General features: G+C 33.4%; 15 protein-coding genes, 2 long non-coding RNA genes and 1 other non-coding gene across 28 annotated transcripts; 9 read left to right on the top strand and 9 right to left on the bottom strand.

The window, feature by feature from the left end:
• Window positions 1-6,834: 6,834 nt before the first annotated feature.
• Window positions 6,835-8,843, bottom strand: LOC103839125 (WAT1-related protein At5g45370). Its single transcript, XM_009115616.3, has 6 exons — window positions 8,428-8,843; window positions 8,247-8,309; window positions 8,048-8,164; window positions 7,517-7,958; window positions 7,267-7,418; window positions 6,835-7,159 (listed from the first exon to the last, which is right to left on the bottom strand). Exons 1-6 carry the CDS (start codon window positions 8,640-8,642, stop codon window positions 6,994-6,996), a joined length of 1,155 nt encoding a protein of 384 aa, XP_009113864.2. The 5' UTR covers window positions 8,643-8,843; the 3' UTR covers window positions 6,835-6,993.
• Window positions 8,844-11,141: 2,298 nt separating this feature from the next.
• On the top strand, window positions 11,142-13,297 carry LOC103839127 (F-box protein SKIP31). Its single transcript, XM_009115617.3, has 8 exons — window positions 11,142-11,395; window positions 11,691-11,888; window positions 11,971-12,044; window positions 12,154-12,229; window positions 12,322-12,432; window positions 12,505-12,679; window positions 12,769-12,936; window positions 13,023-13,297. Exons 1-8 carry the CDS (start codon window positions 11,333-11,335, stop codon window positions 13,091-13,093), a joined length of 936 nt encoding a protein of 311 aa, XP_009113865.1. The 5' UTR covers window positions 11,142-11,332; the 3' UTR covers window positions 13,094-13,297.
• Window positions 13,298-13,838: 541 nt separating this feature from the next.
• On the top strand, window positions 13,839-15,546 carry LOC103839128 (glycine-rich protein A3). Its single transcript, XM_009115618.3, has 3 exons — window positions 13,839-14,015; window positions 14,312-14,612; window positions 15,112-15,546. Exons 2-3 carry the CDS (start codon window positions 14,339-14,341, stop codon window positions 15,366-15,368), a joined length of 531 nt encoding a protein of 176 aa, XP_009113866.1. The 5' UTR covers window positions 13,839-14,015; window positions 14,312-14,338; the 3' UTR covers window positions 15,369-15,546.
• A 9,190-nt stretch (window positions 15,547-24,736) lies between these two features.
• Window positions 24,737-24,837, bottom strand: LOC117128814. Its single transcript, XR_004452205.1, has one exon. It is a non-coding gene; the product is annotated as a U6 spliceosomal RNA (small nuclear RNA).
• Window positions 24,838-34,225: 9,388 nt separating this feature from the next.
• On the bottom strand, window positions 34,226-39,652 carry LOC117128493. The gene is made up of 2 exons (XR_004451802.1): window positions 36,021-39,652; window positions 34,226-35,867 (listed from the first exon to the last, which is right to left on the bottom strand). It is a non-coding gene; the product is annotated as an uncharacterized LOC117128493 (long non-coding RNA).
• A 492-nt stretch (window positions 39,653-40,144) lies between these two features.
• Window positions 40,145-42,630, top strand: LOC103839129 (abscisic acid 8'-hydroxylase 3). Its single transcript, XM_009115619.3, has 6 exons — window positions 40,145-40,571; window positions 40,663-40,981; window positions 41,116-41,502; window positions 41,594-41,756; window positions 41,849-42,074; window positions 42,182-42,630. The coding sequence occupies exons 1-6, from the start codon at window positions 40,372-40,374 to the stop codon at window positions 42,285-42,287; spliced, it is 1,401 nt and encodes a 466-aa protein (XP_009113867.1). The 5' UTR covers window positions 40,145-40,371; the 3' UTR covers window positions 42,288-42,630.
• Window positions 42,631-42,888: 258 nt separating this feature from the next.
• On the top strand, window positions 42,889-49,445 carry LOC103839130 (decapping 5-like protein). The gene is made up of 7 exons (XM_009115620.3): window positions 42,889-46,829; window positions 46,935-47,035; window positions 47,196-47,267; window positions 47,356-48,213; window positions 48,547-48,702; window positions 48,795-48,917; window positions 49,028-49,445. Exons 1-7 carry the CDS (start codon window positions 46,661-46,663, stop codon window positions 49,211-49,213), a joined length of 1,665 nt encoding a protein of 554 aa, XP_009113868.1. The 5' UTR covers window positions 42,889-46,660; the 3' UTR covers window positions 49,214-49,445.
• Window positions 49,446-52,276: 2,831 nt separating this feature from the next.
• LOC103839131 lies at window positions 52,277-53,992 on the top strand. Of its 2 annotated transcripts, none has more exons than XM_009115621.3 (4): window positions 52,277-52,481; window positions 52,581-52,873; window positions 52,962-53,141; window positions 53,215-53,992. In XM_009115621.3, exons 2-4 carry the CDS (start codon window positions 52,610-52,612, stop codon window positions 53,827-53,829), a joined length of 1,059 nt encoding a protein of 352 aa, XP_009113869.1. In that variant the 5' UTR covers window positions 52,277-52,481; window positions 52,581-52,609; the 3' UTR covers window positions 53,830-53,992. The 2 variants fall into 2 exon arrangements, with proteins under 2 accessions (XP_009113869.1, XP_009113871.1); XM_009115623.3 differs by lacking the exon at window positions 52,277-52,481 and having other exon boundaries at window positions 52,566-52,694; window positions 52,777-52,873.
• An 848-nt stretch (window positions 53,993-54,840) lies between these two features.
• On the bottom strand, window positions 54,841-64,655 carry LOC103839132 (disease resistance protein RPS4). 6 transcript variants are annotated; one of them, XM_018654167.2, is made up of 10 exons: window positions 59,635-64,653; window positions 58,351-59,542; window positions 57,960-58,274; window positions 56,998-57,885; window positions 56,080-56,904; window positions 55,820-55,985; window positions 55,624-55,741; window positions 55,393-55,543; window positions 55,114-55,316; window positions 54,843-55,026 (listed from the first exon to the last, which is right to left on the bottom strand). In XM_018654167.2, exons 1-5 carry the CDS (start codon window positions 60,096-60,098, stop codon window positions 56,167-56,169), a joined length of 3,597 nt encoding a protein of 1,198 aa, XP_018509683.1. In that variant the 5' UTR covers window positions 60,099-64,653; the 3' UTR covers window positions 54,843-55,026; window positions 55,114-55,316; window positions 55,393-55,543; window positions 55,624-55,741; window positions 55,820-55,985; window positions 56,080-56,166. The 6 variants fall into 6 exon arrangements, with proteins under 6 accessions (XP_018509685.1, XP_033136811.1, XP_018509681.1 ...); XM_033280919.1 differs by having other exon boundaries at window positions 54,843-55,011; XM_018654169.2 differs by having other exon boundaries at window positions 54,841-55,316; window positions 55,820-55,928; window positions 59,635-64,655.
• Window positions 64,656-66,762: 2,107 nt separating this feature from the next.
• Window positions 66,763-75,458, top strand: LOC103839134 (disease resistance protein RRS1B). Of its 2 annotated transcripts, XM_009115626.3 has the most exons (8): window positions 66,775-67,954; window positions 68,096-69,221; window positions 69,296-69,595; window positions 69,679-70,440; window positions 70,617-72,001; window positions 72,297-73,428; window positions 73,518-73,832; window positions 73,986-75,458. In XM_009115626.3, exons 1-8 carry the CDS (start codon window positions 67,596-67,598, stop codon window positions 75,264-75,266), a joined length of 6,660 nt encoding a protein of 2,219 aa, XP_009113874.1. In that variant the 5' UTR covers window positions 66,775-67,595; the 3' UTR covers window positions 75,267-75,458. The 2 variants fall into 2 exon arrangements, with proteins under 2 accessions (XP_033136804.1, XP_009113874.1); XM_033280913.1 differs by lacking the exons at window positions 73,518-73,832; window positions 73,986-75,458 and having other exon boundaries at window positions 66,763-67,954; window positions 72,297-72,481; window positions 72,570-72,904.
• Window positions 75,459-82,597: 7,139 nt separating this feature from the next.
• Window positions 82,598-87,034, top strand: LOC117128497. The gene is made up of 2 exons (XR_004451806.1): window positions 82,598-86,604; window positions 86,641-87,034. It is a non-coding gene; the product is annotated as an uncharacterized LOC117128497 (long non-coding RNA).
• A 2,051-nt stretch (window positions 87,035-89,085) lies between these two features.
• LOC117127695 (uncharacterized protein At4g04775-like) lies at window positions 89,086-89,563 on the bottom strand. Its single transcript, XM_033278318.1, has 2 exons — window positions 89,399-89,563; window positions 89,086-89,322 (listed from the first exon to the last, which is right to left on the bottom strand). The coding sequence occupies exons 1-2, from the start codon at window positions 89,561-89,563 to the stop codon at window positions 89,086-89,088; spliced, it is 402 nt and encodes a 133-aa protein (XP_033134209.1).
• Window positions 89,564-91,968: 2,405 nt separating this feature from the next.
• LOC103839135 (NAC domain-containing protein 69) lies at window positions 91,969-93,214 on the top strand. Its single transcript, XM_009115627.3, has 3 exons — window positions 91,969-92,248; window positions 92,319-92,572; window positions 92,721-93,214. Exons 1-3 carry the CDS (start codon window positions 92,095-92,097, stop codon window positions 93,039-93,041), a joined length of 729 nt encoding a protein of 242 aa, XP_009113875.1. The 5' UTR covers window positions 91,969-92,094; the 3' UTR covers window positions 93,042-93,214.
• Window positions 93,215-93,669: 455 nt separating this feature from the next.
• Window positions 93,670-109,068, bottom strand: LOC103839304 (disease resistance protein RPP2A). 4 transcript variants are annotated; one of them, XR_004451776.1, is made up of 9 exons: window positions 97,874-109,068; window positions 97,554-97,791; window positions 97,397-97,473; window positions 97,242-97,282; window positions 96,643-97,173; window positions 95,329-96,379; window positions 94,849-95,145; window positions 94,023-94,758; window positions 93,670-93,942 (listed from the first exon to the last, which is right to left on the bottom strand). XR_004451776.1 is itself a non-coding variant. In XM_033280927.1 (7 exons), the coding sequence occupies exons 2-7, from the start codon at window positions 97,442-97,444 to the stop codon at window positions 94,183-94,185; spliced, it is 2,544 nt and encodes an 847-aa protein (XP_033136818.1). In that variant the 5' UTR covers window positions 97,445-97,473; window positions 97,554-109,068; the 3' UTR covers window positions 93,670-94,182. The 4 variants fall into 4 exon arrangements, 1 of the variants encoding a protein (XP_033136818.1); XR_004451775.1 differs by having other exon boundaries at window positions 97,554-109,068; XR_004451777.1 differs by lacking the exon at window positions 97,242-97,282 and having other exon boundaries at window positions 97,554-109,068.
• Window positions 109,069-111,492: 2,424 nt separating this feature from the next.
• On the bottom strand, window positions 111,493-112,431 carry LOC117127694. The gene is made up of 2 exons (XM_033278317.1): window positions 111,903-112,431; window positions 111,493-111,683 (listed from the first exon to the last, which is right to left on the bottom strand). The coding sequence occupies exons 1-2, from the start codon at window positions 112,429-112,431 to the stop codon at window positions 111,493-111,495; spliced, it is 720 nt and encodes a 239-aa protein (XP_033134208.1).
• A 6,327-nt stretch (window positions 112,432-118,758) lies between these two features.
• Window positions 118,759-126,851, top strand: LOC103839136 (probable disease resistance protein At4g19530). Its single transcript, XM_009115628.3, has 3 exons — window positions 118,759-119,101; window positions 122,484-122,659; window positions 123,125-126,851. The coding sequence occupies exons 1-3, from the start codon at window positions 118,811-118,813 to the stop codon at window positions 123,582-123,584; spliced, it is 927 nt and encodes a 308-aa protein (XP_009113876.1). The 5' UTR covers window positions 118,759-118,810; the 3' UTR covers window positions 123,585-126,851.
• A 308-nt stretch (window positions 126,852-127,159) lies between these two features.
• On the bottom strand, window positions 127,160-129,203 carry LOC103839137 (ras-related protein RABF2a). The gene is made up of 7 exons (XM_009115629.3): window positions 128,950-129,203; window positions 128,296-128,373; window positions 128,041-128,208; window positions 127,901-127,949; window positions 127,743-127,816; window positions 127,577-127,670; window positions 127,160-127,479 (listed from the first exon to the last, which is right to left on the bottom strand). The coding sequence occupies exons 1-7, from the start codon at window positions 128,986-128,988 to the stop codon at window positions 127,379-127,381; spliced, it is 603 nt and encodes a 200-aa protein (XP_009113877.1). The 5' UTR covers window positions 128,989-129,203; the 3' UTR covers window positions 127,160-127,378.
• Window positions 129,204-130,344: 1,141 nt separating this feature from the next.
• Window positions 130,345-137,345, bottom strand: LOC103839306 (probable aspartyl protease At4g16563). Its single transcript, XM_033280942.1, has one exon. It carries the CDS (start codon window positions 135,681-135,683, stop codon window positions 134,136-134,138), a length of 1,548 nt encoding a protein of 515 aa, XP_033136833.1. The 5' UTR covers window positions 135,684-137,345; the 3' UTR covers window positions 130,345-134,135.
• Between the last annotated feature and the right edge of the window lie 3,985 nt (window positions 137,346-141,330).

Below are 141,330 nucleotides of genomic sequence, written 5' to 3'. Positions count from 1 at the left end.
TAGAAATAGTTATTTCTATTAGTTTATAAAATCAGTTACTATATTTTGACCCGCACTTAAAAGTGCGGGTTTGTTTTTTCACCTACTGATCCAATATTGATTTAAAAGATACCTTTATCGTTTGTTTCGAATCTTAAAACTTTATGTTTTTTCACAAAAAAAAAATCAAAGTGTGGTATTTATTCGAAATAGACTTAAAGATTATATGTGTGATTTAATAGTATATATATATATATTCTATAATAAAGAACAACGTGTTTTCATTATTGAAATGTAGTAACGATATGAGTTGGTGATTTTAAATTGAAAATGAGTTTCTATTGTCAAATATTTGTATCATAGTTCTAACCATCAATATATACTATTTTTATATATATTCAATTTAAAAGGTACTACTTTTTGACCCGTTTTCAAAGCACGAGTATCTTTTTGTTGACAATTTCGTAATATTTGCACATGAGTTTATAAATTTTTATTAGGAAAAAAAAATTTAAGAGTTGTTTATTATGATGTTTGAATTTTAAGAAGCGTTTTCCTATCCGACTCGAGGTCGTGGTCTAACAATAGACCCGATACCCTGTATATAATCTGGTTCAGATTTTTTTTAAAATATATTAATTAAAAATCTGATATAATCTGGTAAAAACCCCAAAAATTCACTATTATTGGAGGTAGTCTTTATAAAAAAGATTTGAATCTAACAAAATTTAAAAGAAACAAACCTATGGTCTCAAATAAATTAATTGTATTTCTTAAAAAATAATATATCATGTGGTCGAATTCGATAAATATGATCCTAATGGGCTATAGTCATATTATTGCAGTACATTGTTATACTATAATTTTGAGTAATTGTACTCTAAATAATAACATATGTGGCTAGAACATTTTTTCTACTAATTTGTATATGACAAAATTATTTTTTAATTTTGTTCCCCATCATCAAAACTTTCTTATATGACATTTTGAATAATTACTAATAACATTTCAATGTTGCAGCTCTAAAGTCCGTTATTCTTTATTATTTGTAGGTGGAAGAAAAGAGCAATACCTGATTTGTCTATACGAATTTGATGGGCTCTTATTCATGAACCAAAATAGATATGTCAACTTTATTTAATAAAATAATGTTTTAACATATTGGAAATCGTAAAGTTTGCAATCACTAATTTAATAACACTTCAAAATATGAATCCTAGATATTAGGCAATATTATTAGGATATTTTTTGAAAATAATGGTGTCCACAAAAATAGGATAATAAACAATAGGATATAAGAGCAAAATAAAAAATGAATAAGTCCAACAACCTTATTTAAATAGATTTTTTAGGACTCCTTTTCTTTTAATAGTATAGATGCATGAACATTGGCTGTCTATTTCGATATTGGTTATTCTTTTCGGGTATCTTTTTTTTTTAATTAGACTCTGCTTGAGTATTATAAATTTATGTGTAGGTTTTGAGTTGGGTCTTTCTGGATCTGCATGAGTTTGATTCTGATGTATAGGAACCTAAAAATATATAAATAACAAATGTATCAGAAACGGATTCAGATATTTGTACCAAAAAATAACCATATTACCCGATTTGGTCAATGTCTTTTGAATACAATAATTATATTATGACTCATCTAAAATATACTCTCTCTGTTTTTTAAATATAAGATGTTTTAGGTAAAACACGTTTATTAAGAAATTTACTTTTTATCTAAAAAATATTATTAAAACTATAAATTAAAACTATCTAACCAGTTACAAAATAGAACTATTAAATTTGATTGGTTACACAGATTTTGATAAAGTTAAAGCTACCTAAAAATATTAAAACATCTTACATATTGAAACATAAAATTTCTTCTAAACATCTTACATTTCAGAACGGAACGAGTATAACACTAATTATGAAAAAAAAATATCAGTAAATAAGAATGTAAGAATCGATACCCGCGCAGGTGCGTGGATCAATCTCTAGTTAACTCTTTAAAATTAATGGAAATGTTTAGGCAAAAACAATTGGATACAATTATATCCCTTCAAATAATCCACTTTCTTCTGTTTTTCAACAATTATATTCTTGCTATTTGCAACATCAGCCACTAATATTGAGTCGTTATTTCTTGATAAGAATAGCCATGATCTTGATTCTGTTTGGCTATAAAGTCTTAGAATCTGAACTTGGTATGATCGTATGAACACAAACTTAATAAAACTCTTGCTTTGTCTTATTAATCTTTCTTAACTTTCTTCTTCTTTTCTTATGAGATCATCTTACAATTTGATCTCTATATATAGGTAATAGAAAACCCTTAACTTGTCCTATTACAACATGATCTAGGAATCTTATCTTATCTTTATCTTTAATCCTAAATCTAATAGGTTTTGTTATTCATCTTTCCTTTTTATGAATAACTTGTTTCCTAAGCTTTCTCTTGAAGCTTATCCAACATTCTCCCTTCTAAGCTTCAAGCCATTTTCTTGAACTTGAATTAAGTCTCTCATCTCCTTGAACTTGATCTTGGCTAAAGCTTTAGTTAGGATATCTGCTTTCTGCTTCGTCCCGGCCACATGCTCCACGTCTATCAGTCCTCGTTCCACGCACTCCCTAATGAAATGAAACCGCTTATGAATGTGATTACTTCTTCGGTGAAACACAGGGTTCTTAGCCAATGCAATGGCCGATTTGTTATCAACCCTTATCACTGTCTTCTTTTCTTCACTTCCGGTTATCTCACTCATAAGTTCTTGCAGCCAAATTGCTTGTTTCGTAGCTTCTGTAGCTGCCATGTATTCTGCCTCACATGATGACAAAGCTACTACTTCCTGTTTCTGAGAGCACCAGCTGATAGGCGTTTCTCCAATACAAAATATGTACCCTGTTGTGCTCTTTCCATCATCCGGGTCTGTGTTATGACTACTATCACTGTATCCACTTAGTTTCTGCTTTCTTTCACGCTTATACTCCAATCCATAGTTTAGAGTTCCCTTTAGATACCTTAAGACCTGCTTCAATGCGTTCCCATGTGATTCTCGAGGTGATTGCATATACCTGCTTAGAATTCCAACTGAGAATGCCATGTCTGGTCTTGTATGCATCAGGTACCTTAAGCATCTTATTCTTCTCCGATATTGAGTGGAGTCGATTTCTGCTTCTTCCAAGGACTTCGACATTTGTAACCCAAACTCCATCGGAATATGAGTTAGATTACAACTGTCCATGCCTGCTTCTTCTAAGACACGTTTTGCATATGCTTCTTGGCTTATGGTTATACCATTCGATCCTTGCTTAACTTCGATGCCGAGATAGTATGTAAGTAATCCGAGATCAGACATCTCAAACTCCTTAGCCATTGCTTCTTTGAACTCTTTAACAGCAGACGTAGAGTTCCCTGTTACGAACAAATCATCAACATACGTCGCAACAATGAGTACTAGTTTACCTTCTTGCTTACGGTAAACAGAGCACTCCTTTGAGCATCTTGAAAGACCGAGGCCTTTTAGGATTTGATCCAGCTTTGTGTTCCAAGCACGAGGCGCTTGTCTCAACCCATATAGAGCTTTGGATAGTTTGAAAACTTTGTGTTCTTCTCCCTTCTTTTCAAACCCTTTCGGTTGAGACACATAGACTTCTTCATTTAGTTCACAATGTAAGAATGTTGTTTTCACATCAAGATGGTGAATTTCCCAACCCTGAGCAGAAGCTAGACTAATAAGTAGTCTTATAGTCTCGATCCTTGCCACTGGTGCGAAGACTTCTTCAAAGTCTATGCCTAGTTCTTGCACATATCCTTTTGCGACAAGTCTTGCTTTAAATTTGATGATAGTACCATCTGCATTCTTCTTTACCTTAAAGATCCATTTTAGACCAATGATCTTTACTCCATGCGGCTTACTGACCAGAGTCCATGTATTGTTTTTGTTGATTGACTCTATCTCCTCCTTACATGCTTTTATCCAACGAGCATATCTCTTTGCTTCTTGATATGTCGAGGGCTCATCATCGATAGATAGTAGTAGCTTAGCACCTTCAATCTCGGCAAGTAATACATAATCTTCCAAGTACTTAGGTGTATTCACTTGTCGAGATGATCTTCTTGGACCCGTCTCAATACTTGGTTCTGTTTCCTCTGTTTCCGCATTATCATCTTGATGTTGTGCTTCATCTTCGGTAACATCTTGCTGAGTTTCAACGGAATAAGAACCATTACCAACATCATGACTTGAACCCCAAGTCATACTAAAGTTTCCGGATTCTGTCTCTTCTTGCTCATGCTCTTTACTCCAGTTCCAGCATGCTTCTTCATTGAATATGACATCTCGACTTACAACTGCCCTTCTTGTACTTGGGTTGTATAGACAATAGGCTTTTGAACCAGGTTCAATGCCCAAGTGAACCAAAGTCACCGACCTGTCATCTAGTTTCTTCGTATGAACAGAATCCACCTTAGTATGTCCAATACAACCAAACACACGTATGTGTCCAATACTTGGTTTTCTTCCTCTTAAACTTTCGTATGGAGTTTGGTCCTTCAATGCACGAGTAGGAACACGGTTTATTAAATATGTTGCGTGCCTTACAGCTTCTCCCCACATGTAGTTAGGTAATTTCATGGCTTTTAACATACTTCGCGTCATCTCCATTAGAGTTCGGTTTCTTCTTTCGACAACTCCGTTCTGTTGAGGAGTATACGGAGCTGTCAAGTGTCTCTTAATACCATTGACATTGCAGAAATCTCGAAATTCGTTTGATGTAAACTCCCCGCCTCTATCCGTATGGAGAGTTACTATCTTCTTGTTAACTTCCTTTTCTACAAGAGCCTTGAATATCTTGAATCTCTCAAACGCTTCACTTTTGTCTTTGAGTAAGATAGACCACATGTATCTCGTACAATCATCAATAATGACGAATATGTACCTGTTTTAAGATAATGTTGCCGGACTTATCGGACCACATAGATCAGCATGCAAAAGTTCCAATGCATTAGATGATCTATATGTCGTGGATGAGGGGAAGGGATATCGGGTTTGCTTGCCGACTAGACAAGAGTCACATATCTTCTTTTCTTCTGTGATCTCAGGTAAACCGTAAACCATCTCCTTTGTTGCCATTGTCTTGATCGTCTTGAAACTTATGTGACCAAGTCTTGCGTGCCATCTCCATGGTTCTTCCCTTAACCGTGTGAGTAAGCATGTTGGTTTCCCAACCTGCAACGAGATTTTGTAGAGTCTGTTAGGTGATCTTAAGACTTTGACCAGCAGACGTCCACTTGGATCCCGTAGAGTGAGATAGTTGTCCCTCATCCTCACGTCGCATCCTTGCTCCGTGGCTTGTCCTAAGCTCAATATATTACTTTTGAGCTCAGGTATGTAGTAGATATCCTTTAATAGCTGTTGTTCTCCCGTCTTTGCTTCAAAGAGAATAGAGCCTCTCCCGTTGATATCAACATACGATCCGTCTCCAAACTTGACTTTCCCTTTTACATTTTCGTTAAGTTCAGTAAAGAAAGATCTCTCTCCTGTCATGTGATTACTAGCTCCATTGTCTAGATACCACATCCCTTTTTCTTTATTGTTTGCTTCAAGCTTCTTCGGTATTACCTTCCCTTCGTTTAAGAATACAACCTCATGCATGTACAGAGCTTTATCTGACGTCTCAGTCTCTGTATTGTTGAGTTCTTGGTCCTCTTTCTTTTCTGGACATACGGAGGCAAAGTGTCCCTTTTTGTGACAATTGAAGCATTCAATCTAAGAGTAATCTCTCTTCTCCTTGCTTTTATCACCGCTGTTGTTACTTCCACGCCCCCTTCCTCTGTTCCCACGACCCCTGTTGGAACCTCGTCCTCTGCCTCTGGTTCCATGATCGGAGTAAAGGAGCTTGCCATTATCTTCAAGTTTCTCTCCTCGCATTCTTTCTTCTCCACGCAAGCGCTCCTCAAATGCTTTGAGGCGACCTACTACATCTTCGTACCTTGTGTTGTTTAGGTCAAGAACTTGTTCTAGTGTTGCTGAGAGTTGAAGAAATTTGCTTGGCAGACACGATAGAAACTTCTTTACTAGTTTTGCTTCTTCTATCGTATGGCCGAGTGATGCAGCTGTTCCTGCAAACTCTGATAATTTTCCTGAGAACGTATCTATTGAATCAGTATCTTTCATTCTCAGATGATCGAACTCAATCATCAGTGTGTGCAGGCGTGCTTCTATTACTCGATCAGCTCCAATATTCATTGCTTTCAATGCTTCCCACATACCTTTAGGAGAGTCTTGCTCACCAACTTGTAGAATTAAATTCTCTGGAATTCCTTGAAACAAGAGAATCGTAGCTAGGTCATTCTTCTTTTGGTCCTTTGATCCTGGATCAATGGTTTCCCATACCTCATGAAACCTAAATAGAACCTTCATTCTTAAAGACCAGACAGCATAGTTCGTTGCTGTGAGCATCGGTGTTTTGACAGAGGGAGGTAGCGCGTTTATCTTCATAGCTGGTTTTGATTCTGAATCACTCATGATTTGATTAACTCAGGCTCTGATACCAAATAAAGTCTTAGAATCTGAACTTGGTATGATCGTATGAACACAAACTTAATAAAACTCTTGCTTTGTCTTATTAATCTTTCTTAACTTTCTTCTTCTTTTCTTATGAGATCATCTTACAATTTGATCTCTATATATAGGTAATAGAAAACCCTTAACTTGTCCTATTACAACATGATCTAGGAATCTTATCTTATCTTTATCTTTAATCCTAAATCTAATAGGTTTTGTTATTCATCTTTCCTTTTTATGAATAACTTGTTTCCTAAGCTTTCTCTTGAAGCTTATCCAACAGGCTAATCTCAAATTAGAACTTATCTATCAATTCTATTGATAATTTCTACTGCTTCAGTTGAATGAAAAATCAAGCAAGCAGCTGTTTAAGAGATCAAATCGAACAAAGCTAAGTGTAGAAAAAACTGTCTGTTATATACTTCTTCTCTGACAGTATAACTGAATTGTCTTTTTACGCAATTTTTTCACCAGTCCCATCTCTGTAAATCAAAGGTTCCGAAACTCTTACATCACTGGAAGAAGCAATCGCATTTCCTGAAACTGTTGTGTGTTGTTCTCTGTAAGATGCCCAAGTAACCATATAAAGCCCTGAAATGATGAGTACTCCACCCACAACGCTGCTCATGAGAAAGAAAGAAAGACAATCCATTTTAAAAGATTATGTATAAGAAGAAGGGAGTAAGAGGTTGTGTGTAAGGATGGATCAAAGATGCAAGCAATAAACCTTCCAAGATAGATTGGGCTGCCGAGGAAAATTGTGGATAAAAAAGTAGATGTTGCAGGCTGAAGAGGGTTGTATAGAGAAACCAAAGCAGCTCCAAGAATTTTATTAGACCAAGTCAAGAGTCCATAGTTCAGAGCTGATGCAAACACTCCCTGAGAATCAATAACCAAAAAAATACCCAGAAGAAAGCTTTAGTCTTTTTATGTAAAACATACCCAAAAAAAAAAACATGTTGCAACAAACTTTTTACCGCAAATATAACGGCAAGAATCTCGGATTGTGTCAAGTGCCACTCTTTAGGCTCTCTAACAAACACAAACGCTGTTGCGATCATTATTGATGCACCAAAGAAGTATGAATACGCTGTAACCGAAAGGTAGGCAGGGTACTTCTTCAAAACTGGCGCTTGGACAGCGATAAAAGCAGCCATACACATGCAGTTTCCAATCAAACATATAACTCCAATGTGCCATAGATCAAGCCCAAGCCCAAGAAAGCTAGAGACTAACCAACCATGAAGCTCAGGTTGACTTCTATCAATGATTAGTCTGTTTACTGTAAGGTCTGAATCTTTATCTCCAAACAAAGCTGGACCACGGAACAGAGCCATCACCATCGCACCGGAAACACAAACTAGAGTACCTATAACTTTCGTTAGGCCCTCTATTTTACACAAGTTCACTTTCTCTGTACTGCATATAAAATAAGGAAAGACAGCAAAATAAGATTGAATACATATATACATTTTATATTGTAAATGTTGAGGAAAATTTAGACTTACCCCATCATGACAGCTAATATAAAGGTGAAGACCGGGATGGATGGTTGAATAGCAGCTGCATAAGTTGGATTTGTGTATGACAAACCCATAAGAAATAGTAACTGGTTCCCAAATATCCTAAGATTAAGATAGAATGGCATTAAAATCTACATAAACAAGATGATGAGAACCTGGTTAATCAAATGATATGGTTACTTACCCTGCTAAACCTAGGAAGAAGAGTGAAAAGAGAACCCTTCTACTCATAGGAGGTCTTATCCCTCTACAAGACCATCAAAAGAACAACTATGGTTATTCCTTTTTGTCTTAAAAACAGAACATTACATGTAACCCAATCATCAAGAAATTGCATTGACCAAATAAAAAGAAAAAAATGAAACCTTTCGCGGAAAAAAGCGAGAGGAGCGAGGATGGAGAGAGCAATAAGATCGCGGAAGACACAGAAGACGAGCTGATTGATTCCAACGTTAAGAGCTACTTTCGTAATCACATGATAAGCGCCATTAATTAGCTGAACCAAGGTCATTGCTGAATGCGCCATTCGAGCTTGCCTCTCCGTCGCTTCGCCGCCGTTTGTGATCACCGGAGCTGCCATCTTTCTTACCTTTCTGTCTCCGACCAGAGAAAGAGAACCAAAATCTAAATTCTAATCCTTTTTGAGATTATTTGTTTGCTCTGTTTTGAAGTCAGAATTATCTTCTTTGTAATTTCGTAGTTGTTGGGTTGTTCTTATTATTAAGAAGAACAATGCTTTTTAAGAAAGAAAAAAAAAGACATTGAAAGACAATTACAAAGAAGAGTTTCTACAAAGAAAGTGTTTAGCCATTTTTAGTTATATATTATATTATTTTTCTGACAGTGCAGATTTTTTTTCTTTCTTATTAACACATCAAATCATCACATTAATTTATGTGAAATTGCATCCCATATACATAACTTTTCCCTTAATTAACTAAATACCCTAAATCCCACAACATCATACCTTAGTTGTTAGACACACAACTTGTCGCATCATGTGTATTCACCTAATTTCTAACTTCTTTGTGGTTATTTAGCTAATTGACTCAATTTATTGTGTTTATATTTCCTTCTTTTTTGAAGTGTGATTCTGATATATTTCCTCAACATTTTTTAAAATGTTTGCAATATGTTTTTATGTTAATGTATTTCATTTTATTTAACTATGCAATAAATTATATAATTGACAAAAAGTTGTATACAATTTAAGTAGCATTTAAAAAAAACAAGATTAACATCAAAGTAAGTTTATGAATAATCTATACTATTAAAGCAGAATTCTTCTTATGATTATACCCCTTGCTTTTCTAATTAATTACAAAAATTTCCATTACCTTTTCTAATTAAATACAAAAATTTCCACTACATTTTTCAATTGTTTTTAATGATTTTCGGAAATTAAAAATCCAACACATTTTGCTTATGTCTAACTAAACAAAACAGTCCAATAATTTAAACAATTATCCATCGTTTTTTAAGCTCATTTCGTGTATGTTTACTAACCCATCTTTTTCGTTTGTGTTCTAACCCTATGCCCTAAAACTCTATTCAAACCCTATTAACACCATCAAAAACCCGTAGTCCAAAAAACACAAACCAAATATATGGATGTTCATTATAATGCTTGTGTCTTATATGAAATTCGTCTTTCAATAGTATAGGGTTAGCATATTTCGGAATCATTGGTTCTCAATGTTATTGACCTTTTAAACAGCCAATAATATTTAACACATTTTAATATTAATATTTATCAAAGTTGGTATATAAATATAAATATAAAACATAATAAATAGAAACTCACAAAAATTCGGATTCAAATAATTTTTTTTTTTAAGAATATTCTCTATAACATCTATTTTCGTAATTGCTACATACAATAAATTCAAAAGATAATATGTAGAAACAAAATTTTCCAATTTAACTAAATTAACTTGCTGACTACGCATAGAATATATTTTGTTTGACATGATAACTGAATTTATATTAGTAACAAATAGAAACTCATAAATTTTCGGATTCAAAACAAAGTAATTCAAAGAATATTCTCTATAACATCCATTTTCGTAACTGAATTTATATTCGCTACCATATATTATGTAAATCATGGTAACTGTATTTAGTGATTAGTTTCATATAATATAGAGAGGATCCCCCAATTTTCTCTCCAAATTACTCCTCAAACTTAAGCACCTTGTTTTAAATCAGATCGATAAAATAGACAGCACCAAATTTATTAATTGATTATAAAAAATATAAAATTTATTAAAATATAGATTAGACAAATATTTATTATTTTAAATGAAATTTTAAAAAGAAACGATTCCGCGCTTTGAAAGCGCGGATCAAAATCTAGTATTCATTTAAATTGATGTAATACTATTTGCTATCCTAATTTTTTTTTTAATGGTGTACCATTAAAATTATTTATTTCATTTTAATGTATTCTTTCAAAATGAGAGACTACTGGAGATGATTTTATTTAAACTAGTTTTATTTTCTGTTTATTTACTTTTTAGTTTTTTTTAATATTTGTATACTGTTTTAGATATTACATGTAGATGTATTCTAATGAACTTTAACTCTCTTTTAAACCAACCCGTTCCTAAAAACAATTTCAATCTTTTATGCTTTTTTGGGTCATAATCTGTTATGATCATATATTTAAATGAATAAGAATAGAGTTGCATGAAAAAATCATGAAATTAAGTTGTTTATCCAAACACAAATGTTCCGCTTCCAGAAAGGAAAAGTACAACAACCATACCCTTCTAATAATACGTGTTAGTTCTAGTATTATTGCATAACATTTATTACTCAAATCCGCATTAAAAATGCACGTTTGTGGGTTGACAAAAATAAATAAATAATAATGCATGTTTGTGGTCGACAGAGAAAAGAATTATAAAGATAGGAAATCTGTAGCTCAGATGTCGTCCTCGGCATTACTATATACATCTGGAAAAGTCATTTTATTAACGAAAACATCGGGTTGTTAAAACAGTACTAATAAACTTAAAAGGCCATTTTAGTACAAATGAAAAATCCGATTGATGATTATAATGACGTTGAGAGTAGGATATCTTTAAGACTATATATGGGCCATTTTTCAAGGTTTCGAAGGCCCATTAATAAACACTGCTCGGCCCAAAATCGTCTCCAATCTCACGCCACCGGCACAAACGCCCAACCCTCTCGTTTCTCTATCCCTTCCTCCCCCATATAAAATCCACCGTCCTCGCCGGAGCTCCGATCTTCACCTCCCAAAAAATGTCTCTCTCTGATGATGAAGACGAGTGCTTCGCTCGGTTCCTCGAATCAGAAGTCTCATCGGTATATGGCTTTCGTCGTTATCTCGATTTTTTCTAAAGTTTCAATCTTTTTGAACTTAAACTTATCGATCTGTAATTAGATTGTAAATTCGATGTTTTTCGTATAATTCATGATCTGGGTTTGTGTGTATATTAATTTATTACATCAAATTTGGGTTTGGTCGATCTTATTTGGTTCATGCTTCTCGGTTTATGTCCATTGTGAGACCTCTTTGTTCATGCTATGTTTTCTTGTGAAAGGTTCAGTTTTTTTTTTATTGATGCATGTGTGTGTGTTTTTTTTCGTGGTTGTGAAGGTAGAGGATGAAGAAAAAACGAAGGAACCTGAACCAAAACGGCAACGTATTGAGAAAGACAAAACAAAGGTGGTTGTAGATCAGAAGGAAAATGGTAACAATAAAGATAGAAACGGTGCAAAGAGGATAGAGAGTGGAGATTTCACCAAAGTTCCTACTGAGCTGTTTCGTCACATCTTCAAGTTCTTATCCTCTGAGGTATCTTTCATTTGCATTCTCAAGCTACATATTAGTAACTGTTCTCTTGATTCAGAATCGAAATTGAATGTGGTTATTACAGGATCTTCTGTCATGCGCTTTAGTGTGTAAATTTCTCAACTTTACCGCTTCTGATGAATCCTTATGGCGTCGCCTGTAAGTCTCTTCTCATGTTACCGTGGTCTTGTGGATAATATAGTTTTCAAAATAAATACTTTGTACTCATAAACAAAGCAATACACCTTATGATTGGTCCTTTCTGCAGGTATTGTATCCGGTGGGGACTAATGCCTTCAACTAGAATGTTACGTGAATGTGCTTGGAAGAAGCTTTATATCGATGTGAGTTGTTACATAGTCTGTAAGCTGCTATTAGATGTCATACATGTATTAGTTCCTTGCAAGTGAAGTCTTTTCTCTTTGTTTAATTTTAGCGTGACGAGAAGGATATGATAGAACTTGTCAGAAGCTGTCCACCGGATTTTAAAGTGTATTACGTTCAAATGCAAGCTGCAAAGCGAAGCCAAGCTCCTCTTCCTTCCGAGGTAACATCTAATACTTGTTTTTTTTTTGCACTACTATCATTTTTTTATGTGTTCTCACGTTTCTTTGTTTAGATGGTGGATGACAGGGTAGTTCTTGACAAAACAGTACTTGACAAAGTATCTCTGTGGAAGAAAAGCAAGGGACTTACCAATAAAGCTGTGATTGGCCACGTTTGTTTGGGAACAAAATGTGGTTACCATCAGATTGACGATGTGTTCATATGCGAAGAGACTGGAAATGTTCATGGTATGATATAATGAAACGCTGTAAAAAAATGTAAATGTGTTGCTTGTGTTTTCCAAACTTACCTTTTTGTTTTATGGTCTTTTAAACAGTGTGCGATGAGAACTGCAAGGAAGTGATATTTTGTCCAGACAGTGGGTGCATGGTGTGTACTATCTCGGGGCTTTGTTCTGACAGTTTGGTCTTAGAAACTGATTCAGACACAGAACAGGAAGAAGCTGAACTAGAAGCTGAAATATTAACAGAAAAGGGCCGTTTTGGTACGTATCTATCTCCCGCTGTGGTATTATCATCCTCTTATCTGTTACATGTAAGTGAATGGTTCTGTCTCTTCTTTTAACCGCAGATCGAGCTTTTGAATTTGGATATAACTGCGAGAGTGAGCAGGAATTAGAACGTACCTTTGGGTTCTGCTGATCAAAGTCTCAGCCTTCACGGTAGCACATGTATGGGTAGTGTAATGGATCAAAAGTAGCTCTCTTTTGTTTTGAGTAGTCTTTATGCTTTGTATTTGTAAGTTATGCAGAGCCTTTCTGTAATTTTACTCGATTGCCCCTTGAAAAGTGTTTTTACATGTGGTAAGTCAGTTCCAACTTTTTACAGTAAATCCTATTGGTACTAGTTAGTAGTTTCCATAGCAAAGAAGTTTCATGAGTTCTATCTATCTATTGAACATATTGGGGGAATCAGTATCATTATGTGTTAGTTAATCTGACGTTTAGTTTGTTATAAAAGAATTCAGAAAGTAGTAATAATAATTTCGTGTAGATTCTTCGATCCTTTACGCATTTTTCTCATTTAAAAAAGAGTACTTATATACATCACCCAACTAACGCATGCATGTTGGTAGTGATCACGGGTCCATTCATTACGCGTTCCCGCAACGCTAAATATTTACGTAACAAAAGTATTCTTATCTTTATCTCCTTTGACCCCCCATATTTTATAATACTTCATAAGCGCCCCACAAGTTATAGTATGGGCAGCTCGAATTGTAAGAACTAAGAAGCAAACTATACAATTAACCAAAATTCACTAAAGATTTCAAATAAGTTCTGAATAAACCGTTACTACCACCATTACATGTCTGCTGTAGTGATGTATCGTTCCTGGAAGACCTGAACTCTCTTATTATTTATGAGGAATATGTGTCCAATTAGGAATCATACTCAAAATACGAGGACCATAAGATCAAAATATATATTATTTTGGAAACCGTGCCGCTTAAGGAAATAAATCTATGGCTTAAGCAAACCCCCATCAATACATATCTCCAAATATCTTCTGTTTTGTTTTCTGTTCCAATCCAGTTTCGACATTGTTTCGCGATTCGTCGCGGGTAAGAGATCTCTCATATTTTTCCCTTTAGTTTGATTATTTTATTACTCCCACTTTTGTTCCTGTGATCAAAACAATGAAGCTTATGTTCCTGTGATCAAAACAATCTATGGCTTCGCTTGTTCTGATCCTTCGGTTGTGCAGTTTTATTGGGAATTAATAATTTCATTGATCTCTGACCTAATCTATGAAGCTTATGTCTCTGCTTGATCCTCTGATGAAAAGGATTCAAGCTAATGTTTTGTTTTGTCCGAATCTTAACCTAAATCGAATTTATTATTGTCTTTTTTTTTGTAGGTTTTGTTTTGTTGATTGAGAGAAAACATGGGAGGTGAGGAAGACAAAGACAAAGGTTTTTTTGGGTACCCACCCGCTGGATACCCGCCAGGTCCTGGGGCTTATCCACCAGCTGGATACCCACCACAACAAGCTTACCCTCCCCCACCACCTGGTGCCTACCCACCTGCACCTGGTTATCCTCCGGGTGCATACCCACCTCCACCTGGTGCCTACCCTCCTGCTCCTGGTTATGGTGGTTATCCTCCTGCGCCTGGTCATGCTGGTTATCCTCCTGCTGGCTATCCTCCTCATCACTCAGGTACCCTATCTCCTCTTGCTAGTTGTGAAAAAAAATTTAGCTATGAATGTGGTAAATGTCACTTTAGAGAGAAACTGAAATGTAGAATTTTGTCTATATATGTGGTAGATATCATGTCACATAAGGAAGTTGAAACAAATAATGTTTATACATGGTAGTTGTGAAAACGATATTATCATCTCGGTTGTTACATTTCATTTTAGCAACAAGTTGGGCTAATAATATATTGTTTTGAAATGACCGTACTTTATATGGTAGCCAACAGGAATCCATAGTCATTTGACTGTTATTGGTATGCAAGAGTTCGTATTCTGATTGCAAAACCGCATCCATGAGATTGAAATCAGTTACATAAGTTCTCCAAAGATCGTACCTTTGAAAGTGTACTCATGTAGCAATCATCTCATTAGAGTTTTGAGCATCATAAAGACAACTTGTTTTTTTTTGCCTCTTTCTGTTTATTTCTTCTATTAATGAAATTTGCCTTAACTTGTTTCAGGACACGCAGCTGGAATCGGGGGTATGATTGCAGGTGCTGCAGCTGCCTACGGAGCTCACCACATAGCTCATAGCTCTCACGGTCCTTACGGACACGCAGCATATGGTCACGGATTTGGACATGGTCATGGCTATGGCTATGGTTATGGTCATGGTCATGGTAAGTTCAAGCACGGGAAGTTCAAGCATCACGGAGGCAAGTTTAAACATGGGAGGCATGGGATGTTTGGAGGAGGTAAGTTCAAGAAGTGGAAGTGATCTAAAAACCTCTTTTAATTTTATCTCTCGCCGGTTCAAGTTTGACAATTGAGGCTTTAATAATGATTATGATATCACATGTACTATGAAGCTATTATATATGGTTTTATGATATTACTGATTCTGTTTTTAATATAATTTCATATATTATGCCCTTGTATATATGGGTTTTGGCATTGCTTAACCTGTTTTAGAAGGCATGGATATGATATGATCAAGATGATCTACATGGTAGTTTCTGAATTCCTTACCCACCTTGTGGGTGTATTCAGTCAAACATAAAATTATTTGATCTTGATAACTAGATGATTTTGGGTGATTTGAGAGAGAAAAAAAAATTGTTATATTTGATTGAATACACCTTTTTTTTTTTTGTGGGACGATTGAATACACCCTTAAAAGGATAAATGTGAGTTTAAAATGGGTTTAATCAAGTAAAGTTTGTTCATAGCAACATCTCTAATTAAAATTAGCAAGAATGCAAAAAGTGTCATGTAGAGAAATCGCCATTAATACAAAGACACGATGATTAATTTGTTATAGGAAAAAGAAACAGAGTATATGTATGCATACGATTTGTGTGGTCTTTTAAGCATTAGTTTAAATGAGAACTAGATTCTGACCGGCCTGGCGGATATATTTTTTGTTTTAAACTTTTTTACAAATTTAATTTTTATATTTATGGTTTTTTGAATCATATGTCAATAATGTAACTGCATAAATTAATTACATGAAGTAACGTGTTATATTCACCAATTAAAAGGTTGAAATTATTAAATAGCATAAAAATAGTTTGGGCTAAATTCAGTTCAAAACAAAAAAAATTGGACTCAATATTGACAAAAGAGGAAAACGTAACCAATTGTAAATGGTCCGAGAATTTTGGATAGGAGGTTACATATTGATTAATAAAGGTGGTTACAATTATAAAATATCTAATTTATTTTTTTAAGTTGGATACAACTAGGGGTGTTCAATCCGGATATCGGTTCGGTTTTGGTTCGGTTTTTTTCGGTTTTCGGTATTTCGGTTAGTAAAATATAACTACCATTCTAAATCCATATTTACTTCGGTTCGGTTCGGTTTATATACCGTCGGTTTTCGGTTTATTCGGTTTTATACCAAAAAACATAATTATTTTGTTTGAGATCATATTATATGAATTTTAGAGTCATATTGTCAACACAGTCATTTATTAAAAATATATTACATGTTCAAATAAATGAACAAAAAAGTAAAAATGCTTATACCATCAAATAAAATAATCAAATCTATAACTAAAATCAAAGCTTGAAATTTTGAAAATAAAAATATGAAACAAAACAGAAACATGAATGAAATTTTTTTCCACTCTTCCATATTTAGTGTTCATTAAAGTCATGCTTTTTCAATTGAAAATTTTCCATTAATTATTGTCTATCAAATTTATAATCTTCATATTAATATAGTGAAGACTAAAATAAATCAAAAAGATTAAAAAAGACTTAGGGGGTGTTATTGGTTCTATGATTTTAATGGATTTGAAAATCCAAGCAAAATCTAGTGTTATTGGTTCTATGATTTTAAAATCTGTATTCAAATTCATTGTTATTGGTTCTATGATTTTAAAATAGATTTCAAAATTAGGTGTTATTCAATAGTAAGGATTTGATTAAGCATTTGATTTGAATTTGGATTTGAATAGATTTATAAGTGTTTTAGAGAGTAAAATACAAAGAAACAAATATTGTGTTATAGCTTGTTATTTTGAATGGATTTGTCTTATAAATTTTTCTCTAACAAAAAATGTTCAATATCTCACGTATACAACAAAAATTTCAAATAAGCCATGGCACTTTCATCATGCAATATTCTATTATAACACCAACTTCTATTGAAATATGACAAGCACATGTGTCTTGCATACAAACATATTAGATGCACTAAGCACATGTAACTAATATTATGATGCACTAAGCACGATGCACTAAGCACAAACATATTTTTTTTTACTTTTTAATTGAATGTAAAGTCTGTGTAAATAATTTTCTTCGAAAGTTTTGTAGAACAGATAATTTTCCTGAAGAAAAAGACTCTAAGGATGTAGAAGATGTCGAAGAAGTTAATAACAATGATGAAGAAATTCTTGTAACTCAGGATCAGCAAAGAGAACATGCCAATCAAGTGAGAGCCACAATAACAACAGATATGTGGAGAGTTTTTATAAACGTATGAAATATGAATGTGTTTTACTTTTTATATACTTGGTTTTATTATAAAGCTGAATTTATTGCAAATTCATTTGATTGATTTTAATAATCCATTTATTTTGATTTTGAATTCCGTATGTTTGATTTTGAAATCTATATGTTTGATTTAAGAATCAACGGATTTCTTAAATCCTAGAAGAATTCTCAAATCCATTAAAATCATAGAACCAATAACCCCTACTTAGAAAATAAGATGTCTGAATTGCGATGTATTGTTATTTAGTTATAGTTCAAGTGTTTTACAAATTAAGATTTTTTATTACTATAAAATTATGGTAATAGTTATTAACACAAATTTAACTTATGTAACAAATAGATTTTCATGTATTATTATAAAATAGATACATATTTACATGTTTTTACTTTTAATCGGTTTTGTTCGGTTTATTCGGTTTAATCGGTTATATACCAAACCATATCCAAATCCTACGGTTTTTATAAAATTATATCCATTCGGTTTATATGGTATATACCAAACCATATTGTCTATTTCGGTTCGGTTCGGTTCAGTACGGTTCGGTTTTACCATATTGAACAGCCCTAGACACAACATTAATCAATTGGTCATGATGTTGTTTTAATAGTATTGATTGGTGCAATTTTTTTTAATAGTTGGTAGAAATTAACGTAAATCATACTGCTAAAATCATGTATAATGAATTTCAAAACTAATATCCTTTTTTTTACTGATTCAAAACTCACACTCCCTTATATTGTAAGTAGTTTTAGCAAAAAATATTTATTTCACAATATAAGTAGTTTTCATATTTTAACGCATATTTTCTCTTTATTGGATATTGTGTAACCAATCAAATAATGCTAGCTTTTTTATAATAGGTTGAATTTAAAATTAAATATTATTTTTTTACAAAAGCAACAATTTCTTAATATTAGTGCTTTTAGCTAAAACTACTTACAATATAGAACATATGGAGTATAGTTTTAATCGCAACTTTTTTTTTGTCAACTAATAGACTAAATGTTATTATATTGTCATACATCTAAACAATCTATTTATTATTTGGGTTATGCTCTCTCATTAAGCCACATCATCATATAGCATAGGGTATTCATTGACACGTGGAATCTCCAGAATCTTCAACTAAAGTTTGACTTTCGTTTCATTTGCTATGTGGGCGTGTTGTTGTGTCTTACGTTGATGTTATAATCTAGTTGATGGTCTGCCTTTGGGCTTTTTAGAGCATCATTATCGGAACTTCTTAATAGAGTCTCTTAATTTATTTAAGAATTAAAAAAAGGTAAAATAACAAAAAAAATTTGAAAGAATTTTAAATTTTATTTCAATAGAAAAAACTCTGTTACAGAATGTTTCACTGCCTCCTTTCTATACAACTCCAAACATTATGAAAAAAATTCTATACATAAGCAAACATCTCCCGTTAACTTCTACTAAACCAAGCCTTCTCCAAAATAGGTTTGTGTTTTGATAGATAACAAGATAAGTTCTAAGATTAGGTCTAAGAAGCATTTATAGTAGCCTAAAATTGAATCGAGTCAACCCAACAAACTTGGGTTGACCCAAACACAAATGAGTAAAAATCTGGTCAAACTCCGAAATGTTGACTTTTTGCATTCGCAATGGCTTTTGGTAACCGCTCCATTAGGCCTCTGGAATGCTTGCAGCGGTTTCATAGCATCGTCATCTGGCCGCTTCATCATCCTAGTATTGGACAGGGACATGTGCATTTTCCCAGCGGCTTTGACACTCCGCTGCGCAAGGCCACTCCAATACTATTAAAAGGGAAGGAGTCCTAAAAAATCTACTTAAAACAAGTCATAGTTGAACCATTTCATTTAACTAGAATTCCTATTATTTCTCATACTACTAACTTAATTATTCTTCATTAAAAGCAAATTAGTCATAAAAAATGGTACTAACCTAATTATCTACTTATACGTTTACTATATACGCATTATTCCATCATAAATATTTTGAGCTAATATTAAATAATGTCCACCCTATATTTATATAGTATATGGTTACTTATGATTTATTTAATAGATAATACCTTCAAAGACTATAAACAAAATATAATATCCATTGTAAAAAATACATTTTTTTTACAGAAATGAACCATTATTTTATACTAACCTTATTAACTAAACCGATTTCATTAACCATGTTATATATATGAACACTTCAACATTATCATTCACAAACTAAACGATGTTTGTCACAACTTAATATTCCAAGTTGGTTGTATTATTTTAATACCAAACCAGTTCCTATAAAAATCCATAGATATGTTTATGATCTACATAAAACCGGTTCAATCTTTCCATCTGCTATATTTTCAGAAAATGACTATTTATCTTCGGTTCTGTTAGATATTTAGTCTAACCAATTATAAATCGGTTAGTGATAACTTCTAAAACTTTGAAAACACTTTGTTATTTATTAACACTATATCGATACTTTAAAACATGTTAGCAGTAGAATTGTGTTTTAGAACAAGATCTACTTATTTTAAAACATAATATTATTTTGAAAATAGTTTTGATACTATGTGTTATATTAAACATAGTTATATATATTTGAAATAAATAATTATATACATAAATTATACTTTTGGTTAACTAAATTATTTATCAACCAAATAAAAATATTCGGGTAATTCAAGTTTTCGTGTTATCCGGTTTATAAATAGTATTTTTAGGATATGTCGTTATTTAAAAATTGAATGTAATTAATATTTTTAAATATATAATTTTTATTTAAAAATTCAAGTACTCATTTGGTTCTCGGTTCTGTTTCAATTTTTCGGTCATAGATTTATGATTTGCTATATTATTTATGCAATTCAATTCAGTTTTGGTTTTTCAGCTTGGTACGGTTTGGTCCCTGGTTTTGGATAAATGTGCTCAAACTTATACACTATTTTATTAGAAATTCGTTTACAATATATTTAATTACAAAAACAAACCCGCGCTTTCCAAGCGCGGATCAAAATCTAGTACTTTTCTTAAAATACAATCTCTATATGTTTCAACAGGATATCAAAATTGAAGTAATATCAATTAAGAATTAAGAGTTTGAATGGTGAACAACCGCACCACACTCTTATTAATAATAACATTTTTTTTACATATATCTATGTATCCATATATTTGTTATATTAAAATCACATCACAATTATTTCGCAGTTATCCCATATTATCATTCGGAAAGTTAGACATTAGATAAATGCAGAAGCGGATCCATTTTATACAATGAGAGTGCACTTACACTCACTCATAATTTAGTGATCCATGTAATTTTATTAAAGCTCAATTTTATTCGCCCACATTAAGATATAATTATGTTCCCATTGTTTTCTTTTCCTTCCTCAAAATCAGAATTAATACTCCCTATATTTATTATATATGTAGTTTTAGTTGAATGCACAAAATTGTTTTAATAATATTATTATTTTTAAATAGCATTTTATATATAAATTAGTTATAGTTAAACCAATAATAAACAATTTTATATTATTTGATTGGTCACACTATATCAAATAAAAAATAAAATTACCTAAAAATATAAATAACTATTTATATTTTGAAACAAATAATTTTTTCTTAGGGGGTGTTAGTGGGGATGAGATTTATAATGAGTCTAAATCTAGTATTATTGGTTTATAGATTCTCATATTCTCATTAAAATCTATTGTTATTGGTTTGATGATTCTATAATTCTATACAAAATCATTTGTTATTCAAAAAGTTTAGATTTTAATGATTCTACAAATCTATTAAAGTAAGTGTTATTGGGAGTTGAATTCTTATCATTTTAACTCACAAATTAAGATTTTGAGAATACTACATGTTTACCTTGAATTCTTAGAATCATTACATTACTTTATTTTCATAGATTTTCACAATATACAAAATTCTCTACATCTCTTTCCAAATTTAACAAATCTCTCAACTTTTAAAATCAACAAACTCTATAAAAATCTATGTCCCACTAACATCCCCTTAAACTATTTAAAATATCAAACAAAGGGAGTAATACTTTCAAAATGAATGTTTTATTATAATTAGTACACTTTTTTAGTCAAACCATTCGGTATAATTTATTTCACCAAACACACATTTTTTTTTGAACTAACCATACTTTCATTAACTTATAAACTTAGACAGAGTTCATGAGAGCATACAAAGTTGATTTAACCATTCAATCATTTTCCTTCTTCTTGTTGCTGGATATATCGTTCGGTCAAGGTCGGCCAATGAGACGGTGGGGGATAAGCTTCATCGTCGAAATTCTCTATTTCATTTTGATGTGGAAACGTAAGACTGGGGGCATTCCTTTCACTTAAGGTAAAAAGTATTTCGGCATTCGAAGGAGGCCGAACCTAAACCTGCGCTCGAGAGATAGCTGTCCATACACTGATAAGGGGCCTCAACATTATGGATTTCACCAAATACACATCTATATATGCATAATACTCTTTCGTTTCATTTTATATATTGTTTGAGTTTTTTCCATATAGATTAGTGAAATCATTAAATTTATTGTTTTAAAATTAATTTATTTATTGTTTTATATGATTATCTTAATTAATGAACTAAAATAATATAGATAAATTAGAAAACTATCAAAAAAATGCATTAAAAACATAAGATGATAATAATATGAAACATAGAGAGTATATATCTGGCTTACAAACATAGATAAATCTATTGCAGTTCATATATTAGTTAGAAATAGAGAAAGCTAGATAATTGTTGAAGTTGAATTAGATATTCTCTGAATAGAAATAGGTGACGACCAAACAATAAAGGGGTGCTCTTAAATGGCAAACTGTAATAGTGCTACTTACGTTCTGATTCTTTTTATCTTATCTGAAGTATGCGTCCCAATGCAATTTGTTTATCAAATAAAACTTCGACAACAACCAGACATTGACTAAAAGTAGCATATAGGCATATAAAACTATTATGCGATATATTTAAATAATATATATTTTCCTCAAATAAATTAAAAGGAATCATCTGATGTGCAACTGGCGTCTTACGAACCACGATTACTGAGAAAGTCTCTGGTTTCGATCAACACCGCTTTGACCAGCCCACTGTTATGTTTTTCTATTATTTATTTATATTCCCACATACTTACGTTTACTTAAACTCTCCGTCCGCTTCATTTTTCCTCTAAAATATAGTAAAAATAAATATAGAATAAGAAATACTTTAATCTAACTTCATAAATCACTTTATAATAAAATTTATTTCATAAATAAAGTAATTTATTTTTTGTTTGTTTATCACTCTATTATAAAGTAAAAAATGAAATAGAATTAGAACAATTTTATTCTATTTTCACTTTTATTCTATTTTAAAAGAAAAAATAGAGTTTTACATTAAAAATACTCTAATGAATGATTTTATTGTCAACAATGAATGATTAATTTATAAGAACAGTTGATTTGATAAAAAAAACAATTGATTATATTTTTTGTTTATTTCTGTTCGTTTTTTTTGTTGTCTTCGTTGTTCATCACAATTCTTGTTGATGGTTGTGTATAATATTACATGTCAAGCTTTTGGTCTAATATACTGTATTTATAATATTTTGCCAACAGTTTATAATCAGTTAGGTGGAACGTCATGATATCACCCTTATTTGACTTTTTATTTATTTACTGTGAAAATATATTTTTTTAACTTTATACTGTGAAAATATCTTTAAACTTTTTCTTCTAATTATTACGTGGTTCTCACAAAAAAAATAATAAATATATTTACCGGGATTTCTTTTTTACATCATAACTTTTTGAACATAAACATCATCATCATAATTTTGCATTGAAGTTTTTATTAATACACATGTTTAGTTAAATTTATACAGTTTTCATAATAATAAGAATATCTTGATCATATTTTTTAACAAATTAGTTTTGAATTAAAGTATTCGTTGATACATGTTATTATTATTATTTTTAGAATGTAATTAATTATTTTTTTAATTTTGCAATATATGAACTTAATTATTTTGTTATAAGCTAAAAGATTGTCTAAAATCCATTTTATATTGAATATGTTAGTTATGATATATTTTTACGAAACTTTATTTTTATTTCTTTCGTTTATAAGGTTTTCAGGAAAAAAAACTAATCCTGAAGTTTAAAAATTGGAAAGAATTTACTTCTCTCTAGTTAAATCTGTTTGTTTACTAGCAAAATATCAGTCTGTCATCAGTTTGCCAAATGCCAAGAAGTTCCAATGAAGTAGTGTTTCATCCACGAGTATACAAGTATAAAGATTCTATCTAATTTAGTATTAAATTAATAATAATCTTATTTCTTTTGTTTGTCTTTACAATTTAAAAATATGTGTTTCTCTTATATACTCATCTTCTTTCATTAAATGTAGTTTAATAGTTTGAAATTTTATGCTTAAATCTTTACATACATATAATATGGCTGAAAACTAGCACGTGTATAGCTTAATTTTAGACAACAAAATATTAAGTGTATAGTTTAGTTACTAAATATTATAATAATATTGTTAATGTAATGCAAAATATAAAATTTAATTCGGTAATTTTAATTTTTCCGTTTTATAAATATGTTATATTAAAAAAATGAAAACATTCAATGACAATATATTATTTATTTATAATATTCAATGAAATCAAAAATAACTATTTTAGAACTAATAATTTTTTATTCGAACAGTATATAAAAAATTAATTAATTTAAAATTTTATTTTACATGGCTTTGTCTCAAAATATTGTTATTTTAAAATCATCCAAAATCAGATAAATATTTAATTTTAAAACTAAAAATAATAATATATATGTTTAAAATAATGTTTATTATATTGTGAATAAATTTTAATTATTTATAAAGTATTTTACGAATAATTCTTCTTAATTAAGAAATAAATATTATAATAAATATTTATATACATTAATTTAAATTTGTACAGTACTTTGGACCACTTTTTATCCACTTTCACCATTCAAACATATGTTTTGAACCGCTAGATCCACACTTGTACCACTCGATACGCTAGATCCACTCTGATTCCACTGGATCCACTAGATCCGCAACGCTTGATCCGCTTCCTCCATTCGGAGCCTAAAAATATCCCCCCCTTTTTGACCAACATAAGTGAATCATTTTTATATTTATGCGAGTCATCGTGACACAGCGGCTATGCTAATTTTATTTGTATCATTATAGTATTATCGGATATATTACAATATCATCTAATATTTTTGAAAGAACAATTTTTTGTATTTTTATTCTCGGGATGATTGGTTCGACTGTAACTGTAGAAAATTTACTGTAAAATTTAGGTGGTAGGAATTTTTATTTAGTTTTAAATGATTTAGCTTTAAAACTAACTGTTACATCGATATATTTCCTACAATTTAAAAAATGGGGCTTTAGAAAATAGGGCTATTGCAGCTTTTTTTTTTGGCTGTAAATTTTAAAAATAATATAAAGCATGATCGGTGAGTTTAAATGCTGTATATAAAAATTAAAGATAAAGTCACTTCCCACAGCTCAAACCAATCACAACCTCTGTTTTGTTGGTTAAATTTTTGAAAAACGGTTTTTTTTTGCTTAAATTTGCAAAATAAGACAAATACCACAAGAAAGGCCACAACTTTCCGTTTGTGGTAATAAAAATTCAAACATTTAATTTTAATAATAATGATTTTTCCATTTCATTTTAGTTGTTGTTATAAAATAAAAATTTTGTCTCAAAATAAGTATCGTTTATTATTTTAATGCAAATTATGAACAATACTATCCTGTTTATTTTTCTATTGGTTAAAATATGATTAGATGCACATATAATAGTGTTTTTAGTTTAGAAATATGCAAAATTAAATATATTTTTTAATTTGTGTGTATAAATGTAAAATAACAAATAAAATAAATCGGAATGAGTATTAATAAATCAATTCAGTTATCTAGGAGTTGACTTTGTTGCCAAGCCCAAGAGCATGGGGGATGGAGTTTCAAATTATAGTTGACCGACATAGCTTTAATGTATTCTCTTTGTGTTCTTTTTTTTTTGTCAGCTCTCTTTGTGTTCAAAAGTGTCTTCATTGTTTTCTTAACGAAAGAATTGACTTGTGAGCGATGAAAAAATGTATGTACAGAGAGGTATGATTGGGATCAATTATTTATGTTTTTTTTAAAACTTAATTATCTATGTTTTTAACTTAATTATCTATGTTTTCTTTTTGAAGCAATATTTGAGTTCGATTATGCAACACGTCCGTACTTCTTGTGCGTGTCGAGGTCGATTACGTTATACTGTATATTGTTTTCATTTCCGCAACCTTTGCTGACTACCTGATCATTCCCATAGCTAAGCTCCGCCATTAAAAAAATATTCAATTTCTAGATATTTTTTAGATAAATTTTCAACAAATAAATTTGTAGAGGACACCACAATATCTATGTCCTAACTCCTAATCGTCTGTTGAAAAAAAAATCTATGTCCTAATCTTCACACTACAAGAAAACAGCGGTATTCTGACGGACGTTCCGACGGAAAATGAATTCCTCGGAATATACCGAGGCATTTCCGAGGCAATTCCGAGGAAACACAAAATTTTGCTTCCTCGGAATTCCGTCGGAATATTCCGACGGAATTCCGAGGAAAATTCATTTCGTCGGAATATTCCGACGGAATACCGAGGAAACTAGTGTTCCTCGGAAAAAACCGATGAATTCCGAGGAAATATTATAGACGTTAGAGAGCCGTTGGAGAGCCGTTGGGGGGATTTTAAAAATTCCGAGGAAATTCCGACGAACTAGCCGTTTGCATCGGAATTCCGTCGGAATTTCCTCGGACCGTCGGCAGGATTTCAACTATAAATACAAGCACCCCTCTTCCTCTTCATTCACACCATATCTTCATCCTCCCTCTCACTTTCTTTACACACGAATTTGATTCATAAAAAACATGTCTTCTTCAAATTATTTTCGTTCTTGGATCGATCGACCTCATTTGGATCCGAACACGAGATTGCTTACGGAAGAATACCAACAAGGTATAACCGAATTCATGGGGTTAGTTCACCGACAACCGGAAGCAAAAACAGGTATGTTAAGATGTCCTTGCTCTAATTGTAAAAATAAAAAAGTTATTAAAGAATGGGATGTTTGGACTCATTTATATTTGAGTGGGTTTACACGAAGTTACAAAATTTGGTATCATCATGGAGAAACTGATTATGAACTTGGTAGTACTAGCGAACCTCAGCCAGCGGTTAGATTAGAAGATCCAATTAGAACGGATGTAGATTACGGTGTAGGTACTGAGCAGATGGTAAATGATCATTTTAGAGGGGAAGATTTACCCAATGCCGAAGCTAGGAGATTTTATGATATGTTGGATGCTGGAAAGCAACCATTGTACGAAGGTTGCAGAGATGGTCATTCAGCTTTATCATCTGCTACAAGATTGATGGGCATTAAGACGGATTATAATTTGGCTGAAGACTGTGTGGATGCGATTGCTGATTATGTAAAAGGTATTCTACCCGAAGATAATGTAGCTCCTGGCTCATACTACGAGGTTCAGAAACTCGTAGCTGGTCTTGGTTTATCGTATCAGGTAATAGATGTATGCAGAGACAACTGCATGATTTATTGGAGGGCGGATGAACAGCGGGTTTCATGCAAATTTTGTGGGAAGCCTCGTTATAAAGATACGAGTGGAAGAGTTCCAGTACCATATAAAAGGATGTGGTATTTGCCTTTGACGGAAAGGTTGCAGAGGCTGTATCTGTCTGAACGCACAGCGCAACCAATGAGATGGCATGCGGAGCACTCAACAGATGGTGAGATCAGACATCCTTCAGATGCAAAAGCGTGGAAGCATTTCCAATCAAAGTATCCCGACTTTGCGTATGAGAGAAGAAATGTCTACCTTGGATTATGTACTGATGGTTTCAGCCCGTTTGGCAAGAGTGGAAGACAGTATTCTCTATGGCCAGTCATTCTTACACCATACAACCTACCCCCAAACTTGTGCTTGCGACGAGAGTTTTTGTTTCTCTCGATTCTCGTTCCCGGACCAGAGCATCCTAAGAGATCACTTGATGTGTTTCTTCAGCCACTAATATATGAGTTGCAACAACTATGGGCTCAAGGTGCTGAAACATACGATGTTTCGTGTAAAGAAAACTTTCAAATGCGGGCAGTACTAATGTGGACAATAAGTGATTTTCCAGCATATGGTATGTTATCTGGATGGACAACGCATGGAAGGCTATCATGTCCATATTGTCAAGATAACACTGATGCTTTCCAACTAAAACACGGAAGGAAAACGTGTTGGTTTGACTGTCACAGGAGATTTCTACCACCAGATCATCCATATCGTAGAAGTAGGAATTTGTTTACGAAGAACAAGAGGGTGTTTGACAGTCCACCTCCGGAAATTCGTGGGAAAGATTTGAAGACACAACTTAGAGATTTTGGTGCAGAAAGGACGCCAGACGTCGGTGGACATGAGCGTTTTCCGGTAGATGGTGTTGGAAACCTACATAACTGGCACAAAAAAAGTATTTTTTGGGATCTGCCATACTGGGAGGATCATCTACTAAGGCATAATTTAGATGTCATGCATATTGAGAAGAACTTTTTTGACAATCTCATGAACACGATCCTTAATGTTCAAGGTAAAACAAAGGATAATTTGAAGTCAAGACTCGATTTAGTCGATATATGTGATCGTTCAGAACTTCATGTTGATGAGAGTGGTAGGGCTCCTTTTCCCATATACCGACTTGATGCAGCGGGAAAGGATGCGTTCTTTGATTGGATTTCAAACGATGTGGAATTTCCAGACGGTTACGCATCTAATTTGCGTAACTGTATCGACAGAAAGGAAGGAAAGTTTACTGGCTTGAAAAGCCATGATTGCCATGTAATGATGCAGCGCCTCCTTCCGTTTGCCTTCAAGGAACTATTACCACGAAATGTTCATGAAGCAATTGCAGGGATAAGTGGTTTCTTCCGCGATTTATGCACAAGATCAGTGACTCTTGAAGGTATTGAAAATTTGAAGACTAACATAGCTGTGATTCAGTGCAACCTTGAGAAGATATTTCCTCCCTCATTTTTTGATGTTATGGAGCATCTTGTTATTCACCTGGTAAGAGAATTGGAACTTGGTGGTCCTGTGCAGTATAGATGGATGTATCTGTATGAGCGGTATATGTTCCATTTGAAGAAGATGGTGAAAAATTTAAGTAGGGTGGAAGGGTCTATAGTCGCACAGATGATCAATGAAGAAACTTCAAACTTTGCCGAGTACTACTTTCCAGCAGAAGTTCAGACCAAAAACAGAAGACCTGCTCGGCATGATGATAGAGGCGAACGGGCAACATATCATTGGAAGGTTCCAGACATTTTCACAGACGTTGGACGACTTAGCGGAAAACCAAAGGACCGTCGACTTACTGATCAGGAGCGCAGTCATTTGCAAACATATTTACTCACCAACTGCGAAGATGTTCTTCAATATGAAAGGATTTTCATGGCAGAAAAGCGGTTCGAATATAGATACGCCACAGAGGACGAACTAGAAGAAATGAAGCAGAGAGAATTTGGTGGATGGATGTTTACTTATGTGAGTGATGGTTTGGCCAGAGGTGAAACATTTGACGATTGGATACGCGAGATGGTCGTTGGACCAAACTTTGTTGTGAAGTCATATCCGAGATTTTGTACTCGAGGATATGCATTCACAACTCAGAAGAGGAGACGTTCGAGTACGACTTACGATGCTGGTGTTTGTTCTGCATCAGGAGATGATGTATACTACGGACACATAAATGAGATTTTGGAAATCAAGTATTTGGGCATGGTTGGATTGCGCTGTACTGTTTTCTATTGTGACTGGCACGACAACACTCCAGATCGAGGTGTGAGAACAGATGCATTTGGTGTTACATCAGTAAATTCAAGACGGAAGCTGCAATATTATGATCCTTTCATTCTTGCTTCTCAGGCCGATCAGGTTTGTTATATCAAGTACCCCCGGGTAAGGAACAGAGATGATCCATGGGTTACTGTTACAAGACTCAACCCGAGAGGCCGAGTTCAGGGAAGTTCTGAGCTGGAAGACCCACTACAACCAAGCACATCCGGCAACTTAAGTGCAGCAGAAGATTTAGGTGGAGTTGGCCTTGTAGTCGATTTAACTGACTTCGGAGAAGAAGCCGCCGTTCACGTAGAGGATGAACCAGTGATTGGAGAGTTTCACCAAGATCCAGATTCAGATTCATCTGGTGATGACGACTCGGAAACAGACTAGCGTCGACCTTTTTTTTTTTTTTTTTAAAGGAAAATTCCGAGGAAATTCCGAGGACAGATAGGTTTTCCTCGGAATTTCCTCGGAATAGATCTTCTCGATTGAAAACCCAATGTTCCTCGGAATTCTCTCGGAAAATTCCGAGGAAATTCCGAGGAACTCTTTATGTTCGTCGGCATTTCCTCGGAAAATTCCGAGGAAATTCCGAGGAGATGGGGATTTGATTATAGATTCTTTTTCCTCGGAATCTCCTCGGTATATTCCGAGGAAATGCTGACGAACATAAGGTTTCCTCGGAATCTCCTCGGTATATTCCGAGGAAATTCCGAGGAACTGGGGGTTTTAAATCGAAAACAACGTTTTACGGATTGAATAACACGTATATAACCTTCATTAAGTGTCATAACCAGATTATGATGTTTGGAACTATGAACTTTGGTGTTTTATCCAATAACAAACACTTTTACGATTGCATGAACGAAAACCACACAACATAAGAGAAACACTTATACACTTTAATAAATGGTAAAGGGAATACTTACAATTATTTTTGAAATTGTGTTATTTCATGGTTTATGATCATCTATACAAAGAATCCTCAATGGTATGCATTATAATTGTATAAGAAATGAAATACGGCGAAAATAATCGATGTTTTAAAACCCCAAACCCTGGTTCCTCAGAAATTCCTCGGAGATTACCGAGGGTATTCCGAGGAATCATTGTTCGTCGGAATATTTTCATTTAACCGGGTAAACCAAGCCGCCAAATATTTCGGGAAAATTGAATCAAAGAATTCCGAGGAAATTCCGACGGAAATATTAAATATTTCCGAGGAAATTCCGACGGATAGTTTCCGTCGGACGCCTCATAATATTAGGGCGAGCCCGATCTTCTTCCCCATTTCTCTCTTTCTCTCCGCGCCGCTGAGCCTCTCCTCTCGCGATTTCCGGCGACTCCACCGTTCTCTCTCGCGTTTTTCCGGCGAATCTCCCCTAATCCTCCCCCATAATCATGTAAGAACCCTATCCCACTCTTTTAGGTTAGATTTGTATGGTTTTTAAGTAGATTTGATGATTTTGGAATGAGATTTATAGATTTTGTTAGGGTGAATGGTAGATTTGTGTAAAATCGAGTTTGATTATGTATTTCACTTGATTTGAATTTTTTTTTTAGTTTTTATTAATTTTGTGGTTATAAAAATCGAATTTGAAATTATATATATATATTGAAAACGTTTTTTGTATATAAAATCTATTTTTTGCATTTTAAATTCATTTATATATTTATTAAACATTTTTAAAATCTATAAAACTTTTTTTAAGATTAAAAATCATTTATATAATATTTAAAAACATTTTTTTTGTATTTTATATGTAAAATATAAATTTCTATATTTATTAAACATTTTTAATATTATGAAAACTATTTTTGTAATTATTTAACATTTTAAACATTTTTAAAACTATTTTTCGTAATTATTATGTTTTTGGGATTTATTTAAACTATTTTTAAAATTTTTAAACTATTTTTTATTTATTAAAACTTTTTTTATTTAAACTGTTTTTTTTAATTAAAATTATTAGAACTAATTTTTAAATATGTTTTTTTTTAATTTACAGGTCTAATGATGATCAGATCCGGCCTCGCCAGCGTCGTAGCCGGGGTGGTATGGGGAGCCAGTCTCGGGGTTCTTCCAGCCATGTTCAGGATTCCGTTTCGCCCCACAGCTCATACCATACATCTCCCTCTCCATTACTCGCTCCTGCTGCTCCCGCTCCCGCTGCTGCACCCGCTCCTGGTCCCGCTGCTGCACCCGGTCCTCTGGGAGTGATGAGGGTTGCGGAGTTGGTTCGACAGCCCGGTCGTGACCATCTTCCCTATCTCACTGAGTATCCACATGGACATGGTCAAACATGGTAATTTAAACTTTTATTTTTTAAACTATTTTTTATTTAAACTATTTTTTTATTAATAATTTATTTTTTTTATTAGGTTCAACCGATCCGGGAATGGGATCAGCGCATGGATCAACCGTATGATGTACTCGGCCCTCGACAGCGGACATCCGACTTTCACTCACTTCCTGTCGAGAAGCAGCATCTGTGGTTTCAGCAGTTTGCGGTAAGTATTCTAATTTTTAAATTATATTTTTTATATTATTAAAACTATTTTTTGTAATTATTAAACTATTTTCTATATTTATTAGACATTTTAAATATTATTAAAACTTATTTTTGTAATTATTAAACTAATTTCTATATTTAAACTATTTCAGTGCTTAAAAACTTCAACTGGAATGCCGATGATACGCTCTCTATCTATCACCATTTTGTCCATAAAGTTATGGACAACTATGGGAAGCAGATGTACGAGTGGAAGAAGAAGTGGGAAGTAAACAAGGTAGTTTTTAATTTATTAACAATTTTTAATTTATTAAACTATTTTTAAAATTATTAAACTTTTTTTTTTAAATTAAAAGGTCCCAAAGTCGATGAACGACACGGTCTGGAAGGAGTTGTGTGCGCATTGGGATAAAGAAGAGACGAAAGAAACTTCTTCCACAACTCCAACAACCGCAGGAGCGACCGTAAAGGAAAGGGCATCTACAAGCATAACTTGGGTGCTCAATCTATTGCCACTCTGGCGGATCGCATGGTAAGCTCAACCGCTTTTTCTTCAATTATTTAAGTTTCAGAATTTTATTTTTTTGCATTTTCAAATTTCTAATGTTTGTCTAATTTATTTTTTTTCAAGGCGGAAGAAAATGAAGGCCACCCAGTTGATGATCTCGCCCTTATGAAAAGGGCGTATACCAACAAGAAGACCGGCCAGATTGATGATGGTCTTGTGAGGGACGTGGTCGACCTGGTCCAAACTCAGGTGTATGACGAAGTGTCTCAGCTTCAAACCGATGATGACGATTCGGCGGCCTCGACCAACTTGTCTCGGGTTCGAATCAACGAAATCGTTGAATCGGTAAGTTTTTTTTTTAAAAAAGTTCAATTTAATTATTTCTTGATTTTTATTTTATCATCAATTTAAATTATCTAAACTTGGTTATTTATATTTCAGTCGGTTCCAAAGAAAAAGGGACGTTTGGTCGGTTTGGGTCGTCGCTCCCGGTCGGCTGCTCCTTCTTCTGCACCACATGCGTATGTTGATCCAGAAGTTCTTACGGCTCAGCTGAAGGACAAGGATGATCGGATATCTGCGTTGGAGACTCAGATGGCAGCTCAACAGGCGGGCTATGAGACCCAGAAGAGGCTGAACGAGCAGATGATGGAGATGATGAAGAGGATGTACCCGAACGAGACGTTCCCGAACATTCAAGACCCGTAGTTTTTTTTTTTTCCAAAAACTCTGAATGTTTTATTTAAATTTGAATATTATCTACTATGTTTTATTTTATGTTTATTCAATTTTAATTTTAAATTTTAAAAATTTTAATTTTTAAAAATAAAATTAATTTTAAAAAAAAATAAATTTTTTAAAAAAATAAATTTTTTCAAAATTCCGAGGGAATGGGGTTCCTCGGAAAATTCCGAGGAACTTTCTCCCCTCGGCAAATTCCGACGAACTTTAAGTTCCTCGGAATTTTCTGAGGGAAAAAGTTCCTCGGAATTTTCCGAAACTCCACTCCCTCGGAAAATTCCGAGAAAAGTTCCGGAAGAGGAAGAAAGTTCCTCGGAAAGTCCGAGGAACATTCGTTCCTTCCTCGGTATTTGTTCCTCGGTATTTTCGATAAACATTCCGAGGAATATTTCGTCGAAACTTCCGAGGATTGGACCATCGGAATTCCCTCGGTATTTTCCGAGGAACCTTCCGACGAACTTCGTGTCCTCGGAGTATCCTCGGAATTTTGTTTCCTCGGAATTCCGTCGGAAAATTCCGACGGAATTCCGAGGAATTATGAATTTCCGAGGAGTTATTTCCGAGGACTTTTTTCGTCGGTATGTCCTCGGAATAGCGTTATTCCGACGACATACCGACGATTTTTTCCCTCAGTATCCCGATGTTTTCTTGTAGTGTCACCAATAAAAATATCTGTATTAAATAGGGTTAGGCAAAAAACCCGAATCCGAAGAACCGAACCAAACCCGATCCAAAAAAGTAGTATCAAACCCGAACCGAAATTGATTAAATATCCGAATAGGTTCAAAATTTTGATATACAGAGAAACGAAACCGAACCCGAATGTATCTGAAATAGATTTATATATCTAAATGTATCAATTATTTTTAGATTTAATGTATATTAAAAACATCCAAAATATATAAGATACTTTTAAGTTGTCTAAAACATCCAAAAAATCTATGAGGAACCCTTCACCATACTCATCAAGGATAGCTTTTCTTGACCACTGGTTTTTCAAAACGTGGGTCAGAGACTACAAGAAATAGTGAAATACGATCCTAAGACATGGAAGTTCTCAGATACGTAAGGTCTTTAATGGCAATTATCCTGAAGAGTTTTCCAACAACAGAAAGTGGCTGAAGGATGTTGATCGGTTGTTTCTTTGCCACTTGATCAATGGTAACCATTGGATCGCTTTAGAAGTCGATCTTGACAAGAAAATAATTCATGTTTATGACAGCATACAGACAGCTGTCCCGAGCATCACGGATCTTCTAGAAGAGTGTCGTCCTTTCACGAAAATGATTCCGTTATTGCTAAATGAAATGGTTTCAAAAAGGAAGAAGAGTTCACAACAGTTCAGGATTTCAAGACCTAAAAGTGTGCCTAAGAATGAAGATCCTGGAGATTGTGGTGTTTACGCTCTGAAGTATATAGAGTATAAGGCAGTTCGCTGTGGTTTTGAAAGACTATCTGACCAGTGCATTCTGCCAATGCATATTAAGTTAGTTGATGAGATCTATGATGAGGTCTTGGGTCTCTAGTATTTTCATGTTTTGGAATCGTTATCTACTTGCTGCCTTGAAGTTGTGTAATTATGTGTACACGAAAATATATAAAAATCTTATATTTTAATTAGAAGGGAAATAGATTTAGTTTTTCTGTTTGTTTTACTCTTCCTTTGGATATTGGGTACCAAAAGAGGAACACTAATTATATGTGGAAATATAAAAGTTACAGTTGCAACTTACAAGTTGTACGTCGGGTACAGACAATCTAACTAATCATTGTCACATCATATTATCCTTTCTACTTTAAATGACTGTAACATAATACCGTGTGGGGGCAAGTACAGAAAAATAAACAAGACAATAACTTTTAACGTCTTTGTTAAAGGAACCAACGTAGAAAACTAGTAACTTCATCAAATGATAAAAATATAGATATTGCATCTAAAATTGATATATATATATATATATATATATATATGTGTGTGTGTGTGTGTGTGGTGTGTGTGTGTGTGTGTGTGTGTTTTTGAGAAAAATATTGTATTCTTGTAAGTTGTATCCCATGTTTCTCTCTTTCATATGATAGTTTATGTTCTTTTTGTTCTAAATTGAGTCCTTTAAAAAATTCAAGTCTTCGATTCTCTGGATTTATAGAGTTTTATTCGTTGGTAATTGTTTTCATTGTTGGTTTTAGATTTAGATTTTTTCGTAAGCTGTTAATATTTTTGACTTTTGTTTCTGCATTGCTTCTAGTCAAAGCGTCTTTTTTATTCATGTAGTATGATTGGTTGGGACATTACAAATGATATAGCTTTAATTTCTGTCTATAATTATAAAAGTTACCAATCATTTTTTATCTTTTAAAGATAAAGTCAAAAATAAAAAAAAAATGGTTGTAGCAATCTTGTTTTCTAAAACATTACTCCTTGTAAGCTGTAGAAAAAAAATATTATTATAAAAATATCTTTTCATTTTTATTATTTTCTCATTTAACTTTTAAAGCTATATTGCCTATAGCTACATAAAAAATTATACATGTAAAATTCTACAGTAAAAAAATTACAATTACACCTCAACCAATCACCTACTACTTTTTTTTTTTAACATCAACATGATATATTATTAATCTGAAGAAATTACATAGTCATGATGTATTATAGGAGTAATAAATCTAGGAACATAATGATAACAATGAAATATATTTCCATATGGAATCGGTGCTTTTGATAACAATCACCTACTATATTAATTTTGCGAAATTTACCGATTAAATTGTCACTTTGATTTTTCTCCTTTACGATGTAATAACACCAGCATGATTGCACGCCATTTTTGAAAATTAAATTCCAATATGTCATATAATAATTCAATATACATTATAATACAAATTAAATGGATGAAGTCGTACCACGACTACGTACAAACGAGCAGCGAAAGACAAAATCTTCGGCCGCGTAACGATGCATCATATTTATTTGACCGCGTATGTATGTTTCTTGTTCCAGAACATTTAATTGGAATCGTTCTATGATGTATATCCCCAACTATATAGTCCCTACTCTACTTTTAGAATTCATGAATACGTAATTATTAAACGTTATGTGGAGATATGGACGTTTTTTTTTTGTAACTTAGATGTGGACGTTTCTTCAATATGAAGATTCACATCTTCTTATCTCTTATCCTTATAAGGAGGCCATAATCTTGGTAACACAATGCAACTAAACTATGTGCTGATTGTAAGTTTGTCGATCTCTGACTCTAACCAATTTTGACTGTCTCGAATTCAACTTATTTTTGTCAAAGTGTTTACCCGCTTGGTGCTGTTTTAAGTGAAAATATTTTTGGATCGGCTATATGATTTTTGCCAACGACTAAAAATATGATCAAATATTATAGTTAACTTCAAGAAATTTCTATAAAGATTAGAATTTCTAACCAACAAAAAGAAACTCGGGACTTACACAGTCTATGCATATCATCGAACTGTATAATAAAAACTGCTATCTACATTAATTTATGTTTAATAATTCGCTAATTATAAGTAATCTACGGTGGGTCATATATTGTAATGACTGATATGGTTTTAAACATTAGCTGCACTTGTTAAAAAATAATACTACTTAACTGTGAAATTCTTATATATATATATGTATCAGTTTTAGAAGATATTTGGCTCGATAGTTATTACTTTTATAATTTTCAAAACTAATAAGGAAATAAACAAATAAATATTCAAGTCTTTGGTCATAGATCCTCGTAAATTAGTTAGTATATTTTTATTTTACAGGCAAAAAGTCAATTTATATATTAAACAGATACAAAACAAAAGTCAATGTATATTAAAATATTTCTCAAAACTAAAATACTTTCTCAAGTTGATCATATTTGTAATTTAAACCTAATTCGTATAATATTATAAAATAAAAGTCAAATTTTATTTATATAATTAAGTTCTAATCACATTAGCTTTGAATAATTTGCATGTCAACCACGTAGGTGTTGATTAATTCGTATAAGCTACTAATAAAGTATTAATATATGGCTGTAATGATTTTATCAAAATATATATATATATATATATATGGCTGTAATGCACGCTGAACGTGGGAGGGAAATTAGTATCTATAAGTTAGCATCAAGTGGGCTTACTTACCATTAGTGGCAGATATAACCATGACTAATTAATTCTGAAAATTTGTATTGTGTCTTTTGTTTTCATCACCACGTGGTTTTTCCATTACCGTCTAGTTATCAGATTCACAAATTTTCATTAGTAGCAAAATAAAATTTATAACAAAAATAAATTGAGCAAATATTTTATACCAAGTTAGTGGGAATCAGATTTTTGTTGATTGTTACAAAAAGCTTACTGATATTAGTTTATGGATTGTAAAAATCTTAACTAATCCACTGTTAACATTTTTTTAAACAATGTAGTCATTCAAAATCTATTGCTATTTAATTTTGTAAAACTAATTTATTGATTATATAACTATTAAAAATATTTTATTGAAATGATATTTTTAACAAATTAACTCATAAAGCACAACTTAGATTTTTAAAGTTGCTGTGGTACAAAATTGGATGAAATTTTAATACATGTAAATTTCTGTTGACTTCACATAAATGCAGCTTTAATAAAAACTAGATTTTGATCCGCGCTTAGAAAGCGCGGGTTTGTTCGTTTTTAATTTATTAATCGAAACTGATTTACAAATTATCATTATTTTTGTTTTGAACTATTACAATTGAGTTTTTAGGTTTTTATCATTTGTTTTTTTTCTTCTTCAAATATAGTATTTGTTCGAAATATAGTAGTTGTTCTATGATAAAGTTTGAGTATTAAAATTTGTTTTCATATCTGACCTAGATTCATGGTTGAACCTATAGACTTGATACATTGTTTATAATCCGGTTCGGATTTAATGAAAAATTCGTTAATTAAAATTCTGATATAACCTGGTAAAAACCCAAAAACTCACTATTAACATGCGATCTGATACCATTGATCCGGTTACAAAATATCTGATAGTACTTTTTTTAAAAAATTGATTAAATTACTCATATATTTTTAAATATTACATAAATTAGTGATTCTTTAGAATTTGATAAAAATTTATTATATTATCCAAATGAAAATGATAATATAAAAAAACTTATTGATATGAAAATATTAGTTTATTTTTGTTATTAATAATGTATTATAAGTTTGTGTTTTTATTTTAGATTTAAAAATTTATTTTAAGATAGTTTTTAAAATATTCTTGAACACTCGTAATTGCCATATCAATATCATGTATAAAATGACATTATACATGGAAAAATGATATTCAAATATGTATATGATATATGGTGTAGGATATAGGATTTTGGTTTGTATTGAAAATCTGTATAATATTCAAATGATCTATTTTGAATATTGATACGTATATTTAAGAAAATAATATTGTCACATTTTGTAATTTATTTATACTTCATAATATATTTATATTATATTAAATATAAAGTTAGTATATCTTTTGAATATATATATAAGCTCATTATTTATAGATCTATTTAGGTGCATCTGTAGGCCCAAAACCAAAAGACTTAAATGCCATTAATGAATTTTATTAATCATTTTGTAAAAATAAAGGTATTTTTGAGAAAACTACAATTTTCATTAAGGGTATAATTTGGGAATGATCCCCTTTTAATGGTATTGATTTCAGTTATTCTTAAATCAAGTAATTCAATATCATCCAAGTCCCACTGACCCTAAAGTGCTTCTTTATCAAGTCAGAATCTTTTAGGATTTTTAGTTGGAAAATGATATCAATTAACGTAAAACAAAACTCCGGTAAGATTAAGGTTGGGTAAGTTGATTACTGTTGGTTTGTTTCAACCAATTATACCATATATCATAAAACTGAGACTACCATAATTACTCTAACTAAAGTTATGAATACATTTAGCATCAATCATATATATATATATATATATATATTTTTTTTAATATCTGAACCGATGATCGGCCTTTGAGTGGCATCTAAGTTACACGGACCCCTATCTGGTTTTTATCAGCTCTGTTCTTCGTCGTTACTAGGGTTTTTGGAGGCACTTTGGTGGTCGGCGAGCTTGCCGGTCTCGGAGCGACCTTTCCTCTTTGGATCTTGAGCAACAAGATGGAATAGTCGAGATGCGGTGGTGCTTCTCTCTCTTCTAGCCTTTTCGGTTTGGTCCATGCAGTGGCGTATTTCATATGATAGCCTCTCCACTCTGGTAATTTTTTGGCAGTATGGTGGTGCTCTCGGTTAGAGGACACCGGTAGGTAGCTGGAATCCGTTAGAGCATTTCTAATGTAAAATTTCATTTTGTTTTTTTTAAATGGAATAAAAGTGAATATAGAGTACAAATATTCCAACTCCACTCCATTTTCTACTTTATAATGGAGTGATGAACAAACAAATAATAGATTACTCCATTTATGAGGTAAATTCTATTATAGAGTGAGATATGAAGTTGAGTTAGATCATTTCTTACTCTATATTCACTTTTACTCTATTTTAGAGAAAAAAATAGAACGGAGACGGAGATGCCCTTAGTCAGTTATCGGGACCGAGGTGTTGGCTTTGATTCGAAAAAATATCTGAAACACAGATACACACAAGAGGCTACTACTCTGTAGGCTACATAGTTAAACTAGTAATAATCCTTGAAGTGTAGCCATCAATTAACATGGCAAAAATTTAATTTAAAAAACCTTCTCCTTTGTCTCTACTTAAGAGCCACAATTTGCCCTTTCCTTGACTTTAATTCCAATTAAAAATAGGATGGGCTAGTACTGGTCAAAACCTCACACGCTCTTTTTTTTTTTTTCGGGGATGCTCATCGAAGACACGTGCTCTCGTCACTCTTCTCTGATATGAGCTGGCTCCACAAAAGGTTCCTTTTAGGAAACTCCCTCTCCTCCCCATTCCCTATAAAACCAATTCATCTCTCCCACTTGATTTTCCATCTCAAACAAACTTCCATTAGAGACAATTCACAAACACATTCTTCAAATTCCCACACGAATTGGGTTTTGTCCAAAAGTTACATATATAATGGATTTCTCCGGCATGTTTCTCATTTTCTCTGCGGCGGCTCTGTTTCTATGTTTACTCCGGTTCGTAGCCGGATTCCGTCGTAGCTCCTCCTCGAAACTCCCTCTTCCTCCGGGAACAATGGGTTATCCTTACGTAGGCGAAACGTTCCAGCTTTACTCACAAGACCCAAATGTATTCTTCGCATCAAAACAGAGAAGGTCTTGTTTGCACACCAAAAAAAAAAAAAACTAAATTTTGCTCTCTAAAACAGAAAAGTTTGAATTTTTATTGATCTTTTTGGTAAAACAGATACGGATCGGTGTTCAAGACTCATGTACTGGGATGCCCATGTGTGATGATCTCGAGCCCTGAAGCTGCCAAGTTCGTCTTGGTTACGAAGTCTCATTTGTTTAAACCAACTTTTCCGGCGAGCAAAGAGAGGATGCTCGGGAAACAAGCTATCTTCTTCCACCAAGGAGATTATCACGCTAAACTCAGGAAGCTCGTCTTAAGAGCTTTCATGCCTGATTCAGTCAGAAACATGGTCCCACACATCGAATCAATCGCTCAGGAATCACTCAGTTCTTGGGATGGAACTCAGCTCAACACTTACCAAGAAATGAAAACAGTAAGCCCCACACCTATCTTTAAAAACAGAGTATCCTCTGTTTTTACTTTTCTCAGCCTAAAACAGAGCATCCCCTGTTTTTGCTTTTCTCAAGTCTAAAAACAGAGTATCCCCTGTTTTTTTTGTATCAACAGTACACTTTCAATGTGGCGTTAATCTCAATACTCGGAGAAGACGCAGTCTTTTACAGAGAGAATCTAAAACGATGCTACTACATTCTTGAGAAAGGTTACAACTCGATGCCGATTAATCTACCGGGAACACTATTCCACAAAGCCATGAAAGCTCGCAAGGAGCTAGCTCAAATCCTCGCAAACATCTTATCGAAGAGAAGAGAGAACCCATCAACGCACAAAGATCTTCTTGGATCATTCATGGAAGACAAAGAAGGATTAAGCGACGAGCAAATCGCTGACAACATAATCGGAGTTATCTTCGCGGCAAGAGACACAACAGCGAGTGTGCTGACGTGGATCCTCAAGTACTTAGCAGATAATCCAACTGTCCTAGAAGCTGTCACTGTAAGCACATAGTTTTCTAAAAGGACACTTAAAGATCTCATAAAGGAGTGGCAGTTTCGTAAATTAATGGGGGTTTTGTTGGGTAAAACAGGAAGAACAAATGGCTATAAAGAAAGCCAAACAAGGAGAGAGTCTCACTTGGGAAGATACAAAGAAGATGACACTAACTTCTAGAGTCGTCCAGGAGACAATGAGAGTTGCTACAATCTTATCTTTCACTTTCAGAGAAGCTGTCGAAGATGTTGAATACGAAGGTATGTACTAATATACGTATACTATATAGTATTTACAACAACATGTTGCGTATCAAATATGCTAAAGTTTTATTTTTACAATTTTTCTACAGGATACTTGATACCAAAGGGATGGAAAGTATTGCCACTATTCAGAAACATTCATCACAATGCTGATTTCTTTTCGGATCCAGGCAAGTTTGATCCATCAAGATTTGAAGTTGCACCGAAACCAAATACATTCATGCCATTTGGGAATGGGATCCACTCTTGTCCGGGCAATGAGTTAGCTAAACTTGAAATCTCTATTCTAATCCATCATCTCACCACCAAGTACAGGTTGGTACTAGTAAAATCTTAATAATCATTTTAAAGTTGACGTGAAACGGCGTCAGATCATCTTTTTGAAAAACTTTTGCTTATGATTTGTATTTTGGTAATTTCAGGTGGTCAATCGTAGGACCTAGCGATGGAATTCAGTATGGACCGTTTGCTCTTCCTCAAAATGGACTGCCTATTGCTTTAGAACGAAAACCAGAGGTGGACATCTAGAAAATTACACGAGCACCTCCTTAGCTTCTAAAATTAGAAGGTGGAAAATTTTTTTTCATTTTAGTGAGCAAAATTATTTCACTGGCTGAAATAAAATTATTAGACATGAAAAGGGAATAGGAAAAAAAATCCCTAATGGGACCCTAAATGTAAATAGTATTCAGTTATTTTAAATATTTTTTTTTAGTTAGGTTTATGAAACTAGAGAATTAAAATTTTGGAGTAATAGGAAAATAGGTTATTGTAAGTTGGCTAGTCCGTTATTGAGTCTTTCCCTTTTTTGTTATTTCTCTCAAATTGTAAATTATTTGGTTATATCAATGTAATGAATAAAATTATGGAATGCTTGAAGCAATTTTCCAACAAAATGTGCATTAGTCAGTAGATATTTCCTTTTATTTTTGTCAGTAAATAATAAATTAATTACTAATTTTATTAACCGCTTTGATCACACTTAGGTTACACTAAAATTATTAACTAAATTGCAGGACTGATGTAAGTAACCACTTTATCAAGTATGAATAACAAAAAAAAACTCACTGCACTAACAACAATTTTTGGGAATTTCAGATAGCTTGATGTTAAATGACACAAAATGCAGTATGTATTATGTAATCACCTTTTTAGTTTTGACATTTGCAGTACAAAAGAAAGAGATCATGTAAGAATATATTGATATATGAGTTCTGCGACTAATAGAATCACAGCCAATAGTTTACCATTCACTAGTTTACCTTTTTTTATGGTTCTACACTTCTACTTCTACCATTCAATTTGTTACTTGTGTAAACACTTTAATTATTAGATAATGCTAGTAAAATAGCTGGTCAAAAGAATTCAATGCATTTTTGTGAAAAGTAGATGCCAAATCGACGACAGTTGGAGACTTGGAGTAACCAATTTTAAAATTATTTTATTAAATAGCGTAAGAATTGCTAAAAGCCGATTTTCTGATCTTTTTCACGGACGACTAACCGATTCCATTCTGTCAATGTGATTATTTAACTGCTGCATATATGATATTAGATGACTATAATAATAATTCTTGAAATTATGCAGCTGTAAATTCTGATTTTCAACTTGTATTTCCTTTGGTAAAATCGAATTCTCGTATTTATTAAATATATTTCAATGTTGAACACGTCATTCTATTGGCGGATTGAAGCACATAGTACTACTACTCGTATAATTATTTTGCCAAAAACAAATTCTACTACTACTTGGATTCAAACACATTTGTTGCATCATCTAATCACAACTCCGAACAAAAAAAAAATCCTTTTTACCACTCCTCTCCTGAAGCTAGTGGTGATGACATGAGCTATAGACTATAGTTGATTCGTTAGGTAAACCATAGACGCTGAGCCGTAGGATACTTAATACTCTCTTGTGTGTATGATTCCTTTCTGCTCTGTACATTACTCTGGCTGTAGTTTTTTTGTTAGTAAAAATGTTAAGAAAACTGTTGTGGATAAAAAAAATTATAGTGACTAACCCCATTCTGAAAAGCTCTATATCCAGGAAACTTCAAAAAATTTATTTGGAGAGGTATAGTACCACGCACCGAAAAAGTATAGAATCTGCGACCTCTAACAGTTATCTGTGAGTATTTCAAAGAACCACTGGACCACCTTGATATTTCACTCTGGCTGTTGTTGTTTCTGAGCTTACGATATGTAACATTTTAATTCAAGAGTTTAGAAGTGTATTATATATGGTTTGGATCACGACCAAAATATCTTTCAACAGATAATTAACCACAATTATACAAATAATAGACTATAGATGATTGACGAATACAATTATATTTAATATTGGGTTTACTGAAATGTAAAATAGTAAGCAATAAAATTAGGGTGTGTATTAAGTTGTGGATTTTAAGATTTTTCTAGTCATTTAATTTATAGTGTTTTGGTAAAACTATTTTGGTTACAAAAATAAAAATTCAAATCTCATAGTTTATACAAGATTTTAGAATGGTTTAAACAAAATTATATTAAATTCTCAATTCACCTAAAACAATCTATAAATTTATTAAAAATCAAATCATTCCAAACTATAGACTGAATACACTCTTTTGAAATAACGTGTTGGTTATTTGGACGCCAACAAACCGCAATATTTTGTTGTTGTTAGTTGTATATAACACAGATATACATAAGTTATATACACATAATCGAAATTGAATCTGGATAATACTATGGCCACAATGTTAATACAATTTGATTACTAGGATGCAAAGCTATTCTAAATAAATACTATTTCTTTTGTGAGTAAAATTATCGTATTTGAATTTATAAATAAGTTGTTTATTTTATATTTGCATCTTGTTAAAGTATCTTTATTCAATATATTCGTTATAAGGTAAGACTAAGAGTGATTGGATAGTCATTTTAGAAAAAAAAAATATAGAGTAATTTTTTGTTACTCTAATTCTTTCTAAACGTCACCAATCACGTGGAAAAAGTAGAAAAAAAGTTTTACTCGCATTCTTGCTGAGTGCTTGTCTTTTTGTGGTCAATGACATTATTTTTCTACTTCGTAACGTGACACATAACTATTTTTTCTATCATTTTACCAATCAGACTCTAAGAGTATCTTTACTTGATAATCTTTGTTGCAGCATGTCAGCATTACTGTACTAGAAAGATAATAGCATTCTGAAGTATTAAACATTTTTTTTCTATTTAACTGATTGTGAAGAATAAACAGTCTGTCTAAGTGCAGAAATGACTGTACATAACTATATATATTGGTTGTTTAGTAGGCTGTAACCCACGATTTTAATTATTAATTTAATAAGTAAATTGATTAACCAAGGACAAATGAAAACATAACATACCCGCCAAAAATATCTAATCAAAGATTAAATAATTAGAATTATATTATATTCATCTGGATAAGAAGCTTCGTGAAATTCATACAACTGTATACTAATATTTCTTTTTCTTTTTGATTTTCCGCATGATAACAATCTAATAACGACCAAACTAGAATTTGTAAACAATGTGGATACAGTTCTGAACTCAGAACGTTTTTGAACCATTTTTATACATTAAAATAATCGTAACCAATATTATTTTAAGATCATAGAGTTAACTTAGTGGAAATCCATAAAAGATCACAATAGTTGCAATTTAAAAGAAGCTTAATAGAACATTTAGTTAGAAAACGAAAAGCACAACCCAACAAGTCTTATAGATAATGGACACGTCTTCTTGAGACATATGTTTTTAACTGTTGTCCGGTACCTTTTACAGCTTTTTCGTTAGTATAAAAAAACCATAAAAACCAATACAATTGGCAAGTGACAAATCCATTCTCCAATCTTTACATCTTAGTCGAATTTAGGATCAACTTAACCCATATTTAATTAATATTATGAAAAGAAAAAAGCCTCATGTTCGCCAAGTGTTGATACATGAGATGGAGAACACTGGACGCAAAATATGCAAGAAATCAAGTCAAAGATGTACCCGAGCTCCGGTGCCAAACTTGTCAAGCAGCCACTGTAACTCTTTAAGTTCTTCTGTGGCTTTTAACTCGCGAAAGTGGATTGGACTTTTGAGTGCGATCAACTGAAGAAAGGGGCCAAAAAATCTCAAAAAAGTGTACTCAAACTTGATCCGATCTTCATGTGAAAATCTCATTGTAAACTATTTTGAAATATAAACTTGTTTTAGTGCTGTTTGAGACCATTTCATTTAAAAAGCGCTTTCTATTTTAAAATATAAGTTTGTTGTTTTTGTTGTTTTTCTGTCAACAAGATATATGTTCCCCTTTGTTTTCTTTTTGTAATTGATCCATTTAGTTTTTTTTTTTTGCTAGAGTGGCTGAGACTTAAATCTTGCACCATGTAAAATCTTCAAATCATTATTAATATGATATTTATATTTCAGCAAAATAAAATAAAATAAAATATGTTTCATATAAAAATTAAACTATTTTTTTGAAAAACTTGCAAATACTTTTGGTATCATCACAATCTTTCACATTATTGTCATAAGCATCGTAGGGAAATAACTTAACATACTTTTCGAAAGTCTTGTCCTAATTAAATTAGTGAACCGAAATACTCCTTGTGAACCGGGCTGATCCAATTGAATACTATGTTTCAAATTAATACTGAATCAAAAACAATTGTGAGCTTAAAGAAGATGGGCTTCAGGAAGGCCCAAATAGACACTAAAGATGGACCAACGGCACAGAGATCTCCCCGCCTTTAAAAATCACGACGGAGACGAACTCGAGCCACGACGGTTCCGAGAGAGAAAGAGACGAGAGAAAATTTTCAAAAATCAAACATTGCAAGAACCCTAATCGATTACAGTCTCTGATTCGTTCTACTTCGTCATCGTTCCTTCTCCACTGAAATGGCGAGTGAGAGTTCCCAATCTGCCTCGCCGTCGCCATCTCCATCTCCGTCGATGGGCGATACGTTTGTAGGAAGCTTCATCAGTCTAGTTTCTAACTCCGAGATCCGTTACGAAGGCATTCTCTACCATCTCAATGTCAATGACTCCACGCTAGGTCTAAAGAACGGTACGGATTCTCGATTTTGAGATTCTCCTGTTTTAGGTCTAAATAGATCTTTATGACTTTCATACTGATTCTGATTCAGTTCTTGTGAGTGCTTCTTGAATGCAGTAAGATCTTGTGGAACAGAGGGGAGGAAGAAAGATGGGACGCAAGTTCCGCCATCTGATACTGTTTACGATTACATTCTTTTCCGCGGAAGTGACATCAAGGTTTGTGTTCAATCTCTTACCTTCTTTTACATTTTAATGTTTTGAAGATTGTATCATTGTTTATATTGCATTCTTATGTTTTTCTAAGTGACATGGTCATTGTTTAAACTTTGAAGGTTAGTTATATTGATCTGTAATGATTCTTGTTTGGTATATTCAGGATCTGCAAGTTAACCCTTCTCCATCTCCACAACCAAGACACCAGATTCAGCGTGAACATGACGTTAATCAGGTAAAGCATGGATAATGTAAACTGTATGTTCAGACTATCAGATTTCATGATTTTTTTCATTGTCTTATTCCCGGTTTCTTGTTTATAGTCCTCTCTTGCTAGGCCAACTATGAGCTCTCCGCCTTCTGGATATGATAGTGGCTATGGTTTGGGGAGAGGAGCACAATGGGTGCAAACACCTGCTTTGAGTAGTAAACCGGTTCCTGCTACACACCATTCACCAGTCCCTTTAGGATTCCAGCCTCCTCCATCTAATGCTGGAACAGAATCACCAGCAAGCCTTATTGGTTCAGCAAATAGTTTTCAGGCTGCTCAAAGTAATGCTGGTCTGTCTATGCCCATGCCTTCTTTTGTTCAAGGAAACAAACTACCTTCCACTGGTGTCCCTCCTGGTATGATGGGCCAGGCAGTTTCATCATCTGCTACGAAGCACAATGATCCTCAGATTATAGATATGTCTGCTTCACCAGTTATGGGGTTAGTAGATGATGCATCACAGGTTGTTACTCGTACACCCGACGTTGCTTCTGATCAAGCATACTCTTCTCCCCTTGGTCAAGCACAACGCCATACTCCACCTGGCCTTGCTTCTTCACCACTTTCTGAAGCACAGCTTTCTGGTCCATATATTCAGAACGGATACCCCATTGCACCCCAGGCTGTTGGTAATGGTGTCTATGACTCTCTGTCTAACCATCATAACCGATCTATACCTTATAATATACCAGCTATGACTTCTCACTCAGCTCCTGTAGTTCCTGGTCCGTTTTCGAATTCGCCTCAGTCATTTTCTGACATGAAGCCATTACTACAATCTAGGCAGATGATCAATAGGGGTCAAGAGATGTTTGTTGCAACTAACCCGGTATCAGTGGGTGTGCCATCTCGAAGTCTTGCTACCACATATCAAGAGCCATTGCTGCCTCTTGCGGCTACAGCTCATCAGGTCTCTCTCTCTCTCTCTCTCTTTTTTGCTTTTAATTCCGTTTCTGATCATATGATGTTTTTTCGTGATCATCGCACCTATGCATGACTTCTCATGGCTACTATGCAGTTTCATGATTACGTTGGTTCTTAAATTCATGATGTCGCTACCAGTGATGATCATTTAGCTTCATATCAAGCGCCATTGCTGTTTGTATCTAATTAGCAATACAGTACAATACATGATCATTTAGCTTCATATCAAGCGCCATTGCTGTTTGTATCTAATTAGCAATACAGTACAATACATGCTATAGTTGCTAAATGTGTCCTTCTGGTTCTAAATGTGCTGCAGTCTCGGATCCCCAGTTCTAGAAATGAGTTCACTGAAGAATTTGATTTTGAGGCAATGAACGAAAAGTTCAATAAGAGTGAACTATGGGGTTTTCTCGGTAAAAACAATCACAGGGAAGAAACCGTAGTTGAGCCTACCGAAGAAGGGAAGGCAAAGGTGTGATTCTCAAGCTCTTGACGTTATCTTAGTTAATATGATCTATATGATGTTTCAAGCAGCAGTTAACATTATTATTTGCTTTGTTGCAGCCTGCTTATAACAAAGATGACTTTTTCGATACAATCTCGTGCAATCCCCTTGACCGTGTAGCAAGAAGCGGACAACAACAACTAGACAGCCAGTTTCCGGAGCATATGAGACAAAATCCTGAGGTTTGTTTCGTCCTTTCTGTATTCACCAACCAAAAGTTGTGAAACTTTTCATCCTTAAATCGCAAATAGTGTTTTATTTGATTTGATGGACCGTTTTGTTCTTATTTCAGGCATATGGTAATCATTTTCAAATGCCACTTCAACCACAACCGGGCCAGGGTGCATATCTCGCTGCGCAGACCAACTACAGAGGCGGATATGATAATAATAATAATTACAGCAACAACTACTACTCGAATTCTGGTTATGGTTACTACTCTGGTGGGAGAGGCCGAGGCAGAAACACTCATTTCTGATTCTGAATTTCTGTTTTCATTAAGAAGGGATTTGCTTGGTCACTCACACTTCCCTTCTCTTAACCGCTGTCTTTGAAACCCAAGATTTGATGGCATATCATATTGGCAAGTTCATTTTCCTTTTTTTCTGTTTGATGAGCTTTAGCCTCTAGGGAGAATGTTATTTGTTCTTCAATGAAACAAAAAGTACTATGAACCTTTTGGTATATGCAAATCTTTATTTATACACTCTTGATAAGACTTTTTTCTTCCTCAAGTATGAAAATCAATATTATTAAAAGGGAAGGAGTCCTAAAAATCTACTTAAAACAAATCATAGTTGGACCATTTCATTTAACTAGAATTCCTATTATTTCTCATACTACTAACTTCATTATTCTTCACTAAAGACAAATTAGTCATAAAAAATGATACTAATCTAATTCTCTACATATACATTTACTATATACACATTATTCCATCATAATTATTTTGTGTTATTATTAAATAATGTCCACCCTATATTTGTAATGGTTACTTGTGATTTATTTAATAGTAAATATCTTTGGAGACTATAAACATAATACAATTACAATATCCATTGTAAAAAAATTGCATCTTTTACAGAGATCAACCATTATTTTATACCAACCTTATTAACTAAACTGATCTCATTAACCATGTTATATATATGAAAACTTCAGCATTATCATTCATAAACTAAAGGATGTTTATCACAACTTAATATTTCAAATTGGTTGTATTATTTAATACCAAACCAGTTCTTATACGAATCCATATATATGATTATGGTCTACATAAAACCGGTTCAATCTTTCCATCTGCTATATTTTCAGAAATTGCTATTTATCTTTGGTTCTGTTAAATATTTAGTCTAACTAATTATAAATCGGTTAGTGATAACTTCTAAAAACTTTGAAAGCACATAGTTATGTATTAACACTATATCGATACTTTAAAATAGGTTAGCAGTAGAATTGTGTTTTAGAACAAAATTTAATTATTTTAAATATAATATTATTTTGAAAATAGTTTTGATACTATGTGTTATATTAAACATAGTTATATATATTTTAAATAAATAATTATATACATAATTTATACTTTTGGTTAACTAAATTATTTATCAACCAAATAAAAATATTCAGGTAATTCAAGTTTTCGGGTTATCCGGTTTATAAATAGAATTTTTATGATATTTGGTTATTTAAAATTGAATGTAATTAACATTTTTAAATATATAATTTTTATTTGAAAATTCAGGTACTCATTTGGTTCTCGGTTTAGTTTCAATTTTTCAGTCATAGATATATGGTTTGCTCTATTATTTATGCAATTCAGTTCAATTTTGGTTTTTCAGTTTAGTACGGATTGGTCTGTGTTTTTAGATAAATGTGCTCAAACTTATACATTATCTTATATAGAAATTTGTTTAAAATATATTAATTACAAAAACAAATCCGCGCTTTTCAAGCGCGGATCAAAATCTAGTATATATTAAATGGAAAAATCGCATTTTAAACATTCAGGATGTCACTTTCTATCACTTTAAACACTGAATTTTTTTACTAGCACTTTAAACCTTCAAAGAGACATTTTTATCATAATAAACCTCTAAAGACGTTTTCTTGTTCATAGACGATCAGTACTGTTCATTTTATAGGTCAAAATGATGACGTGTCAGTTTTTTTTTTAAATACAGAAAAATTCGAATGAAATTGGAAAAAATTGAAAACAAAATAAAAAAAATCTAAAAATTAAAATTAAAATTTCAAACTTCAAAATAAAATAAAATATTAACAATTCTGAAAATTCAAAAATAAGATCTAAAATTAAAATGTCAAATTAAAAAAAAAAGAAAATAAAATTTTATAAATTCTAAAAATTCTAAAATAAGAGCTAAAATATTTTAAAAAATAATTTGAAATTTTTCTTTATTTGTTTTTATTTATATATTTAAAGCATAAGAGTTTTTTGCATCTTTAATGAATAATTTTTGGCCGTTCAGTTGACAAAATCTCTGGTATCTTTGTTGGTTACCTATCTAAACCTGAACTGAAAAAACCAAAACTGGATCCGAACTGTTATATAAAAATATCCAAACGAGACTTATGAGTTTAGTATTTTGGAGTTTGGTTATAATCTGAACCGAACCAAAATCCAAACTAGGATCCGAAGATATCTGAAATTAGTTAAATATGTTAATGTTTTATATATGTTAAGGTGATTTAGATAATTTAGATTATTCAAAATATTTTTGTAGTTTTTTTATTTGTTATTTTGAATACTTTTTTGTTAACTATTTCTTTTAAATAGATTTACGAATAATTTCTATATTTTGAAAAAAAAATGTCAATTTTTTAAAATATATATTTTTGGACGATTTCAAACATTGGTTACAATCCGATCCGAATCGAACCCGGAAAGAACCGAACCAAACCCGACATGATATTAGTAAAATCCGAACGGGACTTATGAATATAACACCAAAAAATCGAAAATTTGAATCAACTGAACCGAAACGGACCGGGTCTGAACACCCATGCCTAGTTAATGACTTACAAATATTCAAAAAGGTGAAGGGTTTTGATACCTTTATATGTTTTACACTACATTTTGTTATCTTTATAGGTTTTTGGGCTTTTGGTCCGAAATATTTCAGTACCGGATCTGCTGCTAATGCCGGATGACCTTAGTAATCTTCCAAGATCTATTAACATTTTTTTAAAAAAATTATAACACTGAATTAGACTTTTGGACCGGGTCTAGAATGAAGTGAAACTTGCGTACAACAATAGTCTTTCCTGGTTCCGTGTGTATCGTATCGGTATGTATATTGGATGTTGATTGATTCCAATCTGGGTGTTGCTTTCGAGACCAGTGGTTTATAAATTTCAAAACCTGGTTTGAAAAATTAATTACGAGATTTGTTTTTCTTCGAACATAATATTTTTAAAAAATATTAAATCAGCTGCTAGTTATGTGTTAGGAATATCTAAATATAGTCGGATTCGAATTTAATTCACATAGCGACGCTGGAAAGCTGTGCTACCAGCCGACCACTAGCACATATTTATCGAACATAATATTTTAATTGTTGAGAATTCTGATCTTTATCCAAATTCGAATAACCTGAGAAATACGTTCAACGTGTCGTCCATGGCTCTCCTGTGTCTGCCACATCTTCTGTCTCTTTCCCTTTCATTTGCTTTCTCTATGGCTCAGTCACTACAACTTCTCATTTACTCTTACTCTTCGCCTAAGTAAGGTAAGCTTTTTAATCTTTCCTTTCTTTTGTTGGAGTTTGATGCCGCTGCTATAAGAACTAGAATCATCTTGGTTCCGTGCTGTTCATGTTGTTCAAAAGGGATTTTTTTCTTGACGGTGAAGTAAAAAATGGATCTCGGAGGTTTGGTTTATGGGCTGATCTCAACTCCAGTATATCTAATGACCAGACCTTTGTTTTTCTGCATATCTGCATGTATGTTCTGTCTTAGATCAGCTCTTGTTACAACCTTTGTGTCTGCTGATATTGTGAGCTCTGCTATTTGGTTCAACTTAAGTATGATCTGGAGAGCTGTGTGGGGCACAGTCTGGGGTTCTGTTCTCCTCTTTACGTTTCCGATTCGATTCCTGTTTTCTATACCAAGAGAAAGACTGGTTCGTTTCGGTTTACAAACATTTCTTGTATTTAGTGTTTAGTAATATTTCTTGTATTTTTGAAAGTTTTTTTTTTTTTAAATTTCAGCTTGAGCAGAGTCTTTATCAGTTGAGGTATGAGCTGGAGAGTCTTGAACTGAATAGAAAAGAAATAGAAGAGAATCTCCGGGCAGCAATAAAAGAATATCGACTCATGGAACAGGAGTTAGATGAACTAGAAGATGAACATGATGGAGCCATTACAAGAATCAAAAAGCTAGAGGCTGAGGTACCAAAAACCAAATAATATCAATCTTTCTCATAACCAACTACATATGTTGACTAAAACGTATTTTTGATAGCTGCAAGAACTTAAGGAGGAAAATATTAAGTTGAAGGAAGCTTGCGGAAATGAATATTTGAGCATGAAAGGCAAAAATAAAGCAGAGGAAGAACCTAGTGAAGTCAGCAGCACACCAAAGCCAAAGAATATCCCTTATGGGTCAAAGGAAGAAGCCGAGTTTACATCTGTCGAATCACCTCTTTATCCATTTGCAAAAGCGACAATTCCGAAAGACGAAGAGCTAACACCAAGAGTTCTCGGGTTAGAGAGAAACGTTGCGGTTTCAAGAAGCGTATTCAGTGCGATGCTCGCGCTGGTCGTGGGGGTAGTAATGTACGGAGCCAAAGAAAAGGATCTGTGTACTCCACTGATAGGAGCGCTCTTCACTGTGGTTGGTATCTCTTTGAGAAGTGTGGTTCAGTTTTTCTCAACGGTTAAGAACAAACCGGCTTTAGATGCAGTTGCTTTGATGAGCCTCAACTGGTTTATCGTTGGTACTCTTACTTACCCAACCCTACCGAGAGTTGCTAGAGTGGTGGTCCCACGAGTTTTGAGCACTGCTGGTTCGGTTTTGGCTTTAGTTCGTGGTGGCTCGGTCCCTTCGCCGCCAGAGATTGTGAACTATTTTAGTTAAGTTGGTTAAAATTTTGTGCATATACTTGCATCCATCTTTGAATGTAATTATTATAGTCTGGCCAAACAAGATCGGGTCAACCGAACCGGAATATGATGTGATAAATAATGTGTGATATATGTAAGTTTCGTGTATAAAAATCATATCAAATCTTTAGGTGACTCCTGTGGATATGTGGGGGACGAAACAAACCGAAATTTGTCAATTTAAAACCAGACCAATAATATTAGCTGATCCATCTGATCCAAATGGTACAGAATGTTCATACTGTATAAACCGAGACACAATAAAGTTCGTAATTTTAACTACAAATATGATTATAAGTTTATAACATATAATATTAAATAAAAGCTTTCTTTCAATTTTAACATAAATTGTAATCTGAATTGATAAAAAACTTGGTTCACGTTCGAACCTATTTCTTATAGAACCTGAAATCTAAAACCCAAACTAACCAAAGTGAAACGAAAAACTAATGTCTAGATTTTCTAGTCGGTGAGAGTCACGTGCAGGTCGCGTGATAACACTATTTTGGAAACTAAAAGAATGTGCAAAGAGAACCTTCCAATATACACGCGGCAATTAATGAATGGTCTGTTATTCTCATTAAATATACATCAAAGGAGGCTAACATATTTCGATACGGTGGATGGAGGAAAAAAAGGTTATCGGCGGTCTCGGATTCGCTTGGTGCAGGTCGGGAACTGATTGGCTGACACCGCCACGTGGGTTTTCACGGTTGGCTTGTGAGCAGGGATCGGATCCTGCCTTCCATCAACTGAATCGGAGCCCGAGGTGAAAATAAAATGTTTCCAACTTTCAGATTTGACTTGTTTAAGTTAGTGTAAGTTTTTGTGTTAAAAAGTTTTGATTCAGTATTTAGTTCTAGAAACTTTATTCTTTGTTTCTCAAAAATTCAATCTTTTGTTATAGTTTTGAAGCAGAGGTACTCGACTGGCTAATTCAACTAGATGTGTGTGATGCTCACGCTGTTTCAATTTAGACCTAAGAAATTGTAAAAGAAACTTGTTTTAATGGTTAGTGTATCATCAACTAGTATAATAGTGTGTAGGGCTTTACATATAAAAAAGATCATAGGCCCTGAGAGAACATCAAGACAGAAACATAGATTGAAGTTTCAAAGTCAACCAACTTCTATTGCTCGGTTTTGATTTCCAACCGCTGTGTATGTGTCACCTCCAACAACATACAAAGAATTGTAAGAACAACAACTTCAGCAATGTAGACATGCACAATAGATTGTATGTACAGATAAATCCTCACCGTGCATGCGTTTTATAAAGTAATCCGAATCTACAAAGCAAGTTGATCCTTGAACTAGAGGAGAAGGTTGGCGATAAAGTGAAGAAGGAAAGGCGATAGCTCTCTGGATGGTTTATTGGTACAACCTTTTTCTGGCGAAACAAGTAATTGCATTCTCTCCGCCAATGAGATAGAAGTCCCTGGTCCCAAGCTGCATTGACCACCTGCCATACATAACCAAACTTAGGCTAAAGAAAAACAAGACAGCTAAAGTCAACAATAAAAACTGCCAACTCAAACCTTCTGGATCAGCTAGAAGACATGTGGCCCAGGACACTGAATATTTCTTCAGAATTTTGAAAACAAGGGACTACCCATCAGCGTTATAGTATCCTACAGTTAGTTCAGCAGCATGACTAGCTGTCTTGTATGACCAGTAAATCGCCGGTATCTGCATTATTTTCTTGTTGTATGAGTCTCAATGTTATGTTCATCACGGGTTTTAAAGAAAAACTTGCAAAAAGATTATACCTTGACAATAATCTTTGTCTCCTCAAAGCAAGAGACAGAACGTTCAGTGCGTTGTAACTGTGAATACCCTTGATTTTGCTTCCTTTAGCAGACTTGATTGCTAATACTTGTCATAACACTGCAATAAGACATTTGTAGATGACATATCAACCATGCTCTGACTTAAGGTATTAAAGTTCAGCGATCTGAAAATTACCTTAAACTCACCAATACATGGATATATCCAACCCATCCTTTCAGGGAGAGATGGAAACTTCAGTTCACCAGAAGCTCCAAGACCAATCTCAATTTGCAACAATCTTCCCCTTCACAAACAAGTCATCAAACTCTGACACAAAGCTTCTCATAAAATCAAAATAGACCTGAAAAAATAAAACATTACAACGAAGAAATAGGAATCTAACCAATACAAAGAGGATGATATGTCCCACATAATGGACCAAAATTCTTAAGTACCTCTATACCAGAGAACGTACTTGACTGACATCTTTACTCATGCTGGACTTTCTTTATCAAGACATGGAGTTCTGTGTAAGAATGTGCTTAACTTGGAACAGATTCATCTGCCGCTTGGATATTCTCAACATGCCTGACCACTGAACTATCTTTCCTCCTTGCATCACTGTTTGATTGGCACGGGATATTATCATCCCTTCTTGATTTTTTCTTCTTCTTTGGCCTTCCATCATCACCTTTCGTTTTTTTCCTTTTCTTTCCTCCTCCTCCATCAACCTCTTCTGAAATTTCTTGAAAACTCGCTCCCACAGGCATATCATACTTTGCTTCATGACAACTGTTTTTGCTTTTATCCTTTGCATACACCAAACCCAAACCGCACTTCAACACCTTTAATTTTCCCTTCTCATTTGTACCACCTGCTACAGTAAACTCAAGGGAGGCTTCAGTAGAACTGCATTTATCAGAGTTCTCGTCTTCAGGAAACTTTATAGTATATGGGCAACTGGTGTAGCCAATAAAGACATGGTCTGACTCAATCTTGTCTCCCTGTCTGGTCCAACTTCCTACTGGGCAAGTAAATGGGACCCAAGACTTGTCTTCAACTTTTAGTTTAAAGTTGCATGTCACTGACAAGCGGCTGATTTGATCATGGCAGTCATTAAATGAGACTACAGCACATAGAGCTATTCCAGCAAGCCTCTTGTCATGCCAATGTGGGAGAAGTTTTACTTCTAGCTCGGATCCAACTGTTTCATAACAAAACCACGAAGGTACTTCACATCCAGGAAAGCAAGTGCTGAACAAAGCCTCTGAAACAAGACCCTGCAAAATTATAATAAAGGAGAATCATAAAACTCCAAAGTTTCTTGAAATAAAAAGAGCAACAAATAGATAAAGATAGGTATAGAGAGAGACCCCATTGTAGCGTTTGCGAGCATATGACAACAACTGGCATTTCCTTTGAGCATACGAGCTGATTTCCTCCTTTGCAGCTTGTTGCAGGTTCTCACAGTTTGTAAAAATGAATGTGGTAGAATGGTTCTGCTCGGTTGGCATAATACGGGCCAGAGGCGTCGAAACAGTCTTCAGCGAACTACAACCGTGTGCATCTAAGAACCGGAGATTTGGTGGAAACTCTGGAAGAGATGTAAGACTCGTACAGTACTTCAAATCCAGCCATTTTAGTTGAGAAAGTTGACTGATACCAGCAGGAAGACATTTGATCTCATCATTTCTGCTTAAGCACAAGTACTGCAGTGAAGGTAGTAGTGGCATCACTTCTATGGCTGTCCCATCCAAAAGTAAAATGTTTAGAGAGGCCATCTTGATTTCTGGAAAATAATTGAGTTTTGAACAATCAGAGAGTATCAGTTCTTGAAGAGCTTTCAGCTCACCAACCCGGACTGGGATTTTCTCCAGATTTTGGCAGTTCTTCATATTCAATACAACAAGTCTCTGAAGCTTCTCCATGTTTGTAGGAAGCTCACTTATTGATGTACCATCTAAATATAGAGTCTCTATATTTTCTGAAACCAGTGGAAACTCCTTAAAATTTGAGCAGGCGCTGAGAGTAAGACTTTTCAAAGAATTTAAGTTCATCTTTGGAATAGATTCAAGACTTGTGCAACCTTTCAGATTCAGGAAAGCAAGCTTTTTAATTTTTTTCATACCACGAGGCAAAGTTTTCAGTGCCGTGCAGCCTTCAAGATTCAATCGTTGAAGATTTTTAGCCGTTGATAACCCTGACAAGCTGCATAACTTACTTGAGTGACTGAGATCGACCCACTTTAAGGATGGTACATCCTGTGACAAAATGAAACGTTTAGCCACAAGTTAAAAAATAAAAAAAACTACCAACATATTAGTCAAAGACACACCTTTTCGCCTTCCCAAAGTTGTTTAATCTCACTGTAGGGCAACTTGAGATCAACAAGATTAATCGGGTCGAAATCATTTGGAAGTTCCTCCAGTGGAAAGTTTAACCAGTGGAGGCATCGGATCTCTTTCAGTGGTAGCTTAAGTCCGTCAGGAATGTTTATCTTATTTTTGGTTTCACATTCCTGAGGAAAGTGAGAATTATAGAACTTAAGATACCGGAGATTGCACATCCTTAAGAAGTGCTCGCTGTCTAAGGTCGTCTGGTCTTTCACTTCAGACAAGTCTAGAAAAATACCTCTGACATTGGCAGCTTTCTAACAAAGGTAACAAAAACGAGATTAACAAATTTGATCCTTACCAATAAATTTTTTGAAAAACTTGTAGACTCACCATTTTGTTTTGCAGAACATTAATTATGCCTCCCTTCATTATGTCTTGATGGAGCCACAGCCTCCGTTGTTGTCTGTTACAATCTTGAGTGGATGCTTTAGGATCTAGCTCCCTTGAAAATGTGTACAGTAGATCATGCATCTCCATTCGACCGTCACAAGTATTAATCAGAAACTTATTCTTGAGGACTTCTACTGCACTCATTGTGTCAGGAGATTCGGCGTCAGACAAAGCCAGTAAACTTTCTACATATTCCACACTCTCCGATCTGAAGCAGGCTATATCAAGAAATGCAACTTTATGCTCTGAACGCAGTTCATCATAACTCATTTGGAATACACTTCCAATATTGGGGGTCAGACTTTGAGAGAGTGTCTTCAGTTTCGATTTCCAATAATCTATATTTCTATTTTTATTGTATAGCTCTACACCCAACATTTTGAGAGCTAGTGGATGGCCTCTTGCATAATGTACAAACTCTTCTGACAGCTTCGTGAAATCTTCCTTGGGAGGATTGGATTGATGATCATCACTGAAGGCGTGATAGTGAAAAAGTTGTAAGCTGTCTCTGTGGTCCAGGTTTTGGACCACGTATGTGTCGTCAACCAGACCATTTGTTAAGGACGTGTCACTTGTTGCAATGACAATCCTGCTTCCGTCACTAATCCAGTCACGTTTCCCAAGAAGAGTATCTATTTGTTCCATGTTACTAACATCATCGAGAACGACAAAAACTTTGCGTCCAAGCAGTTGACATTTGTACGTTTCGTACGGGTCTTCAACATTCTCTGTGTGAGGATCTTCCAATCCCAATAGCTCTTCTAAAAGCAATGTGGGCAAGCAATCACACCCCAAATCCTTCGCCTGTACACGGATTTTGTCGACTCGAGCGTGCCTAACAAACTTAGGCTTCCACATCTCAAAGAGTTCTTTCATGAGTGTGGTTTTACCAATTCCAGGCATCCCAACAACTCCAATGATACGAGTTCCTTTGTGTTTACCAAACCTATCTTCCAGCTCCTTGAGACGTTTGTCCATTCCAAAAGTCCTATGCTTTTCTCCTCCTGAGACTGTCCCATCATCACTAGTCTCTGACGAATCACCAGTGACGTCTTGGCTCTCTATCACTGAAATCTTGAGCAAGACTGTCTTAACCGCCTTGACAATATCATTGATTTTTTGACACTCGTCGCTGAAATATGAGTGAGGAAAATAACAATAAATTCCTCAAAGATTCAAAAGTCTCAATGAGAAACATTGCTAAATCTCCCTACAGTTCAGTACCTTGTATCGTCCACAGTGATACCGAATAGATTAGGAATCGACTCCAAGGCTTCATCAAACTGTTTCTTCCTCTTCTCATCACCCTTGGCCAAAATCCATAACTTATAACCAAAATCTCCCTTCAAACCTCTCACTGTGGATGGTTCTACCTTGTAGAATATGGGTATTACCACCAGATTGCCTTTCTCCCTGCATTCATTCATCTTCTCAGCCTCCTTCAAGCACCAGTTTGATTCGGTGTAGTTCTCAGAGAATATAGCCACAGCAACTCTCGACCCCTCTATCCTAGTCAAAAGGGAATCTAAAGGTTTGCCTCTTTCTTCGAATTCGTCCATAAAAACATTGATCTTTTCCCTTTTCAACGCATCAACAAGAAAGCCGACGAATCCACGGCGTAGATCCTTCCCTCGGAAATTGATGAAGACTTGATGTTGAGGAGGTACTGTGGAAGAGGAGGTAGCCATGAAAGGAGAAAAATAAAAAGCTTGATTTTGTTTTCTCTTCGAGGACTGCTAATGGAGCGTAGGGCTGAAGTGGAAAACCAAGTAGGAAAAATAATATTTATTTCAACGTCAGATAATTGAGTGTCTGTATACAAAACAAAACAAACAAAAAAGCGGTTTGCAACTTTGCATATGTAATATAGACTAGCTGTTTTCCATGTGCAATAATTTTTTTTTTAAATATAACTTATATTTAAAAATAAATTTAATTAAATATTATTGATTTTACTATTTTCTTACTAATATTTAATATAGATTTATTATATATTAAATCAATTTGTATAAAACTAATAAAAATGATATAAAATTGTATAATTATCAAAAATTTAGCTTAAACAATATTTATAAAATTTGTTGATATATAAGAAACTAATGATCTTACGATTAGATATTTAAATTTAAAAAAAAACTTTAGAAATTTTTGGAAGCTTTAGTAATACAAATTGTAAAATTATACAAAAATAATAATATTTCAAAATTTGAAATGTTATATATGAATATATTTATTTTATAGATGATGTATGAGCTATTACCATATTTAAAAAAAAAATTACTAAAAAGAAATATCAATTTTGAATGTAATATATAAATTATTACCATATTATAATAAGTTTGCTAAAAATATAAATCAACATTAAATGAAATTATCCATGTCATATTTTTCTGGAAGTCATGTCATCAATTTCAGTATCTATGTCATATTTGTTTTGTGAAATTGATTGTAGAAAGCACATGTGACAAAATCACTTCACAAATATAATCTAAGAGATGACAGACCAAAGTGGGAAAATAAAATATTACATTCAAAGACATTTTCCTCTTGTCTTTACAAAAAAATGGTAATGTACAATTCCAGTGCTACCCTTTTCTTTTCCAACCAGAAAATAAAATTTAAATTATTCAAATCGTAATTTATAAAACAATTTTCACGATCTACGATCAAGAACAATTGTTTTCTATCATCATCATCATCGGTTCCTTCTGGGATTTTAATATCCAGAGAGAGAATAAGAATTCAAAAAAAAGAAAGAGAATAGATCACAAAGTTGCCACGCCCTCTGTTAAATGGTGACCATCTGCTGACTTCAACCCGCGGTTGAGCTCGATTCTAACCACCACTCCATGATCTCCTCTCGCAGGGATTGTGCTCCACTGTAACACGAACACCGTTGTGGCCACCATCGAGAAGCTCCGAATCGCCTTCTCTCAGAGTTATCTCCATCGCAATCCATCATCGCGAGTCTCAGTTCGCCCTTGCAGCTCCTCTCCACCGAAATCAAAGCCCAAGCCACCGAGAGAGCATTGTCCAAGCTGTCTACTACGTCGCCATGCTCAGCTATGCCGGTTTCGTGCTCGTCGCTGATAACATTTGAGAAACCTAGAAAGATGATAATAGCTTTGTAAAGCTTTATTGAAATGGAAAATAACTATAGAGCTTTATTTAGATATAAAGAAACTAAGGAGAAAGAAGAACTTAGATTGTCACCAAGATGAGTAAATGTCTAGATTGTATTTCATAGTAAATGTCTAGATTGAATAATTATAGAGCTTTATTTAGATATAAAGAAACTAATGGCAGCGTTGATTACATAGACAAGAATTCGTATATATATATATATAAAGTTGGTTTTATCTTTTTTTTTTCTGATAAGTGGCAGAGAAGTTTTTTGACACGTGTCATCTATGTATTTTTTTTACATTTTAGGTCTTTTTTTCTTTTAGAGTATTGCAATTTGGCCAAATACTTTCTAATTGTGCACCATCTAATCTTTTTCGCACTATTATTATCGTATGAAGTTTGATAATTTATTTTATTGTTCACTAAAATTCAAGATGAATAAAAAATAAATAAATAATAGAAATATATTTTACATATTTAATTTATTCACAACAAAAAATAATAATTTTTTTTGTTATTTATTATTTTACCATTTTCTATTATTTAATTTACAAATTATATATTTATTTAACTATTAAAAATATAAAATGATCAAACTAATAAGAAGAAATTAGAGTGAAATGCATAATATAAACATAAAACTTCCACAGTAAGAGAGAAAAAACAAAATACCATATTAACATTAATTCAATAAAAGTTTGGAGCTGAAAAGATATCAACAAAAAAGACTAACATATCTCATCTTACAATAGAATGTCTTGGCTGGAACAATCAGATGTCAAAAAAAGGTAAAAAGATAAAATATGAGACAAAGTAATCCCTGAAACACAAAGGATCGCGATCAACTACCACTCCAAAAAAAACCAAAAAAGCGGATCAGAGAAAGAATAATCAAGGGAAAACAAAGTCACCACGAAATAAAAAGACGCATGTCTAAAGCACTAGAAGCACAACCACGAGCTAAGAGATAGAAAGCACCTCACAAACTAAACAAGCACATACAAGACGTCCATGCCAGCGAAGAACAACAAAACTCTGAATAGAATAAACCAAAGCTCCAAAGAGATTAACTCCGCACACGTACACCAAAGGATGCATGAAAAGAAAATAAACAACCTGAGTGGGGGAGAATGAAAGCCAACCACCGAGAAACTAAAGCTTAAACTTGAGATCATAAACAACCTTCCAAGCGGACAAAGGGAGAGCCTCCAGAGATGTGATCAGCGATGAGAAATGCAACGAGATGAGAAAAGAGATAAAAAAGAGACAAATGAAATCAATAAACCATGGAGCCATCCTCGAGCTAAGAAAAAGAGCATCGAAGTCAGATCACCAAAAACCATATCTTGAAAACCAAGACGAGCAGAGACTATCGACGGTAAACCAACAACGAGGACGAAAACATCAATGACAACTAATCTCTGACCCAGCGCAACAAGATGTAGTTTATAACCTTATCCAAAATCTAAGAAAAAAGAGGACCAATATTGACTGAAATAACCTACAACGCCGTAAGAAGCAACCGCACAACATGAAACTAATATGACCGATTTTTTTTGGGCTTATAAAACTAAGTCCAAACCCAGTAATATTTAGGGCTAGGCGTGCTCGGACTGCGGGCTTCGCCCTAATTTACATGTCTACATCTAGATACAGATGCATCTATTTGAGTCCAAAATGATAAATTAACTTTTTAAAATCAAAATATTATTTTCAACCCAAAAATCCTATATTTTTCCATATACATTTTTCCGCTAGAACCGAAAATGCATTTTCTCGCCAAAATTGAAAAACACACTTTTCCGCCAAAACCGCAAAATAGGGTTTTCCGCAAAAAGCGTAAAAACGCACATTTCCATAAAAACACACTTTTCGGCCAAACTAGTAAAATCACACTTTTCGGCTAAAACGGTAAAAACACAATTTCTCACCAAAAACGTAAAACTGCATAAAATCCGAAAGCATACTTTCCCGCCAAAACTGTAAAACATACACTTTGTTGCTAAAACCGTAAATATGCATTTTCGTGCCAAAACTGGAAAATGCATTTTCCGCCAAAACGAAAAAATATATTTTTCCGTCAAAACTGGAAAACACACATTTTCCGCCAAAACGCAAAAATGCATGTTCCTGTCAAAACCGGAAAATGCATTTTCCCACAAAAATGCATGTTCCCGCCAAAACCGCAATACACATTTTCCCCCAAAACCACAAAACACACCTTTTCGTCAAATCACATTTTTTCGCAAAAACCACAAAAATATTTTTCGCCAAAAACGCAAAAATGCACTTTTCCCGTCAAAAACGCCAAAATGCATTTTTCCACCAAGCCCGCAAAAACTGCATGTTCCCGCCAAAACCGCAAAACACATTTTTCCGCCAAAACCACAAAACACACATTTTCGTCAAATCACATTTTTTCGCAAAAACCGCATAAATATATTTCGCCAAAAACGCAAAAATATTTTCCGCCAAAAATGCACTTTTCCCGTCAAAAACGCAAAAATGCATTTTTCCACCAAACCCGCAAAAACGCATTTTCGCGCCAAAACTGCGAAAAAACATTTTTCCGCCAAAACCACAAAAATGCACTTTTAGTCAAAACCAGTGTTTTGAAACCAGACCCGGACCCGCGGTTGAACTGGTAAACCCAGTGACCCAAAAAAAATCTAGTTTGGGTTTCTGAAAAACCCAATATTTAGAAACCCGCACGAACCTAGTAAAACCTCAACCCGATACCGGTTGAACCACCGGTTGAACCAATAAATAATTTTTACCTTTTTTTAGTCTTAAATTATGTTTTATATTCTAAGTTTCCAACTAAAAATTTAGGTTTTCTATTTTCAGTTTTATATTTGTGATTTTTAATTTTGATAAAGACTTCACCATGCACCGAAGAAAATGAAATGAACGATGGTAGAGAGAATCAAAATTAGTTGATGTGGTTTGGTGTTAGTTTATATCGTTATTGACAATTTATTACAATGATGTTTTACTTTTGGTTTATTTTTTATTTGAAGTTTAATTTATTATTCACATTAAACATATAAATATTTATAAATTTCATGTCGTGATTTTTTTAGATGTCATAACTCTTACCTTGTTAGAAAAAAATTTAAATAGTCTAAACTATTTTTTGATATTTTGTATGTCAAATGAAAATAAAAATTTAAAAACTAAAGTTAAGTATTTTCTAAATGTTTTTAAACATAAAATATATACATATCCAAACTATTATTTTATGTCTTAAAAAATATTTAGAAAATACTAAACTTTAGTTTCTATCAATGTCTTTAAACCCGACCCGGACACTGAACTGGACGACTTACCGGGTTGGTGGGTCACTCGGTGAACCGCGGGTTAGTAAATGAATTAATTTATTATATAATAATATATCAGCTATGTAAATAAAAGTATAGAAACTAAAGTTTAATTTTATTACATTAATATGATAATCATCGTTATCAAAAAAGATTTTATATAATGTTATCGAAAAATATTTTACATCATAATATTTATAAAATAAATATAAATCCTTGTATATAGTTGTATGTTTTTTACGTAATAAAATATGTTTTACTAAAATTAAAAAAACTTTATTGTATATAAATTTTTAAATATTTAATTAATTATGAAATATTTCAAAAGCACTAAAAAAATTATTTTGATAATTTCTGAACTGATAATATCATCTATTTTCAAAATTTTGTAAAATTAGTAAGAAGGCAAATGCTACAAAACATACTAGTCTTCTATACAATTATTTATGAAGTGATTTTACTGATTTGTCGCATTCTCCATAATTTTAGTTAATTTTGCTTATTTTTCATATTCTTATTAGTTTTTAGATTAAATAATCAGTTTCTTAATTTAGATAATATAAATATTTCAAACTTTCTAATTAATTCATTAATTTGAATAATATAAATATTTCGAAATTTCTAATTGGAATATGATTATAATTATTTTAACTTTCAAGAGATTCTTATTAGTTTTTAGCATAAATCATTAATTTATTAATTTAAATAATTAGTTTTATTTATAAATATAATTATATGATTTTAGGACTGAGTCATTAGTTTTAATAAATAATTTTAATTACACTATAATTCATTATTTATCTCATTACAAATTAATATTATAAAATTATCTCAAAACAATAAATGGAAAACGTTTTTGAAAAAAGAAGAAGATAATTTATGTATTTATTTTGTGCTTATCTACATTTTTTTTCTCATTCACTAATTTTTATAATTCGTAGCATATATATACATATAATAATTAAATTTATCATTATACTAAAATATTAAAAATAGATTTATAAAATATCAAAAATTGATATATATTTGTTTGTAAGCGTAATATGTCATGGATTATTTTTTCTAAATATTATATTTATTTTACTATTAAAATTACTAAAAAGAGGTATATAAGTAATAACAATAAATTTATTTAAATTTGCTTGCTATTCGTGATTTTTCAAAATATTTGTTATTGGGAATATAATTATCTTATTAAAATATTTTCAAAATATATGTCTCCAAAAGAGAATATTTTCAAAATAGTAATTTAAAATTAACTCTACTTACTTTTATGTTTTTCAAGAATTTCAGAGAATTATTATTGTTTTTAAATTATAATTTATTTAAAAGACTATTATCTAAAGAAAAATGTGATTCTATATTTTATAAAAAACTGTATTTTCCAAATTATTTGTTTTGGTTATAATTATTAAAATTTGAAAGTTAAAAGAATATTTTGAAAAAAAAATTATACTAAAAAGTACTATTTAATATCCATATTTAGAAGAAAATAGCATGTCTCTATTTTAAATGAAAATCAGAGATTGACTATAACATATTTCCCCCTCTATTATAGCATTTGAAATTGAATATAAGAATAGATAACAAAGAATTTTAACTTATATATTATATATTAATGTTTTATTTGTTAACCTATTTGAGTGTGTATTCAGTTATTGTGGGAGGTATATCATAATATAATAAAAAGAAAAAGACCAAAATAGTACTAAATCAAGTTTTTGTTCCCAAACTAGCACTCAAGACCAAAAGTCACAAAAATAGCACTCAAGGGATGGAGTTTAGGGTTTAGAATTTAGGGTTTAGGGTTTAGAGTTTAGGTTTTAGGGTTTAGAGTTGAAAAGTGAGGTTTTGGGGATAAGATTTCAAATTTTAAAAAATAAAAAAATTTAAATTTTTCAAAAGATAAAATGCTATTTTGGTCATTTTAGTTTTTGAGTGCTATTTTTATGATATAAACTTAGAAAAGTGCTATTTTGGAGATTTGCCCTAATATAAATATGCAATTCAATTATTTTATTTACTCTGATTAATCTAATATGTAAAATTGGGTTAGGTTGAACATTTTTTTTGCTTTTGATTTATTTTAAGATTTTGTAGGTTTTGGTAATTTCAATAATTTGGTTTAATAACATCACTTTGTATTAGCAGTTATATATATTTATATGTATTTATTTAATTATATAATTGTTTATAAATTAATATAATAAAATTTGTTTAAAGATAACTTAGTTTAAAATAATAAGATTGATATTGTTATCGAAAAGTAATGTTTTAAATTAATAAAAGATAAAAATTAAGAAATTTCAAGATTCATAAAAATATTATAAATTTAATGTTTGGTTTCAAAATTTTGATTTGTAAATTTGATAATATATTTATTGATAAATATCTATAAAAAATTATGCGTGCATATATGCGGACATAAGAGCATATCTATTCTTACTCCATAATTTACTCCAAAAATGGAGTGGAAAATGAAGTATGAACAAAAAAATTAAAAGTTATCGAATACCATATTCGTAGTCGAGAGTTGATTTTTGATTTTTCACTCCATAATTTTGATTTTTGATTTTTCACTATTCTATTTTCCACAGTAAAATATAAAATGGGGATGGAAATGCTTTTAACATGTAGTTAATAAAAAAAAAAAGTTATCGAATACCATATTCGTAGTCGAGAGTTGATTTCTCCAGCAAAATCTAAATAAAGCAAAGGACTCCGAGGAGGTGCAAAATCATGACCGATTGTGAAAAAGCCGAGCGATTCGTCTACATCAGCTGTGTAGACGAGGTACGCTACTCTTTTGTCAGCCACCTCTCCGACGCTCTCCGGCGGAATGTCATATCATCTGTATTCGTCGATTCCGGAGATCTGCTCTCCGTTGAAGCGCAGGGAAAGGTAGAGAGAGCTAAGGTTTCTGTGGTGGTTTTACCCGCAAATCGTCAGGTATGCCTTGAAAAGCTTGAGAAGGTTCTCAATTGCCAGAGGAACAAGGAACAGGTGATGATTCCAGTGTTGTACGGAGACAGTAAATTACATGGCGAATGGCTAAGCGCGATGAATTTGAGGGGCTTATCACCAGTCTTTCAGTCTAGGTATTGCATATCTGAGATTGTATAATTATATTAGTGTTATAAATCTGAAACCTAGGTGAAAATTTGATTGTTTGCTGTTTTACTTGTTAAGAATCACTATGTTCACACATTTTCTTGATAGTTTGAGTTATTATGGCGCAGGAACGATTGCAGTGACTCTAAACTTGTAGAAAAGATTGTCAGAAATGTGAATGAGAAGCTCTTATATATGGGAAGAATTGGAATGTCCTGGAAGCTACAGGAGATAGAAAACATGGTTAACAAGCAACCGTTGGGCATCCGCGGTGTTGGCATCTGGGGTATGCCTGGCATAGGCAAGACAGAACTTGCTAAAGCAGTCTTTGATCAAGTTTCTGGAGGATTTGATGCTTGCTGTTTTATCGAAGACTATGATAAAGCTTTTCATGAGAACAGACTTTTTCGTATTTTGGTGGAACAACTTATGAAAGACCAGCCTGGAAATAGTGGTTCCATTACAAAAAAGAGATTGCGTAGAGACAAATTGATGAATAAGAGAGTTCTTGTTGTTCTTGATGACGTTCGCAATCCTCTGCTTGCAGAGTCCTTTCTCGAAGATTTTGAATGGTTCGGTCCCGAAAGCCTGATCATCATAACCTCCAGAGACAAACAAGTGTTTCGTCTTTGCCGAATCAATCAAATATATGAGGTTCAAGGTTTAAATGAGAAAGAGGCTTTCCAACTCTTCATGCTGTGTGCATCTCGTAACAATATGGCAGAGCAGAGTCTCCACGAGGACAAGGTGGTAATGGAAGTTATTAAATATGCCAATGGAAACCCGTTAGCTCTAAGCATTTATGGCGGAGCGCTGAAGGGCAAGGAAACACCAAAAGATATGGAGACTGCATTCCTCGAACTCAAGGATCGTCCTCCATGTAAGCTTGTCGATGCAATCAAGAGAACCTACGACACACTCAATGACAGCGAAAAGAACATTTTTCTAGACATAGCTTGTTTCTTCCAGGGAGAAAATGTTGACTACGTGATGCAACTGCTTGAGGGTTGTGGTTTTTCTCCGCATGTTGGAATCGATTCTCTTATTGAAAAGTGTTTGGTGGCTATTACAGAAAACCGAGTCCGAATGTGTAATTTTACCCAGGATGTTGGCAGATACATAATAACAAAAGGAGCAACTGTACAGATCGAGAAACGCAGCAGACTTTGGGAACCTCAGAGTATCAAAGATTTATTAGAAGATAATGAAGACACAGAAAATGGAGAACCCAACGTAACTGTCAAATTTGCTCAGGTCTGTTATAGTTTTATACTTTCCCTACTTTAAGAGCCAACGTTTTAATATATTGGCTTTCAATATTCTTGTAGGACACTGAAGAGTTGGAAGGAATATATCTGGACACATCAAACTTAAGTTTTGATATTAAACCTGCTGCCTTTGAGAATATGTTTAACCTTAGGTTGCTGAAGATTTACTGTTCTAATCCTGAAACTCATCCTGTAATCAGTTTCCCCAGAGGCTTTCTTCATTCTCTTCCTGATGAGCTAAGGCTCTTTCATTGGGAGAACTATCCTCTGCAGTCTTTTCCTCAAAAATTTGATCCTAGGAACCTTGTTGAAATCAACATGCCGTACAGTCAACTTAAGAAACTTTGGGGTGGAACCAAGGTAAGCAAACTCTGTTGTGCCTTTTTCACCCTTATCAATACTTGCCGGATTTTTTAAAAGATTTAGTTGGCCTTTTGCCTCAGAACCTGGAGACGCTAAAAACGATCAAGCTTTGTCATTCCACGCAGCTGGTTGATATTGATGATATTCTAAAAGCTCCAAGTCTTGAGAGCATTGATCTCCAAGGCTGTACAAAACTGCAGACTTTCCCACCCTCGGGTCAATTGCTGCATCTCCGAGTTGTAAATCTCTCAGGCTGCACAGAGATCAAAAACTTCCCAGAGGTTCCACCAAATATTGAGAAATTGCACCTCCAAGCTACAAGCATAAGAAATTTACCACTTTCGGTTGATAAGCCGAAAGGCGGAGAGCTTGTCAACTTTGTTGCCGAACTCTCGGGTCTTTCAGATGCTTTAAAACTTGAGCGTTTATCAAGTCTGGAGAAATCTAGCTCATCTAGCAGAGATGTTGACAAGCTTAGTTGCTTGGAGCTGAAAGACTGTTCTCGTTTAAAGAGTCTACCAAACATGTTTGATTTACAATTTCTCAAAGTTCTTGATCTCTCTGGCTGCTCAGAGCTCGAGACTATTCAGGGTTTCCCTCGGAACTTGAAGGAGTTATATCTTACTGGCACTGCTGTGAGAGAATTGTCACAACTTCCTCAAAGTCTAGAACTCTTAAATGCATATGGTTGTGCCTCTCTGGAATCAATTCGATTGGACTCCACTCAACTTCCTATGCATTACTCGTTCAGTAATTGTTTTAAACTATCTCCGCAAGTGGTCAACCAATTTTTGGTGAAAGCGCTGGCTAACGCAAAACACATGCCAAGAGAGCATCCACAGGTAATAGTTTATCTTGTCTGGCCTATCCATCCTTTCTCTTTCTTTCCATTACAATTTACACCCCTGATACCTTCTCTGTCTGCTTCTCTCAATAGTGTATACTATTTAAACACATACCAAGAGAGCATGCACATCCTTCTCACATGATATCTAACTTCATTTCGTTACTGGAACAGGAATTTGACAAAGATCTGGCTTTCAGCTTCTGTGCGCCCTCACATGCAAATCAGGATTCCACACTTGATCTACAACCAGGATCTTCTGTAATGATATGGCTAACTCCTTCTTGGAGGAGCACGCTTGTAGGCTTTGTTATGCAAGTGGAGGTTGCATTTTCGAAGGATTACTATCCTGCTACTGGTTTTGGCATTAAGTGTATTTGCAGATGGAAAAACAAGGAAGGCCGCTCTCATAAGATAGAAAAAAATTTGCATTGTTGGGCTCCTGGGAAAGCTGTTATAAAGGATCACATGCTTGTCTTTTGCGATGTTAAAATGCGTCCAACAATAGATGAAGGAAATGACCCCTATATCTTGGCTGATTTAGTTGTGTTTGAGTTCTATCCTGTCGACAACCAGTCAATTCGTCTAGATTACAGTTTCACAGTGGAAAGATGTGGAGTCTATGTAATAACTGCTGCAACTGGCAACACAAGTCTTGAGAGTATTTCACCAGTATTGTCCTTGGATCCAGTGGAGCTTTCTGATGATGAAACTGAAAAAGCGTTGGGAGCCAGCTATGATCCAACTGGCAATGCAAGTCTTGAGAATATTTCATCAGCTTTGACCTTCGATTCGATGGATATTTCTTGGAATCCGAGAGAAGAACTGATAAGAGCTAGCTATGATGATTTACAGGAGATAGATAGAGCCTTATTTCGTTACGTAGTGTATTTGTTCAATGATGACGATATTGATTTGGTGGAAGTGGAACCCCTTGTTGCTTGCATCGACTTGAATGTTAGTTCTAGGCTCAAGGTCCTAGCCAAAAAGCATCTCCTACGTGTATCTTCCAATGGGGTAATCGGGATGCTACCAATGGGTAAAGAAATCCTCCATAGAGTAAGCATTGGTTGCTCGGAAGAAGACTCTGAAAAGATTTCTGTGGCTTCATCAGGCTGTTGGAAGTATGATGTTTTCTTGAGCTTCAGCAGTCAAGATGTCCGCAAAAGCTTCCTCAGTCACCTTCTTAAAGCATTCATCAGCAAAGGAATCACTATGTTCATAGACAATGAGATATTCAGACGCCAGGCGATCAGCCCCGAGGTTTTACAAGCAATAAGAGAGTCGAGTATCTTGATTGTTGTGTTCTCAAGAGACTACGCTTCTTCAAGCTGGCTTTTGGGTGAGTTGGCGGAGATTGCAAAGAGCAGGAAAGAGTTGAGCCAAATAGTGATACCGGTTTTCTACTATGTGGATCCTTGGCACGTTAAGACACAAGCAGGAGATTTTGGAAGGCAATTTGGACAAACTTGCAAGAAACAAACAGAGGATGAGAAACAACGATGGTGCCAAGCTTTGACCAACATAGCAGACATACTTGGAATCAGTTTTAAGAATTGGTACGTTAACTTTTCACTTTTAAAAAAGAAAAACTTAAGTCATTGTTAGTTGGGTTATCTTGAATTTTAAAAATAGCTGGCATGAGTTGTGAAAGCTAATGAAAGAACTCATACAGAAATATTTATCACACTTAGATGAATCGAAGCTGTGTTAAAACTGATGGTCGCCAAAACATAAATCTCAAAAAGAGATATGCATGGATGGTGCGTGATAATAAGGAATATGATTTCTGCATGATATATGAAAATTATAATGCTGTTTTTAAGTACCTGTAACAATCTTTCTCATTGTTAGGGATAACGAAGCAGACATGGCTGAGACAATTGCCAATGATGTTTCAAGTAAACTGAATATTACAGAGCCAGGGGTTTTTGGTGAGTTTGTCGGAATTGAAGATCATATCTCAAAAATGAATACGCTGTTGTCCTTGGAATCTGACGAAGTGAGGATGGTTGGTATTTGGGGTCCTTCAGGAATTGGTAAGACTGACATTGCCAGAGCTCTATCTACCCAACTTGCTCATAGATTCCGGCGTACTGTATTTGTAGATGTGTCTTTCGTATACAGGAGACTGGATGGTTATTGTACATACTATCCGAATTACTATGGTGAAGAAGTGCATTTGCAAACACAATTTCTATCTGAAGTCTTAGGCCAGAAGTACATTAAGGTAGGTCTGGGTCATCTATGCATGGTGAGAGAAAAGCTAAAGGACGAGAGAGTTCTTATCATTCTGGATGATGCGGAGGAACAAGTTCGACTACTAGATGCCTTGGTAGGACAAACTGAATGGTTCTGTTCAGGGAGCAGAATAATTGTTATTGCACAAGATATAGGACTTTTGAAATCTTATGGGATTGACGATACTTACAATGTGGATTTACCATCTCAAAAAGAAGCTCTTCAGATGTTCTGCCAATCTGCTTTCAGGCAAAACTATCCACCTGATGGTTTTATGGAAATCGCAGTTAAGGTTGTAGAAACTGTCGGTAATCTTCCTTTGGGTCTCAAAGTCTTGGGTTCGTATCTAAGAGGGAGGGACAAAACAGAATTGGTAGGTACATTGACTCAGATCACGGATAGTCTGGATGGAAAAATGGAGATGATATTAAGAGTCGCATATGACAGTCTAAGTGATCGTGATGATAAAATCATATATCTTCACATTGCGTGTTTATTTAATCATGACACAGTCGAATACGTGACGTGGTTACTTTCAGATACCTACTTGGGTGTTGTGTGCAGGCTTAAAAGCTTAGCTGAGAAGTCTTTCATACATATAACCGAAAATGGAAACATTACAATGCACCATTTGCAACAAAACTTGGGCAGAGAAATAGTCCGTGATGCGTTCATTTATAGTCCTGGAAAACGTCAATTCTTGGTGGATTCCGAGGATATTCTTGATGTATTTCAGGATAACACTGTAAGTTTTACAATTGGCCTTTCATTTGGTTACTAGGTGAACTTTTATCTCTGTTAAGATAATTAAAATAAGCTATATATTTTTTTCAGGGTACTGAAAGTGTTTTAGGGATATCATTAGACATATCAGAACTCGATCATGAGCTTTCTATAAGCGAGAGAGGGTTCAGCGGGATGACAAATCTCCGGTTCTTGAAATTCTACACAAACTTGGGGAATAAAGAAGCCAAGAAGGAAGTAAATGTGCACTTACCTCATGGCCTTGATTATCTGTGCCCGAAACTTAGATTATTGCACTGGGAGGCATTCCCAATGAGATGCATGCCTTCACACTTCTTTCCAGAAAATCTTGTTGTACTCGTAATGGAGGCTAGCAAGCTTGAGAAGTTGTGGAATGAAGCTCAGGTACGTGTTGAGTTTGAATGTTACAACCAAAATTGAAAGTGTTGTGTATGCATCATATCATCTTCTACCTATGTTGAAATTACCAGTTGCTGGAAACTAATTATTATCATTGCCAAGTTTGTGATGTTTGTCTTTCCATTCTTGTTTGTTCAGCCGCTTAGAAGTCTCAAGTGCATGAGTCTACGGTGTTCTTTAAATCTGAGAGAAATCCCAGATCTTTCACACGCCACCAGTCTTGAGAAATTGGATCTTCGCGGTTGCTCAAGTTTGACTGAGCTTCCTTCCTCTATTTGGAATCTCCATAAATTGAAGGACTTGGACATGGGATATTGTACACATCTCATGACTCTTCCAACCGGTATCAACTTGGAATCTCTCCATTGCCTTAATCTCAATGGATGCTCACGTTTGACAGATTTTCCAGAAATTTCAAGAAGCATTTCAGATCTCTATCTTGATGGAACTGCGATAGAGGAAGTTCCTTGGTGGATCGAGAAAATATCTGGGCTATCACACCTATCCATGAATGGTTGCAACAAGTTGAATAAGATCTCTGCAAACATATCTAAACTGAAATTTCTTGTGGAGATAGACTTTTCAAATTGCGAGTCACTGACTGAAGATAGCTGGCAGAACCATCCTAAGGAGATCTCCACTTCGCTCACGAGTGTAAACATGTCTGGTAACAGTTTCCAAAGACTTCCAGACACGTGGACGTCCATTCAACCAAAGGATCTTATCTTCCATAGTTGCATAAATCTCGTGTCACTGCCAGAGCTCCCTACATCTCTTTTCAGGCTAACGGCAAATAATTGCGATTCTCTTGAGAGTTTGCATTGGTCCTTTAGCTATCCAGCGGCGGCTTTCCAATTTATCAACTGCTTCAACCTGGATCATCATGCGAGAGAACTCATTCTACAGTCGGATTGCGCGTATGCTATCTTACCTGGTGAAGAACTTCCTGCACATTTCACTCATCGAGCTGCGGGCAGTGTCCTAACCATTTCCTTACCTCGGAGCTCTCTTTCCAAAAGGTTCCCAAGTTTTAAGGCTTGCATCATGATTGAATCTAGATCTGGTTCGTTTCGCTTTGGGGTAGTTAGGCCCTTCAAAGGTGGAAGAGATAAGATGTACTATAGTTGCTTGACCAACACTCCCTCTACAAGAAACCATCTAATCGTATTCCACTGTGAGTTTTCTCCCGATGATGTCAATGATTCCCGAGCTGATCTGAGTTATAGCGATGTGCAGTTTGAGTTTGAGTGCCTTGACCTTAGGAAGGAATTAATAAAGATTAAAGAATGTGGTATACAACTCTTGGAAGTCTCTACCTCTGCGGACGAGAGTGATAAAATCTTTGAAACTGAACCTGGCTACGACACTGAAGAGAGTGATGTAGAGGACATTGGAAGCAGCAAGAGAATGCGTGTATGAATCGATGATTAGACAAACATTTAGTGTTTCTTTCATTCATTTGTCAAGGTCAGCCCCAAAAAGGGTTTGATGGGATAAGATCAGTTGAGCTAAGCTATATTTTCTTGCTCTTACAAACCTTACCTCCTTTCTTTATCATGTTGGATTGCTTGCGAAAATAATCTAATTTTGGGCTGTTTGTTTCACGTCTTTCATCTCCATCCCATTTATATGATTTAATCCAGATGATCAAACCAAATTTTATAGGACTGTTTGTTTGTCAATACAGATGGTTCATGTGCATAAATTATCAAAATGTATCTTATGTTTGTTCCTTTAGAACATTTCCAATGTATGCCACTATATTTTCCTCTATAAATAGAGAGAAACTATATTACAGAGGTATACATTGAATCAAATTCACTTTTATAATAGAGATTTTCTATTCTAGAGGAAAATAAATATAATGATAAAAAAATAGATATAGGTAGAGATGGTCTAACCTTCATTTCCATCTAGATGAATTTAGTAAATAAATTATTAAAAGTTTAATCATATGTTTGAGGTTACTTTTAACTATATTGACTTTTATTATTTAATCTAAAATATATTTACAATGAAATTATTTTAAAATTAGTAAATGAGATTTTTCGGTTTTGACAGAAAAATGAAATTTCTAGTTTTAGCAGAAAAAACAATTTTTGATTTTGGAGGGAAAATAAATTTTCCAGCTTTGGCTTGAAAAAACAAGATTTTTCGGTTTTCGCGAGAACAATGAGATTTGCATGTTTTGGTGGGAAAACAATATTTTTTAGTTTTGGCGGAAAAATAAATTTCCGGTTTTAGCAGAAAAAAACAATTTTTGATTTTGGGGGGGAAAATGAATTTTTTCAGCTTTGGCTTGAAAAATCAAGATTTTCCGGTTTTGGCGGGAACAATGAGATTTGCATGTTTTGGTGGGAAAACAAGATTTTCTAGTTTTGGCCGAAAAATAAAATTTTCGGTTTTTGCAAGAAAACCATATTTTTTTGGTTTAGGCAGAGAAATGAGATTTTAAGTTTTTTTTTTTGCGGGAATGAGATTTTTTTGTTTTGGTGGAAAAATAAGATTTTCAGTTTTGACAGGAAAATTATTTTTTACGTTTTTGGCGGAAAAAATCGTTTTTGGCGGAAAAAATCATTTTTGGCGGGAAAATGCATTTTCTAGTTTTGGCGGAAAAAAACGTTTTTATCTTTTTAGTGAAAATGTGTTTTTTGTTTTTTTTTTTTTTGGCTGAAAAATGTGTTTTTACGTTTTTGGCGAAAAATGCGTTTTAACGTTTTTGACGGGAAAATGCATTTTTGGCAAGAAATGCGGTTTTGGTGGAAAATGTGTTTTATGTGTGTTTGGCGAGAAAATAAGTTTGTGTGATTTGGCAGAAAATTCATTTTAGCGAAACAATATGTTTTGTGGTTTTAGCGAGAAAGTGCGTTTAACCGTTTTTGGGGTGAAAATGCTTTCTTGCAATTTTGGTGGGAAATGTGTGTGTTTGGCGGGAAAATGAGTTTTTCGGTTTGGATGTAAAATGCTTTTTGGCGGGAAAATGTGTTTTCTAGTTTTGGCGGGAAAATAGGGTTTTGCAATTTTTGGTGGAAAATACATGTTTAAGGTTTTAACACAAAAATGCGTTTTTGTGGTTTTAACAGGAAAATGTGTTTTTAGGTTTTGAGAAAAAAATTCGTTTTTGTGTTTTTGTCTTTTTCGTGAGTGGCAAAATGATATTAGATTTAAGTTTGTAATTTGTGAATTATATAGGGATATAATAAACATTATACTATTTTTTACAGAACCATCTCCATCCCGATGGTTCAATTTGGATCAGCCAGCTGATTTTCAAAACTAAGCCGAAATTTGGAAAGTTCATCCAGATGATCCATCCTAATGATTTGTACTTTTAATACATAAACAAACAAAACTCTCATCATCTCTATCGAGATGACTTATCTGGATGGTGAAACAAACAACCCTTTTTCATTTGACTCATAGTATCCAAAAGACAAATGCTACTTCTTTTTGTATAAAAAAAATCACAAACAAAAAAAAATTGTTGTTTCGTCATCTATACTATTAAAACATGTTATACTTCGGATTGTTACTCTAATTGCCCTAGTTTTTAGCATTGTTGTCTCTTTTCACTAAGGGTAAGTAGGAAATTTCAAAACATTAAATAACCTAATATATATTTCCTTATTTACTTGCTATTTATTTTCTTATCAATATTATCTCGAGATTTTAGGAAATAATTTATACAAGAAATCTCTATAATCATTAGATATATTTTAGATATTTATATGTATGAAGTGTAAATATCCCACATCGAAACTTTGTGAACAACATCAACAAAAATGATTACTATACATATAGAATTCTCTTTTGCTAGAGTAAAATTAAATGGGCTGCAATAAACTCAAAATCTATCTTTTTGATTGGCTTAAACAAAAAAAAATTATTATTATTTGACAATTAATCAAGTAATAGCGTTTAGTTATGTTGAATTGACCATTTGAATTTTTACTGATTTATTAGTCAAAATTGCGGTGGGTGACCTCCTATAACGTTTTTCTGGTAAATCGGTCAATTTTTTAAGTTCAAAAAGGAGAATATTGTCACCATGTGAAAAACATGAACAACTCTCTATAATGTTGAACTCCAAATAGTTTTCTGCATCTTGAATTAAGATTTAATAACATATAAAAAACATAAACTTACAAATATTTGACACATTTATATGAAACTTACAAAGAAAAAAAATCGTTTCATTCATTAATGGTAAATTGAACGTTTTAAGCCATTAAACCAGCTAATATATTTCTCTAATTTCTTGCAATTTTTTTCTTATTAATATTTTTTAAAATATATAATATATATTTAACAAAATTTTATTGACCTAACAAGATTTAGGATATTATATATCCTCGAGATTTTAGAAAATAATTTATGCAGAAAACCTCTATAAGTATTAAATATTTTTGAGCTATTTATATATATAAAATGTAAATGTCTCATATCGAAACGTTGTGAAACTCACCAACAAGAATGATTATTATAAATGTAGCATGCTCTTTTGCTTGAGTAAAATCAAATGGGCCCTAGCCTATCTTTTCGATTGGGTTTAAACAAAAAAAAAGTTTATTACTCTTTGGCTGGTAATCTGAGTGTTTAGTTATGTTAAATCTACTATTTAAATCTTTACCTCTTTATTATGCGGAGTAGCCAAATCGCGGTAGGTTGCCTCCATTAGCGTTTCCAGCTGCAAAACTGGTAATTCGGCCAAGTGTTTTAATTCAACGAGGAGAATATTATAACCATGTGAAAAACATGAACAAATATTTAAAAAGTTGAACTTCAAATGCTTTCCCGCATTTTGAATTAAAGTTTAATAATATATAAAAAACATGAACTTACAAATATTTGACACATTTATGTGAAACTTACAAAGAAAAATATCGTGTCATTCATTAAAAGTAATTTGGACGTTCTAAAGCATTAAACCACCTAACATATTTCCCTATTTTTTTTTATATTTGTTTCATTATTAATACTAGGAGCATAGTCCCCAAGCGCGGAGTCGGTACGTTGTTTATGCGTTGAATAATTATGTGAACGGGGATTTCGTTGTTTGTGTGTTTTTACATATGGTTTTATGGCTTAATTAAAATGGTATTGATGAAATATTAGAAGTTACACAGTTTGATTATATTAATATAAGAATAACCGGTGTATTCATATATGTTAAGATTTTCATATCTTATCTTGTAATGATTTGATCGATCAATAATATTATTAGAGCTTTTGTATTGAGAAGGAGTGGTTTATGGGGTTGGTCTTTTGTATTGAGAAGCAGTGGTTTATGGGGTTGGTCAGTGTCAAACGTGTTAGTTGTTACATAGTAGACTATAAAGTGAGTGATGCGAAGGATAGACTTTTGGTATTTACTGATACATATTGTAATTTCACAGTTTTTAAATTAATCATGGTAATAATTGTTATTGTGTAAATGTTTAAAACGAAAATACGAACGGTTGAATAATAACATGAAACACGTTTGAATAATAACATGAAACGGTGGACTTCTGGTTATCCTATGCTTTAGTTAGCAGAGAATTACAAACCAGATTATAGTGTTAAATAGTAAGCAGATTTCTTAAATAGTGATCAGAAAATTTGGAACTCAAATTTAAAAGTTTTATAGTACGCCTCAACCAATTCATATGATCTCATCTTCAACAATAAACAAATAAATGTTATTATCAAAAGTTGTTCACAAATAGAAAATAATATTTAGCCACGTATATAATTCAATTTTAGTTGAATGATTGCGTAAAATGAGGGATATGTTTCGTTGGTGATTCGAAGATCCAATCTATTGACTATACATGCGATGATAATGGTCCAAATATCACACTTACAAACTATAAAATTAAAGTTACTAAGCCCAAAGATGGAGGAGGCCCAATATACCGCTCCAAGCCTCCATCGTTCATGCAGTTATCCTCTTGACTGTGCGCCGCTGCTTGGTGTGAAAAAGCTAACGACTTCGCCGGTAGATCCTCGATTTACCATGGCTTTCTTGCCGGACCACCAATCTTCACCTGTAAAGGGATGCAGCTTCTCTTTGATCGCCTTCCTCACTCATTATCAACCTTCAACAGCTGGCTGTGATGAGAGCGTTCACGTCTCCGGTGAAGTTAACCGGAAGAACTTCGCCGCCCCACTCAGGAATGATGGCAAGCAGACGCGATATTGCCCTCTTCAAACTCGGTCGACCTAGTTGAGTAGAGATCAGATGGAGTTAAGTGATGCTTAGAGAGCTACCCGAGAATCCAATCTGATAGATTGGAAATTTATTTCTCGACTCAAACAGAAGAAAAATAAAAACTATTGAAGAACGGTTCTGTTTGAATCGAAACACACAACAAAAAAAGTACAAACTCGCTAAGCGAAAGATAAAATCCGACCAAGCATAGATCGCTTGACCAGAACAAAAACAGAAAACAAAAAGATCTGATCTGAAAAATTAAAATATTTCACAAAAGGTTTAGTCTTCTCTCTTTCTCCGTGAAAAATAGATGTGAAAGAACAGAGAGAAGAGAAAAATTTATAGATTTGAATGTGAACAGTTACAGATAATACACCGTTTCAGATATACATAGGAAATATAAGAAATAGAAAATTAGGGATTACGATAAATTAATTATACATTTTTATTTAATTGTAAAGAAGAATTGAATAGTTGTGGATCCCACTTAACTCAATTGTGTCGACGTGTACATCTTTAGAAGAGAGCAGCAACTCATCTATTATTATATAGATTTTAAAAATAAATAACATAATATAAATCGTGATTAACAAGATTTTATTGACTTAACAAAATATAGAATATTATATATCTTTGAGATTTTAGGAAATAATTTATGCAAGAAATCTCTATAAGCATTAAATATTTGAGATCTTTATATATATGTGTAAAATCCCACTTCGAAATTTTGTGAAACTCATTAACAAGAATGATTACTATAAATATAACATGCTTTTTTTCTTAAGTAAAATCAAATGAGCCGTAGTAAACCCAAGGCCTATTTTTTTTATTGGATTTAAACAAAAAATATTTTATTACTCTTAGGCAATTAATCCGAGTAATTGTGTTTATTTATATTAAATCAACTGTTTCATTTTTACTGATTTACTGTACCGAGTAGCCAAAATCGTGGTAGGTTGCCTCCATTAGCGTTTTTCTAGATGCAAAACCGGAGATTCGGCCAAGTTTTTGAATTCAAAGAGGAGAATATTGTCACCACGTAAAACACATGAACAATTTTCAACAACGTTGAACTACAAATGCTTTCCCACATTTGAATAAAAGTTTAATATTATACAAAAACATGAACTTAGAAATATTTGACACATTTATATGAAACTTGCAAAGAAAATAATCGTGTCATTCATTAAGAGTATTTTGAACTTTTAAGAACATAAATCCCTAAACATATTTCTCTATTTTTTGCTGTTTTTTTCTTTATTAATATTTTAAAATAAAAATATAGTATAAATTATGGTTAACAAGATTTTATGGATCTAGCAAAATTTAGAATATTAAATATCCTCGAGATTTTATAAAATAATTTATACATAAATCTCTATAATTGTTAACACATTAAATATATTTGAGATATATTTATAAAGTGTAAATGTCCCACATGGAAACTTTGTGAAACTCATCATAAAAATGATTACTATAAATATAGCATGCTCTTTTGCTTGATTAAAATCAAAGCAACTGTAGTAATCCAAGAACCTATATTTTTGATTGGCTTAACCAACATCTGCATTTTGACATATTTATATAAAATCTGCAAAGAAAAAAATATCCGCGCTTTTAAAACTTGGATCAAAATAAAGTTAAAGGCTTAAAGCTCCAACCAATCCGACTTATATTCTTCTGACTTCTTATGGGTATCCATTCAGATTAGTTTCGGATTCAGATAATCCATTTAAATTATTTTTAAACAATCAAAATTTATATAGTTTGTCAAAATTTAAAAGTAAATAATATAATATATTAATTTAAATAATGTATGTCAAAATACCTAAATTTAACAAAACAATTTGTTTGGTTTTAATATTTGGATATAAAATTAATAAATATTTAAGTATTAAATAGCTATTTTAAATATTTATTTTTTGACTTTTTTTTATATATGTATTTTGATAATTTTCAAGATTATTTATATATTTTTGGATATTGTTTTTGGATATTAAATCGAAAATAACTAATACTGTATATTAAATATATAGATTTGATTCGGTTATATATATTCAAAATATTTCGGTTTAGGCGAATTAGGTTATAATTTTTTATATATCAAAATTTTGAATCCGTATTCAGCTATTTTGCCCAACGCTACAAATAATTAAAAGGAAATTACCACAAATACCACATTCATAATACCATTTTTCATGTTTACACTAACTATTTTTACCCTCACTTTTAATGAAGGGTAAAATACAATTATACCCTTAGGGTTAACTAATCTAGACTTACGGTTTAGAGTTGAGGGGTGGGGTAGGGTTTTTGGAATGTGAAATTTATGATTCTAATAAATATATAAATACTTAAAAATATATAAAAATTTAAAAAAAAATAGTTTCAAACATAATTTTCGTTTTTCAAAAAGAAATTTGAAAAAAAAATTCTAAAAAAAATTCTAAAATAAAAGTTTTATAAAAAAATTCGAATTTGAAAAAGTATATTTCAAAAAATAAAAAATAATTTACATTTTTTTTATTTTTTATTTTTTATTTTTTATTCTTATTTTTTATTTTTTTTTTTTTATTTTTTATTTAAATAATAAATTATTATATATATAAATAACAAGTTTATAAGAGTCTTTTGTCACTTAGTGAAAAATGTATTTTTGAAAATGTCTCATTAGTGGTGGTAAAAATGAAAAATGGTACCATAAAAGTGGTAAACATGTAATTTCCCTATAATTAAAAAGAAATAGACATACGGACCTTGCGGGCGGCTTCTGTATAATATTAAAAAATAAAAAGAGAAAGATAATTTTATTTTGAGTCATTTACATCTAGAGTCAGTTTTAAGTTTTTTATTACACTCTCACACAGTTACAACAACTAAGGTAGTTTCTTGTTGGTTGTTTACACAATTACCCCTTTTTCAATAAACCTAATTGTTTTTTTTTGGTGCTCAGTTGCCAGTTTCTTTTCAAACGTATTTGAATTTTAAAACCTAAGAAAACACCAATCCACATTTGTATTCTAATTTGACCCACAAATTTTTTTTTTGACGAAATTTTCTTATATTTTTGACGAAACCTGAAAGAGATTGTTGGGATGAGATGTTGGCTAACAACGAAGCTTAAGAATCCGAGATGTGACGGTGCGTCCGAATTTGCGGTGGTTAAATGCTTGTTGGTTGATGAATGTCTCGATTTGGTGTTAATTGGTAAATTAGGGGAAGTGTAAAATCTTAGTTTTTTCTTATTCTGAAGGTTAAAATCGTTAGTATATGATAGTTCTACAAGTTTGAAGTGTTAATCTCTGTCTAAACGCAAAAAAAAAGAAGATTAAGTGAAAATAATCCATGGCGGCTGCGTTGTAAAGTTCCAGAACCCTAGTGATTTTTTGAGGAAGATGATGCTTTTAATTACGAAAATGCCATTCATTAAGTTTTTGGAAAATAACTACGTCGATGCGTACACAATATTATTGTACACATGTACATATGAAGGATAGAAAATTCCTTTGTAAAAGGACGAAGATGGATGGTTTATGTGAATGAAAGAGTTCACGTGTGTTCATTAATGGGGATTATTTAAGAACTTGATACTATAAGTGTTTGATTTTTCGTTGCTTACATTGTCACTGTTAGATGTTTGTACATGTGTACAATCAGTGTTATGTATAATTATTTGTTTGTGTACACATGTACAAAATCATATATTTTTGATGTACATCTTGCTTTATGCTTATGAATCATAGCCGGTTGATATTTTTGATGCTTTCTGGAATCGTGGTGCTTTGGCTAGTGAGACAGCAAGTTCTATGGGGGCAAAATCAAAAAAACAAGAACATAATATATTTCAATTTAGTCATAACCGGTTTCGTTGAAATCAAAAGGAAGCAGCCAGAGACAAAAATTGAATTCATCGGAGTTATCCATCCATCATGGTAACAATGGTTAAATTTACAGTGGAAGATGAGCCGAAGATTCCAAACGTTGATGTCAATGCTTCCAAACAAATTTATTATCTCAGAATCATATCTCACATTCACCTTCTACATCCTTGCTGTCGTCGTCCATGTCCTATGTGTGTACATAAAATGTTTGTGTACACAAATACATTGAAATAACTACGTCGATGCGTACACGTGTACATCTGAAGGATAGAAAATGCATTTGTAAAAGGACAAGGATGGACGGTTTATGTGAACGAAAGAGTTCACATGTGTTCATTAATGGAGATTATTTAAGAACTTGATACTGTAAGTGTTTGATTTTCTGTTGCTTACATTGCCACTGTTAGATGTTTGTACATGTGTACAATCAGTGTTATGTATAATTATTTGTTTGTGTACACATGTATAAAATCATATATTTTTGATGTACATCTTACTTGTTGTGCTTATGAATCATATCCGGTTGATATTTTTGATGCTTTCTGGAATCATGGTGTTTTGGCTAGTGAGACAGCAAGTTCCATGGGGGCAAAATCAGAAAACAAGAACTCAGTAGATTTCAATTTAGTCATAACCGGTTTCGTTGGAATCAAAAGGAAGTAGCCAGAGACACAAATCAAATTCATCGGAGTTATCCATCCATCATGGGAACAATGGTTAAATTGGTGGAATATGAACCGAAGATTCCAAATGTTGATGTTGATGCTTCGAAACAAATTTATTATCTCAGAATCATATCTCACATTCACCTTCTACATCCTTGCCGTCGTCGTACCTGTCCTCACTGCTGTCAACGTCTTCATCATCAACGCCATCATTCTGTCCTTATCATTTTTTTTATTTGTTCTACATGAGGCCAACTAAGGACTGTAAAACTCTAACTTCATCGTCATGTTTCATCTTCTTCCCAAACAGAAAGAAAATACGAGGAAGATGAAAAAAAAAATTAAGAGATAAGGAAAGAGAAAAAAAATATTGATTTGTGGCCACATGAATTAATTCTTATTTTTAATTAGGTTTCAGTTATAAATAATGGGAAAAGGATAGCAAGGGGTTTCCACACATTGAGAATAGGAGAGAAGGTGTTGAAATGAGAGAAAAAGGAATTAAACGCTTAGGTGCTCCTGCCCAAAAAAAAATGATCTGAGATACTCCTGCCCGAAACTGACCGGATTTGGAATTAAATATATCTTTAATTAAATCAGAAAATTTATTAAAAGACCACAGAGCCAACAAAAACTTACATAATTACAACCCAACCAGGGCCATTTCGCGGACCATCCAGACCCGATCCATAAATTCGGATCTATTTCGCCTTAACTTCCGAAACCTTTATATGACTTAGTGTAATTGTAAACTTTGGTATAACTGTGTAGCGTAATAAAACCTGAACAAATAAATACTGTCCCAGTTACAAAGTTATGCTAAATTGAACTAAATCGCACATTGAGTACTCCACATTTAGATTGCAATTTATTATTACGTTATTGTTCGGCCACATGTGTTGTTATTGATATATTTAGTGAAGTTCAAATAAAAAGATTAGTTTATAGATATAACTAGAGTAATTACATAATGTTTATAGATAGAACTAGAGAAATAACAGAGCATAACAGCTCATCAACTTAACAACTTAGTAAAACTAGATAAAACTTCTACTAATCTTCAATTGGCCATGTGCGAGCAGTCAAGTGTATTTGGTAGCAGAAGTCATACGCTGCACAATTCCGGAAACAACGATCGCATTTCCACCGTGATCGTGATCCATCTAGGGAGACTTCAAACTCTGGAGGGTCTATGTGGGAACACCAGCAATCACGTGGCACATTAGGATCTATCCTTTCAGCCATAGATAGAAACATGCCAGGTTAATCGTAATCCCAATGGCCTGAGAGTTGCCAACTACAGATGATTTGAAACATCTTATCAACATGTTGACGAGTAAAGGCAGGGTAGTTGTGAACAATTCCCCTCTGATCAATGCTAAAGGCTGAGTTCAGCATTCCATCAAGATACTGGGCCAACTCGCATCCTCTCTCACCAGCAAGATGGATTTTTTCCCATCCTTCATCAACTAAATGGAGGATGAAGAACTCATACATACCTCTCAAGTATATGGCCTCTGGATTACCCGAACGGTAGCATTTAAGCCTGAATGTTCGAACAACACTGACCTCGTCTACCCAGTCATTCAGGTAAATGAGATTGGCCGATCTGTAGAAGTGATCTTCTCTTCCAACTTCGTTGAACCCGGGAAAAGCAATCCTTGCAGAACCAAAATCCCGGATATTCATCGTTGCTACCGTAGAGAGAATCTTATGAAGCATTGAAGGAGGGAGAGAATCCATGTCTAAATCTGATAAAAGAAAAAATGTTATTGTGTGAGAGAGATGAGGGAAATTGTAGAGATTTGAAATTGTATGTAATTGTAGAGTGTAATTGTAGAAGTGATAAACCATTTATAGGTGATTTGATGGACTCCTCGAGAAGACATGACTTCTGTGACACGCCTTTTGAATAACAGTCGCGTCTGTTGGAATTGAAACTTTGTAAAACTATAATTTATTAAGATATATCTAACTATATTTAATGAAGTTGAACAGTGGCGTGTCCATTTAAGGTTGATTTGATGAGTATTATTACTTGATTGACTCAGGTTGATTTGATGAGTATTATTACTTGATTGACTCGAGACTCCCCCGAGATTAAACCATTTCTCTCCCCGAGAAAGCATAACTACTTCAACTTATCTAACACGCTTTCTGACTGCAACAGTCGCCTCTCCTGAATTTTAACATACATAAATATGTATAAGTAAGTGAAACTCGTGGAGATCACGGGCTAAATTTATGAAACTAAGCAAAACGTAACAATTTAGATTGTATGAAAATTTGAAACTATACAAAACTTAACGAAATTTAGATATTATATCGTTTTATTTTTTAAAATATGGTCAGTTTCCAAAATGTATAATAGTTAGTGAATATATTTAGAGTTCATATATTTAATGATAGCAACTACCAGTGTAGGAGATAATCAATGAAAATGATAATATTAATTTTGAGAAAAAACCTGTAATTTAATGAACTATTAGAATCTACTACTCCTATTTTTGCCCGAGGTTGATAGACTCGTGGAACGAACACGACATTTGATAGACTCGTCGAAAGGAAAACACGTCCCCACGACTTCTCTTGTGAAAAAGTCTCTTTTAATAATCATTACACTTCCGAGTATCATTTATACGCTACATCTCTTGCATTTAAGAGAATTCTGCATTTAAACACTCACTGTTACTCCATCTCCTCTCTCATCTCTTCTCTCATCTCTGCGAATACTCCTTCTCTTCTCTCATCTCTCAACAAACACAAGATGGCAGAGTACGATAAGCTTTCCGAGGTTACTTATAACCCGGCGGTCAGGGCTTGGCGTTTCAGAGTGAAACTACACAGGATCTACCCTTCATATTCCTGTGTTACCAACAATGGGCCTTACTATAACTATATCCTCGCAGATGAAGATGTAAGTGTATATCATCATCTCTCAATTGTGTAATAAACATGTAACCGTCAGAAATAAAAACTTGATCCTTGTAACATGTAATAAACATGATCTTTGTACTTTATTTTTGTAGGGATACAAGATGGAGATGAACACTTATGGGAATTATAAAAATTTTAGGGGCCTTGAGAAGGAAGAGGGAAGATGAGTGGAAATCTTTGTAGTAGATGTTGAACGGGCCTACCCATGTTTCAAGAAAACTAGGTCTTCGTTCAGACTAATTGCTTCGCGCCTTACGCAAGTCCGCATCATCGAACCTCTGAACAATCGTCTTTTCTTGGATTTCAAAAGCATCCATGCAATCCCTCGCATGCACTGGCGTGACCTCAAATATCCCATAGGTAAGTGAAACGAACAGATTTAGGAATGGTAATCACAACTGATTTAGAAATGGTTTAGGAATGGTTTAGGAATGGTAATCACAACTGATTTAGCAATGGTAATCTCAACAGTCGCATGGCTTGGTTTCATAACTTTGTATAACTCTGTAGATGTAAGTGAAACTAAGTGAAACGAACTGATTTAGTTGAGTAACACTTATATGGTAGATACAATGGGAGTGGTCTTCAACACGGAAGCCCATCTCGATGCCCCTTCAGGACCAAGGATAGAGTTTTACATAAGGGACAACATGTGAGTATAAAGTAACATATGATCCAAGCAAAATTTATATATATATATATATATATATTGTAACTGACGCACTTTTTCTTTATTCTGAATAGTGACCATCAGATAAGATGTGTGGTGACCGGCACTCAGGCAGTTGCCTTCCGGGATGGTCTTGATGACATGAGTGGTGGGGGTCGTAGACAGGTGATTGTGGTCCTTAAGATGTGGAGAGTCTGTGAATCTACGAGTAAGTGTTGTTTCTGTGTCTAGTTTTAAATGTGATAGTTGAGTAGAACTTTTGCTAAAATCAAGACCATGCAGATTATTTTGGTCCTGATGATATATGGCTTCAGACCGAAGGTGGATTTGCAGACTTCAGGTTCAATCCGCGTTTGCCAGAGGTTGAGGAATTCAGGCAGTCTGTACTAAACAGCGACCCTTATGTTCAGAAATATAGGGTTGAAGGTCTCGTGTAAATGTTTAATGTTGGTGAAACTTTGTTTAAATATCGGTACAACTATCTGTTAATGTTGGTGAAACTATCTCTATTGTCGGTACAACTTTGTTCACTCTATTGTTCAATTTTCCAACTTTATAGTTTTACTTAGTCAATTTTCCAACTTTTCGTTTCACTTAATCTCACCTGTTTCAACTTTTGGTTTCACTTAATCTCACTTGTTTCAACTTTTGGTTTCACTTAATCCTTGTTCCAACTTTTGGCTTAACTTAATCCTCTGTTCGACTTTTTCGTATAAATAGGTCAGATATTGTGTTAGTTTCACTTTCTCAATTGTCTAACATACTAAAAATAATATAAACTTTTTCGATAGATCAAACTACATGGTTGTTCAACTTCGCATAACTTAGAAAAACATAGCTTAGCAATAACAGTTAGTTATAGGAATTGGAATTCTCTTAGGAATTTCAATTACTTTTTGTACATCATAATTCCTACAACTAAAACGATGGTAAGAAGAACACAACCTCCTGATATCTTTATCATGGGCATCTTTTTGGGACCTTCGCGGATATCTCCTTCATTCCTTATTGTTGCTTTGGGACTCTGAACTTCTTCTTCGAGCATTCGAACTTGGTAGTTCAGCTGTTGTATCTCATCGGTGAAGGCTTCGTCAACCCATTTGAAGACATGATTGTCGTTCTCGAGCTACAACATGATTTTTTTTCAAAACGAGTAAGCGTGATTCATAAGCGTTCGATATATAAACAACAAACGGATGTACCCTTTGTGAAGCCGCAAAGAGACACCGATAATACCGGCGATATGGGTTTGGATTGCTTCTGGAGATGATCTCGGTGACGCCCACCCCGCACCAACACCTACTAGGTATCCCCGGAGTTCGTATCCGTCTCCGACCACCGGTCGTGGAAGATGAAGCGGCGGACATCTCGGTTTTTGGGGGGAGGGAGGGAGTGACGAGGAGAGAGAGGAGAAAAGATTAGGGAAGAGAGAGAAAATGAAGATAGCAAATGGGGAAAACCTAAAAAAAGGGTCTTTAATACTTCGATTGAACGATTGGGAAAAGCTGGGAAATTAGAAATTCGAAAAGCTGGGCGGGAAAATTAAGAACCCATGGTTTTTTCTGTTGTAAGTTTCACCAAGTACTCAGTTTTACAGAAAGCGTCAAAGTTGCACTTTTTAATTATTTCTATTTATCTTAGTTATACTCGACTTGAATTAATGATTTTGTGGTTATACTAATGCAATTATATTTCCTGAGTTCATTTCTCATACGATCATGTACATATAAACTTGATTTCGTGCCATAAAGAGTTATCAAATCTAACGAGGTCAGTTTCAGCGATAAAGCTATGACAACACATTGTATTTCCTATATGATTGCTACCAAGCAATGAGATAGAATTTTAACAATTCTGATTAAATCATAATTAACATAGCACTAATAATAAACTACAATCGTATTACTTCCATGACTTATAAAATTAAATTACAAAGTTTAGAATTTACAATCATATTATTCAGTTTACATAACGTAGTTATACCAGTTTCACTTAGTTATACAACACACAAATAAAATTTATTCACCTCACAACGTTCTCATACGATAAAAACACCAAAACCGAAAGTGAAAGGCAAACACCAAAACCGAAAGTGAAAGGCTTACAACCTAATCCACATCAAAACTGAAACTGAAAGGTTTCCAACCTACTCTTCTTCTGTTTCTTGTGGGGATGTTCATCGTGCTCCAAACCTGTGCCCACATTATCTTCTTCTCCATATCCACTCTCACGCTCACAATAGTTCCTACTACAAGAGCTCTCTCCAACTCTTGACAGTTGCTCGGTTATTTGAACTATTTGCAATTCTTCGATGTCCTCCACATGCAAAATACTTCTTCTTTGCTCTCTATCAACTGATGTTAGATAAACAAACACATCTTCATCATCCAAAATATACGATTGCCTCTTAGGTTCCACTACCAATAGAATGTAACCCAAATTGAGCCTATTCGTAAACGGATCTATTCCCATCTTCCTGCATATCCTCTCTTTCAACAACGAATAAGTGATCTCCTCCAACGATGATGTCTTAAAGGATATAACATACAAACGAGCATCGGCTGGAATCCATTCATAATCATCTCCATCCTTAGAATAATGTCCATCATAATCAAAGTGTATGTTCGTCGAAAATGGACACATTGTGTGCAATAAAAACATTTAACCACTTAAAGTTATACTTGTTTATTCAGTTATACCATTCACGTTATACTTGGTTACACAGTTAAGCCATTAAAGTTGTACTTCGTTATACTTCGTTATACCATGTCACAGAGTTGTGTCAGTAACCAACCAATTAGTGATAAGCCAGAAGGTCTAATCTTCGACTGAATCGTCATAATTCCCGACATTCAATCATTCCTTTCCGATCCTCGATTAGTTCATGAAACCCAAATGAATAAGAATTTTTCAATTAAAACTATAAATTTGGAGTCGAGTCTTCAATTCAAAACCAAATTGTTATCAGCTTTGATTCCCGATATTCAATTATACAGTTTTTGATTATCGAATTCCCTAACAAACAGACCATTCAAACTTTCCGATCGTCGATTAGTTCATACAAATACGAAATCTTCTATCTAATCGGAATCCCGTGAATAATGAGTTCGTCTATGGTGGATTCTATACATCGGTCTTAACGACGATTTGAGATACATACCTTGTATAACGAAATTAATAGCTCGATGATCCAGTATCCAAGCGAAGAGATCGTATTCCAAACGAATTCACGAGAAGATGAGTACGAGGGAAGTATCGAGTGGGTTTCGAGTGAATCTTGTCGGGGGGGGGGAGGGAGGGAGGAGGAGAGGAGAAAGAGAGTAGATACTCGATTAATTTATTCATTAAATCGGTCAGGGGTATTTTAGATATTAACCACATTCTCTAAGAGTATGAAAACAGATAAAAGTATGGCAGATCACATGAGAGTATGGTAGATCCCTTTTTCCCTCATTAAGAGTACCTGAACACTTGACTCGAGAAAAAGTGTGTTGGTAGTGGAAACTGTCTTATAGTGATATAATAAACTTAAAGGGTTTGAATGGTAACCAAGAGAACGAAGAGGAACACTGCATTCCTTAATGTTTCTCAAAAATATTACCATTGGTGAAGAATATTTTTTCCTCTTCATTCCTTCTCATTTCTTTTTTTTGTAGAGAATTATAATGTAAATTTGTTTCTTGTTAATTTTGATAAGGAACCCTTGTTCCTCATCGTTCCTAAAATTTTATTCCTATTCATTATTTTCCTAATCATTCTTAATGTTGCTTGATGGTTTCCGAGTCACACCCAAAATGTAATTCTTTCTTTTATTTTTTTGTGTGCGCACCAGAGAAGAGAACTCAAACCCTAGAAAATCAGGTCGCGAGTCTGAAAATAATATTTGTTTCCAGATCAAATGAGCAATAATCGGGTGGGGTATAGGTTTAGTCCTACGGACGAGGAATTGATAAAATTTTATCTGAAGAACAAAATTCTGGGTAATGAATGGCTCGTTACCGATGCGATTAGCGAGATCAACATCTTTAGCTACGAACCACAGTTTCTGCCTGGTAAGTTTCTCAATCTCAATTCACCTTGAAATCAATCACGTTGTTTTGATTTGGGGTTTCCTGTTTGCAGCGTTATCGAAGATCAAATCGAATGATCTTGTATGGTACTTCTTCTCTCCGAAAGAATCCACGAAGAAGGCGACAAGGAGAGTTACACGTTCTGGGTTTTGGAAAAAAACTGGTCGTTCTATGAATATCAATAATAAGGGAGGAAATTGCGGGGAGATCGGGCTTAAGATGACGCTTGTGTACATTGACGATAAAGTTCGTAAATCTGATTGGCTTATGTACGAGTATCACATCACTTGCTTACCTCCTGATCAGGTAGCGTCTGCTTAATTTTAACCACGTTTTTGTTGAAATACACTGTCTCAACTCACAGTTTTAATTAGTTTTTCTTGCTTCTGATAGAGTTGCTAGAGTTTTAATTTCATATCTTGTTGGCAACTAATTATTGCGTCTTCTTTGGTAGAGGACCTATGTTATCTGCAAAATAATGTATAAGGGTGAAGGTGGAGACTTCCTATCTGGTGGTAATGAAGTTGGAAACTTCCCTTCTGGTGGTAATAACTCAAGTTCTCTGGGTCACTCTTTTGTCGCTGAATCTAATTCTGCCAGAGCAACAATTCTTACAAAGATGGACAAACGTCAGCATAACCTTCCATCAAAACAAACACCGGTCGTTGATTCCAACACCGTAAGAGCAGCTAATTTTGCAAAGATGTACAAACTTCTGCAAAACCTTCCATCCGTAGAAAGACAAGGGAAGCTCAATTCAGACGACGCACCTTAACATCAAAACATGCGGTCTTGTGTGTGTTGATTCGGTGCCTACCTGTTATCTTATTATCTCAAACATATGTTGGATTTTAAAGATATTGATTATGTTCTTTCCTTTTCAGGTGAAATAATGTTTATAAAAAAAATTTGCTTATCAATAATCTTTTGATATGAATCTGCAAATAACTTCTACTGTTGTTTTGAACTTATTGATGCTACATTGCAGACGTGAAAAAGAAACTCGTCAGCGAACTAGCGTTTGCCCATTCTGGTGTTGGTCAAAGTTAAAACTTTTTCTTGACTCCCAAATTGGAGATTCATTACTTCTCTTTGATCGTTGCAATTGTTTCTGACCTAAAGAAAACCTCCCGGATCCATTGATGAATCAAGTAGCATCTTTCCAAATCTCCTCTTTCCATAGGTGAAAATCTCTTTTTAACTAGACTTGTTTCAGTAATCACATAGACTTCACATCTTCTTACCTCGCATTTATCATCTAAAACCTCGTAATGGCTAAGGAATTCAAATTCAACTTGTTCAACAAAAATATAAGGTCTCTGGCATCAGAAGGAATTATTGCATCAAAGAAGACAAAAATGTGATATTTTCGAATCTTTGGAGCTTTCTTAGGAGACCAAAAATGAAAGACTCTCTACTAAATGAGAGAGGCCACTCTGCGTTCTCATTATGCATGTGGACCTAATACTAAAACCAGCAGCATTCCTAGTAGTAATCAATTATCCCGAAAAGAAACTACAACTGACATAGTAAATCCTAATAATCAAGGAACAAGTTAGCTGTGTCACAACAGAAGAACCTTTTTGCGACAAAAGATTTCAAACCTTGAGATGCAAACACATCAGTTGGGGATTTCAGACCTTCAGATGCAGGCACACAGATGCTGAATGCAGTTTCTGTTACAGGCACAATTAATTCAGACGATATGCAAAAGAATGGGAGTTTCTGCACGTTATTTGTAAGATAAATAGAGTACCTGGTGTTGTTCTATGTTCACGTTTTGCGGAAGAATCTTAGCCATTTTGGGGATATACAAATTCCGCTACAGACTCTTGTATGGTAGTGTTGTTCAAACACAAATCAGGATTCTCTGGTATGTGCTGCAAGTTATCAAAGGTTTCACATTCACCCAGCCTTTAGTCTTGAATAGTTGAATGTTGTACCAATGCCGCAGGTACTTCCATTGTTGTCACTGTATTAAGATGTCCTGAGCCGATTAGAATGGTTGCATCAAGATTTGGAAGGCTATTCTGTTTTGAGCAGCCAGACAGCTTAAGTGTGAGCATAGCTTTCAAGTTACTTATCCCCAGTGGCAGCTGAAGAAGCTGGTTACAATTCTCCATATCTAATGTGACAAGCCCAGTGAGCTTCTCTATTGAAGATGGTATTTCTCTTATGGCAGTTCCAGCTAGATACAGCTCTTTTAGATTTGGTGCATAATCCTTGATTTCCTCAAGATTTGAGCAGCCAGATAGATTAAGAACTTCGAGAGATTCTAAATGAATCATGACAGGTAGAGTTTGTAGTCGAGAGCAGTCTCTCAGATTCAAGGAAACAAGCTTGCCAAGATGCTTGACAGATGAGCTAATTTTAACCAAACTAGTACATCCTTCAAGATCAATATGCTCAAGGTTCAAGGCCTTTGAAAGCCTTGGGATCTTAGTTAAGTATTGGGAGTGACTCAGTCTGATCATCTTAAGCTTCTCAAGATTCTGTTTACCAAAAGGGAATGTAAGTCATTGTGTTAGTGTGTACATACATTCATGTAAGAAGCTGATTAGATTAAACAATTTAAGACTTACCTTCGTCCCTTTCCATAACTTTTCCATCTTGCTATAAGGCATATTCAGCTCCACAAGTTTTTTAGGATTAAAGTTCCGTGGCAAGGATCTTAAAGGGTACCTTTCCCAGTGGAGTAGTCGTAGCTCATCAGGCAAAGAATCGAGGCCTCGAGGTAGAAAAAGGTTGCAATGGTTTCCAGAAAGTGAACAGTAGAGCTTTAGCAATCTAAGTCTATAGGTCCTCTCAAATATAGTAGGACTTAACTCACACGTCAAGTTAGACATATCCATAAATATGCCTTCAAGTGCTTCTGTTCCCTGACAGAATAACAACAGAAATTGTATATCAGCCATCACAACTGAAATCAACAGCATATACTATTTGAAGTTTTCACATACAGACAATAGATATAATTTTATACTAACAGAATTGTTTACCAATACTTCTCACTGTTTGTAGTAACAAAATTATTTAGCATTAAAAAAACATTTTATACTTACAGAATTGTTTGTCAATACTTCAGCGACTTCATTAGCATCCCACAATCTGCTACGCTTCCCTGGTTCTTTGCTTTCTTCACAAACAGCAAACTGACCCATATCTTGAAACATGTTAGACATTTTATTCATATTGTCTAAAGGATCAATGAGGGACTCATCGATGAGACCATAGATTCCTAACTCTGTAAAGTAACCGCATCCATCAAGTATTTGTATCACATAACTTCTGTTCTCCCCTCTGAAAAAACAAGCAAGGTCCAAAAATATATTCTTCTCGTCTTCATTCAGACCATCAAAGCTTCTTCGAAATGCATCCTGAATCTCAGGTGGAGGATTTTGGCGCAAAATTTGCATATGTTCTTTCTCACTGGCTGCACATTGCTTTGTTGCAGGCGTTAAACCTAAGACTTTGAGAACCAACGGAATGCCAGTGGCATACCTCACCAACTCTGAGTTCAGCATGGACTCATATTGTCCAGGGATACACAGAGACAACAATTGAGAAGATTCATATTGTGATAATTTCTGGATCGCATATAACTCCTTGACTTTACACTGTACAAGAACTTGTCTGTTCCTGGAGGTTAAGATGACTAAATGTCCACGAGAAAACCAGTCAAATCCTCCAACTAAAGCTTCTACGTCTCTAGCATTTCTCACATCATCAATAACAACAAGAACAGTCTTATTCTGGAACCTATCCTTCAAGAAACTTGGTTTTGTATCACAAGCATCTATAACAAATTTTCCATCCCCAAATAATTTAGAGAAAAATTCATCCCGAATGTGACTCAGCCCCTTTGTTTGATACATTCGATGAAAGTCTTGCAGAAAATAGCATGAATCATAACCTGGAGCCAGTCTTCTATACACTTCTCCAGCAACAGTCGTTTTACCTATGCCCGGCATACCCCAAACCCCAATCATTTGCATGTCTGTGGGCTGCCAGCTGTTTAGCGATGAGTACATTCTAGTCACGTTCTGGGAAGAGATACAAAGTAATCTCAAACGCGCATATCTAACAATCTCCTCTGGAAGTATAGAATCATTCCTGTGCCAGAAATAATAATGTACTGAATTAAACAGATGTACTCAAGAAAGCACCGTTATTATATAGAGAAAGGCACTATATCGACACATCTGAGACCGTCAAATGTTATGTTCTTCAGGGATTACTAAAGACCAAAGAAAACTTTGTGTTTAGTGGTCTGAAATTAATACTTATAATCTAACAGGTTTCTATCCAAAAGCATGAATTAACAGAGGTATTCACCATAATTTCATAGCCTAAAGGAAAGGGAGAAGTCTCTTTACCCGAATATCCATTTACAGTCATCACTGAGAGCCAATTCATTCATTGCTTCCTTCCATTTCTGAACTCGCCTTATCTGGACTGAATCATCAAGTTGTAAAAGTCTTTCTTCAGTAAAGAATTTCGGGAACTCTGAAGGTGTAACTTTATAAAAAATGGGAATAAGTAGGAGGCCGTTGGCTTTCTGGTATTCCGTGAGTGTAACGAGTTTATCCAGGCTTTCACCTGAAGTGTAATTTTTTGAAATAAACAAAAGAAAAACACCGTATAAGGTATGTAGGCCTGGCATCCTTGTCCCCGTGTCAGTAACTAGATCATATCTTAAGGAAGTGATTGCTCGCTTCTGCAGCTCAATAATGATTTCATCAATAAAAAGCACCTCTCCTGCATCAACATGGTGGCCACCACAAGAAATGACACAGACACATGGTTGTACTGGGTTATCACAGGAAGGCAATACTAGTGACTGGAGCCATCTTTGGATATCATTAAGCGTATTTGACTTGGGGAGAACTTCTTCCTCCTGGAGATTTCTGTAATAGAATAAAGATTGTAAATGAAGGAACTAGAGAAAGGTAACATTGAGTAACAATCCCTATACCTTTTATCCATCAGGTATTTATAACGCACCATCCTATATTTCTAACAAGGAGGGAAAACCGAGGAAAGAAAATCCATCAGTCTCAAGTTCATAAAAACTGAAAAATAGCTACGGGAACTAAAAAGACAAAAAGACAAAAGAGACCGAGAACAAACCTGCAAATGTGATTTCACGTGGAAGATGGTCAAATTGGGACAGTTCATCAGCTTCCAGATCGCCTTGGGTGTCGCTACTGTTATTTTAAAAAAAAGTTGGTCTTAAGGGTTTATTAGTTAAAAAGTACATATCATCTAAGGTACAAGGATCACGCACGCTCCAATCCACCAAGCACGTTGACAGCTTGCACAAATGTCTGATGAAGCTCCGAGGTCCACCTAATACGGGGTTGATGAACCTGTAGTTGACTTTCGCCGACAGGAACTTGAGTCTCATAACTAGGGTGTTGAAGAGATTGTTCTACATCAGGAGTTAAAGTCCCATAACTAGGTTGTTGAACAACTTGTCATTGTTTCTGCCTGATATCAGAAGTTGAAGTCCAAGAAAAAAGATTCTGTAGTTGTAGTTGTGACTCGATATCAGGAATACAATTGGGAAATAATTGTTGACAAGACAAAAAGGATTGAGTCTGAGACCTTTTGCCCAATGTTTAGGGACTCGCTCGAGTCCATGATGGCTAGACTTGAGGATATGTATCCCTCATCTCCTTCCCACGATTCTTCCATATTTCGAGCTAATTTCTTATCTGATCCTTCCATTAACTCCCGCAGCTTCTAGCCCGTGTTTCAGATCGTGTTCTTGAATCTTGGTGCTCGCTCGTTGACTGTGACCCTTTCAGAGATTCTGCAACTAGAGGGGTTAACAATATAAACTTTTTCAATAGTTTAATGCCCAAATGGAAACATCGTGAAGAGATTGCTTGTTCTGAGCTGGTCAACGCTTGGGTTTCACGTCATTTTTTTATAAGAGAAAAAAAAACTTCCACGCTGCATCGTCTACATCCGTATACAAAGACTTGTTGGAATTTACTCGCAATTTTTTTTACGGCTTTTCCATTTTCCTCTTCTTCTTTGTTGGATATTACCATGAGGTAGAATGAAGTGTTTTCTTTCCTAGGCGCAGATACTCGTCATTCCTTGACCTGCTACAGTGCTACCTATAGATTTGTTCGGAAGTAATAAAGAGAATATAACAGAAATGATTTGTATATTCATTAAAAAAAAATTGTACAAGATGCTACAAATATATATATTAAATAATTGTTAGCTACTAAATGATACACTAACATGCAAGAGAGAGGATAGGTTGACAATAACGAGTCCCAGAGAGCTTGCATGGAGAGAAGTTAATTATGTAATACTCGCCTCTGTTCTTAAAAGATTCATATTCTAGTTTTTTCACACATTCTAATAAAACACATTAAATTTGCATAATTTTTTGTATTTATCTTTTTTCCACAATTTTAAGCCAATAAAAAATCAATTGATGCAATAAATTTTTTGAAGTTTGTAATTAGTTAATAAAATATGTATTAAAAATATAAAAAATGAATCTTTTATAAACAAATTTTTTTTTCTAAAATATGTATCTTTAAGGAACGGAAGAAATAATGCATAATAATTTCATAGAGCGCCAAAGTGCCCATTTCAGAAAATCTGAAGTGATCTCTTTGATCCTTAAGATAACACTTACACATTTTAACATTCCTCCTCAACCTTTAACCATAGAGATACTGAAAGTTAATCTTGAAACCTTAAAGAGCCACCTTATTAAAAAACTTTTAGTGTAAAGTGGAGATTGTTCGAACTGTTTTTACAAAGAATATAAAGGCTGATGTTTTCGGATTTTCCGGTGACTTTTCTGGCCACACCGGTGGTCATTCCTGTCAGATCATCAGCTTGTTGTAAAGCTTGTAATGAGTAGTACAACCTGGTATATTCACACTTCAAAAACAGATTAATATTGAATGAGAAATGATGCTTAGAAGTTGGTAGCTTAGTGTATGTAACACTACAACTTTTGTCTAAATGACAAAACCAACAAATGTCCCACACTGGGAAATACAAGAATCATAGAGCAGTATAAATATGGCCTTTTGTTATAAGGGTTTAAAGGGCTCAAGAAGAGAGAGGACTCTCCATGCGTGCGCCACCGCCGTCCAGCCGGTCGGCGTGGGCTTATAATCATCTATTTTTTTAACATATCACTTTTATTATATCGTTTATGTCAGTCCGGTTATCCGGGTTTAATAATCTTATCTCTAATTTCGCTTTCTATCTAAAGCGTTTGATCGGATTGAAAAATGTTTTTTTGAACAATGTTTGCGATGCACATATCGCTTTTATTATATCGTTTATGTCAGTCCGGTTATCCGGCGTCAATAATCTTACCTCTAATTTCGCTTTCTATCTAAAGCGTTTGATCGGATTGAAAAACGGTTTTTGGAACGATGTTTACGATTTGTTTTGTAGCACTTCCGCGAAACGTTTCTTACTTATCTCATAACGGTGTGCGTTTTGCTCTATAGCACTACCGCGAATCAATTATTGATATATATTTCTTACTTATCTCATAACGATGTTTGCAATTTGCTATATTCTTATCCGCGAAACGCTTCTTAGTTCTTCTGTAAACGGGTTTGGGATTTGCTTATAGCATCTTCCGCGAAACGTTTTAGTTACATTATTATTCAAAACGTTCTACACATGAATCGTTTCAATAACCGCATTCTTAAGCGAGTTTGTGAAACATTCTAAGGCTACACAAAACGGTTTCTGTGAACGCTTTCAAGCGAGTTTGCAAAACGTTTTTCCAGACATATTGATATGATTTGGTTCAAATACCAAAAGTGAAAATCGATTTTAGACTATAATTTTTTGCTTAAAAATAATATATTGAATGAAGTACTGATTCGCTTTCATGTTTTCTCAACAGGAAAAATGACGAATGATAACAACACCCCCATTGACATCACGAATGTCATTTCAACTCCACTCAACGTTGCAGCCACTGATGCAACCGTGACAACCGTTGGAAACATCACATCGTCAACTTATGCAGCAACAACAAGCACTACCCTTCCTGTGGGAAATCCTGCTGATGAAACCACTCGTCGTAGCCTCTTCGGTGTTGGTCTTTATCAAACGGGTTTGGTTCAAGGAACTACAAGTGGTACGGTGGCAGTTCAAAATCCTCCATCTGTACCTGACGTGTTCACTCAAGGACTGATGCCAGACAAGTTTGATGGCAAATGCTTCGAAACGTGGCAGAAGAAGATGATGTTCTTCCTGACAACGATGAAGCTGGACAAGTTCATCCAGGAAGACAAGCCCCTTGTTCCTTACGGGATTGATGATTTGCACACTCTTGCAAGTGTTGACATATAGGTGCATTCCGACTTCATCTGCAAAAGGTTACATTTTGGGTCCCCTCATTGACCCATTGTACTGTGTCGACTGTGAGATCCCCACAGCGAAAGAACTATGGAAATCAATGGACAAGAAGTACCGAGGTGAGGACGATGGCTGCCAGAAGTATGTGGTTGTAAAATTCTGCGACTTCAAAATGGTGGATTCAAAGCCCATCATGGATCAGGTGGAAGCGTTCCAGGCCATTTGCCATGAAATCGCTGCTGAAGGAATGTCCATCTGCGAGACATTCAAAACTCTCAGCTTTATTGAAATGTTTCCTCCAATCTATGCGGATTTCAAGAACTACTTGAAGTACAAGAAGAAGAACATGGGGCTCGAGGAGCTCATCATGAGGCTTCAGATGGAATCGACAAACCGAACTGCTGACAACATCACTGCTAAGGAGCATAGTGTCAACATGGCTGAGCACAAAGACAAAGGAAAGACACACGTCCATTCTCCTGCAAAGCTTTCCAAAACTGATGCAGCCCTGCATGCTTCTGGGAAAAACTTCAAGAACAAAGGCATTGAAATCAATGCGAATGTGGAGAAATTCAAGGGGAAGTGTCACTACTGCCACAAAGTAGGACACAAGACTGTTGAGTGTCGCAGCAAGATCAGAGATGAGAAGCATCAAGCGAATCTCACTGAGGAAAATCTCGTTGCAATGGTAACAAATGCCAACATGGTTGAAGGCAACAACCCCAAGGAATGATGGTATGACACAAGAGCGAGCACCCACATTTTCACTAATAGGGCAATGTTCAACACTGATCAGAAAGCAAGACTCAGGAGAAGCTGTTCATGGGAAACACTGCTGTCTCCAAAATTGAAGGCCGCGGCAATGTGATTCTGAAATGACATTTGGACGTGAAGTAACTCTGACGAATGTGAAGCATGTGCCTGACATAAGGAAGACCCTAGTCTTGGAAGCCTTGCTCAGCAAGAATGGATTCGCCACAAGTCTTGAGGCAGACAAGCTCGTGATTAGGAAGAATGGGATGTATTTGGGAAAGGGGTATGTTAAGGATTAACTTGTCAAGATGAATGTAATGACAGTCCCTCCGAAAGTTACGGCTCCAAAAGTTTCAATGAATTAGAAAGAGCCAGTTGCTTATTTGGTTGAGTCTTTTAATGTATGACATGAAAGATTAGACCATGTAAACAACAAATCTAGACAAATATGAATTTAAATCTAATTCCTAAATGCAAAACAAGTAAACAAAAATGTGAAGTATGCGTACAGCTCAGAAAAACGCCTTAACTTCATGTTGAAAGAACTAATAAACCTTAAATTTAATTCATACCGATTTATGTGATTCAAAATACATACAAACTAGAGGCGGTAAAAAGTAATTTGTGACCTTCATTGATGAATGCACAAAATATTGTTATGTATATTTATTACATAACAAAGATGAAACCTTAGAAATTTTTAAAGAACTTAAACTTGAAGTCGAAAAACAGCTTAAAACAACTATTAAAATAGTTAGAAGCGACAGAGGAGGCGAGTATGATGGTCCATTTAATGCATTCTGTAAAGAACATGAAATAGTCCATCAAAATACAACTCCTTATTCACCAGAATCTAATGGAGTTGCTGAACGCAAAAATCGAACACTAAAAGAGGTGATGAATGCATTGTTACAGGAATCTGGGTTACACAGAACATGTTGGAGGGGAAGCGTTGCTTACCACTAATTATATCCTCAACAAAATTCCACACAAAGTAACTAGCAAAACTCCATATGAATTATGGAAAGGTAATTTACCTTCGTATAAATACCTCAAAGTGTGGGGGTGCTTGGCAAAAGTTGCAGTACCGCCACCAGAAAAGGTCACTACTGGACCCAAAACAGTGGATTGCATCTTCATCGGATATGCACATAATAGTGCTTATCGATTTCTGGTACATAAATATGAAAGATCAGACATTCATGTTAATACAATCATGGAATCAAGTAATACATCTTTCTTCGAAAATATTTTTTCATGTAAGAAAAAACAAGGTTCAAAACGAACTCGAGAAGAAAGAGACAACGACAAGGACTCAGAAACTGAGACAAACGTCGAGATTTCTATAAATGATATTTCAGAAAATGAAGAAAAATATGAACCTCAAAGAAGCAAAAGAGCTCGAAAGGAAAAATCTTTTGGTGAAGATTTCCTAATGGCATTTCTAGAAGAAAATGTTCCAAAATTTTTGGCAGAAGTCATGGTTTCACCAGAAGCTCCGTTTTGGAACGAAGCTGCCAGAAGTGAATTTGACTCTATCATGCAGAATTATACATGGTACATAACATATTTATCACTTGGCTGCAAAGCGTTAGGGAATAAATGGATAATGACACAAAAACCTGATGGAAAATACAAATCTAGACTTGTAGTTCAAGGATTCCGACAAAAGAATGGTTTTGACTATTTTGATGCATATTCTCCAGTAACGAGAATAACATCAATAAGATTGATGATAGCAATCGCCGCCTTAAGAGACCTAGAAATCCATTAAATGGATGTAAAAACCGCTTTTCTAAATGGTGATTTATAAGAGGAAATTTACATGAAACAACCTGAAGGTTTTGTCATTTCCGGTTAGGAAGACAAAGTATGCCGACTTGTAAAGTCACTTTATGGGCTTAAATAAGCTCTTAAACAATGGCACGAAAAAATTGACAATACAATGATGTCAAATGGTTTCAAAATTAATGAATGTGACAACTGCATATATTACAAAACTACCAAAAATGCGTATGTTTTGCTATGTCTATATGTAGAGGATACGCTCATTATTGGAAGCAATAAAGACGTTATCAATCAAAAAAAATATGCTCAAAGGGAAATTTGAGATGAAAAACTTGAGATTAGTAGATGTAATTCCCGGGGTTAAAATCACAAGGAATTCAAATGAAATTATCTTAACCCAATCTCATTATGCTCAAACAATATTAGAGAGATTTAAAAATAACTCTAATAGTACGGAAAAAACTCTGTTAGATCCCCAAATACACTTGACAAAGAATTCAGGTCGAGCGGTTTCACAAAACGAGTATGCACGTGTGATCGGAAGTTTTATGTACTTGACTAATTGTACGAGACCAGATCTAGCGCATGCAGTAAACGTACTTAGTCGATATACAAGTAATCCAGGTCATACACACTGGAAATCTATAATGAGAGTATTCAATTACTTGCGCTACACCAAAGATTTTGGGCTTCAATATGGTAAAGAACCACCAGTTTTAGAAGGATACAGTGACGCTAACTGGATATCAGATTATAAAAACTCAAAATCCGCAAGTGGATATTTCTTTACACTAGGAAGAGCATCAATATCATGGAAATCTACCAAACAAACAGTGTTAGCCAGATCCACCATGGAATATGAGTTCATATCCTTAGACAAAGCATCATAAAAAGCTGAACGACTTAGAAATTTTTTTGGAAGATATTCCCATGTGGGAGAAATCTGTGCCAGCTATACGCATACATTGTGACAGTCAATCAGCTATAGCTCGGGCTCAGAATAATCTCTACAATGGTAAATCTCGTCACATCAGAAGACGACATAAAACCATTAGAAAGCTTATCTCAACTGGTGTAATCACAATAGACTAAATCAAATCGGCTGACAAACTAGCAGATCCATTTACTAAAGGTTTGCGACGAGATGTTGTTGCTAAATCATCAAAAGGAATGGGTTTATATAGCCTATAAAGAATGAAGATGTCTGATTGTAACCCTACCTATCATGATTGGAGATCCGAAGACGTAGGTTCAAAGAGAAAACAAAATCAAACATAATCTAACCAAAGCACTTGAGACAAAGTAGTTTCTTCCCAACTTCTAAGATGATAAAAGGGCTAACGAATGTGAGAAGGATAAGAATAAGCTTTTAATGATTCCATAGCTTCTAAAAGCGGAGTATTACTCAATAATTTTCATGGTCAATCACCTAATGAGTGTGAAATGGGGCTGTTTTTAGGAGAGTGAATGTAAAGTTATATTATCTAAGTTCACTCATGAAAACCATGAATAGTTCAGGGTCTCAATGAACACAATAGAGAACTATGTTCTACGAGAAAATGAAGTTGCGTTATGCATGTTGTCTCGGTTTACATAAAACACCGGTTGGTTCAAGACATCATGTTAACCTTCTGGTAAAATAAATCCGACAGATATTAACTATGAGTGGTTCAAGGCTTAAAAATGCCACCAACTCAAACACAGTGAATTTTTCGCAAACACTCTCGATAAGTATGTCTAGTCTAGTCAGGATTAGAATTATTATAGTTTTTAGAGTTTATCGAGTCTGCATTTAGTCTGCATATATTTAGAAGAGTCATTTCTATTCATGTGGGGGATTGCTGGAACTCTGTTTTTACAAAGAATATAGAGGCTGATGTTTTCTGATTTTCTGGTGACTTTTGTGGTCATTCCGATCAGATCATCAACTAGTTGTAAAGCTTGTAATGAGTACTACAACCTGGTATATTCACACTTCAAAAGTAGATTAATATTGAATTAGAAATGATGCTTAGAAGTTGGTAGCTTGGTGTATGTAACACTGCAACTTTTGTCTAAATGACAAAACCAACAAATGTCCCACATCGGGGAATACAAGAATCATAGAGCAGTATAAATGGCCTTGTGTTATATGGGTTTAAATGGCTCAGGAAGAGAGAGGACTCCCCACGTGCGCCGCCGCCGTTCGGCCGGCTCGGCTCGGCGTGGGCTTGGGCTTGGGTCTTGGGTCTTGGTGGAGGGCCTCCGGCCCAATAAGATTCTTTTTGGACCAAGTTAAACTCATCATTTTTCCATTTCATTTCTAAAAAACAGTATGACATTTGTGTATAAATGACGTGTAGCTCGTCTAAAAATGACACGAAGTTTATCTGTTAGAAATGGATTATAACGAGTCAACAAAAGAGAAACTTGCGGAGAAAGCTGCTCAACGTTCCACTCCGAGATCCTTGAGTGATTTTCAGAAACCGTTTGCAACAGTTTCGAAAAACCGCTCCTCGTCTTCTCTTTAAATATCAACTCTCCTCCTCTTCGTTTCTCACTACTTTTTTTATTGAAACTAACAGCAAAAAAATCCCTTAGCGTAAGTCATAAAATCCGAGAGTGTTTCGTAGAGTTTATAGTCCGATAGGGCGTTCACGAGGGAAGCGTGAATCGTCTGCCATGGTTGTATCTTGGAACTCGATATTTGTACAGTCTTGTCTTACTACGGAGAAAATTTAGAGTTAAGGAAAGAGAATATATCTCGACTCCATGTTTGTTTGCGAGTACGATTTCTTATCGTTCTTGTATTCGCTTTACAATCGTCTATTTCCTTAACATATATATTTTTTATGTCAGTCCGGTTATCCGGCTTCAACAGAGATGTGATTCTAAGTTTCACCTTCTCATAGATATTATGATGGCAGTAAACTTTATAATGTGCTTGGTTAATTCGAGAGACTGAATTCGAAGAAATATGAATAGCTTATTGGTTATCGCAAAGCATGATGATGTAAGGTATGTAAGCCGGACATTCATGAATTCGAGGCAATATGAATAAGGCCGTTGGCTTTCTGGTATTCCATGGGCGTCACAAGTTTATCCATGCTTTCATTTGTTCTTTGATCGACAATTCTAGTTTACCAAAGAACATCCTTAAGTAGTGCTTTTCCCAACCGACTTCCAACCATTTACATTTTGTGTTATTTAGTTTACATTCAATTTTGTTTACTTCAATTCAAAAACTGATATCCAATAAGTGATCTTGAATCTTTGTGGATCCGACCCCTAAATATTACGACTGTATCTCTGAATTTAAAGAGTAGCTCTTAGAGACAATATTTGAGCATATCACTTTTGTCTTGTACTCTAAAATTTCGTCTAAAGAACTCATTTGTCTTGTTTTTTGTGTTTCCGGAAGCATATATATGTTTAAGCTTCATTCAGATATTTATACATAAAGAGATTGGGTTTGGGTTAGGTTCGGTTCAGGGAATTCAGTTCTGATTTAAAAGCATGTAATTTTGAAAACAGTTTCAAATTGTACTGTATATTGTAATGTATATTGTGTAAATTTTAAAGCAAATCTAGTTCATCTATTTGCATAATTTATTTTAATATTAATTTAGAAAATTTGAATTATTAAAATCTACATAATTCTATTGTATTTTGGATATTAATTTAACTTTAATCCCCCTCTAGTTAAATAAGTTTTGTTTGGTAAAAAATCCTAAACTATTGATTTACAGGTATCATCAGTTTGTTTCTAATCCTAATTCATTGTTTTCACGTTACATCTTTTGTTTAGGGGTTTTACCCAAACGAAACTTAGTTGAAGAGTTTTACCATTAAAAATCCTTATATTTCAATGTTTAGTTTCATCGATCAGAACAGCCAGTTTGCGTAATGTATTGACAGATGTTAAGATTTTACGAATTGCTTCATAATCTGGTTTTTAGCACTTAATTTGAAATAACTTTTTAACATTGATTTTTAATCTATTATATGAGATTATTACATAGGCGACTATACAACCAATAATCTATCTTATAAGGATTGACGTTAGACGGTTCTACTAGCATCATCATGAGCTACTTTACGAAGGTTCACACGCTGATGGTTCTAATTGCATTATGCTAAAAATGTCTTGTAAACTGTATTTCCTTAAAATGCATAATTGTTAATGATTTGTTTTTGAGATTCAAAACCTAAACCTTGTATAGAAGCATTAATTAACTATCAGTCAAACAACTAGATTAAGGAAACTTTCACCAAACACCTTTCTATCCTTCCCCCATCTTACTTTAATACTTTCAAATTTCCGATGAATTGATTGTAACGTATCTTTGCAAATGGTCACCAACGCTATCTACTTGAAAACCGTATATCGATGACAATATGTTATAACTGGGAAGTCATCATATTATTATATCTTGGTGTCTTTCCAAGTTGTCTTTATAGTTATTTTTAAGGTTAACCATAACTCATGGTTTCTTGTAGTTGTTGCGATAGTAGAACTCAGTTTTTCACATTATCCCACAAGTCATGAAAAAGTTGTCCTCATTCTCACCGTCCAAATTTTGATTGTTGAAGATCGCATTGAATTGAGATGCGCGCAAGTGTGATGCCATGATTGTTTGTATTGCGAATTGATCTTGTTTATTATTTTGCGATAAATCGTCTTTCTAACCTTCTACAGTTATCTGTGGGTTATCAACCTTAGAATAACCGCTTCTTAGTTAGCTTTGAGTTCAAAGAAGTGGATTTTTCTGTGTCCAGTTTAGTTGCATTCTTGGAGGTTGGACTGAAGATAGAAGAGAAGAACAAATAAAGTGTAGTTTAGCCACCGCACACGAATTCGTTGTATATTAAAAACAGAGGGAAGGAGTAGAGAAAAATAGAAAGTAAGGATGTGTTGCTACTAACTACGGAGGCTTTAGTTTTAGGGTTTAGGGTTTATAGTTTACTTTTTAGGGTTTAGTGTTAGATAGTTTAGGGTTTAGGAGTTAAGTTGATGTTTTAGGGTTTAGAGTTTACTTTTTAAAGTTTAGAGTTTAGAGTTTTAGGGTTTAGGGTTCGTATTTCAAAAAAAAAAGGTTTAAGATTGATGGTTTAGGGTTTATAGTTGAATATTAGGGTTTAGGGTTCGAATTTTGAAATAGTATTTTTTTTTATTTTTTTAGATTATTTATTTATTTAAATATTTATTTATTATATATATAAATAACAAAAGTATAAGAGTCTTTACCATTAATGAAAAATTTATTTTTGAAAATGTTTCTTTGTTGAGGTAAACATGAATAATGGTATTACCAAAGTGGTATAAGTAAAAATTCCCCTATTTTTAAGATACATTAAAAAATTAAATATATTTTTTTAAATAACATCGTTTGATCAAAATGTTAAAAATTAAATTTAGTTTTTTCTTAATTTTAAATTTTATGTTTTATGTTTTTGGAATTTAAAAGAACCACAATCAAAATACCAGAGCAAATCTGAATTTTTATTTTTAAGAATATTTAAAATAAATTTCAGTTTCCACTCAATAAAAGAATTAAATGCACAAAGTTATTTTGAATTTATAAAATATTTTAATTACTTTAAATATTATACATGTTCATGAGCTTCCAAAAATGTATCAGCTACTTATGCATGTAACATCCAATTGATCATCGCTTTATTTTCTAGTATTCTTTAAAAAACATCAACATATAATTTGATAAATATTATGAAAATACATGCACATTTAAATGATAAATAAAATTGATTTGAGTTGACTTAAATTATAATAAGAAATAATTATACTTTATTTTGAATTTGAAAGAATATATGTAACTCAATATACTCACAACATGAGTGACTCGACTAATCCAACTTATATCTAAAATCATAGATTTAACTACAATAAGAATATATAATTTTATAAGAATAGTAATTTATTTTTATAATATTAATCATAGGAAAACTCAAAACATATTAAAATGAAAATAAAATATTAACCAACTGTTACAAGTTAGTTCTTTTGTAAAATTATATATATGCATGAGAGTTCAGAATATTATCGTTATATTAATTTACGTAATTTAGAATCAGACACTTTAGTTTTTTTTTTTCATTCTAAGCACAATATATCTTAAGTTAGACATAATCTTCATAAAATATATATACATATCTAAGAAAACAACCACCTAAATGCAAATAAGAAATTAATCAAAACTTTAATATAGAGAATATAAAATATTACAGTTGAATTAAGAGATGCAATCTAATTTACCCAAATGATAACTAAATCGACTGTAAAAACAACAAAACCGATTACATATTACATATATAAAATCATATGTATAATAAAAGTAATATAATATTATTAATATAAATGATTCATACAAGTTGTAAATTAATTTAAAAGTAAAAATAGATAGCAATCATTATTATAGTATATTTACTTTAGAAATATTTATACATGTGCATAGGATTGATCAAAAAAAAAAACATGATGTGCATAAGCACGAGAAAAACAACACCTAGTATATATATATATTATAGTTTTTCGCAATGGAGCTCTCACGTTAAAAGTTATACTGGTTAATATCATTGTTACCCTTAATGAATGTTTAAATATATATATATATATATATATTATTTAATTAAAAACGAATATATATTAATAATATTATTTTTTAAAGAAAAATAGATAATTCATATATTGTGTTGCTATCTTAATGAATTTATTTATAAATATATATATATATATATATATATATATATATATATATATATATATATATATATATATATATATATTATATAGTAAAAAGGAATTTTATATTTATAATATATTTAGTGTTGTCATCTTGAAATAATATTTTTATATTATAAAATTTAAAATCAAGATATACAAAAATTTATAATCAAATATTAATCAGGTAAAAATATTTGCATACATATATTTTTAAAATATTTTAAATATTTGAGTGGTTTTAATGAAAATCTAAGCTATTATTTGCGAAATAATTTTTCGCAACGGAGCTCTCACGTTAAAAGTTAGATGAGTTAATATCATTGTTACCCTTAATGAATTTTGATATATATATATATATATATTATTTAATTAAAATTAATTTATATTAACAATATTATATTGTTTTTTTAAATGAAGATAATTCATATATTGTGTTGTTATCTTAATGAATATATATATATATATTTATTATATAATTTAAAAAAAATTATATTTATAATATATATAATATTGTTATCTTGAAATAATATTTTTATATTATAAATTTTTAAATTAAGATATACAACAATCTATAATCAAATATTAATAGGGTAAAAACATTTGCATACATATATTTTCTAAAATATTTTTAATATTTGAGTGTTTTTAGGGAAAATATATATATATATGCTATTATTTGCGAAGTAATTTTTTGCAGCAGAGGTCTCACGTTAAAAGTTAGACTGGTTAATGTTATTGTTATCCTTAACAATTTTTTATATATTTTTTTATGATTTAATTAAAAATTAATTTTATATTAATAATATTATATTTTTTTAAAAATGATGACAATTCATATATTGTGTTGTTATCATAATGAATATATATATATATATATATATATTATAATTAAACAATATATATTCATAATATATATAGTGTTGTTATCTTGAAATAATATTTTTATATTATAAATTTTAAATTAAGATATACAATAATTTATAATCAAATATTAATTAGGTAAGAAATTTGCATACATATATTTTCTAAAATATTTTTAATATTTGAGTATTTTTAATGAAAATATATATTAAATATATATAATTTGATGTTTTATTGAATTTTTTAAGCGATAAATAATAACTTATCGTAGTGATTTGATTTAAACAAATAAATATTCATAAGAATATTATGACTGCATGTGCGGACACAACACTTAGTATAACAGTAATTACTTAACTTATCAGTTATTTGACTTCTTTTATTATTAAGGCACAATTTTAAACTTGCCTGTTTTTTTTTGTAACACAACTTGGTTGATCGCTCTTTTTCTTCTTAAAAAATAATTTTCTCTCACACTCGGGTCTCCACAGTCATTCGAAACATTTGATACGCGAGATATCTCCACCTTCTTTTTTCTGAATGAATGCTAAATTTTATTCATCAAAATTTTTGTACAACTAGTGTGTCTCTATCATGAGAAAAAAAGAACTACTCCTACTCCATTTCCTTAATCCTTGCCTTTACCCCCTTCTATACCTTTCTACTTTCAAAACCCTCTAAAAAAATATTTACAGTTCAAACCAGAATTGGTAGAAGGCCATCTAAACCCTTTACTCCTTTAGACTGCACAAGACTGAGCTTGTTGCGGATGGCTTAATCCAAAAGATTCTTCAAGACTTGTAGAGGCAGCCCCTGTTCTCCATACCGACGCTTGGTACGCTCTCTCCACTACATGTACAAGGCTGCTTGGATCGCATATCTGAGGCAGAAGAGCTTCTTCTTCGCCATTTTTCAAGTTGGAGACCAAAACTACAACACCATCCCAGTCGGAAGTGTATTAGTTTTGTAGGAATCCTCTGGTAAGATGATCCCATATCTGCGAAGAGAAGTTACACTAAAAAAAAAGATGATTTCTAGTTTCAGATGCATTTTTGCATAGGACGCAAGTGGTATCAGCTCCCCGTTAGAGCCACACGGTCCATAGTAGATAGTCTGTCCCTCATTGTAATCCAAGTCATGAATGCAAACTTTGGGTAGCCTGGGGAAACCAAACACTTCTCGCCCAAGAGCATTGTGCCGCAGACTCCCTCGACAACAACCAAGTCTCACGGGTCGAGAAATTGGGTTTAAAACCCGAGCTCCACCTCCACATATCGACATCTTCCAAATCATTCATCTGCTTTGCTTTAATAGACTCCAACTCCTTTGCAATATCATTTAGAACAGTTACTCTATAACTTCTTTTTCTCCGTTGGGACTGAATAGCATCCTCCATTGTGGTTGCTCTCCTAATGCTCATATTAATTGTGCCTCTATCCTCCAAGATATCAGACAACACACCCAAGACTGACCACCTATCATACCAAAAATATGTGTAACATCCATTACGTACCGCCTTCATGTGAAAAGTTTTTGCAACATCCGTCAATTTCAACATTTTCCTCCTCATCCAGGATCCAACTTGTGTTTTCCCACTAACTTTCCAAAATTCTTCTTCTTTAGTAGGTTGGTTTGAATCCATTTGCTCCAAAGTGACTTTCCCACAAATATTCTCCATATTAGCTTCAATCCATAAACCAGATTCATTTCTTTAAGTGCTCTGATTCCCAAACCTCCTTCGGACTTAGTCTGGCAACCACTTCCCAAGCAATTTTTGCACCAGTAGACTTTAACTGCGGGCCAGTCCAAAGGAAAGCATAACATAGCTGCTCAATCTCCTTTATGTACCTGCTCGGAAGTCTAAACGCTCCTGCCCAGAAATTAGCTATGCTCATCAGCAAATATTTAATTAGTTGTAGCCTTCTAGCATAGGAGAGACAACGGCTCGTCCAGGTAGTAATGCGACATCTGATATTCTCTAGGAGGGGCAAGTAGTCTTGTTTCCTCATGGCTTGAGTCATCAAAGGTAGACCTAGATACCGAATAGGGAGCTCACCTTCCTCAAAAAAGAAATCTGTTAAGATCATGCGCTTGTCCCTCGCTGAGATACCAGCCATGTAAACAGTTGATTTCTCAAGGCTAATAGAGAGACCAGACCATGTGGCGAACTCATCAAAAACAGAGAGGGCACCCTCTATGGACTCTTTGGTCCCTTCAACAAATACCATAAGGTTATCTGCAAAACAAAGGTGAGTAAGAGCAATGGACTGGCAGCTGGGGTGAAGTTCAAACTTCTTCTCTCTTGCAGCATTGTCAATCATGTGAGACAAAACATTTATGCATAGGACAAACAGATAAGGCGATAGCGAGCATCCCTGTCTTAATCCACTAGCACTCTGGAAGTAACCTGCGAGATCGCTGTTAACTTGAACCGAGAATGAAGGAGAAGTAATGCATAGCTTCCTCCAATGTATGAACTTGCTCGGAAATCCCACTGCGACCAATCAATTCAGAAGAAAATACCGTTGGACGGAGTCAAAAGCCTTTGAAATGTGAAATTTCATCGCTGTGCAGAGAAACCGAGTCTTTATGATAAGGGAAAATTGGAAAAATGAGACACTTTGAACTTTTATTTGTCACAATAGGACTTCTGATATTTTGGGCAATTCTGGACAATTTTTACCCTTTTTTATGGTTAAAATAGTAAACTGAATTTTAAAAATGTTAAAAAATATGAAAACTATTGGAAACATAAGTATGGCAATATATATGTTTAAAAGTTTTTTTTTAGAAAAGTAAAATCATATTTTATTTTATCGTCTAGCTACAGTTAGAATACTCATTCTGGTCATCTACTTAGTCTAGAAATCAGATACTAAGTTTTATACATAGATATATCTTGGGTATACAACATAAACTAGCATTTCTTATATATTCTAACCAAGCTATATTTCGAAACGTTATAATCAAGAAACATGTCTTCAGTATACCTACAGCTTGATAACGATATATAGCCACAACTCAATAATGTACCTTATCTATATTATGGGCCATAACATGTTCTTCCTTTTACCTTATGTGACGCTTAAAGGAATAATATGTTTTTCACCTACTCTACTGTATTCTGCGTAAGGTAATATATATATTCTAGGCAAATCCGAAAAATATGGAAATCTCCATATTCGGTTAAAGATGTACTTTCCTCATTCTACACGAAATCTAATCTAAATCTCGCAGAGTATATTCTTTCCTAAGTAAAAAAATCATCAAAATTGTTCTTTCTTCCACTCGAACCCAAGTTATTCAAGAGAAAATTATACACACAAACCACTATACCACATATGATTCAGGCTACTTTGATATGTATACTAGCTTATATACTAGAAAGTATAATAAAAAAATTAAAACTAATCCTGGATTGCTCCACAATTAATTTCTGAGTTTTGTATATATTGTATTTTCATATAATAGAGTCAAAAGTGAATGTTTAAAGTTTAAGGCGAAATCATAAAGATATTTCCGTAAATTTAAAAGTACTGGGGCGAACATTAAAGATATTTCCCTGAACCAAGAGTTTTAGGGCGAAATCAAGGACTAACTTTCAAAAATAAAATTTATAAGGAAAAAATAAGAAATAAACTAATCTCAGGGGCCAAGTGTGCAATATATTAAAATTTAGCCATGTCTGTTTCATGGTTTGGAACGTTCGATGTGGAAGACAAATGCTCGATCCATCTGTCTTGGTCCAAACGACGAACTGAACATCCGAGAGAACCAATCGAGCGATGCGTGAAGGTGTGGCCTGCTCGATTCAATGCTCTCGGGCCGTGACTGCTTGAACGGAGAAGACGAGCCCGTGCAGCGGCGGAGATGACACGGCAGTGATGGTTCCGGTGAGAGAAGTTGATGGCGACCAAGAGCACGGTGAAGCGACGGTGGCTGCAGCGACGGAGCTCGAGTCGATACACAGTTGGGACCTTGTAACCAGTGTAGATATTGGTAGCTCGAACCCAGAATTGGAAGGATCGTGGCCATGGACGAAAGCTGTTGGAGATCTTCTCCTGAATCTCTTTGAAATCGAACCCTTGCATTTTGTTTTAGCAAAGAGATGGATTGTGTTTATCTCAATTTTCTGAGGGTAGTTGATTGTGTTTATCTGAAATTTAGGAGTTTAGAATGAACCGATGGATTGTGTTTAGCGAACCGATGAATCTCCTTTTTTTTTACTTTATAAATTGTTTTAAGAAAATAAATTAGAATATTATATATTTTAGCATTTAATTTAAGGGTAAAATTGTATTTACAGAAATTAAAGTTCTAAAGGGACAAAAAATTTAGAAAAAGTATTAGAGTGACAAACTCAAGTTGAAAGTGTCTCATTTTTCCAATTTTCCCTTATGATAATCCTTCACAAGCTCAGAAGCCAACAATATGTTTTCCATAAGCAGTCTTCCTTTCACAAAAACTGACTGATTTGCAAGAATTATCCTCGGGAGGATAGCCTTTAGATGGTTTGCAAAAAATTTCGACACCAATTTATTGATCATGCAACAAGCAATGAGTCTATAATCCCTCATCTCCAGAGCCTCAGACTTTTTGGGATAAGAGCTAGAATTGTTGAGTTAACACCTTTCGGGAGAAAGCTCATCTTGAACACAGATTGGACCGCAACCGTAAATTCGTGAGCGATCACTGGCCAAGAAGTCTTGAAGAATTCACTGGGGAACCCATCAGGACCTGGAGATTTATAAGAGGGCATAGCTAACAACATCCCCTTTACCTCGTCCGCTGAGACCTCAACTTCCAATCATCTGCAATCTTCAGGAGTGCATACAAAGTCAAGAAAATTCCGCAGTTCCTCCTCTGAAGCTCCCTGATAAACCTCTGGAACCTGATTTAGAAGCTCCGAAAAGTATCTCTCACCCTCTAGCTTGAACGCCGAATGGCTTTTAGCCACGCTTCCATCAGGGCATTTGATCTCCCGCATAGTGTTTTGAGCTTGTCTTGTCCGTATAGAGTTATGAAAGTTCCTGTTTTTTGGTCTCCAAACTCCAACCAGTGCAGTTTTGATCTCTGCTTGAGGAAATCCTCTTCTAGTTCCCCTACATGAAGCCACTTCTCATAAGCTTCAGCTTCATCCTGGATCGCCCCAGATTTCGGAGTGGAGAGGGTTATTTTTTGTTTTTCACAGAGAATGATGTGCGCTTCTTCAGTTCTTTTGGATAGGTTACCAGGCTTCTATCTTCCTAACTCCCTGAGTAGTGGCTTCAGGTTCTTAATCTTCTTAGAAAAGTGATACATTGCAGAGGTATAATGAAATAGTCTCTCAGTCGAATCCCAATAATCCTTTACCATAGGTAGAAAGTTGGGAAATTTTCCTATAGCATTGACATATTTAAAAGGACTTTTAATTTTCTTCTTGGGCTGCAACACCTGAATCTTACATCTCATGTGATCGGAGCATCCTCCCGGTTCAAAGACAGAGTAAGCACTAGTGAATCTGTGCAGCGCCACATCATTCAACAGAACCCTATCCAGCTTCTTGCAGATTAATCGTTCTTCTCTCTTATTGCACCAAGTGAACATAGGTCCTTGGTAACCCATGTCAGAGAGATGACAGTGAAGAATCATCTTCTGGAAGTCCTTCATACCATTTGGCAGACTTGCCAAGTTTGAAAAACCCGAATGCTCATCCCCTTCGAGAATTTCGTTGAAATCCACCATAATCATCCACGCTTTGTTACGAAATATGGGTTAGTTTTAGTGATGACAAAGATCTTCCCACAGTTCCTTGCTACCTTATACTTCATTGCTTGCGTACACAAAGGAAAAGAAGAACTCCTCTTTGTCTTGTAACACAACAGAATATGTTATTAATTGATCCGTTTTGAAAATCGGAGTCATACAGACAAAATCTCTCCAAAACAACCAAATCCGACCTCTCCCACTATGTTCGTAGTTGGTCATGAAAGACCAATCACTAAACACCAAACTCAAAATTTTCCCAGCCTTTTTGTTCCTTTACTCTAGTCTCCAAAATACATCCAAACTTCATATCATTGTTACTTAACCACTTTTTTACCACGGAATGCTTCAAAGGTTTGTTGAATCCGCGCACATTCCAAAAGAAACTTGACATATTAAAGATGGCGACAAGAAGACCTTGTGCTCATAGCCAATAGATTTGCATCTTGCGACTTAGCCTTCTTCTCCTTAGCAATATTATGTTTCGCCCCCTTTTTATGTGCCTCTTCTGCCTTTGCTTCAGCTTGACTAGTAGTGGTATCATATACACCATCTTCCTCATTACTCTTATCCGAATTACTGTGTATTTCAAGAACCCCCACAGCAGTAGTCTGCAGCCTATCTTCCATAATTTCACCCTCTACCTCTTCATCAATGCTTAGAACCGAAAACTTTGAGCCTGAGATTTGGAAGTCCTCGGTCTGACTCTTTTGAGTGAAACGCGTTGGAGATCCTCCAACTTTTGATGGAGAGACCAATGACCAGTTATTTATCTCAAACATAGCTTCAATATCTCCTTTCTAAACTGCCAGTTCCCCCTTTTTGACTCAATTTTCTCAGGTTCCCCATCTGCAAGCACTGCCTTCGTGTTCCTAGGTAGCTCCACTTCCACATTATTCACATCCTGACTCTAAATAGTAACCAAAACCCTTTGTACCTCTTCCACTGTTTCGGTTGGAGGAGATGCATCATGTTTCTTATCATTTCCTTTCAGTATGCAGACCTTTTCAGAATGTCCCTATTTGCCAAATAGTTTACACCTCGTAGGTAGCCAAGGGAAGTGGAAATCAACCGCAAACTCCTTACCATTCTTTGAAAAGTGATCTCTTTAGGTAGAGGCTTTGAAACATCTACATTCACGAAGAATTTTGCAACTTCAAAGTTAGAACGCGCAAGAGTCTCCGAATGAAGCTTTACCGGAAAGCCCACTGCACTGGTGATAAAGCTGAGACCTTCCCATGAAAATATGTGAAGTGGGACTCTCTGAAGATGAACCCACATAGGTATCGCCTCCTCCCTCTGCTTTTCTTCCTCTGTCCTCGGCGTCCATTTCATGACAACCATTGGAACACCCACTATGTTCCACATGCCTCTTTTCAGAATTTTTTCTCTAGTTTTCGGATTGGGAACCCGGAACCTCATTGTTGTTGCGTTTACCTCAAAGACCTCAACTTTTGCAGAATCATCACCGTACTTCCAAATCTTGTTCAAGACCATGTAGACCTTCGCTACATGAGGAGACAAGTCGAGAAACTTTCTCACAACAAAATCTTCCCACAGCGGAGTTGAACTTGCAAGCACATCATCTGTAATCTCAACCGAGAGAAGCCCGTCCGTATTTGCAATCTCAACATCATACTTCCTCAAACTTCTCTTGTCCTGAGCTACATACACCCAGCTCGGAACAACTTTCTTCGACTCAGCAACCAAATCAGACGTACCAACCGTAGAACCTTCGTCACAAACTTTCTTTCCCCTCAGAATGACAGCCGAATTCATTTTCGAACCCTAGATCCAAAATTGCCTTCAAAATCGCGTTTGGTCAAAACGGTGCGTTTGATTGATCCTCAACCAAACGGTGCGTTTGATTGATTCTCAACCAAATGGTGCGTTTGATTGATGTTGCCACCTTCGAAGATACCTTTTAATTGAAGTTCCAAGATACTATTTCAGCAATGTTACATTTGCTGCTCTGATTTAATAAACGGAATGTCTGATGTTAGGCATTTCCATCTAAGGTAAATAAACCTAGTGACTCTAAAAAAAAAACTAAGTTTTCCATCTCTCAAGTCTTTTATTGGACTGTTCTTAGTATATATATAATAAAGAAAGACTAAAATGAGTGTTAATGGAAAAAAAAAGTTCTTCACATTGATATGCGAGATGAGGGTTGATGACTATCTCTCCTTTCAAATTTGACGGCTACGCGTATTCATTTTTAAATTTAAAAGCTTAGCATCTCCACAATAAACCCTAATCCTCTTATTTAGTTCTTTACTATTCTTGTAAAAGATCTCTATCCTAACTCTCCAATGGACCGCAAAGTCCCTCCTCCACCACAACATCAGGTTTTCATCAATTTCCGTGGGGATGAGCTGCGAAAAAACTTCATCAGCCATCTCGTGGAGGCCCTTCAAAGAAGTGAGATCAACTTCTTCACAGACAAGCAGGAGAAAAAGGGGGAAGATTTAAGCAATCTTTTCAATAGGATCGAGGAGGCAAAGATAGCACTAGCCGTTTTCTCGAAAAGGTACACGGAATCAAGATGGTGCTTGGATGAGCTTGTGAAGATAAAAGAACGTGCAGATCTAGGCAAGCTCAAGGTGCGATCTATGACCATTTCATATATAAGTATATTTTCTTTCTTTATATATAAGCAGGCCCTGAGCTGAACCAATACCCATGAAACAATGGTATGGGGACTGCAAATTTTACAGTTTTATAAGTCTATTTCTTGTGTTTTTTTTTGTTGTTAATTAGCATAAAGAGTATAAAATAAAATCTAAAATCTATTTCAAACATATCAATACTATTAAAAGGGAAGGAGTTTTAATAAATCTACTTAAAAAGATTGTTTGGACTCTTTCTTTAACTAACAATATTTTTGGTCTTACCATAATATTTAATTAACAATAAGTAACCAAAAATTTCTCTAACAAACATTTAATAATACATTTATTTATTAGACCATATTATTTTGTACAAGAACAAAGTTATACGATATATGTTTTCCTTTATTATATGACCTTACCATTTGCTTCACAAAAATAATATACCACATATACTTTATTATATTATTCTCTAAACATGTCTCATTAGTCTCATAATTAATAAATGACTCATTTCACCCAATATAAATAAATTATATAAATCGTTTGATCCACCAACTATGTAAGAATACACACCATCCTTTCTATACTTCTGTTTTAAATTATGAAAAAGCTAATTTATTTATTTGCTAAGAATATATCTTACTTCGTATCTAAATTTGAAACAAATCAAAAATTAAATATTCTTATACTTTTATCCTATTTTAAAAACAAGATATAGCAACATTGTTACAAAATATTTTAAACAAAAAAATAATATACCGCATATATGCTATTTAAATTCAATAACTTTATCAACTTTAACAGATTTCATAACTCATTTAAAAATTAACATATATCATACATCATACTATACCATGTCATCATATATTATATATTTCCAAATATACAAAATCAAATTTAATAAAGTAAACCATCTGTTAAAAATTATATATTTTACTTTAAATTATCTTTTATACAAAGTATTTATCATAAAATTTGTTATTTAAAATAAGTTTTAAAACTATTAAAAACCTTACAAATTTATACTATTAAATTAGCCAAAAATATTTCAAGTACATTTAAAAAATAACCAACTCAAAAAATGTAACTCTTATAAAATGCATACAATCAGAGAGTGTGAGGTCAGAAAAAAAAATACAATTAGAGAGTGTAGGTCTAATCTCAGTCAGCAGGTCGGATTCATTTTGGGTCCTAAATATTTAGACATAACTAGGTATTTAATTTTTTGGTTTAGGTTTGGATTGGTTCTTTTCAGGTCCTGATCGGTTCGAATCTATAATTCAAATACTTATAAAATACATGTAATTTTTAGGTACGTAACATGTACTCGAAGTACCTGAAAACCCAAAAAAAATACTGAAACACATACCCAAAAACCCAAAAAAATATCCAAAATATTAAAATACCGAAAGATCCAAAATTTTACATGAAATCTGACCCGAGGAACCGAAAAATACCCAAAAAAATTTCCGAATGCCCTATATATTTTCTTATTACAATTTTACTCAAAACCCGAAACTAAAATCAAAAACCTGAACGCAAAACTTAAAAAGTATTCGCAATACCAAAAATATATCTAAAATACTCGAATATACCTAATATACACAAAAAATTCAGGTACTTGGGTATTAGGTTGGGTCTCGGTTAGGATATTGACTCAAAGAAAACTTGCGGGTCCAAAAAAAATTGAATATGTACTTTGCCCTAGATCTCAACGCAAACAGCATCAATATTTCTTTCACGGATCTGGTAAAATGTTCATATCTAAGAGGGAAAATTACATAAGAGTATATACATAAAATCATAAATAAACTAATTTATAAATTATACAATTTTAAATAAATTTATTCTTCGATATAATATAAATTTTGTAACATAATAATGCATAACAATTTTAAAATTCTAATTCATAATCTTTGTTTACAATCCAAAGAAAAACCCGCGCTTTCGAAGCGCGGATCAAAATCTAGTAAAAAAAATAAATTTGAATACTTTTACTTATTTTATATAAAAACTACAAAGATAATGTTTAAAACTGGTAGACTTTTATTAGTATTTAAAATTTAATTTCTAATTAAAATCTGAGTATAAATTTTTAGATATAATTGGGGCCTATATTTTAAATTTCGTATTGGATCCAAAATATCTCGGAACCGGCACTGTATATAAGAACATACTAGATTTTTCATCTGTACATCCGTGCGGGTAGATTTTCATTTTATAAATATATAACGGATACTATCGTAAAATTTTAAAAGATATGATTTACATTTTAGTGTTATAATGTGTTGTGTAAATCTATAATGTTCTTGGTTATGTTTCTTATTCGATATTATTAATGTATAATGATTTGTTTTATACATTTACTTTATCATTAATTGTGATTATATATTAATATATTTTCGAGTTTTGTAAAATAAATTCTTAGTATGAAATAAACAAATTGAGAATCTCCTTCATTTTTTTTAATTTTTACAAACTGAATACAATACATTTTAAATTTTTATTTAGTTATACTATAGAACTTATATTTTCTTAGCATAATTTATATTTCTATGTTATTTATTTTAGTATATTGTGGGATTTTATAAGTAAATACATTATAATAATACTATATTATTAATTATGAAATCAATCGCTACATTAATTTAAAAATATTTTAATATTTTATTAAGATTTTGTTAAATTTTTCCAACATATTTTGTTATAAGTAAAACTAAAATTTAAATTTACAGGTAAAATTTATTTATTAATATCTATATAAATTATAAGAATTTTTAGAAATGTTATATATTAAATAAATTAACTTAAATAATTAATTGATGAAATAGACCTAGTATGAATTCTTTTATGCTATTTCTTTTACTAAAGAAGATATAGAATATAATTATAAAATTTGAAAAACAGCATACACTTTTATTTTATTTTGTTTTATAATAAAAAGTTTATTTAAATTAATGTATAATATTATATATTATTAATTACGGAATTAATCAATGGTATTAATTTAAATAAAATATTTTAAAATTTTAGAAAGATTTTGTTAGATTTTTTCTCAACATTTTGTTAGAACTAAAAATAAAATTTAAAGTTACAGTTAAAATTGATTTATTATTAATATTTTTATATATTAATAGATTAATGTAAATAATTAAATAAATGTAATTAGTGAAATGAACTTAATAAGGTTAGTATGACTTTTTTATGGTAAATAAAAAATGATATTTTTCTTTTAATAGATAAGATATTGAGTTAAGAAACAGACCAGTTTTGTTAGTGTAGATATGCACATCTTACGAGATGACAAAAAAAAAAATGCACATCTTACGAAGATATACTAACTTTGGGAATATTACATACTCTCTATCACAAGGTGGTTCCCATCTTCTACAATGTGACTACAGACAATGTGAAATACCTTACTGAAGAATTTGGCTCCAATCTTGGGCGCCATCAATCTCCGCATGAGCAAAACAAGATCGGTAAATGGAAAGAGGCGTTAGCATGTATCTCCTGTAAGCTTGGGTTTCCGTTCATAGATAATAACGGGTATTAATTAATATTCTTTTTCTTGATCTGACCACATTTTTATTGCATTAGATTTTTTAAAATCTGCGTTTAGATACTGTAATGAAAAATAATTTCTCATATTTCCACCCAAATGCTATATTTTTTTAGGGCTTAGAGTTAATCTTTCAATTAAATTTCTCAATACTATTGGACTGCGCATACTTCATTAGTGATAGCTACTTCCCTAATTTTATTTTGGTCCATGTCAAAATGTGTGAATTTCTATGTCAAACTTAATTTACTTTTAGTGGATTTCTATTTCATATTAAATTAAACTTCTTACGCTTCTAAATGTGAGACTCCCTAGCTTATATATCTATTTGGTTATTTTAAATGATATATACACTTCATAGATTTGCTAATTTGATTATTGGTGAAATTTAATATAATTAATTGAAGTATCAAAAAAAAAATTGAAGTGTCCCGTTTTGCCTTTTTGATTAGTTTTAGCAGCAGCACAGAGAGTGAGTTCATCGACAGTATCGTCAAGAACATATTGGAAATGCTACAAGACATTCCCTCGGCGCAAACCCCAAATTCTTCTACAAGCAAGCCTGTCCAAAGAGGAGAAGTTTCTTCAAAGACAACAAAGAGTTCTAAGAAAGCCTTGAAGGTTACAAAGGGAAACCCAGAGAGTCCACCTAATTCGCTCGTAGGCTTTGACGGTTTTCCAGTTAGATATGGCAACCACGATTCAACATCCATGACTAAAAACTCAAAACCCCTGAACCCTTCTAAGAAAGACCTCTCATGCTCGGAACTTCGACTTAGTCATGGCTCAGATTTCACCGAGACGAGACCTACATATAACGGCTTTCCAATTAGATATGGCAACCATGAATCTGTGGGAAGGGGAGATCCTTCGTCTATGACTAAAAATTCTAAGAAACCCATCAAGCCTTAGAAGAAAGACCTGGAGTTTTCAGACGGATGGATATCTTAAGGTGAGAGGATATAGAATCGGATTTTCAGCTTTAAAAATAGTCACTTCTCTTCAGAATTTATGGTTTAATTTGGTGCATGTTTAAGACTTCCAGTTATTAATAATCAACGTTGGTCTGATTACTCCGACCATATAATATTTATAAATCGCCAAATGATTTGAGTTTTTAAGAGATAAATAAAATTTTGCTCAGCAAATGTGACTCAAAACCAGGATTGAGAGTATTTTGGAGATTATACATAGGGATATTAGGATTTGTTTTTTAAATTCATCTACGGAATTTATGAAATTAACGAAAAGCCTGCATTTATTCAGATTTAAGCTTTTCTAAATCTTATTTATTTTTCAAAATTTAAGTTATTTCTATTCTTTAAATCTAAACAAAAATTTTAAACTTTTTGATTTTTTTTTTAAATTTGAGAGATTTTTAATTTCTGTTTGAAACTTATTAATATTTTTGGTAAAATGAGTACAGTTTGAGTATTTAAATGAGCATAGCTTTAAAAGCAAGTGTATTAAAATGTCAAAGAAAAATTATTTTGGATATTAAACCGGGCAACGAAAAAGTGTGGGTATTAAAAAATTTAACGAAATTTAGTTGGAGTATTTTGTGGAACTTTTACTAAGAAATATGTGTAATTCGATTTAACCATAGAAATGAGAAGTAATGAGATATAATAATTTCAACACTAAGGGGTGTTATACTGGATTAAGTTTTGAATGTAATTAAAAATACAAGTATTTTAAGTATTTTAATACATTTAGTTGAATTTATTAATATATGTTTATTTTAATGAATACTATTTTTTAATTAATGTACAAAAATAAACTAAAAATTATTACTAAATTTTTTTAATAAAAAATTATTAAAATTATTGGTCAATCCATGTTTTCTGTAGAACATTTTCTTTAATTGTATAGTATGAAACTTCGATTTAGAAATTAGAGTTTAATTTTAATTATTTTTGGTTTATTTTTGGTATTTTGTTAATTTTGGATATACTTGAAAAATTAAAAAAAAAAGGAATTTGATGTGAAAACTTGAATTGAATGATATGTAGTTTTATTCAGTCTAGAATTTGAAATGAATTGAATTTTAGTAAAATATTGGAGGATTTTAGGTGAATTGAGATTTCACTATGATTTTTGTTAGATAATTCTAAATTATGAAATGTGATTTTCTACTTTAGAAACTCCAGCAATACTCTAAAATGATTAAAAAATCTTAAAATTAACTGTATAGAATATTTTCCATAACAATAGAATTTAAACTAATTTATTGAACAATAAGGTTAAGAGTAAGAGGGAAAAAATATACGAATATGCAGCACTAGTATTTATAAGAATTGTTACGAAATTTTTTGCCTATTCTTCATCCGAAACATATATTTGTTTTTGGGGATATAAAAGTTTCGGATCAGAAAACTTTTTGGTAACAAAAATTTTCAGATCTCAATACACCTAAAATAATGTTAGCACATGATTATATATTGTAACGCTAAATTTCTGTTATATGTTTTGCAAATAAAATAAAATAGAACAACATATTATATCTTCATGTGCACTGTTAATCTTCATAGATGGTAACAATCAAATGAACATTAGAAATTAATAGGAAAAAGACTGATAGAAATAAAATTATATGAATGATGAAGAATGATCATTTCTTATCAAATTTAGTGAAAACAAATTTATTTTATATTACTCTACAATAAAAAAAAAGAATGAGAAAGAACAGAAAAGAAAAACTATTTATTTATAAATGGTAAAAAAAAATTTAAACATTGCATTAAGGATTTAAGAACTAAGGATTGAAAATATACGATTTTCCTGGAGAGTTGGTGGAATTCTCATTGGAATATACGGAGGGAAGAAGAAACCGCTATATAGATGAAAAAAAATAAGAGAATTTGTATTCCCTACCCACCAAACCTCTCTTATTTGCACTCCATACTCTATTTCCCTTTAATTTTTTTCCCCCCATCATTACTATTTTCCCCCCATTGTATGGTATCTCACCTTTTGCAGTATATTAAGCTAATTTACTCAAAAAATAAAATAAGTATGAAAGGAAGTAAGAGACGACAATGGCGTAGTGGTAGAGGAAAACACAGTGGCAAACGAAAAAAACCGGTAATGACAGTGGATAATGTTACAAGTGAAAATGATTCATGCTGAGATTTAGGTGGAATGAATCGGAGACGGACATGAGATAGTCGAAGGTGAAGCTAAGATGATAGAAGAGATGCTACGTTCACACTCGCATATATAAAGCTTTTTTGTCTCTCTATCTTATATATATGTAATTTATTGTAACAGTTAAGTTATCTATCGAGTTATTAAATTTGCTATGGTCGCCCGTGCTGATTTCTCTATTCAATGACATTGGTAAGAGAATTTAGGAAAATCATAAATAATTGGACACTTTTTGTTCTGTGTACGTAGCCATGGAAGTAGCTTCTTGTTCGATCCTTCAAAAACTTCAACCTTCATGGGGTTGATGGGTAAGTTTCCATGAAGATAAGGCTTCAAAATTTGTGATCAATTAAGTTGTACATTTTGATTCAGTAATTTTCAATTCTGATGGTTCTGTTTATGCTGAGTGTTATGATGGCCAAGTAATGATATACTGGTCAAGTAATGGCCAGGCGTTCAATGTAGGTGCGGCTTATATCACCCATTCTTTAGATTCAGAGGGTTTTCGGAATCCATGAGCTTTTGTGGTCTGTGATGATTTCTCTTCTCTGTCTAATGTTGTTATTCTTATTTGTGAACTCGAGCTTTTAAAAAACTTGGGTTTGACTCTGCAAATTGGCCTGAACCAGTGTATTCAGACATGTCGAGCTATAAAATCTAAATTTGTACCAGTCTACGAGTTTTGTTTTCTAGTTTGTTTCGGCTTTATTACATACTAAGCTGATGAACTGGTTTTGCGTCCACTTAACCTTCGATTGTCCTCAATATGAGTAGAAAGATTAGATTGAGTTCATTTTAATTCTCGAAGTTGTATTATTGAATTTTTGGCTTGATGATATTTATCTATTGCTACATGCTGTAACATATTGATTCTTTGTAATGCATCGGTTTGGTTAGTTTTCAGACATCAACAAGCTTCTATTCAAACTGATATCCATTTAGATCTTAAAGCACTGCACTTTTTTCTTGTACAAGGCTAAGGGTTCAAGTCAATAAGACTACCTATATATAGAGCTCTCCTGTTACACTTCTCTTCTGGCAATACAGCCGATGAATGTTGTTGGGCGTTTTCGATCATTTTAGTGTAAACATCCTCTAATTTTGCTCCATCTCCTTTTAGAAGGTTTTGACAAATAAGAAATTAAGAATCATGTTTGTTACTTTATTGTGCTAAGAAATTAAGAATCATGTTTTGATGAATAAGAAATTAAGAAAAGAAAAAAGAAAATTTGTCCCAAAAAAAAAAAAGAAATTAAGAATCATGTTTTGTTACTTCATTCATCAAAACATACACCACTTTGGACAATATATACACACAAGGAAACTGGATATTGGTGCACAAGAAAAGATAGATGCAAACACACGCACAGTAAGTTAAGATATCTAATTACAGAAGAGATTCGAACCTCTTTCAAATACAAATATCTTTAGATTCCACAAGGTTTGAAATATCATTTGGATATACACTTTTGTTGTCAATGCAAGCAAAGCAAAGCGACAATGTCAAAGATAAGAAGAAGAAGAGAGATCTACTTTGACTAATCAAATAGCGATCTCTCTTAAGCACAACATGATGCGCTTGCTGCCGTAGCTCCTGGCCCGTTTGGAAGAACCATCCCTGTTGGGTTTTCTGCTGGCTGCACGCGCGGTAGCCTTTTTGCTGTAGCGGTTTGAGCAAGAAAAAGCAAAAGGAATTTAGTCGTAAAACATAAACATTTTGTTTGAAATTTGGTTTCTTGAATGTAAGAATGACTTGCCGATTTCGTAGAAGATGTCTTTGACATTTGTTGCAGTCTTCGCTGAGGTTTCCATGAAGAAAAGGCTGTTCTCTTGTGCATATGCCTCTGCCTCCTGCAAATATGACAAATAGTATATGACTATCAAGAGCTACTTAACAACAGAAAACAAATTGTTCTTTTTTACCTCTGGAGACACTTTCCTTGCATCCAATAAATCAGCTTTGTTTCCAGCAAGAGCCATCACCATATTAGGGTTACCTATTTGACACGACAACAACAAAACAAGAATACAGAATCAAATCCCTATTATAGTAAATAAGCCATAGTCAGCGAGTTATGTACCTTGTGCCTGAAGTTCTTGAACCCATTTCTTCGCTCTCTCAAATGACGCCTGTGAGAATAGAAAAATAAGTTAAGTTAAACTAAAGCCCACTGCTGATCAGCAAGTCAGTGACTAGATCACGGGACTGAGAAAATCGTACTTGATTAGTAATGTCAAAGACAATAATGGCAGCAGCAGCACCCCTGTAGTACATAGGAGCCAAGCTATGGTAACGTTCCTGACCAGCTGTATCCCATATCTCAAACTTCACCGTTGCATCATTCACAGCCAATGTCTGAGAGAAAAAAGCTGCACCTATGGTTGATTCCTGTGTACCACAACAAGTATCCAAACCTCAAGAATCAGTCACGGAAACAAGATAAAAAAGTAGACTATTGTGAGAATCTCCACAAACCTGGAACTCAACAAACTGATCTTTAACAAACCGAAGCACAAGACTTGATTTTCCAGCCCCAACATCTCCAAGTAATACCTGAATAACGTAACCAAGTTTAGCACCAAACCCAAAATAAAGAAATGAAACAGAAACAGTCTTCTAGCCTAGATTAAAATCAATTCTTGGATATTGATAACTAATTAATCAATATAGACCCTTGTTGTATAGGTTTTAATACAACTCAATCATAACACTAATGCAGAAATTAAATAAAATAAAAAACAGTCTTAACATAGAAAGATAATATCGGAAACCTAATCAATAAAGTGAAACACTAAAACTCATTAAATAAAAACACCCTAACCATACCTAAATTACTCTAACAAGAGTCTCATATCACTAACAAAAAGAGCCTCATAATGATCATAGTCACAAGATAAAACAAACACGCAATTCAAGAAAGATATAACCTTTACTACAAATCCGATTGATAAAGCATGCAATTTGAGATAAGAACAAGGGAATATAATCCGATTTCGTAATTAGAATTTTGACTCGAATTCCCCCAAATTGGAAACAGATATTTACATCAGAGATCAACGATCGAATCAAAATTTCACGATTTGAGAAAGAGCCCAGAAAGAATCTAAAGCTAATTTAGAAAAAGCAGACCAGTTTGGCGTTGATGTTCTTGTTTCCAGCGGTGGCCATGATTGTTGATCTGAAGCTCCGAGAAATCGCAGATGAGAAACGCGTTGACAATCTAAAGTTCCAAAGGAGAAGAGCGAAGAAGCTTCTTCGTCAAAACACACAATCTCCCAAATCTATCTATCTAATTGCTCTCTCGACGACGACGATGAAAGCAAAATAAAGCAGAGAAAAGTCAAGGAAACAAATATTATACGGCACGATACTTGTGAAGAACGCCCCCAAGAGTATCCAAATTACGACAGTCCCCTGTATTTATATATAATTCTACAAACCACCCATAACAAATATTCAGATTTGATTGGTCAATTAACATATATAAAAGTGTAGTTTTCAAATTAAAAGCTCATTTGAATATTGTTTTCTCCTCAAAATTAAAGCAGGATTCAAAACAAATAAATATCTATACTATAAATATAAGCCAACTATTTGAAGGTTATAGCTCTATTTCTGTTTTAAAATAATTATCTCATCGTTTCACAAATTGTTTTCATCAATTATATAATTTTTCTCATCATTTTTTATTACATCCTTAAATCATCGCAAAGTATCCAATGAAGATATTGGTCTCCACACCATTATCACATTAACACATTTTCCACAAAAAATCATTTACGGATTCATTTCTGACCTCTTTTAGTTCAATGGAAAAGACATCAGCAGTCTAATTTTCTTTCAAATGCTATTATAACTTTAATAAATATAACAAATAGACCTATTCTTCAAAAAAATAAACATGCACTTCGAAAATACCCATCAAAATTTAGTTTCTTTCGTTATTTTATTATGCGTAATATTCCAAAAAATTATTAGAGATATATATAAGAGAAATTAAGAAATCTATCAAACTCAACCAGCTCATGCCTTAGGAGGTGTTATTGGTTGCATAAGTTGAAATCAATTATATTAGACTTAAAATAGATGAGATTTTAAAAGTTTTTATTCAGTTTATAGATTAAAAACATGATTTATATAAAATTTTCAATCCTTTTTAAACTATTTATAATATCATTTGATTTATGTGACAGAACCGAACTCTATTTTAAGAAGATTCTCATTTAAAATTAATTTCAATTTTTTTCTAAAAAAATAATATAAGAATATAAACTGAAATTAAAATACCTAAACACATATAAAACTATATCAACACAAAAATCACTAATATACAATGGAAGTATAATTTTGCGTCAAGAAGACATTTTATTTTCTTACCTATTCATCATGTGCACAAAGGCTTTAATTGCGAATATTAACAAGGCAGAGAAAGAGAAACAGTAAACGGGAATGTAAGTGACCAGAGCTTGTCTATCTATATCGCATCTGCTCTTTGTAAACAATAGTTTTTTTTTTAGGATTTTCAGGATTTTAAAGGAGTACGAGGTAGTTTCGGGTCAACTAATAAACTTTCAGAAATCATCGATTCAGTTTGGCCATAAGATAGATGACTCGAGATGACAAGAACTGTGGGATATCCTAGGAATTCAGAACCTAAGGGGGATAAGATCTTACTTGGGACTACCAGAGAGTTTTGGGGGATCGAAGATACATCTGTTTGGCTTTGTTCAGGAACGTTTAAATAACATGGTGAATGGTTGGACTTTTAAGTTTTTTACTAAAAAGGAAAAGGAAGTGATCATCAAATCAGTAGTGACCGCTTTACCAAATCATGTGATGTCTTGCTATCGATTACCAAAGACAATCACAAAGAAACTGACGAGTGTGGTGACAAAATTTTGGTAGAGTCCAGGAGGAAGCGCAAACATCATGCACTGGAAATCATGGGACAAATTATGTATAAACAAGGATGAAGGAGGTTTGGGCTCTAAAGATCTCATTGATTTTAACACGGTGATGCTTGGTAAACAATTTTGGCGTCTGATTGAGAACTCAAATAATTTATTCTCTGGAGTTTTCAAAGAAAGGTACTTCAAGAAGGCTTCACCTCTGGAACCAATCCGATCATATTCCCTATTGTATGGCTGGTGGAGTATGGTTTCTTATAGATCTCTGGTTAGCAAATGACTAATTAAAAGGGTGGGATCATGATCATCTATATTCGTATGGAATGACCTATGGCTCACAACCACTCGCCCGAGACCAGCAAATAAAAACCAACATAACTTTTACCCGGACCTTATAGTGGACTCTCTTATCCACTCAGATTCGCGAACTTGGAACTCACAGGCAATTCAGGTTTTGGCGGATCCCCACGATGTAAAAATAATAGAAAGTATACCACTTAGCATGACACACATGGCACACAGGGATGGTTAGCATTTCACTAATAATGGAAAATATAGAGTTAAATCAGGATACCAAGTCGAACGGGTACATCCGGATTGGGAAAAACCACCAGTTGTGTTTGGATCCACGGTTGATCTACTGAAAGCGTTTTGCTAGAAAATACAGTGTCCACTGAAGTTAAAACATTTTTTATGGCAACTGGTATCAGATTGTATAGCAGTCAGGAAAAATCTGCGAGCAAGAGGGATGCAAAGGAACTTATGCTGTGTCAGATGTGGAGCCTCAGAGGAATCAATAAACCATGTATTTTTTGAATGTCTTCCAGTACACCAGGTTTGTGTGCTCTTAAATATACCATCAAACCCAGTTATATTTCCCACTAGTTCTCTATTCACAAATATGAATCATCTTTTTTGGAGAGTTTCTCCACGACAAAGTTTTTAGTAATTTGGATATTGACCCATGGAAACACTAAAAATAGCCGAAACAAAATCAATCATTTGGGCCGAGGCGCAAGTATTACATACACAAAAAGAAGCACAACAAGTATAGGTGATGAATTTTCCAGTGATTTCAGGGAGATGGTGCTTTACAGATGGATCTTGCAAAATCAATAAAAAAATTTTGGGACAAGGCTGGTATAGTACATTAGAAGGTTTTGCTGGTTTGATGGGGGTAGGAAACGTCCGGGCTAGTCTCTCACCTCTTCATTCGGAGGTGGAAACACTTATATGGGTAATTGAACCAATTGAAAACAGTTTGTCCGGGCTAGTCTCTCACCTCTTCAACAAACTGTTTTCAATTGGTGAAGATGGTTTTGGGAATCGAAAAAATGACCAGCTTTTACAACTTACTTGGAAGATATTAAAACCCTGAAAGAAAGTTTTATCAACGCAGAGATCAATCATATACCAAGAGCGCATAATTAATGTCAAATTAACTATCCAATAACACCCCTTTAAATTAATAGTAAAGTTAGAGTCGGTAGTTCACATATATTTGTTCCGTTAATATCAACAAATTAAAAATTAAATGAAAAATATTTTTTGTGTTGTTATAACAATGGAAAAAACATAGTTAGAATTGAAGGTTGTTTAAGGAAACTGATCACTTTATATTTTAGTTTTGCGCTTATTGCATTATGTATTAAAAATAATTTTCTTAATTTACATTTGTATGAAATTAATTAACCATCTTTTTACAAAATAACTCAATTTTTTTTTTACAATGTTCAGGGGTAAGGTTTGTTTTATATCATTATTTGTTGGGTAATTCTCCTAAATAGACAATTTTCAAGTTTTGATCACAAAAATAGACTACAAAGAGGAAAATGACAAAAATATTTAATTTAATAGGTAAAAGGATCCTAATACCCTAGATATATATAAAAAAAAAATAAAAAAAAAATTGTTTTTATAGTTTAGGTTATATGTTTTCAAATTCAAACTTTTTTATAATTTTTGTTTAATTTTTTTCGAAAAATATTTTCACTTGTTTTTCATTTTTTTTTGGTAATTCGAAAATACTTTTTGAAACTATTTTTTAAAATTTTATTTTTAAATTTTTAATATTTATATTTTATTTTATTTTATAAAATTTTAAATCTCAATCCAAAATCACACCCCTTAACTCTAAACTCTAAGGTTTGTATTAGTTAACATTAAGGGTATAAGTGTATATTTACCTCTTTTAATGAAATATTTTGGTCATTTTGATCTTTATAGTCTATGTTTGTGACATAAATTTTTTTAGGGTCTGACTGGTGACCATTTGAGAAACAAGAGGAACAGATTAAAAAGGAATGTTCGGGAATAAAATAGCAGGAATGAAAAGGAATGGTTGTTCCTTATCACTTTTAACGAGGAATACTTTTGTTATTTAATTCTCTACAAAAAAAAATGAAAGGGAATGAGAGGAAATTATTATTCCTTGTGAATGGTGATTTTTTTCATGAACGTTAGGGAATGCATTATTTTTTGCCGTTCCCTGGTCACCATTCATACCCTTAGTGTTATCTTAGGATATTTTCCTTTTTGTTTTAATAAAATATATTGTTGGTTTTAACTATATACTAAGATAATTTTCATTTTCATTTTCAAACTAAAATTGAGTTAATATTTATGTACATTTTTAATAATAATTACAAATTTAATTAATTATAAAAATGAAAAGATTTTATAAGATTGTATTATTTAAAAATAGAATATATAAAATAAAATGTGGGATGGTGTATTATATTAAATAGTTTTATATGTAAGTAAATACTAAATTAATTTTAATGAAATGTCTATGAGTAGTTAAAGTTTGAGTGACATAAATCATAAATCGCAGGTTAGATGTAAGATAGCTTAAGAACTTATCATTTTATTTTAATTTTAATTTTATATTGACACAATTCATAGAGAAATTAATAAAAGGTGACGTAGGTACAAATTGAAAATTGGTGTAATTGAAAACGCTGAAATAAAAAAGATTTTCTTTTCAAGCACACCAATCCTCATTAGTTTATATGTTTTCCCCCAAATATTAGTTATATGTTTGACACATTATATAATCATTATTGGTATATGTATGTGCACATATACATCTCATGCGTTAACAGATCATGTAGCTTTGTCCTCTTATATAATACATTTCGATGTATAATACACCTCGTATTCCACGACGACATGTTCCTTAATTATAAGTTCCAACTCATTCAATTACTAAAACAAGAAAAAGTCCCAACTCATTCTCTATATTTGGTTAAGGTCTCCAGCTCAAAAAACCCTAATCATTAATTCCAAAAAGGGCTCTTAATTATAAAGTCAAAACATAACTTAATCAAAAGAAAATAACCCAACAAACACAAACAGACATAACATAACATATAACAAACAGAGAAAAAAAACTCGAAAAACAACTCATCAAAAGATTGATGATTTTTGTTGTTGTTCACGAACCTTGGAAAGTCCATGTGAAACAGCTTCTGTGACACAATCCATAACTTGAAACCCTATTCTTTCTTTCTCCAAATCATAAACAACCTTCACATTCTGCTGTTGAAAGCTCCCAAAAACCCCGGCCGGACCGTAGTCTCCATCTTCCATGTTCCGAAACAACAAGCATTTCACAACCGAACCGTCGCTAGGTGCGCTCATTGCGTAAAACGAGTTGCCTTGTGGAAGAATTAAGGCTGCATTGTTCAAGAAATGGAAAGTGATCGAAGGAAACATCATCGTTGCATCGTTTTCGAGACTAGTGAGATTGTTATTAGGACATGGCACTTTGTAGCATAGATCAAAGCCTGTTCTTGATTCTGTTTCCGTTGCTCTAGGATACGTGATCGTTGACTGGAGACTTGTGAGAATTTGTGAGTACAAGGGATCGGGTAAATGTGTGTAAGTTGTACCCGAATCAATCAACATTCCTCCATTTCCTTGTGAATCAAACTGTTTCAACGTTAAGGGAACTTGTGTAGCGGTGACATTTGTACCTATTGTAATGGACTCTAAGCCGAGGTAGTAGCTGTTAGGGTACATTGGAGTATTCAACATGGGGGTAAACTGCAAAGAGTTTGTGAGATTGCCGGATAAAAGAGAGTCTCCTAAGATCAAAGGGCTTGAGATATTAGGGTTATTGACAAACTTGAAAGGCAAGAAACAATGAGAAAATCCCTTTTGTACAAACCCTAACTGCGATGGGAGAGAAAGCAAACCTCTTCCAAATCCGGCAATGCCTATAGGTTCGTGGTAAGTGGATGCAACGCACCCAAAGGAAAATCTTGGTACTTCCCTGGTTTGAGTCTTCAATATATCTCTGGTTAGTATCCCAGAGACAAGACCACCTTCACCATACGTATAAGCAAAGGTGGGACACGGCCTTAAGCAAGTGGACTTGAGAAGCATACCCACAGAGCAGCCAGCTATTGCACAAGGGTCAAAAGCATTGTCTGAACTATGAATCTCAACGCAATAAGAACTAGCACAAGAGGCTCTAAAAGATGAGGATGAGTGAAGAGGAGAGAAGGTTGACGATGATTTTAGATTGTTGTTCTTGAAATCGTAACAATCTATGCAATCAAAACTTAGATTCCCACATGGGACCCAAGTGAGATCACTTCCTGTGTCCATGTACACTTGGACTGATTGTGGAGGTGTTCCGATGTTTAAGGTTATCAAATAACCATCTCTCACTTCTCTCAACGGCTCCATTACAGCACCTATTGATGATTCTAAAGGCTTCTTGATCCTTTCTTGGATTTGAGAATTTGGTGTGGGAAGAGAAACACTTGATTTGGTCAAGGCAAGAACAAGAAAGGAAGATGGTGATGATGATGATGACGATGGTAATGATGAAGAAGAAGAAGAAGAAGAACTAGGGTTTTTATGTTGTCTTGCTTGGTTTATGCTGAAAATATTGAGAAATATCGTTATAAATAGGAAGCTAAACAAGACATTGATTCTGGTTGTCATCACTTATAACATACAAGATGATGGTGAGGAAGAAAGATTTGCAAATGAAAGGTTTCTATGTGATTGTGTTAAGTTGGTTTTGGTATTTATAGAGACGAATTAGGGTTTTAAAGCATTTCTTAAAATTATTTTTGTGTACTTCATATGAAAGAGTTAGTAGTATATATAAATAACGTATTTGATAAACTAAGATTTATATGTACCCTTCCATGTGATATTTTAGATACGTCATTTTACATTAGATATCATAAGCTTCTAATGGACAATTCGTCTCACGTGGGATAAACTACTATATATGATCGTGAACCTATAAGTTTTGAGAACCTACTTTTTTACTGTTCTAAAGTTTTCATAAACTGCATGATAACTAATTAATATATTCTTCTTTTGAACGGTTTGCCCTTCATTAATACTAAGAAAATATGTTAACAACTTAACATCACAATAAACTAAGAGTTATCTCCAAGAAATGAAGCAAGTTATTGATAATTGATACATTTATGATAGTGAACCATTATTTTTTGTGGTGATAAAATGTTTTAAGCTATGGATTTCTCAAGAAAATAGTCTAAACATATTTACTTAAATAAATGTACATAAGCCTAACTTCGAGAATAATGTGACCTTATATTATTCTTAAATGTGGTTTCAGGCTATTATATTATTTCTCTGAAAGTGATATATACAAAACGTAAGAAAAATTTATGAGTAAAATAATTCTTGTATAGTGGCGGATTTCTTTAGATAACAACTTTTTGTACAGGTTTATGAAAGGTATTGTTCCATTGCAGAATCCTACTACCATAATGCCGGCTTTTAAAATTTAACTAATCTATAGATCAATTAATAACTACTAATTTAAAAATATTTATTTTAAAACCCCTTTAAATTTTAATTTTTACACTTAAAATAGCTAATTGCTTTCACAATGCAAAATTCATTGAAGGATATGCAATATCAATGAATTCAGAATGAATCCACTTATGTAAACGAAATTAATTATTGTAATGTCATGATTAGTACTATTTGTTATTTCAATAAAACGTATTTTATTGAAAATAATACAATGTGGAAGTTATTATTATTATTAATAATAATAATGAAGTTGAAAATAATGTTATAATAATAATTAAATGTAAATGTACAAAAATAAATATCACACTGAAAAAAATTGTATATTTTAAAAAAAATTTGATGCAGTAAAATTACAAAAAAACTCCAAAAAGTTTTTATAAAGAGAACAACGGGTAGCCTTAAAGTTATAATGTTTATATAAAGAGAACAACGGGTAGCATTAAAGTTATATTTAAAATATTGTTTAATTTTATGTATATACTAAATATATATTTATGATATTAATAGGAACGTTTATTTATATGAATTTTGAATTTTTCATTACCTTAATATATTATCAAATTGTTCTATTTGAAATATTTTACTTAAAATAATAATAAAAATCTTAACCTGTTGTGCTATAAATCTGTCAAATATTAATTTATACTTTTTAACCAGAGAAAAAGACTAGGATAGCACTAAACTAAGTTTTTGTTCCCAAACTAGCACTCAAGGTTCAAAGTCACAAAAATAGATTTCATTAAAGAGGTAAATATACATTTATACCGGGTTAATTAATCCAAACCTTAGGGTTTAGAGTTAAGGGGTGGGGTTTTGGAATTAGGGTTTAAAATTTTATAAAAAATAAATACTAAAATAAAAATAAAAAAATTTAAAAACAGTTTCAAAAAGTATTTTTAAATTAAAAAGAAAATTTATAAAAAAAATAAAAAAAAAATTCGAAAAAAGTAAAAAAAATAATAAAAATTTCGAATTTGAAAACATATAATCTGAAACTATAAAAAAAAATTATTTTTTTCATTTTTTTATTTTTATTTTATTTATTTTTATTTATTTTTGTTTATTTATTTAATTTTAAATCAAGGGTATTAGGGATATTTTACCTTTTAATGAATGTCATTTTTGTGACTTTCTCTTTCTAGTACTATTTTTGAGACATAAACTTCAAAAGGTGCTATTATTGACAATTGCCCTTTTAACAATAATAGCTTTTTATTTGCTATAGGTTAGGAAAAAATAGTTTTGTTTTGATATGGTTTCCACCGATTATAAAAAATAAGGACACCTGGTTATAAGCATAACCATATTACATAATTAGTTAAAACTATATTTCTGACCAGGTGATCTATTAATTACTTGTGGAGTAAAAAGTTAAATTGTAGTTTCTATTCATTTATATTGAGTTAAAACTGAATTTTAATTTATTATTACAAAATGTTCATTGAATATCCAGAAATTAAGGAAGATACAAAGATGAGGACTCACATGGCGAGGTGTACATGAGTCATCCACCTAACTGTCGACCGTTAGTATCCGGCTAATTTTGTTTTTATGTTTACTTATCTAGTTATATTTTATAAGCAATTACATAAATGATGCATCAAGCTTTTTCCATGTGAATTAAAATATAGTCAAACAAAATGATAGACAATAATATACAGAAAAGTTCAATAGGACAATAATCAACAGATAATATATTTGTTACATACCCATGAGTGCACCATCAAATCATAAAATGTTTATTGTTTTGCATGTTGTCCAATCAAAATCTATTCTTATGGAGCTTCACACGTAAGCCCCACCATATGTTGTCTTCTTTGCCAGACTAAAGTACATTCACAAAAATACAAAACCAGACCCATTATATTTCGTTCATTTATTGTCTTTCTCGTTAATTGTTATAGCAAATGTTATATACATGAGTCTATATATATTGTCGTCTACGTACATCAGTTCAGGGATTTTCTGCTCTCTGTTGAATAATTACTGTGAAAAGATATATATTGTCGTCTACGTACATCAGCTCAATGTAAACCACTCCTATTTCAATTCCAATTGATCACTGACTTCAAGGAGATGCAATGGACTTGATTGGGTTTGAAGATTGTCATAGCTTGCAAACATTATGTCGGTATTTAGACTCGCTTAAACATTTTTGTGTGCAAACATATTTAGCTGTAAATTCATGACCACTTTAACGTGAAACTGCAAAAGGTGGAACAATATAATCAATAACTTTTTTTAGTAAGAGTATTATTCTGATCAGTAATCCGTTTCCAGATTCAGTAAAAAATACTATTTTTTGTTGCTATTACCAGAAGAATTTTGAGCATTGGACATTAATCTATCCCTAAACACAAAACCAGCAAACACTAATGAAATAGTTCTTCCACATAGCTAAAATTATTGTTACTTAATTTTACACCCAAACCTATCAGTGGCACATAATATAACGACGTGTAATCATGCTTTGTATAATCTATCTGCCTCAACCCTTGTCAAAACTATCAATGGCATGTCCATTTCGGGATGGAACGTTCAATCATAGACAGTTCCAAATTTTTTGTCCTAAATCATTTTTTCAAATAATTTTCTGTTTAGTAATGTTTGAATTTGATATAGATATATTTTTTAAAATAATCTAGGTCCCAAAGAAAATAAAACAGAAGAGTAACTAAATAATAAACATCTACTTCACTTTTGATCAACAAATTTCACATTTCATCAAAAAAAACAAGAATAGTCCAGTGATAATGTAAAATAAAATTGGCAAAAAAAATCAATTAAGATAGTACATATTATACAATATTATAAACTCTAAAACCAATAGAATAATACATTATAGAAAATGGTAATTCTTTATATTTGTGTGATTGCTAAAAGATTATGGATTGTTAATGTCAAATTGAAGTCAAGTAGGTCTTAGTTTCCGATTGCTAAATTTTGATTGAAATCTCTAGAGTTGGACCGGTACAAATTTCAATGTAGTTCAAATGCTGACTTCGTCTCTCTATATCACTACAGCACTCGTCCATGAAAATGTTCGTTGCAATTACATAAATTTGGACACATACTCCGTTACGTAAGCATATTGCTGTATTGGCTTCCATACACATTCCATAATTCGAATTACAGCCCTCAAAGACCATCAGGAGACCCGGAGTTAAAAGCTGATGTCTGGAAACTCTAATCATCATCCCAAAAAAACATTTTATTTGGTATATTTTAACCAAAGCAACCAGCACAGAAAAGGGGTGTTATTGTGCCATTGATCCTCTGTATTAAGATCAAGCTAGAGGTATCAAAATGGGTAATACAACCAATACCATATCCAAATGATTTTACGCTTATATGGATTATGAATTAATATAACACATTTGACAAATGAGTTGAGTCAATCCATAACTCATTTAAATTAATAAGCTAATGGTTTTAGTGGTTAAACTAATTGATTATAAAGAGTTATTATTGGGGGGGGGGGGGGGGGGGGAGTTATTATTTGGGGGGGGGGGGGGGGGTGTTAAAGGTTTTTTCGATGAAAATTACAATTTATTTTTTGGGTGGAAAACACGATGGTTTTAGCGGAAAAGTGCAATTTTTGCAGTTTGATGGAAAATATGTTTCATCAGTTTTAGCGGGAAAGTAATATATTAGAGTTTCTGTTGGAAACACCCAAATTTGTGCTTTTAACTGGAAATCATAATTTTATGATTTTGGCGATTGTTGGTGGAAAAACAAAAAAAAAATCGATTTTGCAATAAAACATGAGTTTGCAAATTTGGCTAGAAAACATGATTTGTGATTTTGACGGGAAAACTAAAAATTGTAGTTTGTCTAGAGAAACATGATTTTACGGTTTTGGTAGAAATATATGAGTTGTGACTGGTGGAAAATTGATTTTGTGATTTTGACGGGAAAACAATGATTTTATGGTTTTGATGGAAAATATTCGATAAGAAACCAGAATGCCTACTTGCTCGAGTCTTCCTCAGTGAGTACTGCAAGACTAATGGTTTCCTAGATGTTGAAGCATCAAACTCCTGTTCCCATGGATGGAGGAGTATCCTATGTGGTAGAAATGTGATCCGAGTGAACACTAACCATAGTAATGGCGAAGATACAAGGTCTGGCGTGAAGCTTGTTGCTTGACAGATGCAGTTATCAGACCCATGGGATCGCCTGAACTCTCTTCAAAGGACCTCAAGGTAGCAGACCTGTTCTGTCCCAGAACAAAGGAGTGGAATAAAGAACTTATCCAACAAATACTTCCACACGAAGCTCCTGATATATTGTGCATCAAACCAAGTACAACCGGAGCATCTGACACATATAGCTGGACCTTAACATCGAATGGGGACTACTCAACGAAGTCAGGTTATTACACAGCCTTGAACATCACCTACTCTGCAGAGCCGACAACAACAAACCAAGCCCACTGTAACTGGATCACTGATATCTGGACCTTACCATTACCACCAAATTACAATGTTTTTTCGATGAAAATTACAATTTATTTTTTTGGTGGAAAACACGATGGTTTTAGCGGAAAAGTGCAATTTTTGCAGTTTGATGGAAAATATGTTTCATCAGTTTTAGCGGGAAAGTAATATATTAGAGTTTCTGTTGGAAACACCCAAATTTGTGCTTTTAACTGGAAATCATAATTTTATGATTTTGGCGATTGTTGGTGGAAAAACAAAAAAAAAATCGATTTTGCAATAAAACATGAGTTTGCAAATTTGGCTAGAAACATGATTGTGATTTTGACGGGAAAACTAAAAATTGTAGTTTG

This window comes from Brassica rapa, chromosome A09, assembly GCF_000309985.2.
Source record: "Brassica rapa cultivar Chiifu-401-42 chromosome A09, CAAS_Brap_v3.01, whole genome shotgun sequence".
NCBI classification, from domain to species: Eukaryota; Viridiplantae; Streptophyta; class Magnoliopsida; order Brassicales; family Brassicaceae; genus Brassica; species Brassica rapa.
This window is presented reverse-complemented; position numbering and strand designations above follow the sequence as displayed.

Excerpts from the sequence above, each read along its gene's own strand:
- LOC103839129 (XM_009115619.3), top strand. The coding sequence starts at position 40,372 with ATGGATTTCTCCGGCATGTTTCTCATTTTCTCTGCGGCGGCTCTGTTT. Across the intron at positions 41,757-41,848 it reads CGAAGATGTTGAATACGAAG|GATACTTGATACCAAAGGGA; the intron begins GTATGTACTAAT and ends ATTTTTCTACAG. Across the intron at positions 42,075-42,181 it reads CATCTCACCACCAAGTACAG|GTGGTCAATCGTAGGACCTA; the intron begins GTTGGTACTAGT and ends TGGTAATTTCAG.
- LOC103839127 (XM_009115617.3), top strand. The coding sequence starts at position 11,333 with ATGTCTCTCTCTGATGATGAAGACGAGTGCTTCGCTCGGTTCCTCGAA. Across the intron at positions 12,433-12,504 it reads AAGCTCCTCTTCCTTCCGAG|ATGGTGGATGACAGGGTAGT; the intron begins GTAACATCTAAT and ends TTCTTTGTTTAG. Across the intron at positions 12,680-12,768 it reads AGAGACTGGAAATGTTCATG|TGTGCGATGAGAACTGCAAG; the intron begins GTATGATATAAT and ends TCTTTTAAACAG.
- LOC103839125 (XM_009115616.3), bottom strand. The coding sequence starts at position 8,642 with ATGGCAGCTCCGGTGATCACAAACGGCGGCGAAGCGACGGAGAGGCAA. Across the intron at positions 8,310-8,427 it reads CTCGCTTTTTTCCGCGAAAG|AGGGATAAGACCTCCTATGA; the intron begins GTTTCATTTTTT and ends ATGGTCTTGTAG. Across the intron at positions 8,165-8,246 it reads TTCTTCCTAGGTTTAGCAGG|GATATTTGGGAACCAGTTAC; the intron begins GTAAGTAACCAT and ends TCTTAATCTTAG.
- LOC103839134 (XM_009115626.3), top strand. The coding sequence starts at position 67,596 with ATGACCGATTGTGAAAAAGCCGAGCGATTCGTCTACATCAGCTGTGTA. Across the intron at positions 67,955-68,095 it reads TCACCAGTCTTTCAGTCTAG|GAACGATTGCAGTGACTCTA; the intron begins GTATTGCATATC and ends ATTATGGCGCAG. Across the intron at positions 70,441-70,616 it reads TGCCAAGAGAGCATCCACAG|GAATTTGACAAAGATCTGGC; the intron begins GTAATAGTTTAT and ends TTACTGGAACAG.
- LOC103839136 (XM_009115628.3), top strand. The coding sequence starts at position 118,811 with ATGGACCGCAAAGTCCCTCCTCCACCACAACATCAGGTTTTCATCAAT. Across the intron at positions 119,102-122,483 it reads CAGATCTAGGCAAGCTCAAG|GTGGTTCCCATCTTCTACAA; the intron begins GTGCGATCTATG and ends CTCTATCACAAG. Across the intron at positions 122,660-123,124 it reads CCGTTCATAGATAATAACGG|TTTTAGCAGCAGCACAGAGA; the intron begins GTATTAATTAAT and ends CTTTTTGATTAG.
- LOC103839128 (XM_009115618.3), top strand. The coding sequence starts at position 14,339 with ATGGGAGGTGAGGAAGACAAAGACAAAGGTTTTTTTGGGTACCCACCC. Across the intron at positions 14,613-15,111 it reads CTATCCTCCTCATCACTCAG|GACACGCAGCTGGAATCGGG; the intron begins GTACCCTATCTC and ends AACTTGTTTCAG.
- LOC103839135 (XM_009115627.3), top strand. The coding sequence starts at position 92,095 with ATGAGCAATAATCGGGTGGGGTATAGGTTTAGTCCTACGGACGAGGAA. Across the intron at positions 92,249-92,318 it reads CGAACCACAGTTTCTGCCTG|CGTTATCGAAGATCAAATCG; the intron begins GTAAGTTTCTCA and ends TCCTGTTTGCAG. Across the intron at positions 92,573-92,720 it reads CTTGCTTACCTCCTGATCAG|AGGACCTATGTTATCTGCAA; the intron begins GTAGCGTCTGCT and ends CTTCTTTGGTAG.
- LOC117127695 (XM_033278318.1), bottom strand. The coding sequence starts at position 89,563 with ATGTCCGCCGCTTCATCTTCCACGACCGGTGGTCGGAGACGGATACGA. Across the intron at positions 89,323-89,398 it reads TCTTTGCGGCTTCACAAAGG|CTCGAGAACGACAATCATGT; the intron begins GTACATCCGTTT and ends ATCATGTTGTAG.
- LOC103839131 (XM_009115621.3), top strand. The coding sequence starts at position 52,610 with ATGGATCTCGGAGGTTTGGTTTATGGGCTGATCTCAACTCCAGTATAT. Across the intron at positions 52,874-52,961 it reads CTATACCAAGAGAAAGACTG|CTTGAGCAGAGTCTTTATCA; the intron begins GTTCGTTTCGGT and ends TTTAAATTTCAG. Across the intron at positions 53,142-53,214 it reads TCAAAAAGCTAGAGGCTGAG|CTGCAAGAACTTAAGGAGGA; the intron begins GTACCAAAAACC and ends TATTTTTGATAG.
- LOC103839137 (XM_009115629.3), bottom strand. The coding sequence starts at position 128,988 with ATGGCCACCGCTGGAAACAAGAACATCAACGCCAAACTG. Across the intron at positions 127,671-127,742 it reads CAAGGAAAGTGTCTCCAGAG|GAGGCAGAGGCATATGCACA; the intron begins GTAAAAAAGAAC and ends TCATATTTGCAG. Across the intron at positions 127,480-127,576 it reads AGACATCTTCTACGAAATCG|CAAAAAGGCTACCGCGCGTG; the intron begins GCAAGTCATTCT and ends AAACCGCTACAG.
- LOC103839132 (XM_018654169.2), bottom strand. The coding sequence starts at position 60,098 with ATGGCTACCTCCTCTTCCACAGTACCTCCTCAACATCAAGTCTTCATC. Across the intron at positions 59,543-59,634 it reads ATCACTGTGGACGATACAAG|CGACGAGTGTCAAAAAATCA; the intron begins GTACTGAACTGT and ends CTCATATTTCAG. Across the intron at positions 58,275-58,350 it reads ATGTTCTGCAAAACAAAATG|AAAGCTGCCAATGTCAGAGG; the intron begins GTGAGTCTACAA and ends TACCTTTGTTAG.
- LOC103839304 (XM_033280927.1), bottom strand. The coding sequence starts at position 97,444 with ATGAACTGTCCCAATTTGACCATCTTCCACGTGAAATCACATTTGCAG. Across the intron at positions 96,380-96,642 it reads GACTGTAAATGGATATTCGG|GAATGATTCTATACTTCCAG; the intron begins GTAAAGAGACTT and ends TTTCTGGCACAG. Across the intron at positions 94,759-94,848 it reads AGTTATGGAAAGGGACGAAG|AATCTTGAGAAGCTTAAGAT; the intron begins GTAAGTCTTAAA and ends TTTGGTAAACAG.
- LOC117127694 (XM_033278317.1), bottom strand. The coding sequence starts at position 112,431 with ATGGAGAATATTTGTGGGAAAGTCACTTTGGAGCAAATGGATTCAAAC. Across the intron at positions 111,684-111,902 it reads GTTTCCCCAGGCTACCCAAA|TTTTGGTCTCCAACTTGAAA; the intron begins GTTTGCATTCAT and ends ATGGTGTTGTAG.
- LOC103839306 (XM_033280942.1), bottom strand. The coding sequence starts at position 135,683 with ATGACAACCAGAATCAATGTCTTGTTTAGCTTCCTATTTATAACGATA.
- LOC103839130 (XM_009115620.3), top strand. The coding sequence starts at position 46,661 with ATGGCGAGTGAGAGTTCCCAATCTGCCTCGCCGTCGCCATCTCCATCT. Across the intron at positions 47,036-47,195 it reads TCCGCGGAAGTGACATCAAG|GATCTGCAAGTTAACCCTTC; the intron begins GTTTGTGTTCAA and ends TGGTATATTCAG. Across the intron at positions 48,918-49,027 it reads ATATGAGACAAAATCCTGAG|GCATATGGTAATCATTTTCA; the intron begins GTTTGTTTCGTC and ends TTCTTATTTCAG.